This window comes from Syngnathoides biaculeatus, chromosome 15 (assembly GCF_019802595.1).
Source record: "Syngnathoides biaculeatus isolate LvHL_M chromosome 15, ASM1980259v1, whole genome shotgun sequence".
NCBI classification, from domain to species: Eukaryota; Metazoa; Chordata; class Actinopteri; order Syngnathiformes; family Syngnathidae; genus Syngnathoides; species Syngnathoides biaculeatus.
In genome coordinates, this window is record NC_084654.1 from 13,353,333 (window position 1) to 13,497,511 (window position 144,179).

General features: G+C 41.3%; 3 protein-coding genes across 4 annotated transcripts; 2 read left to right on the forward strand and 1 right to left on the reverse strand.

Moving 5' to 3' along the window:
* The first annotated feature begins 3,882 nt into the window (after window positions 1–3,882).
* LOC133512898 (ryanodine receptor 3-like) lies at window positions 3,883–94,194 on the forward strand. Its single transcript, XM_061842964.1, has 103 exons — window positions 3,883–4,147; window positions 20,028–20,147; window positions 21,918–22,022; window positions 27,340–27,414; window positions 27,801–27,879; window positions 28,300–28,412; window positions 30,225–30,324; window positions 30,816–30,909; window positions 32,136–32,210; window positions 32,498–32,654; window positions 33,252–33,416; window positions 33,715–33,836; window positions 34,751–34,931; window positions 36,592–36,727; window positions 37,499–37,594; window positions 37,753–37,871; window positions 37,989–38,122; window positions 38,671–38,912; window positions 39,015–39,207; window positions 40,719–40,935; window positions 41,039–41,143; window positions 42,938–43,041; window positions 43,874–43,957; window positions 44,074–44,233; window positions 44,501–44,648; window positions 44,860–45,062; window positions 45,530–45,704; window positions 45,896–46,104; window positions 46,182–46,381; window positions 46,937–47,003; window positions 47,079–47,239; window positions 47,317–47,482; window positions 48,029–48,115; window positions 48,610–48,836; window positions 50,131–50,938; window positions 51,114–51,314; window positions 52,270–52,372; window positions 53,990–54,121; window positions 55,388–55,661; window positions 55,753–55,867; window positions 57,172–57,304; window positions 57,550–57,653; window positions 57,924–58,059; window positions 58,236–58,422; window positions 58,583–58,691; window positions 58,763–58,883; window positions 60,150–60,319; window positions 61,429–61,649; window positions 61,801–61,891; window positions 62,820–62,960; window positions 66,572–66,738; window positions 66,837–66,915; window positions 67,435–67,524; window positions 67,765–67,911; window positions 68,287–68,349; window positions 68,483–68,558; window positions 68,833–68,956; window positions 69,048–69,163; window positions 69,246–69,313; window positions 69,403–69,524; window positions 69,691–69,740; window positions 70,108–70,168; window positions 70,840–71,078; window positions 71,856–71,937; window positions 72,035–72,165; window positions 72,250–72,573; window positions 73,363–73,603; window positions 73,669–73,756; window positions 73,851–73,943; window positions 75,663–75,833; window positions 75,928–75,987; window positions 76,148–76,282; window positions 77,123–77,235; window positions 77,870–77,969; window positions 79,946–80,055; window positions 80,154–80,205; window positions 80,274–80,330; window positions 80,414–80,513; window positions 80,592–80,671; window positions 80,745–80,821; window positions 80,906–80,979; window positions 82,279–82,296; window positions 82,882–82,962; window positions 83,052–83,140; window positions 83,256–83,384; window positions 83,491–83,595; window positions 84,713–84,794; window positions 84,949–86,267; window positions 86,562–86,620; window positions 86,708–86,879; window positions 86,963–87,049; window positions 87,131–87,325; window positions 89,258–89,388; window positions 89,471–89,513; window positions 90,531–90,658; window positions 90,726–90,786; window positions 90,858–91,004; window positions 91,282–91,416; window positions 91,482–91,638; window positions 92,229–92,293; window positions 92,372–92,472; window positions 93,000–93,051; window positions 93,289–94,194. The coding sequence occupies exons 1-103, from the start codon at window positions 4,100–4,102 to the stop codon at window positions 93,382–93,384; spliced, it is 14,655 nt and encodes a 4,884-aa protein (XP_061698948.1). The 5' UTR covers window positions 3,883–4,099; the 3' UTR covers window positions 93,385–94,194.
* Window positions 94,195–100,875: 6,681 nt separating this feature from the next.
* Window positions 100,876–107,688, forward strand: LOC133513746 (transmembrane protein 179). Of its 2 annotated transcripts, XM_061844797.1 has the most exons (5): window positions 100,876–101,289; window positions 103,796–103,933; window positions 105,485–105,563; window positions 105,645–105,770; window positions 107,513–107,688. In XM_061844797.1, exons 1-5 carry the CDS (start codon window positions 100,988–100,990, stop codon window positions 107,549–107,551), a joined length of 684 nt encoding a protein of 227 aa, XP_061700781.1. In that variant the 5' UTR covers window positions 100,876–100,987; the 3' UTR covers window positions 107,552–107,688. The 2 variants fall into 2 exon arrangements, with proteins under 2 accessions (XP_061700781.1, XP_061700780.1); XM_061844796.1 differs by having other exon boundaries at window positions 105,645–107,688.
* A 43-nt stretch (window positions 107,689–107,731) lies between these two features.
* On the reverse strand, window positions 107,732–116,208 carry c15h14orf180 (chromosome 15 C14orf180 homolog). The gene is made up of 8 exons (XM_061844795.1): window positions 116,148–116,208; window positions 115,950–116,075; window positions 114,787–114,907; window positions 112,892–112,922; window positions 112,698–112,806; window positions 111,858–112,021; window positions 111,532–111,664; window positions 107,732–109,649 (listed from the first exon to the last, which is right to left on the reverse strand). Exons 2-8 carry the CDS (start codon window positions 115,999–116,001, stop codon window positions 109,444–109,446), a joined length of 816 nt encoding a protein of 271 aa, XP_061700779.1. The 5' UTR covers window positions 116,002–116,075; window positions 116,148–116,208; the 3' UTR covers window positions 107,732–109,443.
* Window positions 116,209–144,179: the final 27,971 nt, after the last annotated feature.

Here is a 144,179-nt window from a genome sequence, read left to right on the forward strand (position 1 = left end):
ATATGTTTTTTAAACTGTAAGTACGGTATCAATACTATTCATCCATCCATTTTCTTAGCCACTTATCCTCACGAGGGTCGCAGGAGTGCTAGAGCCTATCCCAGCTGGCAACGGACACCCTGAACTGGATGCCAGCCAATCGCAGGGCACATAGAGAGAAACATAGAAAGAAACCGGAAAGTACCGGAGAAAACCCACGCAGGCACCGGGAGAACATGCAAACTCCACACCAGCAGGGCTGGGATCAAACCCGGGTCCTCTCTGCCCCTCTGCCTTTTATCAATCTGTAAATGAGTTTCACTTTTTAAATACAGAAATATATAAACTTTTCTCAAATATTCAGTTTTATTTTAGCAAATATGTACAACGCAAGCTTCAGATGACACACACATTTATCATTGACTTGCTCCTTCAGAGGATGTTGCCAAAATTGCTTTTTACTAATGACTTCATTTCAAATTGCAGTGATATTACAATCTTGGCAATTAAAAAGTAACCTAATCCATCCATCCATCCATCCATCCATCCATCCATTTTCTACCGCTTGTCCGGGTCAGGTCGCAGGGGAAGTAGCTTCAGCAGGGATACCAAGACTTCCCTTTCTCCAGCCACTTCTTCCAGCTTTTCCGGAGGGATCCCGAGGCGTTCCCAAGCCAGTCGAGAGACATAGTCTTTCCAGCGTGTCCTGGGTTGTTCTCGGGGTCTCTTTCCGGTGGGGCATCCCTTGAACACCTCACCAGGGAGGCATCCGTATCAGATCCCCCAGCCACCACATCTGGCTCCTCTCAATGCGGAGGAGCACCGGCTCGACACTGAGCCCCTCCCAGATGACCAAGCTTCTCACCCTATCTCTAAGGGAGAGCCCAGAGACCAAGCGGTGGAAACTCATTTTGGCCACTTGTATCCGGGATCTTGTTCTTTCGGTCACGGCCCACAGCTCGTGCTCATAGGTGAGGGTAGCAACGTTGATCGACTGGTAAATTGAGAGCTTAGCCTTTCGACTTAGCTCCCTCTTTACCATAATGGACTGATACAAAGTCCGCATCACCACAGACGCTAAACTGATCCATCTATCAATCTCCCGCTCCATTCTTCCCTCACTTGTGAACAAGACACCAAGATACTTGAACTCCTCCACTTTGGGCAGGATCTCATCCCCGACCTGGAGAGAGCATGCAACCCTTTTCCGACCTAGGACCATGGTCTCTGATTTGGAGGTGCCGCTTCACACTCGGCTGCGAACCACTCCAGTGAGAGTTGGAGATCACGGCTTGATGAAGGCAACAGAACCACATCATCTGCAAAAAACAGAGATCCGATGCTGAGGCCACCAAACCGGACTCACTCCACGCCTTGACTGTGCCTAGAGATTCTGTCCATAAAAGTTATCAACAAAATCGGTGACAAAGGGAGTCCAACCCTCACCAGAAACGAGTCCGACTTATTGCCGGCAATGCGGACCAAACTCTGACAGCGGTCATACGAACAGCCCGTATCAGGGGCTTCGGTACCCCATACTCCCTAATTTAACCTAATCATTTTTTAAATACTGAAAAAACAGCAACGACTGGCTTCCTCAGTTCTATTGAAACTGTCAGACATTTGTCCTCCATTGTCTGTAGCGCCAATCCGAGTTGACCTCAGGCGAAAGGCGGAATACACCATCGACGGGGAGCCAGTCAAACACAGGACACATATTAAGACAGACAACCATTCACATGCACATTCACGCTGACGCTGAGCGTTTAGGGAACTCAACCCATGCTGTCTTCACAGAAATCAGGAGACTGAACTACTACACCACCAGTGACCCAGACAGGGATCAGTTTAGCAAAATACTCATCATCACGGATAAGGTTTGATTCGTATCGATTACTATGGAACATGGACAGGCCTTTCTAATTCTGTGTGCCTCCTACAGGGCTAAATAATTAAATAAAACACTTGTCAGTATGCTCTTGTGCAATTATACTTTATAATACAGTAATAAACATGCATTGTTAAAATAATAGGCCCCTGTCAGTGTAAATCAAATGAACTTTTGCCAGATAAAAGGTGAAGCACGGGGAGCCAGTCTAAGTCATGACTTTCGACTGTCATTCTTCATCTGCTTGCTTGCAGCTTTAATGGCAGACTCGAAATTGCAGCAGGAGGAGAAATAGTAAAATGAGGGAGTAGCTGGATATTGAGGCAGAAATAGTAGCTGCAGCATGCAGCTGTTACAATTTTTGTACGAGAACAAAAACTGGAATTCCTCCCAAAGGCAAAGTAATTTGTGCCAAAAGGAAACAAAACTGACTTTGGATCACAACTCCACAGCGACACCTATCTCATTCATACAAAATTCATCGATCCACTTATCCTCACAAGAGTTGTGGAAGTGCTGAAGCCGACTGCAGCTAACTTGAGGCAAAAATTGGACTACACCCTGAAGTGGTCACCAGTCAGTCACAGGATGCAAAAGTCAGGCGTTGTGTGCCACTACGCCATCAGTGGCTCATCTGTGCAAAATGTAAAACCAAAAGTCAAAGTGTAAACACAGCCACAGGAACATGTCCAACATGGGACTTCATTGATTATGGGGAGATGATTATTGAAAAAAAAATCTGAAAATTTATGGCATTAGTTTTTAAAAGGTCTGTATCCAATAAAAAGGAAAAAAAACCATATAATTTCTGGTCTTATGTTGAGGTGAGGGAGGGTGAAAAGCAGAAGGGGGTCTAAAAGTCAACTCACTTGGGGTCCGCAGCAAATAGAGTCTGTAGCACGCCAAGTATTCCACAAAAAAGTGTTTCAACTTAGTATTAAAAAAGTACAACTAAAGGAAGACTATCTTCTTAATTTTTTATCATTAATAGTTCAAAACAAGATTGGTTACCTGAGCTACTCTCTCACCTGCCTGATATTTTGCATATGCCTCAGTTTGTATAGTGGAGTGTATAGTGACGTCTAATACTGTATATATATATATATATATATATATATATATATATATATTTAGCACAGCAACTTTTCCTGTGCATCCTGAAATTGGCCATGCTGTCCTAAAACTGTTTTTAGAAGGACAGAAGAGAATCAATTAAGAATCATCTTTATTTGTCAGAAATATGCACACATTTTCCCCCAGTGCATTCAACCAATCACTGTAGTGGATACAGCAAATACACACATTATTCGTGGCACACAAACTGGAGCAGGGAGCTACTTAAGTGTCCCAGGAGGAATTTGATTTAGATTGGATTTAGACACTGAATTTGCCTTTCATGCCTTTAGAATTTAGGCTGTGAATGTAAGTCAGTCTTTCTGACAGCTTTTAGATGATCAGAAACGGCCTTTCTGGCCCAGAGGGGTCACACAGGTACCTAATAATGTGGTCGGTGGATGTCAGTACTTCGGAGCTTGGTAGGACACTGCTTTGACGTTAGAGGGCAGCATTGGATTAATAGGGATTGGTCCTTTCATTGAGAGCATAAATACAATTTTCACACATGACCAACACTACCAGTGACCGATACAATTAGTCCCATTGTTAAAATCTTAAACACAAGAATTTGGGTGTCCTATAATGAGTTTCTCACATTTCTGTAGGCTACAGGGTACACTCTTCTGAGCTGACTTGAGGCCAAACATCAGATTTTCTCGACGTGTTGCTCGGCTGAGCTCTTAAACTGCAACTGGCGTGCATGCTATCTCGAAAACGCCCCAAGACCGATTGTTATCGTCCTCTGTGTTCGAATAAGGCATTATAATGTGCCTGCATTTACGGGCGCGGAGGTCGCAGATGTGTCTCTGCTTCTCATTGTTTCCGCGCCGTGCAGTCCCCCCAGCTAAGCATCATCATCATCATCATCATCATCAACAGCATCATCATCAGAGGCGGCAGCGGCAGCAGCAACAGCAGCAGCAGCAGCCCCCCCTCCACGCAGACCTCCGTCCTCCTCTGTCCGCCTCCTCCTCCTCCTCTCCCGGGGCCACCGGTGAAGGAGACTCGCGCACCGGGGTTTGGCCGGCAGTCTCGCCGCCGTATGGCCGTGGATTAGCTGTATGCTCACATCGACAAGGAAGAGGAGCCAGCGCCTGAGCGGGCTCGCTTGCAGCCATGGCTGAAGGTGGAGAAGGAGAGGATGAGATTCAGTTCCTCAGAACTGTGAGTACACCTTTGCTGCGCTGCAGACTTCTTTGTCGTAATCTTATCATCATCCCATGCAAGGGAGGTTGTCTCTGCCTAAAACAAGTCCTCATGTGGGATGTTTCTGTCTCTTGTTACGTATAAAATATTCTGATAGGTTCTTGTACACATCTCAAAGATGATTATAGTGCCTTCATATTTGTGCATAATCTCAGTGAGTCCTTATACTGTTTCAGTACATGCAGTATGTACTCTTTGAAAGAAGAACTTGACAACAAGTCCACCACAAGATCCTTATCCTTGATCTTAAATCCTTCTGTGTCAAGATCGTTACAGTGGCTTGTTGATGCCAAACTGCATTTGTCACTAAATGATTTTCAGACTTGTATGGAAAGGCTCTTTGTGAAAGGAAGAGCAGCCGTGCACGCTCGTGGAATATTGTATGCTCACAACCACAAAAATTGTTGCGCAGGTAGTCAACACTTCTGTGAGGAACAGCTATCAATCTTTGCCTTTTATTATAATCTTCAGTTTTCACACAGCGTCAGAGATCTATCCATTTTACATTATGTATGTTGTGTATAAAATTCAGTACATCATTCCAACAATCAATAGCAATGTTACTGTCTGCATATTTGAGCAAGGGGTTTCAGCTTTTCTTTTATGTCACCAACATTTAAAATAGCTACCAACCGAGGAGGAGCTAAATATTAGAAATAGTTCTCTGTAAAATTGGAAGGCATCTCCACAACTACAGTACAGGTTGAAACCAAAATAAGAGGTGTATTTCTTAACTCAACATAGGTATCTTTACGGCACATCTTCTTCTTTTAGTTCGTGCAAGTTTATCATCTTATGGTTGGTAGTAGCCAGGTTCTCAGACAGGTTCTCTGTAGACTGTGCCAGTGTATGGTGTCTTGGTAACGGTTTAAAGGAACAGGAATACTGTTGGCAAAAATAGATGATCATATAATGAGGCCATTAGTGGTCAAATTTAAAGAGAGTCAAGTTGAAAATAAATCCTTCTAAACCCCTAAGCCGGTATGAGGTAATATATTGCAATTGGAGCCAGCAGAGATGCTGCTGATTTTCATGAAATTAAAATACCAAGGGGAAGCTCGTGTTTTTGTCTTCTCACTTTAGATACCTCAAAATCAAAGTTGATTTTCAAATCAATCATCCATTTCTACCGCAAAAACAAAACAAAATATCAACAAGAATCTGTGCGGGGTGGCCCCATAACAGAGCCTTTCGGCACGACTCACGTACGTAGTAAGTAATGGAGTCTTGAATGTGTAGCCGATGGGCTTTCCTCTGCCAAGAACAGCAGTGATCTTTTAAAACCTTCCTTTAACTTGCCCGCTGTCGTCTGATACTTCTTGCTCATTTGTCCCCAGATTCACTCACTCTTTTAACCGCGGTGCATAGAGGTCACCGCAGTGGCATGGCAAATTTTACTGCTGCTGAAATGGCATCGTTTCACAATGGATTTTTTTCTTTTTTTCATAGGCTAGCCTATTTTTGGATTTGGTAATTTGAGGTCAGTGAATCAGTTTGGTGTTCATGTGTGTGTTGAATGCAAATGTGGAGCGTTGTGTTGCAGTCAGGCTGCACCAGACGTGTCACAGCAGAAAAGAGTGCAGAAATTATTCATCAGTCCACACACACACACACACACACACACACACACACACACACACACACACACACACACACACACACACACACACACACACACACACACACACACACACACACACATGCACACGCACACACAATCATTGAATGTACCATAGGTGCTCAGTTCAGAGCTCATTCCTGCAGAAAGAAATGCTCAACATGGATACATGTACCGGTAATTATGAAGAGTAGTGTGAATGCACACACAGGCTACTGCCTGTGTGTCCCATACATTTAAGTCACTGCTTTACGTTTGTTGCTGGCACCCTGATGTCACCCGTTATTGGCGTCAAAGCGCTTCATAAAGCAGTTTGCAAACTGCCTGTTCTCTCACAGCGGAAAGTAATTTCCCTGGAGTGGGAGCAGAAATTACCCCTGCCGGACTGCTGCCTATAAAGCCAACTCTGTGGGAAGAGAGGAAAAGAAGTTCGGAAAGGCATGAAGTTGACTCTTGTGGGTAATTTGGTGTTGACGGGAAGAGGAGTTGTTTTGATTGTGAGCCGGGAGACTTGGTGAAACGTTTCCTCCAAACGAGAGGGACTGCTTATAAGGCTGCACATGCCTCAGGAACTTGTACACATCCCGTTTGGAATTGGAGATGCCCTAAGTCACACCAACCTTTGCTCCAGAATGAACAGTGAATAATATGAATAGAAGATCAGTTTATGGTCACATGAATCAGACTGCTCATTACGCACGAGTAGTTCTTGAAATGAATCGGTGGCTCACTCTATGTTGTGTCATTAGAGTGGACACGGTGGGGGAGCAGGAAGAGGGATTCAGGAAAGCATGCTGTGTGATGATAAGCGCGCAAACAAGCACAACCTCATTGTTGCAAGAATCCCTGCAAGGCAAATGTAACATTTTGGTGACTTATTATCAGTTGGAGTGGGTGTCATGTCTTTGAAAAGGCCAGACTGGCTCTGTGGCAGCGCTCGCTTTGTTTATGTGAAGCCACCGGTCTCACTTTGCATCCTGCCGGTGACTTTCAGTGCAGGAAGGGAAAAAAGCAGGAAAAATTAATTAGCCACACCGTTGGAATCAGCGAATAACGGAGAGCAAGCATTGAGAGTCAAAGGTGGCTGTGGGTTGTTCCGATTTCAGTGTCAGTTATCTGTCTCCTCACTCTATCCCGTGCACTTGTGAATAATCGGCTGGTATCGTTCCTCTGTAACTGTCAAAGATTTGTTTCATTTTTAAAGTCGCAATTATTTAAAAATTATATCCAATTCCTTTCCATCCACAAAGGTTTTTTCCTCTCAACTTTGCTTGTTAATGACGAGCTATTAGGTGAATTTGTATGGTGTGATTATACTGACTTACTATTACTTTACTTTATGTCAGACTGATGGGGCTCTGTATCACAGAATATTTTTTCAAAAAAAGAAACAACAATTTAAAAAATGGCAATAATAACAAAAATGATACAAATATCAAAAAACAATAAAAATAACAAAAAACACTCATCAGTTTTTTATTGCTCGATATGGATTCAACACATTCAAAATGCTTCATTTCAACATATACTAAACATGTTTAACAACCTTCTTCTAGTGTTGACCTTTTACATTCACATGCGGTGTCACTGTTCTGACTTCATTCCTCACGTTTACTTCTAATGTCACTTGTATGTACAAATGTATTGCCGCTAAACAGAGCTGCTGTAATGATGAAATAGCGTTTTGTCAGCTCTTGTGAGAGTGCTGCTTGTATATTAAGCTGAACGCTGGCTGAGCGTTAACCAGCATTGTTCTGCAGCATAGTAGGGAATACACGGAGTACTCCATTAACTATCTTGCAAGGTGTATGATAAAACCAAGGGTGGATGCCATTATGAAAGTGATGTCTGTCATTTCAGTTCTGATCCGAAAATGGTTAATTGCCCAGTTTCATTGCTTACAGACATGTTTTTATGATGTGTGTCATGTTCTGCGATGGTAAAGTGAAATTGTAAAGGCACATTTGAAGGGTCACTGACGGGAAAAGCACGATTTTTAGTATGTTTTTAATTAAAAAAAAAAAAAAGGCAGCCAGAATGGACCCAGTCGTTTTTTTTTGTTTTGTTTTTTAAACCACAAAACATGATTTTGACATATATGGCTTTTTGTAACTACCGCCATGAAAATCCTCTCGAGGGATTTGTTTTGGAGATGAAGCAGGAAGTGACGTTATCAGCAGGAGCGCACTCAGACGGCCTCGTGTGCTTATACCAGTTTTACCTGTGGGAAGGTAGCTCTTTGTTCCTTCATATAAGGCTCATTTTATTGCTAGATATTGTTCAAACAATTCGGAGGGTAGATTTACTCTTCATATGTTTCCAAAAGACCCGGTTCGTCATGAAAAATGGATTGCACAGGTGCAAAAGACGAGAGCTTTGAGGGTTCCAAATGACAGATGGGTGTGTTACTAATAAAAAAAATAATAGTTGGGGGGGGGGGACGTAATCCTCTAAGAACGTAACAAAAGATCTGCGTACGTAAGTCAGGGGTGCTAAATGTGTTGCTGTGTGCACCGGCGCCGCGTCCGCTGATCATGGCTTCGGTGCCGGATCATGGCGCCGAGCCGGGTTGCTTTACTGCCTTGTTGTCTCTCGTGGCTGAGTACACAACATACTGTCATACATACTGTTGGGGAGTCTGTTGTTAGTTAGAAGTGATCTGCATATCATCTAACTATGGCTTAAAACGATTGGGTAATATTGCCCCAGTCACTTCACTTGATTATGAGATGTACTCTTCCTCAAAAAGAGCTTCCGTGTTAGAAGGGGTGTCGGAAAAATCTGAAGCTGTCTTGTTCCTCTCCCATAGCAGGTGCCACTACGTTTTTTCGATGGCGAATGTCCCAGTGTGACGTCTGCTGATGATGTCGCAAGCAATACGGCTAACACTTGGATGTTAAGTGAGACTTCCACAACTTTGCGCTTGTATGACACGCTGTCTGATCATATTTATTTTTTTGTATAGACATTGAAGTGAATAATATTATATGTATTTTTCATGACAATATCTATTTTAGAATGTTTATCGGTATGTCCGTGGCCCTTTAAGCATCCTGAAAAAGTGAAGCTCTCAGTATTGATGAAAAATACTGATGAACGTACACCTCCAAGGCCACAGCTCTATTGATTTCCCTCATGTCTTATTTTGCATAACTTGAGACAAATTCATTATCCGTAGCATAATGCTCAACAAAGTTGGTTTGTTGCGACAACGGTGTTAATCGGGGGCAACTTCCCTCTGTTGCACAATGAATGTCCCACGGATAAATTTGGCCTGCGAGATAGCGAGAACTGAGCCCGTCTAAAGCTGCTGTAATGAGCTATTGATCATGCCAGCGAATGAAGACATTTCTGCAGTAGTGTCGGTGGCATGCAGTAAGCAGCCATGATTGATCTCATGTGTCGGAGTGTGAATATTTAAACAAGGCAGGGAAGGGAACCTTCCTCTGTGGAAGTCTGTCATTCTTTATACCTCTGGGTTATACCTCTGATACAAGTCCTCGGATGTGTACTCATTACTTGACAGAATGCTGTACTGGGTTTTATGTTCTACATTTTATTTTCATTTGGATGTTCGACCCATCAGTCTGCCATTGAGAATAGTAGTAATTGTTGATACAGATAGAATTTATATTAGCAGCCAATTTTTATTTCCAAACCCTCTTTTGGTCTGTACATAAAATAAATCTCACAAGCTATTCAAGTTATTTATTGAGTGACTTCTTGGAGTCCTCTGAACCAATTTAAAAAGTCTCAACTTGATTCTTCCCAACGCAGCCATTGAGTTGAAGTTTTTGTATGGTGAGCTGGAGTCTATTTTAGTTAATTTTGGGCAAGGGGGTACATCGTCGACTGGTCGCTGGTGAATCAAACGGCACAAATACTGTAAATAGGCCGCCATTCACACTAAGACTCACTTCTATTGAGTATTAATAATCTTCTGTTTATCTAAGTTTTGTAAAATGGACACTGATGACACCACGCATTGAATTTGCATGAATTTTATGCAGGATGCACAAAACACACTACGACAAAATCTAACCTCTGTTCAATGTAAAAAACAACGGCAACTTATAGATCTTCATTAGAGGCTTGGATATGGTTATTTTGTGAGATCTTTGCTTATTAAAATAAGCTATTTTTGACTCATTTTTGTTTCTTGAACCAAAAGACAGCTTTCTCCACATATTCACTTTTCATGGATTCAACCATTCGCAGACTATTCTTTAACATTTATTTGCTAAACAACTCAACTCTTTGTTGTCTTTGTGCTCATGAGTTGCTTTGGTGGCGTTAAAGTGAGCTGAGAAGCATAACTTTGTCACAAATTGTGCTTTGCCAACATATTGTTGCATCTTTTGAAAATGATAAATCTTTTTCGGAGGGTGTGCTTGGGCAAAACTTTCCAATTATAGCATTATTGTTTGGGATGGTGATCCAATCCACCGTGAGAAAGTTCAGTTGGATGAAAAAGAAGCACATATGTAATGCTGACTGCAAAAGACGGGCTTAATTTGAGAAGGCAGCATCTCTGGTGTTTAAGCAAATTCCTCATTAGATGCATAGAGGAAGAAGAGTCTCTTGTCCCTTCAACTCTTTCAAGAGGAAGCGTTAGGATTGCAAGAAGCGACAGCCGTGTTACCACAGAAACAATGTCAGTGTGTCACATATTATTCATTAACATTCTTCCTACTTACGGCGGTGCTTGTGAATTTTTTTTTGTGCACGTGTCTAGTTTGCTATCTGCCTGTAGTGGGGTCCACTGTTCCCCCCCCCCCAACTCCGCCCCGAGTAAGCCATTTCGAGGAGTGTTAACTGCAGTAATTTGGTGCTGTTAAGCTTACGTTGCCCTCCCTCGTAGGAGAAGGTGGAATCTTTCTCTGAGGCTCAAGGCAGCTCCCAACAAAAAACACTTTTCTATCTTTATGCTTCAGGCATTTTTTTGTCACCAAAGCCTGTTTTTGAATTGATTTTACTGGTTGTGCTTCATTTAATGATTTGCCTGATTTTCATAACCCAGTTGCAATGAGTGGTGCGTTTCAGTCACACTTGCACACACACACACACACACACACACACACACACACCACACACACACACACACACACACACACACACACACACACACACAACTCTCCGTCTTTCCCCCCTGCAGGCAGATGGGTTCCAACATCACATCTTTTTTCTTCCCATATTAGTTATATTGGCCTTGTCCACTCAATGATTTATTTCTCTGGAACAACTGAAAAGTGATTCAAAATTATAAAGATTGTGTATGAATGTGGATAGATTCATGAGCTCCACGGACGTACTTAAAAGTCTCCAGTGGTTATCACCAGCTCATATTGTATTAATCACGTTTTCTTTTGCCACAGTGGCCGAGTGACGATGCTCCAGTGATGCACGGGAGACTTGCGAGACTCTCATTGCGCCTCTCTTAAGGGGAATGAGTAAAGACACTTTGATTAGCACCGGATAAATTTATGTCCATGGGAGTAGAGACCCAATTTTGTTAAATACATCGCCTGCACGCATCTGCGAAATTATGACAAACTGGTCTAACCCAGCCCCTCGCAGAGATGCGCTGGGCGAACAGGGAGAAAAGAGCGCGAAGACTCCTTTTACCACCATTCCCCGCTTTTTTCATGACAGGCCTCGGGTGACCCTTCCTTAGTACTGTCAGTTATCACAAAATGATTTCCCATTCTCTCCTTTACTACGATTCTGATTCTGTTCTAAAGCGTCTCAGCTGTGCTTTCAAGTTGACACATGCACTCTTCATCTGGGTATCGGCAACAGTCCCTAAGCTAACAGAACTCGTTGTTTCAGCTGTTAGGACAGCCGCATTGAAACATGGATGAATATGGAGGAAGAATTCAAGTCAGGATAGGCTTTAAAAGGCCATTTATGGAAAGTTGGTCAAAATTGGCAAAAACAGGGTGTTCCCTTCCAAAATAGTTGAATTAAAATAAATTATACAGATACAGGGACTATCAATTAATCTCCCTAACCTACATACAAAAACTTCATCAAATATCATATGCCAGTGCTCAAACATGAATTCCCTGTTGTGTGGCAAGCAAATCATTCGGAGGACACTTCATTAGGTACTTGTACATGAATGTACAACCTTATGAAAGCACACCGTGATGTAAAATAATAATAATAATAATATGTAAAATAATAATAACATAAGTAGCATTACAGGATTTTTTGGGCAGAATAGTCCAACTGTTGTTATTTTCCATGAAAACTGAAATACTGTACCAGAATTTGTGTTCACAGTATATAGGTACCGTAGCAACAAATATGCTGCTTGCGCTACTCCCCCATTTGGCCTCCAAGAATCTTTTTCACTTAAAAATACCGCATGTTTCACAAAGAGCTTGAATTCCCTCGGCATCTGAGGAAGAGGAGCAGGGGATTGTTGTTGTTTCTTAACCCCCCCCCCCCCTTTACTATAATGTTGCCGCATACCCCTAATGCCATCATGTTGTGTATCGGGATAATACAGTGCTCATTAATAATTCAGGCATCTCATCGCAAAGCACAAGCGTTTTACAGAATACGTTTATTCCATTTGTTTCTTCTAATGCAATTGACTAAAGGTATAAAGCAACGCGGTGATTAAAATGCTAGCTGTCACATGAAAGCTACCACTGAGGAGAAGAAGTAGTGCTGCAAGGTGAAATGAAACAGTCAGAACTCCCCCAATGCTTTAGTACTGGAGCAGGCAGACAGACTTTCTACCTCCAGACCAGGGACGGCTTTAATCTACATGCAGAGCTCACTCAAAGCATCCTTTTATAAGCTCTCCCCTCAGATGACCCACAGCCACTTTCACACTTAATGAACATGTGCTTTAATTCTGTTCTGAAAGTTGAAAGCTAGAGTTTGGAATACATGCATATTTGCAAACAAGTTTTTTTTTTTTTTATCCATGTTCCTACCTTACAATCTAGTTCAATTTAGCTTTAAACTTTGATCTGGCTTGTGTTTCTACCTTACGGTGCGCAGGTGGGATCATGATAGCTGTATCAACTACACAAAATACCAACATGGGGACACAACACCGTGTAACCGGCTAATTAATCCCACAAAGACGTTATTTTGGAGCATCGTTTCAAAGAAACAAAGCAGCTCACGTCCAACGTGTACTGTAGCTGTAACAAGGGTCCAATGTAGGTGGTCGAGGATTTTTTTCCGTTATTTCTGGGCCATGCAGTAGTAGTCTGAAGTTTGTACTGCTTTCATGTTCCAGCTTTAGACAACCCACTAATAGAGCTCCCTTGTAGAATATATGCTCCCACTGCATGGGCGAATGTGTGTGAGAGGAGAAAAAGACAGCTTGTAGGGGGGGATGCTGCCCAGCTGTATTTTGTACTCCAGCTGTAGCAGTTTGTCAAGTACAAAGTGTTGGCATGTGCCTCAGCCTGTGTGTACACTGTTGGCTGGCATTGGGCCTTCGGTGAAGTTGTACTCTTCACCACAACACCGGAGTATATTGTCATCAAAGGAAGCGTCCCACTGGTTTGGTAGGGTATTGCTCCAAGATATTATCATATTTCAATAACATTTGGGTACGGGTCACATCTGGCCTGTTTCATTCTTGAAGGAGACCACTGAACATTTACAGCAGGGATGTTGGATGCCAATACAGTATTGGACTGATACTGATACCTGGTAAAGGTGCTCACCCATCCCTAATATACAGTATCAAACGTACTGCAATATTTACCGCCTTAATTTATTTCCTCTCATAAATTGTCTTCTTAAAAGCTACGAGCTTGTATGTATTAGTTTTAACACTTTCATCCAAAATCATTTTCAAAGTGCTGAATAATAAAAACAACAACAAAAGCAGTTTTCCCATTACCGTATTCAGGGGTTGCTTTTGAAACGGAGGATAGTATTTTGCTGCTCTCTCTTTGTGCCTCTAATAAGCATCCTGCAAGTGCCGCAGTAGGTTTTTGATGTGCATAAGGAACATTATATAATTATATTTTTTTCTTACAGCAGTGCATTCTTCTTCACTGCATTATTCTTGTCCATCTGTTCTGCCATTTTAGTCAATTTCCCTTTATTTAGCATTGTTAGGTCTACAAAGACAAACGTTATTTCTTGAAGTGGTTGTTGTGGTGATTTTCAATCTTTAGCAGCAATTCCTTAGTCCCCTTGATACTTCAAAAGTATCTGTTTTCGTTTCTTTATACCTTTCTGGATTTTATTGCCAGGTTGTGGAAAGGCTCCAGAATTCTTTATTAGCACCATCAATTACTGTACGATCAAAACAATGAATTACAGTATAGAATAAAGCCTCCTCCACACCCGCTTGTCTTCATTGCAGATTTCTGTCAGGATTATATTTTCCCAGACACAGAAACACATGTTGTAAGTACTTTTAAACACTGCTGATCACCAGCAGTGCTAATTGATCAATCATTTAGATGCCAGTATTTGTACAAGGCACAGGGTCAAGCAGGGAGCACATTAGCGGTGGACTAATATTTTAGTTTATTTTTTTATAAAATAGGGTGACTGGTTATTAGCTGTCACATTACTAAAAGTCACCACCAGTTCTGATTTGTTTGAAGGAGCTCCATTATATTACTCCATCGGCCTACAGCATTATTATCCCAGAGTATTTCCCACAAGCTAATCTTATTCACAAATGTTTAAATCAAAGCAATTGTTTATATTATTGAAAGACTAATCGTAAACGAGGAGCATGAACTGGTCATAAATATAGAGGGAATTGACTGTGCATAATCAGTAAAAGAACAACAAGCATCGTTAAAGTGTTTCTGGTGATGCTATCTTGGACTGTAATAATCAACTCTAAGATTCTGTGCATGGTTTTGTGGGGACGCCAAGAAATCATCAGGTGTGCCCTGGGAAATGATGCAATTTAACTTAATTTATCTGAAAACATCAGTCATTAATTACAAATCCATTTAATTACAAATATATATTTGTTTATCTATCCAAGCCAGCAGCACACAGTGACAAACAGAACATTTAGATGGGAGAAGGTACAAAAAAAAACGGTGTCTTTCAGAGATAATAAACCATGGCTTCCCGCAAATTGATAAACTTTGTGTTCAAGTAAAACGTCAATTTGTTAGTAAATCCAGATGAAGTGATTAATATATTCATATTCAAAGTTTGCACAACATTTTTTTCAGTGGTGTCTAGTGACAATTTCATGTGAAATGGTTGCTGTAGCTTATAAAAGTTGGAAATACTGACGTAAAGAATCAACCAAGCAGGCGCTAAATCCTGCAGTTATTACAAACAAAAAGTGATATTCTCATTAGGATCCCTGCATTTAATCCAGTGAAATATTTTGAGACATATTAGGCACCTCCCCTTGCCCCTTCAATTCTCATAACAGTTCCCAGGTATCCCAGGATAAAGAATTATAGTTGACTTTACACATGGTATTTCTTGTTTTGCTGAAATCAGACTATTTTTAGGTGCCTGTCTCAAACAAATAAGCAACTCTCATCCCGTTCCAAATACTGGTCGACCAATGGATTTCATTACCCTAACGACTGTGGCAGAGTTTTGGGACTAGAGAGACCTTGCAGGCTCCCTCTTGCCGTCTCACCTGTGCCCGTAAATATGACCTCAATGTTGCCGCTGTGTTCACGCATTCTGGGCAGCATTTGACCGCATATTGTGTGTCGCTCAGCTGGCTGGCTCTTTTAACATCTAGCTGGTGAGTGTGAGCTGCGACCGGCTACTTGCTTTTACCTGTGAGCGCAGAGCCCTGAGTATGAGAATAAAAGCAGGCATACGTTAAAACAAAAGCTGTGGGTTCTGCTATGTGGCGACTGTTGCTTAGATGTGGCTCTTGTTCTTCGCTAAGCCTTGCAGGTCGTGTCGTGGGGCAGAGACACCCTACTGTTTCAGAAATATGCAGAAGCCAAAAGATTTACGTGGTTGTTTATTTTCACACCAGATACTTTGGGCTGGTATTCCTGACATGCAACTGATTGTTTACAAGAAATCAAAAAGTCAGATATCTATCCCCTGCATTTGAAGACTCGGCATTTGCAAATTTACCTTTTCAAAGATTTTTTTTTTTTGGGGGGGGGGGACCTTCCTTTGTTTGTATAAACCCTGCTTGTCTGTTCAGGCCAAATAAATAATGTTATTATTTTGGAGTCGTCTTGTGGTACCTTGCTGCCAAGAAACTGTTGAAATGATTTGAGCTGTTATGTTTTGATAAAAGGTAGTGCCTTGCAACCATCATGTGACCTCTATAGTCAATCATAAATGTTTTTCGAAGCAGTGTCAATTACTTGCACGTTAGGTGTTTACAGCAGCGCTTGGTCCCTCACACCCTAAAATGGTGGGTGGGGGGGAGAGGGGGGGGGGACCATCATCTTGTGATGGTCTTCCGCTGGAATCAAGGAGCCTCCTTTAGACAAATGGAGTCCTTTACCGTTATTTAGTGGCATCTTGATGCCAAGGACCTATCTTGAAGTGAGTTGTGGAGTTTTCATTTAGGCAAAAGTAGTGCTTCCTATAGGGAATTATGAACCTAACTTTTTTAATCTATATTTTCTTTAAATGATCTTATGATGGAATGCCATGACAAAGCTTTGGAAGATCTGGATGGACCATTACAAAAGTACATTTGCTGCTGCATTGCGCCGCGCATCTCACTTTGGAGTCAAACATGGCGACCATGCTGCAGGCTGACTTTCATGGTTGTTTGATCAATCCCGAGGGAATTTTTGAATGTCACAGAATGTAGAAGTACTTGGTGTCGCACTTTTCATTTTGGATCTGTTTTGGACACATTATTATGGAGAGTAGACTTTCAGTAGGTCCTGCTGTCTCTGTGCAAATATTTCCACCAATATTGTCTCTTCCTCATGCATGCGAGGACCGTGATTGGTCGAACCCAAGAAAATACCCTGATTGGAGTGCTCATTTGTATGCTTTAGTGTATACACGCACAGGTCTCAGGGGTAAATGGATTTTACAGTGTTGCAGCAGTATCCACACAATGGATACGACGGGATTATAGATTTACACAGAACGAGAGGAATAAGAGATAGTGAGAGGGGGAAATGTCGTAATAGAGTCAAATTCAATCTCAAGGTGCCCTTGGAGAATCCATTTAAGCCTGAAGTTTTAGGATGATTAAATGATTTTCTGTGTGAAAATCACAGGTGTGGTTCAAGTAACATTAGTATCAGTGAAGAAGTACAGAGAGAAGATAGTGGCGCAGCAGGCAAGTGGTTTGCACATCTGCCTCACAGTTCGGCGAGCCGGGGTTCAAACCCGACCTTCCTTGTGTTGAGCCATATTCTTTACATGTGTATGGTTGTAGATACTTGATATGTATATTCTTCATATTCATTTTCTCTGCATTGTACAATGTTAGAGATATTCAGCTCAAGTGGTTTCACTACATTTATTTCACTATTGTGATAATTTTTTTTAATTAGTCCAATGTGGGCGGCAGCTGGTAAAGCGTTGGCCTCACAGTTCTGAGGACCCGGGTTGGGGCCTGTCCCCGCCTGTGTGGATTTTGCATGTTCTACCCGTGTCTGCGTGGGTTTTCTCCGGGCACTCCGGTTTCCTCCCACATCCCCAAAACAAGCAACATTAATTGGACACTCTAAATTGCCCTGAGGTGTGATTGTGAGTGCGGCTGTTTGTCCTGTGATTGGCTGGTAACCGGTTCAGGGTGTACCCCACCTCCTGCCCGTTGACAGCTGGGATAGGCTCAAGCACTCCTGTGACCCTCGTGAGGATAAGCAGCAAAGAAAATGGATGGATGGATAGTTAAATGTGTTATTTATGTCATACCAGAATTGGAATTACCTTCTAGGAGCATCTTTGCAAGTGTTTTAAAGAAGCCAAAGCAACATCCTATTGGTTACAATACTGGAATGCTGTGCTGCGCCAAACCTCTTATCCTATGCAATTGTTTATACTACTGAACTAGATTTGAAAGAAAATGCTTCGATCACTGTTGTCAAAATAAAAAATATATTTTTTAATGTTGATGTCAAATTTCACTATGTGCTTGGAATTTGTGTGTTCACTAAACTGAAGTGGGCTGCTAAAGTGGCAAATAAAAGTGTGTCATGCACATAAGAGCCCTGAGGCTGATAAATTCGATTTTCATCGAGCTCTTCCAAACACACAAATGACTAACAAAAGAGTTTGTTTGTGCATGCATCAGAGACATAGAGTAGCTTTGGTTGCACTTTTTCATCAGGCTGCACTGTAACATAGATGCTTACGGATATTGTTACTTTATTGCCACCGCATTCTGCTCTCAGCACATTCTTCACATTAAATAATGCAGCTGGCCATTGTACAACCTCCCGCCCCCTTCCTCATCCCATAACGCCGCATATCAGCAGATTTCCGCTTACTCTGCTATCGTGAAGAGTAACTAGTTCAAGTTCGGCGTTTGTTTTCTCGTTTATGCAAAAGTGGTATGGAATGTTTGTTTTTAGTGGTTGTATTTGAAAAAAAAAAATAGAACAAGCTTCTGGCAAAGGGGATAATCAAACTGATAAGCAATCAAGCTGGCAGCAAGCACTTAGCAACAGTGGAAGAAAACTGAACCAGAAGCACTGAAGTCAGGGAAGCCAGCCAACTGCATGAAAGTTGTATAACATCATTTTAAGAAGTTATTTACATGCTAACAAATCTTTCTCAAAAAATGATTGACTGCGACTTGAGAGCAATGGCATGCCTCTTTAGTGTTTACAAAATTTTGTTACGTACTCTACTAATGCACACGTACTAATGCAAGTGTCAGCTGAACTTCCATTTACAGTGACTCTCAGTAAAAAAAAAATAAAAATCTTTTTAAGTATAGTATGCCATTGCAATTTTTCTGATTTTAAATATCTGCCTCTAGCACGGCCAAGAAATCGAGTTAGAACATCTCAAAAACCATTACACTTATTAATTTTAATAGTGATGTTGTCCAAGAAAATATACAGTACGCATTTTCATTTAGGCAGGCTATTTTATATTCATATCCTGGAATGTTTCAATCAAATGCTTCAACCTAATTAGCAACATGCAAACAGTGTAAATAGCCTTAAAGAGGTTGGGTGGGCTCTAAGGGATCAGCCATGGATGTGTTTGATCATCATATTTAGAAAGGAAAACCTTCCAATTAGCCAGAGGAGGGAGAGAAATACTGCTGTGTGTGTGTGTAGCTTTAATTCTGTAATTCTGTGTGGTGTACTTGAGTGCTCGATTTTATATTTGCAGCATACCATGATATACTCGAGGTATATAAAATGATTATACATCCTCATAGGAAAATATAATTTAAATGGGTTTGGCTTTCAACCTGGCGGCATGGTGGGGCAACTATAGAGCGTTGAAGACCGGTGTTCAATTCCCGGCCCACCTGTGTGGAGTTTGCATGTTCTGCCTGTGCCTTTTTCTCCGGGCACTCTGGTTTCCTCCCACATTTTAAAGACATGCATTACTTGGAGACTCTAAATTGCCCCTAGATCTGATTGTGAGTGCGACTGTTGCACTGCCCTGTGATTGGCTGGAAATCAATTCAGGGTGCACCCCGCCTCCTGCCCGATCCCAGCAGGGATAGGCTCTGGCACTCCTGTGACTGAACACCAGACATCTTTGCTGAACTGAAATAATTTTGCAAAGGTGGTCCAAAAATGTCTCCTGATTGTCGTGCTGGTTTGGTCTGAAACTACAGGAAACGTTTTTTTGACTTTCTCACTGCTGACACAGAATCAACCAATAACTAAATCCCTTATTTTCACTTATTTTGGTCACATGGACTGTGAGATTTACATGGGAACATATAATGCTCTTGTTTGTGGTGTATTACTGTGATAAATAAAAAATATTTGTCAATTTTTGTGACTTGGGTAAATATTATATCATACTGTATGCCCAGACCAATTTATGCAGAGATCCAGGTAATGCCAAAGGGTTCACATTTTCTTTTCTTGCTACTGTAACTATACAACATTGGCAGTGGTAGAAGTACTCCAGTAACTGCCATTTTAGTGTTGTCACAAATGATTTGCCTGTTTACATACATTTTTTTTAACTGCCAATGCAAGTGGTGAACTAATCACTGAACGAGGTCATGAACGAGGTCTCCGGACCTAAGTGTCCTGGCCAAAGATTTTGGGGTGGCTATGTGTCCTGCGTGAGTGCACACCCAGATTGAAGTCTGTTTTGTCTCGACAGGATGATGAAGTGGTGCTCCAGTGTGTGGCCTGCATCCAGAAGGAGAATCGAAAGTTTTGCCTGGCTGCCGAAGGGCTGGGCAACCGGCTGTGTTACCTGGAGCCCACATCTGAAGCAAAGGTAAAAAGCTAAAATCTATTGTCTACCTTCCATCTGTGTGCAAGTCTTAACTGGTCTGTGGACACGCAATGCAGAAACCTTGCCGTTGCCTTGCAAATACAAGAAAATGAATCAAATCAAATATTCTGGTGGAGGTAAATGTTCCGACTAAGATTCTATATGTAAAAACATTTGCTGCTTCTTTTTCTGTAAAGTAATCTAATCTAGTCACCTCATTCCACTAAACTACATAAAAGCGAACTGGATGAACAGTGATATTCATCTAGTCGAGCGCTCAATGGGAACAAAACATCCATTAAGATTTCTTATTTTGTTGCAGCAAATAGCGAGGCTAACTGGAGATGCACTGAACAGTGCATTATTTGCTTGCATCTGAGATTTTCCCGCATAGGTTCAGAGATCACTCTGCCTCAGTGGACCCGTTGTCTGATGGTCATTTATTTGATTTACACCCCTGGACATTTATGATAGATTGTTTCATTGACTGTGTTGTCACTTTCTGTAACTGCTTTCGACTTATTGCTGAGCTGTACTTCTCTGGCTAATGTTTTCTCGTTTGTCCAACTGTAATTATAAAAAAACTTGTTTGCCTTAAACATAACATTTTGGGATCTCAAAATGTACACCTGGGGAAAAGGTGATACATTTTTAAATCGTAATCATCGAGTATTGCACACACGATGTTACGTCCAGGTCATCTGTCTCCTGCTGATGGGCAACAAGGGTCCGTAAAACAGTCGTAAATAGCTGACTGGAAACGTGAGAATTGTTCCATATAACATTTCAGTGGCGTGTTGCCCTCGACGAAGTCCAAAATTGAAAATTAATGTGTTAATTGTGGAGGGTGAGCGTCACTCTACTCATATTGAATGGTAATTAAAGCAGTGATGTGCGATTGATGTTTTTCCCACGTGGCACTCCGTCTTCCACTAAAAACCTATATCGAATTAGAAGCTTTGCTATGAGGGTAGTAATGAGCTTCCAGGGCTGCACAACAGTATGTATGGCTTTGTTGTAAAATGTATGTCTTACATAGTAACTAATCAATTGACCTATTGGTTGTGATTAACTACCAGCAGTTTAGTTCTGTCGGTGTCCTAATATTAATGCCTAATGAGAGTATCAAGCCAGTTCTTTCCCTCCCTCTTGTATGTTGTGTCATCTGCATTTAAGATGACGACAAGAAAGGAATGACTCTTAACCCTTTCCGGGACTATAAAAAAATAATGGGATACAACCAAGCCACCAACGCTATTTGCCTGAGCGAATGGTTTTGGCACAAGCTGCTGTAAAGATGTCTCTCTGCTTTGGCCTGTGAAAGCGTATCCTGCCAGGAATGGACACTCATCATCCACTCAAGCTCCCCTGGACCTTCATTTTACCTCCATCCTCTGTAGGGCAGTTCAACATTGCTTGGAAGGAGCAACGTTCCTCTGTTAATCACCCACAGGGGTAGAGAAGGGCAGGGCTGAATTGCTTCCCATCCTTTTGTATAATCTCCCCACAGAAATATTGTATATAATCTTACTTTTATCCTGCACTGATGTAGTACATGTGTTTTTGTCTGTTTATGCTTAGAATTAAATATTTGTGAGTATAAATACTGAGTATAAGAACATTTACGGTGCATCAGGGTGTGAGTATTTATATGTTAATTTGATTTGCTTTGAATTGTTGGATTAAGTCCCCCCCACCCCAAAAAAAAAAAAAGAAATGTGAGAGTAATGTGTCCTAATTTCTAACCTGAGCCGCTCTGTTCTGTTGCTGCAGTATGTCCCTCCAGACCTATGCATCTGTACCTTCGTGCTGGAACAGTCCCTGTCAGTGCGGGCCCTGCAGGAGATGTTGTCTAAAAGTGGACAAAATAGTGAAGCGGTGAGCAACGCCACACACAAATGTAGTCAACACCGCACATGTAAAGTGAAACTCCATCGCAAATGATATTCCATCGCAGCGTCATACTGGAGACTGCAGGCTGTCTCGGTACAGTAATTCATTCGCAGTGTCGGCAGTTTGCCCAGTTTAGGTCGAGAGATTCCTAGGCTAAATAAGACCTCTGCAGTGACCAGGTGACCCCTGTTAGCAAGAGGTCCTGGCCTGCATGAATATTAACGAGGATGAAGGCCACACAGTGGTTTAATTTAACTCCACAGTTGTCTTTGGTAGAAACAAACTTTGTACAAAAAAACTCATTACCATGCATGGTACTTCAAGAATAACAAGATGAGCTGGATGTTAGGTGCACATTGAATCAATATGAGGTAAATTCATCACCATTTATATATAATTTCTCTTAATAATACTGCCTTTTTTTGTCCCGTGTTTATTATTCGGTCTTTGTCTTTTATTTTCTATATTAAATCTCCATCTTCCACATGGTAGACACGTGGCCCCGATCGACGGGTATGTTCGCTGCTCATATCATTTCCCATTTCCCCTGAATGCATGAGGCAGTGATATGACGTCAAAAGACATAACACTGAGAGATCTGTTTTCATAATAGCACTTTGTAGTTTTTATAGGTTAGTGGGGAAAATATAGAATTTGATGCTCTATGAGTATGTTTTACATCAGAGACATAGGCAGACAGCTGAAAAAGACAAGCACAGTTTTAGCCTCTTCTCAGATGGCTCCTTTTCATCCATGTTTATGTCAGAATATTAGTTTTGTCCTCGGGGTATTCTCTTGGCTCTCCATAGCAGTATCATTTGCTATATTTGAGTCTCACTACGTCAGATAAGCTTACATTTGTCACAGTATCTTCTTTGAGTTATTGTTGCGCTATGATATGATGCAAACATTCCGCTGGGATAAGCAGCGTAAATCTCTACTAATTCACTCATTGTCCATTCCACTTATCCTCACTGGTGTCATGGGCGAGCTGGAGCCTATCCCAGCTGTCTTCTGGCGAAAGGCAGAGTGCACCCTCAACTGGTGGCCAGCCAATCGTAGGGTACATATAAACAAACAAGCATTCGCACTCACATTCATATCTATGGGCAATTTAGAATTTTCAATTAATCTACCCTGCACGTTTTTGGGATGTGGGAGGAAACTGGAGTACCCGGATAAAACCCATGCAGGCGCTGGAAGAACATGCAAACTCCACACAAGCGTAGGTGGGATTTTAATCACTTTCCTCAGAACTGTGAGGCAGATGTGCTCACCAGTCGCCCACCATGCCGCCCTCTCTATTATGATTCAGCTCACAAAAAAAAAGATTTTCGTCATCACTTGCACAAGTAGTCTTCTCAGCTTTTGCGCCAGTTGACTCCTTAATGTCACAGCACAGCTAATGATGTTGAGAAACCCAGTAAATCTTCAGCAGTTAGCGGCTCCTATTCATCGCCTTGACATCCCAGATAAATGGATGTGTGAGGGTTGCAGCTTTACAGCTGCAAAGGGGTGCCTGTCGGCATCTGAGACCATTGGTTCTGCCACTGCTGGGGTGTACTGGCATGGAATTACAGGCCACAGCTATGGCAGAAGGCAGCTCAAAATATAAACTACAGAGGTAATGCCTATTTAGACATGGTCTAGTGGATTTCAACCTTTTTAAGGTCCGGGACCACTTGCAAATTCTTGATTCACCCTGAGGACCCTCCGATTTCAACATTGCAAATAGGGCAAGTCATCTTACTAAAACACAATTAATTACTCTTGTGAAACAGATGGATTTAGAGAAATAAAGTCTGTACCCACTGTAGTTCTATATGCACATAAAGATCTCAGTCACATTTAAGTAAAATCATCCTAGCTTTAGAAATGTCATAAGATCTTTTCAAAAGGTATTTTATTTTCACGGACCCCCTCCAATTACACCACTGACCTTTGGACCCTGTTGCACAGACCCGGTTGGCACTGGAAGGGGTAATCCCAAAACTGTTTGAGTGTCCGAAATCTCTTGGTAATGCTGACACATTCAGAGTTCCTTTCACTAGAGCTCAGGGATGAATGTTTTGGGCATTTGCAAATTTGTGGGAACAGTTTGGAAATGGCCCCCTCCTGTTACAACATAAACCTATGTCAATCACGTCTTCTTAAACCCTATAGATAAGGAATCGGATGTCACTTACTGTAATTTCGTATGTATAATAAGCACCCATCTATAATACGCATCCCCAAAATTGACCTCAAAATTCTGGAAAACCCTTCAGCCTACACTGAACAACAATACAAATGCAACACTTTTTTTGCTCCCATTTTTGTGAGTGGCTCTAAAAATATATATTCTACCTACACAAAAGGCCATTTCCCTCAAATATTGTTCATAAATCTGTCTAAATCTTTGAGCCTTTCTCCTTTGTTGTGCTAATCCATCCCACTTCACAGGTGCGCCATAGCCTTTTTCATAACTTCTCGTTGACATACTTTTATAATATATATATATATATATATATATATATATGAAAGATTTATTTAAATTCTCCTATATCTTTTATATAATGCATACTATTGACCTGACAATTCATTTGAATTAAAAAAAAAATGAGCATTATATGGCAGAAATCACAGTGAATTCACATCTGAGTCAAAGGAAGTGAGTGATTACATTGGCAATATAATGTATGTCCACTTTAAGATTATCTTTCAAATGGGATTCATCCATCCATCCATCCATCCATCCATCCATCCATCCATCCATCCATCATCCATCCATCCATCCATCCATCCATCCATCCATCCATCCATCCATCCATCCATCCATCCATCCATCCATCCATCCATCCATCCATCCATCCATCCATCTATCCGTCCATTTTCTGATCCTCTGCAATATAGATGAGAATATACAAATATATACAAAATGTACCAATTCATGTTGATAATTCCGACACTGAAAGCAGGAAATTTTGGATTAAAATAAACAAATCCAAGCGTCACGGTGGGTCAGCTGGTAAAGTGTTGGCCCCACAGTTCTGATGTCCCGGCTTTAATCCCGGCCCCGCATGTGTGGAGTTTGCATGTTCTCCCCATGCCTGCATGGGTTTTCTCCCGGCACTCCGGTTTCCTCCCACATCCCCAAAACATGCAACGTTAATTGGACACTCTCAAAAAATTGCCCCTAGGTGTGATTGTGAGGGCGGCTGTTTGTCTCAATGTGCCCTGCGATACCCCACCTCCTGCCTGTTGACAGCTGGGATAGGCTCCAGCACTCGCCGGGACCCTCGTGAGGATAAGCGGCAAAAGAAAATGGATCAATGGAAATCAAATCCACTGTAATGCTAATCTAATGTTCATCACAGAGGTCATAATTTAACAGAGTTTTCAGTATAGTGACGAATAAATATTTTTGTTAGATTTACACAGCATCTAGTTGCAAATACAAGGCCTAATTTGTTAGTTTGTGCAATACTATCGTGTGCATTTTTCTCCACCTGTGCATATCTGTTATTCATAGTGTGTGCCCCTTTGTCACTCTTCGCCTTTGCTGAAATATCAGTGAAGGAAGCACCATCACAGAGGAGCTGAAGGTTGAATATGTCTAGGCCAAGGCACTGAAATCAATAGAGGTTGGAACAGATGGGCTGATCGATAGAAGCTGTCTGAAGCACATTGCTGGTCGGCTCTTATTTAGCCAAGAGACACTAGGGGGACCATGAAAAACTTCCAAGATAACATACCAAAAGCATGCCAACCACACAGAGCTCGTTATCCAGCAGCAGGATAGGATCAGTCCATCAAAGAGACAGCAATGCCCTGAAGATATCCAATGTGCACCTTCCCTGCTCTATTTGTGGCTACTTCCAGAGCATAGTAGAGTTTGGCTAATAAAACAAACAGCAGCAGGAGTTCTGCACGTTGAAGCCTTGGTCTGCCAGATGTCACGCTGCGGGATTAAATACGTCACTTGTGGTCAACAGCTGCACGACATTCTACACCATCCACGTCTTTTTATATCCATTTAATCAAAAACGCTTTGCCCTTATGCTTTAATTAGCCACAGCTGATGCATTTTCTCATTTTAGTAATTGTGGCAGCAGCATGTAAGTGTTTGTGTGCCTTGTTCACTTTCACTGTGCTCCGTCTATATAGATGACTGCCTCACAGTGGTATAGGGGTGGGGGCCTTGGATTTATTGGTCGTGGTGATTGCAGCTGGATGTGTCTCACTGCATTAAACTCAGTATTCCTCAACAATTTGAGTGGTAGCCTGCTGCACAAAATGCCTGGAAGCCATCGCTGCAGTCAGCATCAAATCACTGCCTGGCTGTTGTGCTGATAGTCAGTGAAGGTGCACATTGTATATAGAGAGACTGGAATAAGTAAGAACTCTGAATGGGCGAATGCTTTCAACTATCAATCCCATGGACAAAAGTTGTGGGAGATATCATTTCACCACTTAAGAGATCTGTTAGCAGCAGGAGGCTTGGACCGTTTAGTTGCCGCAAATCTTCATTTTAAAGCATTTTGGAAAAGTCCGTGCTTAGTCCCAACGTTGTAAGGACATTTTCTTTAAGAGCCCTTTATGGTCCAACATGATGGTGACCCAGTGCAAATAACACGGCCCAACAAAGACACGATGAGTTTGATGTTAAAGAACTCGAGTGTCCTGATCTCAGCGTCACCAAATCCACACTGTCCTCCACATTTTATATATGTCACAAACTGGAATGCCATTCGGAGATTCATAGCAATATGTTATAGTCTTCCTTTCCCATGTCATTTTCGTGATTAAAGATTTTTAGTGTGACAGAGAGCATTTTCTTGAATATTCACTTACAGACAGATATTTTGTAGGACATTTGCACCAAGCATGGTGACATAAAAAGACTTAGAATAATGAAATTCTTGTCTTACCTTAATGCTTCCTAGAGGCTGATAAGAAAGGTGAGTAATATAGGAGTTGCCATATGAAGAAAACCAGCACCAAAACTTCACCTTTCGTAATATCATCCGTTCCCTTCCTGCATCTTAAACTCTGCAATCGGTGGAGTCATTCCCTGCGAATGTTGCCATGACTGAGCGTAGTCGAGCATCCTTCCCACATTCCTCATGTTAGATTGCTGGAAAGATGACCCTGTATCCTTGCACATACAGTATCTCATCGGGAGACGACCCTTTCCCAGAGATATGTATGCCCAGCATGAGGCCGTCTTTGTCTGTGAGGAGGTTCTCTCTTAGGTCATATATTGTAGCTTCAGCGACGTGTAATTGATATAATGATGCCATTGTGTAAATGATGTCCTCAGGCAGCGCAGAGTGGTGGTCACAAGACTCTGCTATACGGACATGCCATCCTCCTACGGCACTCCTTCAGTTCCATGGTAAGAAACTGCATACCATTTATATGATATAAATCATGGCAATGGTTTTTACGCTATATATTTTTCTACATATGCATTTAGCATACATACTAGGAAAAGTAAAGGACAAGCATTTGTTATCGAAATTGATATTTATCTTTTTCCAATTGGCAACAATATACAACATTACCCAAACAGACAATTTGCTGTATTATGAAACACTGGGTTCCTCCAATTTGTGTGGGGTGGTTGTGGCTAACTCATTGTTGACAGCACTTTGTGGTGGATCATTTGGGGGAAGTTCCCCTCCCACTGCTCCTTTTGCAGTTGGCAGTGTGTCATGGAAAATTTCAACATGTAACACACACATGGCAATTGAATGCTTGATTTTTGTGTGTTGACCGCAGTACCTGGCCTGTTTGAAGACATCTAGGTCACAGACCGATAAGCTATCATTTGATGTTGGCCTGCAGGAGGACTCAACAGGTACAAAATAATAATAATAATAATAATAGTAATAAAAAGAAGCTTCTCTAGTTTGTTTTTATCCTCCGCAGATTCTCTCTCGACACCTCCCCCAGCTCTTGATCCATCTCTTGGTTACTCCTGAGCAAATTTCACCGTGTGCCTTTTTATCATCACTGTGAATATTCGCTGCAGGATGCTGAGGATGGAAATCGTATTTCTTTTGTCAGAGCTGATTACATCCCTCCAAGACATTTTATAATCTTGTGCTCGTCCAACATCATATTTGCGTAGCTCTGTTTTTCCAGTCTTTGCCGTAGATGTGCGGCCACCTCTCTGTTACAATTGTGCCACGTCTTTCTTTTACCATAACCTAAATTGGTATTTGAGTGCTAACAGTGGGATGCCATCTAATTTATGTAAATGTGTTTATCACTTTAGGTGAAGCGTGTTGGTGGACAATCCACCCCGCCTCCAAGCAGAGATCAGAAGGCGAGAAGGTGCGGATTGGTGATGACCTCATCCTCGTCAGCGTGTCCTCTGAGCGCTATCTTGTAAGTCTCTCTTCTTTGTCATGTTCACATCACAGTGGTTTTCTTAATGATCACCAGTGGTGTTCACCAACAATGTCTGGAGAATAAAAGTTGTCGAACATTGGTTGACTCATCAAGTTTATCTAAATTAGAAGAGAACTTTTGGAAGCAGTAATAATAAGATAACAACAACTCTTAGCGAATTTCCTTTCCAAATTGCAGAGGTAAGATGAGATGTAACGCTTTTTATAATCATTAACAATACTACAACTAATACTTTTAATAGTCATAAATAAATAGTAATTCCACCAATGGAGGTTGGCGACCTCGATTCAATCAGATGTTGACATGTCCCTAAACAAGGATTGCGCCAAGGCCAAAGCGCTGTGATCACAGTGCACAGAAAAGTGATGTTGCTCACGTCGGGGTGCTGGAATGTGTCGCATCCAACCATCTATCGCATCAAAAATGAGCCGCTGTGCCTGTCAAATGCAAGTTAGTGGATGAAGACATCGTGTTAAGCACCCAGACTGGAAGGACATCATGGATTCAGACTTTACAGATAGATGAAACAACTTTTCTTGTCATTAATATATCATTTTTATCCAGACCACACAAAAATAGTAATATATTTTGACATATTTTTATTTCATGATCAATATTTGAAATCATCTTTTTGGTCTTCAAGAAAAGTAGTGTGGTGACCACAGCAAGTGGTGAGGTGGCAGTTTGTGTTTGAAAAAAAGTTTCCTTGAAGTGATAAAATGTCTTTTGCAAGATCTCCACGTTGTTGCGAATTAATTGATACCGCGGAGCTGTCAGTGCTTTTTAAAAAGAGATCGAGGTCTGTGCTGTTATTGCCAGTGTCCCAACCCCGTTACGCACTTCTGCAAGCCTTTGTTCCATATTACACCACATTTTGCTCCCTGATCTTTGCACGATAGAACAGCACACTTGAAGCCGTTTGAACACAGTCTCAGTGATCCATGGAGATGGTTATAGCATCCCCGTGGCAGAAAGGGCGTGGCCTACAATAATGGGAGTGCCTTGTAGTCACTAATGTCAATCTGGCAATCTGTCTTCGCTGTCACCCATACTTTAGTTTGTGGGGACATGTAGATCCTTAGGGCTACACGGTACTCTGGGGAGAACGTGTGATCAGGACACAGCTGCTACTCACTTTGTTTGCTGGAGTGTGAGACACACTCTCCGGTCACAGTATTAGGTGCAAATTAATCTGATGCAAGAGATGTATCACAAAATCGTTTTTGCAAGGATAACAAGGTTTTGTTTGACCCTAGTGTCAGATTATTTTTACTGTTGTGATAGTTTGTAATTGTGTGCAAGTGTACTGAGCGTTTTCCATTATGTTGATTTCCCTCTTTTAAAACCTCATGATAATGAAAATATTACAACTAGCTCTTAGTATGATACAGTGTAATTCCAAACTACTGGAAGATACAACTACAATAATAAAAACATCACGAGATGAATACCACTCAAAAGCATTATTGTATTTGCCAATCAGATTGTTATTATTGTTTACATACATCTTCATGAGATGGTGCCTGTACCCTGAAATATAGAAAGACATAAGAATGGATAGCCGGAGGTTGGTGGTAATCCAGTTCTATCGCAGAATATGTTTTTATGCAAAGAGTGTCCATAGAATGTACACGATTGGTGAGCATACTGTATGATGTAAATTATGGACCTTACTTATTTCCACCCTTGTTTTTCATCAAACATTGTAACTACTGACTTCCCATCTACTGTTAATGTTTGGTTACCCACATTGAGATTGAACACAGAGCTCACTCTTGTATTCTACAGCACTTGTCAATCTCCAATGGCAACATCCAGGTGGACGCATCCTTCATGCAGACACTGTGGAACGTTCATCCCATCTGCTCTGGCAGCAACATCGAGGAAGGTAGAGCCCTGAGCCAAAACCCCTGCAATTATGTGGTCCTAATTTCATTGGGGGGCATTTTCAAGACACTTTTTAATTGCCTTAGAGTTCACCAGTCTAGAACAAATCACTTATACTGCAAACATGAAACAAGAAGGAAAAAATAAAATCACAATTTTATTTAGATTTCTTTTTAATAACATTGAAGACAGCAGTTGCCTCAGCCAGCACCTCTTTTACCACCTGCTATAATAATGGAAACAATTGCAAAAGGAATAATGCCAAAATAAATAAAACAGCATTACTTATGAAATTAAGTTATAATTAAAAATGTGTCATGGACCTGAAACGCATTGCAGTTTTTTTTAGTGATTCTCTTTCTTATTTATCATCTCCCTTTCTGCAATATCACTTGTTCTCATCTTAAACATTCCCACACTGTTGCGGCAATTAACGGAGACATTGAAGGTCAAGTGTCCGTTTTTTTCCATTTCTGTCCTATTCCCCTACAGGCTACCTGTTGGGTGGCCATGTGATGCGGCTGTTTCATGGGCATGACGAGGTGGTTACCATCCCTGGCTCAGATCAGAGTGAAGAGCAGCAGAGGTACGAAGTCCAAAAAAGAGATCAACTGCTTGTGTTCTGATGTCACACACAGGTGATGATGAAGAGCCTACACATTTTGACCTCATAAAATGTGAACTCACACTCTGCTGCATATTTTTTTTCGGACCACATGGAGAACTAGATAACACCAAGGCTGGCATCCCAGCCGAGATTCACAGGGAAGGAGGTGAACAACATATGCTAGACACCTTGAAATGGGGATGTGTGGCGTGGGTCCAGTGCCTTGCTCAAGGGCACATTGACAGTAGCCAGCAAGCTTATTAGCACATCTCCAACAGGTCTGTGCCATTTTAACATTCAACATTCAACAACAGCTGGACCTGTGCTCTCCTGCAACCCATCAAAACTCTCATAGGGCCACAATAAGGCTGGCTTGTTATTGTTATATCCAGTTTATCTGCCTGCTTCTGATACAGAACAGATGGACATTATGGGATGAAAAATATGGCACAGTCTTGGTCCAGGACTGACTTCAACTCCATCAAAAGTGGGTGCCATAAGCAGGAGAAATTGGAATTGCTCCTGACTGACAGCTACGGGCCATAGAAATTTTTTTTCCCCCTCCTTATACCATTATTGTGATATTTTTTCATTAGGCCCCAAATCCCTAGCGGCGCCTCTGCATCGAATATCAGTGACCTATGACTTGATGGATGAATGTACAAAAATAACCACAGACACATGATCAACATCTTGTTGAAAGTCTTCCGAGACCAACATTTTTTGTATGCATCTTCCTCCCTGGCACACATTCACAAAGACATGCACACACTGGGTCTATTTTTAGAGCAAAGCATGGCAATTGCGAGCAGCACTATTGAATAGTAATTTCCATTTTTGGCTTCTCCTCTTTTTGTGCCCTTGAAATTTCACCAAAGGAGAAAACACCTCATGCATTTCTCTCTAAGATGTCCCTCGAAGTGATGAGCCAAGTCTTTGGTGTTACTCCTTGATAGAGGGTGTTGCTACGGCTTATCGCGGGGTGCATGTCTCTCTTTGAACAGACCTTTCAGCAAATCACTACACGCCAGGCTTGATTGTTCATGGGTTTATGTGTCAAGCATCCTTCCGGTGATTGTGTGACAGAAGACAGCCAACGGATACTTTTTTTTTTCTCACAACAGATGACTTTGTCTGTATAGTAGTGTCTGCAAATTTAAAACACATAGTTTCTTTACCAACTAATGCATCTCTTCTTTTTGCAGGATAGTCAACTATGAAATGGGTAAAGCCGGTGTGAAAGCGAGGTCGTTATGGAGGCTGGAGCCACTCCGGATCAGGTAGGTTCTGAACACTTTCCTGTTTTCTTTTTCTTTATTTTCTTCAATCCTGTCTTTTCTTGTTGCCATAACCTCCACGTATGATTAAACAGCATAATTAGTCAAATGTTTTCAGCTATTTGCTAATTACGCTACATAATCGCACGACACTCTTGATAATTAAGAGCTGGGAGCAATTCTCAGATTGACTAATTTGTGCATAATAGGGTGTCAGGGCTTGTAAAATGAAATCCAAACGATCCATATTGTCGTGACATCTTGGTGTGTATGCGCATGTTGCAATTTAGCTGGAGTGGGAGCCACATCCGCTGGGGGCAGCCGTTCCGGTTGCGGCACCTGACGACTGGTCATTACTTGGCCCTGACTGAGGACCGCGGCTTGGTGCTTCAGGACCGGGAGAGGTCTGACACAATCTCAACTGCCTTCTGCTTCAGAGCTTCTAAGGTAAGGCAAAGTCACACAAACATGCATGTTTTTAATCTACAATGTGACCCCTGTCACGAAGGATCAACTGTCGCACGATTCCTTATTAAATAAAGTCCACTGAGAGATAGCCGCAACGGATCAGCAGCAAGGATTTGCAAAAGAACAACCCACTCATCTTGACTTAGGAAACCATTTATTTTTCAAGGGCAATGAAAATTAGTAGCGTGCTCCAACTAGCAGAAGCTACCATTAAGATTAATGTAGCTGAACTTTCCACCTCCAACTAAAGTCACCATTCGAGTTTGTTTAATGGGATATAAGATAGCATAAAAGCTACTAAGTGGTGGAAATTAGTGACACCCCCAGTATGGAGTTCAAGCTAGAATGCTTTCATTTATCACTGGACTTTCTTTTGTCATTTAACTCAACCCATAACACCAGGTTAATGTTTCGTCCCCTTTTTTTTTTTTTTGATTGAAATATGAACAATGAGTTGCAGTTTGAATACATGATGGCTACTTTGTGAAATCCCAGCACTTGCGTGGATGTGTGTTTCCACCTCTTGTCTTTTGATTTGACATCATCATCATTTGCTCTTTTTCCTCCCCTTTACAGGAAAAACTTGAGCAGAGCCCCAAGCGGGACATTGAGGGAATGGGTGTAGCAGAGATAAAATATGGAGACTCCCTCAGCTTCATAATGCACGTGGCCACGGGGCTGTGGCTGTCCTACCAGGCGCCTGATGTCAAATCTGCACGTTTGGGTCCTCTCAAAAGACGAGTGAGTGTAGTAACTAAAGCGCACACTTTTTGGAATGTACAGCTGCCAGAAACATACAAAATGACTAAATAAATGAATTTACGTGGACAACATGATTATTTGTGGAATAATGAGTTGATTGAAATGTTTATAAGATTGGATCTCAGCCTTGACTAAATATAACGTTTCCCATAAACTGATGAATGAGGATCGATGACAACGTGTCCCTTCATCTAAAGCTAGACATCCCGAGAGCCGCCTCACCATTAAAAAGCTTTTCCTCATGCCAATTTCCCGTGTTAATTTCTTCCTCGGAAAGGCGTGTCTGCATTCTGAAGGTCACATGGACGATGGCTTGACACTGCAGCGCTGTCAACATGAAGAATCTCGAGCAGCGCGTATCATCCGCAACACCACGCTTCTCTTCAACAAATTCATCAGGTACGTGAAAGTGCTTTGGATTTGTATTACATGATACTCAAATTGTCAAAGAAATTTCATGTGCTGGTTTTATGAGGGTCTGTCGCAGTTTATCCTGGCGGTGAACTACAATTTCCTCCCACATATATTTGCTCAGTGCTCCAAGTCATTATGTAATACTCGTATCCATCCATCCATCCATCCATCCATCCATTCATCCATCCATCCATCCATCCATCCATCCATCCATCCATCCATCCATCCATCCATCCATCCATCCATTTTCTCAGTCACTTATCCTCACGGGGGTTGCGGGAGTGCCTGGAGAAAACCTAGGCGTGGGGAGAATATGCAAACTCCACACAGGTGGGTGCTGGGATTTGAACCCCGGTCTTCAGAACTGTGAGGCCAATGCTCTACAGCTGCGACACCGTGCCGCTGTAATACTCCTACAGATTGTGAAAATATTTGAATTAAGCTGTGAGGTCCCACAGCATCTAAGAGCTCAGTCAGTCAGTTGTCCATTCATGCTTTTCCAAATAGGAAATGTGCCCCGTCCGCATATGGTACACGATAAAATAAAGGAAAGGGGGGCATGTGTAAGAGAATGCGCTGACTCCCTTCATTTTTCATCAAGCCTTCCCATCTTGTGTCCCATGTGTGGAATTATAAGCACTGATGGGCGAAACATGTGAGATTGTATCAGCCGTCCCTGAGGTGGTGACACACAAATCCCCTCAGCCTCCTCCCATGCACACGTCAGGAGCTATTTTTAGCCAGCCAGTGGAAATCAGGATTTTAGCATGGATGCACCCGCAGGGTTAAACATCATGTTTGTTATCACAGCCCGTCTTCATTAAGTGGGTTTATTATACAATGGCGATTATTTTGTCTCCACGTGATGAAGATTCTGCACATCTGTGTCTCTTTGCCAGAGATCTGGATTGTCTGGGTTTGAAGAACAAGGCACTTGTGGCTCTGCCCATTGAGGAGGTGCTCCAAACCCTCAATGACCTCATCACCTACTTTCAGCTCCCTGATGCTGAGTTGGAGCATGAAGAGAGGCAGATCAAGCTACGCTCCCTCAAAAACAGACAGAATCTTTTCAAACAGGAAGTGAGGTTTTTTTCTTTCTTTTTTTTTTTTTTCAAAGCAGACCAGGAAATCATTGATGTACATATAGTTTTGGGAAACCTCAGTGTCCACATATTTGTGTTTTTCATTTTTCCAGGGGTTTAGACCACCATACACAATATTGTGCCCAAGTGTATAGTGCAAGGTCCATAAGGGCATGGTTGCATGAGTGTGGTGTGGAAGATGGGTCCAACTCCCAAGTGTTCCAATCCGGTTTTCCTTGTAATGTAACCAGCTATGCATTTTCTGCAGAGCTTGTCCTCATTGGGGTCACGGATGAGCTGGACCCTTTCTCAGCTGACTTGATCGAGAGGCAAGGTTCACCCTTGACTGGCCGCCAGTCAATTACCAGTGCACATTTTTGCTAAGAAATGTTCACACTTTACACAATTTCACACAATTTAGAGTCTTCAATTAACCCAACATGCATAATTTTTTAATGTGTGAGAAAGCCAGAGTACCTCAAGAAAGTCGTGTGAAGCAATTTTACTTAAGCGGCTGCACCAATAAACAATGGGAACAATGCATATGTTCATGTGTTGTGGTGTGAGTTTCAATAACATTTTGTGTGATTGGAGGCAGTGCAATAGAAGACGTCAGCAGCTGCGGTACAGTGCGAGGCCGGCATGAACGCACCGATGCTTTGTGCAGAGTCTCCAGCACCCAAATTGCTTTCATCAATTACCAAATGTCAGCTGCAAGCTGAAAGGGGGCGGGCAGAGACGTTTAGAATCCAAAGTCTCCTTAACTTTGAGGGGCACCAAAAACCAAACAATCAATGTCACCGCATCAAAAATATTAAAAATGTCTCAGTATATGATGTAAAAATTGGACATATTTCATTATCTTCTGTCCTCTAGGAGTAATCTTTGAACCACCCCTTTAAATTCACACCCACAAGGTCAATTTATCACTCTTGACAGCTGACTGGGGAATTTTGCTGGCATTATAAATCATCAGCAATTTCCATTTGGTGCGTTTAGCATAGTTGATCAATGGAGATACTCGCCGTGCAGCATAAATCCCCATGACAACAGCACCAAATAGTTCAGGAGTCAAGCCATAGACGATTGCCTTTATAATTGCAATGCTACCTTATTAGACGTTAATGTGTGAATGGTATATTTGATCTTTTTCTAGACAGATAGATCCATGTGGTTGGATGGTACGCACACTTCTTATTTTCTTTGGCCTACTCACCTCCCCACAACTCCTCAATAAATTTATGTGATATTGTGTGGTATTTCTGGTGCATGGGGCAGGCTATCACTTTTCCAAGCAGTTCACCGCCCCCCTCACGCTGCCTCACAATTCTGAAGTTCTGGATTTGAATCTCAGTTCTGTGTCGGTTTCATGGTCTCTCCCTGCTTGTGTGGATATTTTTTCTGGGTATTCTGTCTCTGTCCTACACTCCAAATACATGCATCTTATCCTAATTGAAGAGTGAAACATGCATATAACTATGAATATAGATGTGAATTTGTCAAAAACTGCATGTGCCCTGTGATTGACTGGTGACCAGTCCAGGATGTTTCCCACCTATCGCCCAAAGTCTGCTGTGATAGGCTCCAGCTTCAAATTTCAGGCTATGGTGCGAGATAAAAGCATATATCTCAAGTTATTGGTTGGCTTCATTTTGTAGGGCATGCTGACGCTTGTGTCCAACTGCATAGACCGTCTGAATGTCTACAACAGTGTGGCTCACTTTGGGGAGTGTGCTGGGGCAGAGGCCGGAGAAGCATGGAAAGACATCCTCAATCTGCTTTATGAGCTGTTGGGTAAGTTATAAGAACATTAAATAAACATAAGGCACATACACAATTCCCTGCTTCGTTTCGCAAATAGCCGCGTTAAATAACACTCGACTTACTGACTCTGCAGACTAGGGATTGATTCTAAAGTTGTGGGGATTTAGAAGGGTCAGCTTGCAAACTCATAAATGTTCCCCTCATCTGATTCCTCACAAATTCAGTGAACTGAGGCAGGAGTGATTGCCCTGTTTTCCCCTGTATAACAAATTTTGTTTGACGGGAATATATCTCTTAGTAACTCACATGAAAAGATTTAAGTGTGGAAAATGGTATCCTTTATATAAGTATTATATTTCAGGTTTTACAGGAGATCATGTGGACAGCCAAAGTCCTAAACGTGACTGTCTTCCTCTCATGCTGATGCTGCTCCTCACGCTCATCTTGCGTCCTTCATAGGCTTATTTTCTCTCATTTTACTTAACAGGTTGTATTACAGTTCCAGTCAAGTCTCATCTTTTATCCGTTCAGTCCGCCTCCTCCACCTCCACATCTGCTCCTGAGCAGTGATAAGTGGATATAGGATGCCTCTGTCAAATTCCTGGCTGTCTGCCTTTTTGATAGTCCATACAAATACTCTTATGTGTATATGTGAGTTCTCGGCTTGTCTGTTTTTTTTTTTTTTTGCACTTTTGTTGCCCATCAAATGTCAATTTTCAAGTGTCTGCGTCTGCCTTTATTTGTCTCCCTTCCATCACTTCTCTGTCCGTTTAACACGCCCTTTTTCCTGATGTCATGCAGCAGCGTTAATCAGAGGAAACAGGAACAACTGCACTCAGTTTTCCAACAACTTGGATTGGCTTGTTAGCAAGCTGGAGAGACTCGAGTCTTCTTCAGGTAAGCTCGTTGTCATTCTCGTACATATTGCACATCCTTCTATGTTGCATTATTAAACATATTGAATCAAAGTTGTCATTGTTTGCTTTGAGAATGATACCCTAAAATGGGTGAACTGCTAGATCATTTGTTGCCGACTAACTAATGAATACCTGTAGGGATTCTAGAAGTTCTGCACTGCATTCTAATTGAGAGCCCAGAGGCTCTCAACATGATTCAGAAAGGACACATCAAGGCTATCATATCGCTGCTATACAAACATGGACGCAACCACAAGGTCAGTAGGGCATACTTCAAGTGTTAGATGACATCTGATTAGAGTTACTGTTGGAGTTAATATTTGATTTTGCTGCCCCTTCTTTCTCTCTGGCTCCTACCACCCCTCTGCCTTCAGATTCTTGATGTGCTTTGCTCGCTGTGTGTGTGCAATGGCGTCGCCGTGCGAACCAATCAGAACCTCATTTGTGATCACTTGCTGCCCAAGAGGGACCTGCTGCTACAAACCCAGCTGGTCAATGACGTCCAAAGGTTTACGATCCTATTTTACGTGCCAGATATCAACTTCAGTCCAGCTAGCGAGTGATGTTAATGCAGTTAGTGTTACAACTGGGATGGCATTCAGGATACATCTGCCAAGGCCAAACATGGTCAAAATGGATTAGCAACTTGAGAACTATAGATGTGCAACTGCCAGAATTTTAGGGCCCAAAATCCAGGTGTTGGGAATCACTATTACTTTTTATTCTGATGATGAATGAACGACCTGTTCGGAACCTCACCGTGCCCTAAATCTCATGATTTATTCAATTATTGCTCGTGTGTGTATCCCGCCTCTCGACACACCTCCACCAAAGCTCACTCAAGAACTGTCATTAGAGAATTAAGATTTTTTTTTTCTCCCCAACATCAGTTTCACTACTCAACATGTGTTTGTCAGGTTGCTCTGTCTTAAGATATTTATTTCTAGCTACTACACAAAACAAGTGATGGTAAACATTTAATTAGCTCTGAGAAAAAAAGAACATAATTAATGAAAGTGACTGTGTGGGGTTTTGACCTCTTTTCTCCTTTGCCAGCATGAGACCGAACATCTTCCTCGGAGTGAGCGAGGGCTCTGCTCAGTATAAGAAGTGGTACTACGAGCTAATGATTGACCAGGTGGACCACTTCGTGACCAGTGAACCCTCACACTTGCGAGTAGGGTGGGCAAACAACAAGGGCTACGCACCTTACCCTGGAGGGGGTGAGGGCTGGGGGGGCAACGGCGTGGGAGACGACCTCTATTCGTACGGTTTTGATGGCTTGCACCTCTGGTCAGGTGGGATCATCGTGTGACTCATTTGACCCCTGACTCATTTGAGATTATCAGAGTTCAGACAGAACCAGAACACTGGAAGGACGATATCCATATGTTTCCTAGGTCGCATCCCCCGGGCAGTTGCATCCCTCAACCAGCACATCCTCACCTCGGAGGATGTGGTGAGCTGTTGCCTCGACCTCGGAGCTCCCAGCATCTCTTTCCGTATCAACGGGCAGCCCGTTCAGGGCATGTTTGAAAACTTCAACACGGACGGACTCTTTTTCCCTGTTGTCAGCTTCTCTGCGGGTGTCAAGTGAGTTCTTTTTAATTTGTTTTTGTCAGGGAAAAACACGAAGAGTGCAGACAAGCACAAAAAGATGAGACAGCCAGACATACAATCCACTCTCACAAAATCCTGCGTATTTGAAAGTCCCTTTAATCCGCCTCCTCATTCCAAATGCACACATGCATCCTCAAAGCCTTGAGATTGGAGAAAAAAATAATAAAATTGGCTTCGGTTCTGTTGCTGTGGCGACCACTGATAGTGTGATTGACTTGAACAAATGCATTTTCAAGCTCAGCCAGTTTTTCATGGGGACTCTCAGCTTTTTGCACTGCTGATTTAACTCAACAGAGCCCTGAAATAGTTTACAGCAATTGTATTAAATCTGTTGCTTTGTTTATCAAGGTTGATTTTGTGGTTGTCGGCATGACTCAAACTATATTTTTCAACAATTCTGCTCCTTCTCTTTCCTCAACATTCAATTCAATCTAATAAAAAAGGAAATTTTAACCTTACAAAATAAATTAATATTAATGATTTTATTGTTCATTGGCATAGCTTTAGTCTGCAGAAATGTAGATTTTAATTAACTTAGCATGTTTTAGGAATATGGTGGCATGGTGGTTCAACTGGTAAAGCATTGGCTTCACAGTTCTGAGGTCCCGGGTTCAATGCTGGCCCTGCATGTGTGGAGTGTGCATGTTCTTCCCGTCTCTCCGGTTTCTTCCCACATCTCAAAAACATGCAATATTAATTGGACTCTGTAAATTGCCCCTAGGTGTGATTGTGAGTGCAGCTGTTTGTCTCGATGTTCCTCTTCGATTGGCTGGCAACCAGTTCAGGGTGTACCCTGCCTCCTGCCCGTTGAAAGCTGGGATAGGCTCCAGCACTCCCCGCAACCCTCGTGAGGATAAGTGGCAAAGAAAATGGATGGATGTTTTGGGAATATAAGAAAAGCTTGCAAAAACAGGGAAAACGCTAAAACGCCACACAGAAAGATGTGACCTGAAATTTGAACCCAGAGGGTTTGACTGTGAGACAGACTTGCTTAACGCATGGTCCACCACGCTGCTCCAAGTCAAAATCATCATTGAACTGTATGTACAGGATAATCGATTGTGATGAATCAAAGCGGAAATTGGCTGCCCTTGTGGTTTCTTTCGAACTGTATGATGTCGAGATGCAGCATTTAATTTGGGAAGTGACATGCTTGCAGTAGAACCCGCTGACCCGCTGAAGAGGGTGAAAGTCTCACAAGACACACATTTCCCGTCTTCAATAATTGAGGGCTGCAGCCAATGATTTGCGTCACCGCTTTTACGTCACCACTACTACTCCAATCTTTATTTTGGGCTGCCTCGGGAGAGCTTCTTAACTCTGATGATAGAGACTTTGTTTTTAATACCCTTGAGTTAAACTTGTCCCTCCTGCAGTTGAGACATCACCGAAGCGGATTATTAGACTGGAAAAGTGAGCTTCATCTGCTCCCGTGTTTGTATTCCATCCTATTCTAAGAAATGATCCCTTTTCGATTTCATCAGGGTAAGGTTCCTGTTGGGTGGTCGTCACGGCGACTTTAAATTCCTGCCACCATCAAGTTACGCCCCCTGTTATGAGGCCCTCCTGCCCAAAGAGAAGTTGCGGGTGGAACCAGTTAAGGAGTACAAGAGGGACGTGGACGGGGTCCGGGACTTGCTTGGCACCACCCTCATCTTATCACAGGCCTCCTTCATTCCGACATCTGTGGAAACCAGCCAGGTAATAAACAGGAAATGATGACATGAATCTCTATTTCACTGTATGTTGAGAAGTCTTTCACAAATAGGGGGAAAAAAATAACCTGGTCCGGTTGCGTCCTCAGATTGTTATGCCGACTCATTTAGAGAAAGTTCGGGATAAGCTGGCGGAGAACATTCATGAACTTTGGGGCATGAATAAAATTGAACTGGGCTGGTCCTACGGCAAGGTGAGAACATTCCTTTTAGCAATTTACAATGATAATAAAACACCATCAAGATAAACACACACACACACACACACACACACACACACACACACACACACACACACACACACACACACACACACACACACACACACACACACAAATCATGATCCGTGCATAATTTTGCCACATTTTTTCGAGAAATAAGCATCTTAACAAGTTCAACGTAGTAACTTAAGTTTTCAATTTATCACAAAATCCTGTACGTCATCTTGCTTTCTCTCTCATAATTTGCGGTTCATGCCCAAAAGAGGGTAAGTGGAAAGAAAAACAACATTCTCCATGCTCAGTGCTTCTCATGTTGTCCGAAGCTTCCTCACAGTTTATTTCCGTCCGTCTTTCAGTGTAAACTCAGTCACAAATGACTTGTTTCACCCAAGGGCACAACAGGATTTCGGAGCTTTGGTACGGCGATAAACCAAGAGCAATCCTCACTTTAGTTTCTTTTCGGCACGGATTTCACTATCCTGTTTATCAAAGAACATAAATTAAGATTTTAATTAATAATGCAAGCGTCGTAAAACATGCTTAAAAAATCAAAATGTAAGAGGCCGTATTGCTTTTTTACCTAAAGTGTGGAGGTTTTACCCCAAAAATAATACCCAGTTTTGGTTCCATATTGGGATGGGGAACTGTCCCCCTCAAAAAAAAAAAAAAAAAAAAAAAAAAAAATATATATATATATATATTAGACTGCCCTTGTTTCTCAAATTTATTTGATCTTTTTAGTTTTACTACATTTTACTACATCATTTATAATGCCTACTTGCTGGCTTCAACATTCGATATACTTGCACAAGGTGATCAAAACCAAAGAGAGAGTGCAAAGATTTGCCTTGACAAAGAAAGCTCAGTCCTGATTCATACTCAAAGATTTTAATTCAACAGCTTTATTATTGTAGCTTGCAGTGGTGTTGAAGTACTGTGCATACTGAGTAATACTTTGCATTGGCCCCAATTAAATGCTGGAGTTATGATTGGTGCACTTTATTTATGTTTCAAATGTGTATATAGTGTATATATATGTAGACATGCAAACACACTGTGTGTATACTTATACGTATGTGTACCAGTATATAGTATGATTATAGTTTGTATTATTAAATGTTTTATTTTATAAAAGAAAATTTCCTGCAATGTGTTGATGCTCTCTTGGTTTATTGCAGAGTGACAAATAAACATACAGTCCCTGTTTTGCCCTAATAGGAAGAAATAAAGACTCAAACGATACGTTTATGCATGAACATCCTCCCTCCTTTACTAATACTGTATTTTCTTTTGAGGCAAAGTAAGAAGAATTTGCAAAAGGGTGATAGTCACGACCAGCTTTTGTTATAAAACCATGTGAGAAACCGCTTGTAAAGTGACTTCTTGCACAGTTATTGAACTGTTGTCAAAAGAGCTGGCCGGTGTTCATCACCCACAAGCACAATTGCATATCTCTGCATGCTTGTTTTGGTCAACATCGATCATTGCCATGCAGTATTGCCAATAGGAGATTTTGGCATAATGACAGGCAATACATCTCACGCTTGGTATTTCAGTCATACAACGACGGGATGTATTCCCTCGTTCCTTTCCCACAACATGTTCACTAGAGCAGGCTGTTACTTCATCAGCAGCAGCAGCCTGCAGTAGACACATTTCTCTTCACTTGTCAGCTCACAGTAGCAAGACGTGTTGTGCTGTGATACGTGATAATAAATGTCATGGAGATGGAGATTCAGTTGACACACATTTTGTATTTGCTCACAGATCAGGGATGATAATAAGCGCCAGCATCCATGCCTGGTGGATTTCTCCAAGTTGCCCGAGACCGAAAAGAACTACAACCTGCAGATGTCGACAGAAACGCTAAAGTGTGTTGACCATTGTAGATTCATTTGCTGCATGTCCTTAGTATGTTTTCCCACAGATAAAACTTTATGTAATTGCTGACTACTGTACATTCGTGTTTTAGAACTGATGTCTTGTATCGTAGAGCTATTTTACGACTGTTATGAAAGTACCATCAATTACAGTACATAATGCTGTATTTCGTAAGTTCCAAATGTCAATTTCGGATTAAATATATGTAACATAAATAAAATCAGCCAGAATATGAAGTGTAGTGATGTTCATCGTCTGCCCAAAAGAATCTATATTTTTGTATTGACCACTCAAAATAAACTTGAGCAAATGATTATTTTTTGACACCTCTTTCATATTACTAAACTTTTAAGAGCAACGGGGGTGTTTTGAATTTTCCATTTGCACCGATGTACATGTAAACCAGGTCAGATGTTATCGGCTCCTTAACTGCTGCCAGCTCTCACTACATAAATTAAATTGGCTTCTAAAAGTCCCTCTGCGACCCATTACAAGTGCTTCATGTATATACTCTTTCCATGATGCACGCAATACCAGAGTTTGCCATAATTATTCTTGATGTGTCGTCTTAGCTGACACATTGGGGCAACAATGCTGCTCTCTGGATGACGTCCATGGGGGGAAAAAAAAATACACAGGATGTGAAGACAGTTTCGCATTCTGTGCAGTCCTCTAAGTATTCCTTAGACTTTTATTATGGCAGATATGCACAATTTAACACAAGCATTTACTAATCTTGGAGGTGCTTATCAGCACGTCGGAGCTAGAGGTGATATTTGGGATTCAACATGTTCCGGCCACTGTTTTGTTTTCCATTCACAGAACACTGCTAGCACTGGGCTGTCGAGTCATTCAGGTCAATTCCTCTGCTGATGAGTCACTTAAGAAGATTAAACTCCCAAAGAAGTAAGTAAGATTGGATGGTTTTTGTCTTCTTTTCTGTTAAAACTCCAGTATTAAGTCATTTGGTATTTTGAAATGGATACTTGACACATGATTTTTTTTTCTTTAACTTCTTTTAGCTTCATGATGTCAAGTGGTTACAAACCATCCCCTTTGGATTTGTCTGACATGAAACTGACTCCAGGTCAGGAGTTGTTGGTGGACAAACTGGCAGAGAACGCGCACAATGTGTGGGCCAAAGACCGCATCAAGCAGGGTTGGACCTATGGTATCCAGCAGGTACAATGTCTGCAAGTGCTCATGTCCAGTAATGTGGAGGCACAGGAAAATATTGACACATTTATGTGTCATAAAGCAACTTTGCTAGTTTACTGTAGAGTTTGTTTTCAATTACATGCCAAGCTGAGTACAGCAACAATTTCTTTTTTTATATCATGATCATTAAATAAATAATGGCAGAATAGGATGTGAGAGGTGATGTACATTGGTTACGGGAGTAATCACGTGTTTATCATTCATAATGTTTCCGCTCTGTGCTGATTCCAGGATCTGAAAAGCAAACGTAACCCCCGCCTGGTCCCTTACGCCATGCTAGATGAGCGCACTAAGAAGTCAAACCGCGACAGCCTTCGGGAGGCCATTCGTACTCTGATTGGTTATGGTTACAACGTGGAGCCATCTGATCAAGAAGGCGGTGTGTTTCGTCTTATAATCACAATCAGATCAGAATCAGAATCAGATTTAACGGCCAGTACATTTATAATGTAGGGTAAATTGCCATTTTAACTTCCTCCATGTGTAATGTCTGGCCCACCAATACTTTTGTCCATAAAATGCCAATTAATAACTCATTGTAATACCTTAAATAACCTTCTTTAATTACTGTTCGTTGCTGTCCCTTCCAGGACAAGTGGTCGAGCGTCTCAGCATCGACAAAATTCGATTTTTCAGAGTAGAGCGGACGTACGCGGTGAAGACCGGGAAATGGTACTTTGAATTTGAGGTCGTCACAGGAGGAGACATGAGAGTCGGCTGGGCCAGGCCTGGGTGTAAACCCGATGTGGAGCTCGGCACAGATAACTTGGCTTTTGTCTTTGACGGATACAGGGTAATCACATCCATTATGACTTTTCATTTCTCTATGTCAAAATAAGAGCGTATGTGTTTATTTGTGTTACTTTATCTTGCTCAAGGGGGCTGAGGGCAAAAGTCTGATTAATCGGTACATTATTTCATGTTAATCTATTTGTGTGCAATTTGCAATTTATAATATCTGACTTCTTTCAATTGAATTAAATGTAAATTAAGTTGTGAAAAATAATAACTTTTCAGAGAAGGTTTTTCAGGATTTTTTGGATTAATGCCAGAGCAAAAATCTTTGATTCAATTTCAAATGCTTGGAATATGTTTGGATTAGATGTAATATCGATATGAACATCTGCAGGGTTCAGACAGTTTTCTTCAGTATTTCATTTTTAGTGATGACCTACAGTATTATGCCACTTTATTGTTGTATTTGTCCTTTAGAAAACCCCTTTTGCATATTCTTGTCCTGTCTTCTTGAACTGCACACAGGGCCACTGTCTAAACATTGGTGGTCGTTTGTTTGGGCGCTGCTGGCACAGCGGTGATGTTGTGGGCTGCATGATCAACATGGAGGACAAATCCATGATTTTCACACTCAATGGAGAGATACTAATCACCAACAAAGGCTCTGAACTTTGTTTCACTGACTTTGAAACGGAGGATGGTGAGAAACCGTGTTTGTGGATTAGGATTCAGCGAATGTAAGATTGACAATGTCAGATGTTTTCTGGTCTTTAAATGAAGCTTACACGTGGTCAGTATACTCATAACTTCCCCTGGCCAATGCTGTGGATAGAGTTCAACTGTAAAAATGACCTAAATTAACCCTTGTTTACCACCTTACTTGCTCTGCAGGGTTCATCCCGGTGTGTAGTCTGGGTTTAGCGCAGGTGGGGCGAATGAATCTTGGCAAAGATGCCGGCACCTTTAAGTACTACACCATGTGCGGCCTTCAAGAGGGATTTGAGCCCTTTGCTGTCAACATGAACAGAGAGCTCACCATGTGGTTCAGCAAGCGTTTACCAACGTTTGTCGACGTACCAACGGACCACAATCACATCACAGTATGACCAAACACTGAAATACTTCATTGCAGCGATGGCTGTCATTGGGGGATGATAAGACTGTCGATTCTCCACAGGTGACAAGGATTGATGGGACTGTCGAGAGCCCCCCGTGTCTCAAGGTTACGCACAAGACATTTGGCACCCAGAACAGCAACACAGATATGGTGTTTTGTCGTCTCAGTATGCCTGTGGAGTTTCACTCCTTCTTCAAGACCAGTCCTGTCATTGACATGAATGGAGTGCATGACGATGACACCCTCAAAGTCAAACACAGGTGATTGTATCCAATGAAACAATAGATTGTGTCGATAAAGGTGGTGGGACACCTGTAAACAGCTGAAATTAGAAGAAAGTTGGAGCACTAGCCTTCATTTGCTTCTTTATAACATTTTCCACACTTTTTTGAAGAACTTCCAAAAGAGTGTGGGAATTCATTTCCATTTGTTTGTTGGCTGTTTTACTTTGTAGAATTTGGTACAGTCATCCTAGAATAGAAATGGACCTTTCCCAAATGATTCCTATAAATTTAAAAACATAGATTGTCCAAAGTATCTTGCAAAGCTCTTAGCGAGCTAAGATTCAAGCAGAAGTTCAACACCTTGCCCCGATATTTCATTCACAAATAAACTTAAACGACTGACTGTATGATACGATAGTACAGTATAAGTCGATTTGTTTCACTTTGTTTAGACTTATTTCCAAATACCTGAAGTAATGGAGAACTCTAAAAGGAAAAAAAATGCTTATCCATACAGAACAAAGTTTGATACATCGCTAGGACAATTACTTTGTCTACACTCGGTAATATTTTAAATATGGTTGTTGATAGATATCCACTGCGATCCGTGCGACACAGTGATGAAAGTCGCCGAATGGACTACAGCACCATCACAATGGTAGTGAACCATGAACTGATGTTCATCGTAAATCTCTTTGTCACAACATTTACATTCTTTTATATGTCCTTACAGTACTACCACTCTGTGAGGGTCTTTGCTAGTCAAGACCCTGCTTGTGTTTGGGTCGGTTGGGTTACCCCTGACTACCATTATCATAGCAATAACTTTGCCCTCAGCAAGACCAGAACAGTGACTGTAACCTTGGGTGATGAGCGAGGACGGGTCCACGAGAGGTGAGCTTTTGCCCTCAATTTAAACTTCATATTTTGTCTTCAGTGTAGATGAATCAATGACGACTGCCTCCTAATAGCGTCAAGAGGAGTAACTGCTACATGGTGTGGGGCGGTGACGTGACCAACGCCACTCATGGCTCAAATCGTAGCAGTGTTGACCTGGAAATTGGCTGCCTCAGTGACCTGGCAACTGGCCTGGTAACATTCACGGTCAATGGCAAGGAGATATCCACATCCTACCAGGTAAGAAATGCGTTGGCATTTCTACGGACTGCTTGAAATGATCTGTGATAAATAATCTGACAAAGACTTCTGGATATCTAAGAATGCCAATAACTCCCTCTACACTTGTTCATCCATCCATCTAGTAGCGGTTTGTCATGGTAAACTCGCCAGGAAATGACTGCATATTTTCCTGACGTACTCATGACATTTGCATTGTTGACTGTCAGATATTTGACAACCTCCTTTTCAGCATTGAGAAATCTTTTGAAGGGTTTAATCTTCTTATGTTCAGTGGCATCACACAGTGCTGAGTCATCCTCACTAGCCCATCCATGATGCATAACTCACACGCACACGCACACACACACACACACACACACACACACACACACACACACACACACACAACACACACACACACACACACACACACACACACACACACACATGCATACCATACCAAGTAGTGACGTTGGGATGATGCGGCATTAAGCTGCTTTGCACAATTCATGCATTTGATGGAAAATGTCCTTTGTGTGAGGTGGCTGCTCCTCTCTTTTCCAGGTGGAACCAAACACCAAGTTATTCCCAGCTGTATTCGTGCAACCCACCAGCTCTAACCTCTTTCAATTTGAACTCGCCAAAATAAAGGTACATTTTGTGACCCTTTATCAAATATCACAATGCTCTAGAGCACATTTCTATCAGTTCATGTGATTTCTGTGACCAGCACAACACAGTGTTAACCACCAATCCAATACCAATCCATCAATCCAATGAAGATTTTTTTCGAAAGCGTAATTACAATAACAACAACAAAAAGCAAAAATACTATGAGAAGGAACCATTCCCCTTCATGGGAATGAAGCTTTAAGGGAGTTTCATGATCACTCTCTTAAACACTATCTCTCGCAAACAAGCGCACAATAAAATGCTCAGTCTTGATCAGAGCAGACAGGGTCCCATTTAGTATTCTAATGTCTTCATAAGCTGCTAAAGGTTGCAGTAACAAGATGGGTACCTGTGCCATTCGCTTGTCGGGAAAAGGGTAGACTCGCTGAATAAGTCATTCACATCCTGTAACCACATCCTACTGCAAAGGCATTTGTTCATAAAGTTCAAATTCATTTTCATCCCTTGTACAGAACGCCATGCCGCTGTCATCGGCCATTTTTAAAAGTGAACATAAAAACCCGGTGCCTCAGTGTCCGCCTCGTCTTGACGTCCAGACCATCAATGCGGTGTTGTGGAGCCGTATGCCAAACTCCTTCCTAAAAGTAGAAACAGCGAGGGTCAGCGAGAGACACGGATGGGCCGTCCAATGTGTGGAGCCTCTGCAGATGATGGCGGTTCACATACCTGAGGAGAACAGGTATTTTTAGTTCTGGTTTCAAGGGAGACATTCCTAAATGTTAAAACTCTTCAAAGTTTATGATCGCAAATCCTCATGTGTTTGGTCTTCACCGAGTTTGGCTGATCCTCTTTCTTCATTTTGGAGTTTGCATGTTCACCCTGCGCGTGCGTGGATTTCTCCGGGTACTCTGGTTTCCTCCCACATCCCAAAAACACGAACGGTAGATTAGGTCCATCCATCCATTTTCTGTAATCCTTATCCTCACTAGGGTCATGGGCATGCTGGAACCTATCAAAGTTATCTTCGGGCGAGAGGTGAAGTACACCCTGACGTTGTTGCCAGTCAATTGCAGTGTTAATGTAAGAGAAGACTTTAAATTGTCCTTAAGTGTGAATGGGACTGCTTGTTTCTATGTGCCCTGCTATTGGCTGGCGGTGAGTTCAGGGTGTATCCAGCCTCTTGCCCAGAGTCATCTGGGATAGGCTCCAGCATGTCTGCGACCCTAGTGAGAATAAGAGGTATGGACAATAGATGGATCGATTATCATTATTATCATTTATTTTGGAGCAGCTTTAAGAATGTGAGCACACACATTCCATGTTTTCCTGCATGTGTGGAGTCTCACATTTTTCAAAATTGGTTAAGATGCTTAACTGAAGTGTTTACTCCACTTTAGGAATCCGACTTTTGAATGTAAAATACAATCAATCAATAGAAGTATGAGACTTGTAACTATCCATCTTAGTCTCCACCGTGCCTTGGGTAGGTATGCTTCTGTTATGCTGCAAAATAACATTTGTGGCAATCAGTTATGTGGTCGTAAATAGTAATAGAGCAGCTGCAAAAGAATTCAACATGAATGAATCTACGGTTTGGAGCTGGAGGAATCAAGAAAATGAACTGAGCTGAGTTAAGAAGACGAAACTGAGTTTCCGTGGGAACAAAGCGAGGTTGCCACAGTTAGAAGATGTACCTGAACAATGGATTAGTGAATAAAGAACAGCCGGGAGAAAGTCTCCACTGTCGCTATTCGACTGAAGGCAATAACGATAGCACAAGACATGAAGATCTAAAACATTCAAGGAGGTCTGTCTTGGTTTTTTGGTTTTTTGAGAAGGTGTAAGTAGTACCGTGGTGCAAGAACTGCCAGCGAATTATAAAGTAAAAATAGATTTAAAAAAATGTGAGTGTATTGTTAAATAGTAGTTGAATTAAGGTAAACCATATGTTTTAGCATGTCCTAGAGTTCATGACATTTTTCCGAGAACTGATCATGATTTTCAGTATGCATGTTTTTTTTTTCTATTCAAAGGTGTGTGGACATTATGGAACTGTCCGAGCAGGAGGAGACGAGAGAGTTCCATTACCATACCTTGAAGCTCTACTGCGCCCTCTGTGCTCTGGGCAACACCCGTGTGGCTCACGCCCTCTGCAGCCACCTAGACCAATCCCAGCTGCTTTACACCATTGACAACCAGTACTTGTCCGGGATGTTACGAGAAGGTTTTTACAATCTCCTCATCAGCATCCATCTGGAGACAGCCAAAGGTGCTCGACTCATGATGAAAGATGAGTTCATTATCCCGGTCACAGCCGAGACTCGCTCGATCCGTCTCTTCTCCAATGCTTCCAAAATGCACTCGCCGCCCGGGGTAGGGCTCAGCACATCGCTCAAGCCCCGCCTCAACTTTGCACCTCCCTGTTTTATCAACACCAAACGGGAGCATCATCTGTACAGTCCCCAGATCCCACTGGATGCATTAAAAGAAAAAGCTATTTCAATGTTGACCGAGGCGGTTCAAGGTGGTGGCCACTATATCCGCGATCCTGTAGGAGGAGGTGTCGAGTCCCAGTTTGTGCCGATCTTGAAGCTCATCAGCACGTTGCTTACTGTGGGCGTCCTCGGAAGTGAGGACGTTCACAAAATCTTGCTCCTCATTGACCCTAATGTATTTAGGGAGACACAGGAGGAAGGAGCCATCAGTACCAATGAAAAAGAAGGACTAACAGGGACCGAGGAGAAGGCGGTGGAAGCAGGAGAAGAAGAGGCAGCCAAAGAGGCCAAGCAAACAATGAAAGGACTTCTGGAAAAAAGGCTGCCTGAACCTGTGAAACGTCAGGTGAATTACATGCACACATGAGCAGATGATGTTTATTTACACAATATTTACACCTGTCCATTGCATCAACAGGAATGTATGATACAATTGACCTTTCAGTCAGTTAAACATAATGCAATAGACCTGGATTTACAAAGCAGGGACACATTTGTCCTCGCTGTTGTCTCCTCCACAGATGTGTGAGCTGCTGCACTATTTCTGCGACTGCGAGCTCAAACACCGCATCGAAGCCATCGTGTCCTTTTCCGACAACTTTGTTTCCAAGCTGCAGTACAACCAGAAATTCAGATACAACGAACTGATGCTCGCCCTAAATATGTCCGCTGCTGTAACGGCAAAGAAGACCAAGGAGTTCCGCTCGCCTCCGCAAGAACAGGTCTGGCCACTTGACACTGTCACTGCAGTGATCATACAATCATAATTATAATAATCACAGTTATTGCAGAGGCTCCATAGACTGATCGTTAAAACTGTGATTAATTATCATTTTAGAAACGATTGTTTTGTGTTGTTATTTTTGTCCCTTCACCTTATTAAATTAGTGGGGGAAAATACGCCAAACACAGTTATTATTGTAATTATAATGTGCTGCTAAGTAGCACTGCGCTACAATTATGATTATAAATATTGGGCAGTATTATCTTTGTAAAGGTAGAATATTTGCTACTGAACAGTTTTCTTGTTCAGACATACCAAATTATGTGGTGGGTGCAACATTTATTGTTTTTTTTCCAAATGTGTCAACACTGAATATATACAACAATATAATATGTCAGCTACAATAAATTGTGAAACACACGCACATGTTCATGTTCGTTTCACTGAGCACAGTCTGCAGCCATGACTAACCAAATTATTCACCAGTGCCATTTTGCATAACTTACATCATTTTCCACATGCATGACTAATTTAACTACCAACTACTATTTTTTTTTAAAAAAATCTTTGAATTGATTAATCGTGGACGTACTGCTAGTTCAATGTTCAAAGCTAGTTCAAATCCTCTTTAACTATTTGAATCCACACACTTTTCAAGGCACATAAAGCTTCAATTCTGCAAGCGCCCACGTAGGCAGAACACACACAGATACATACACCAGCCCAAATTCACAACTCCCTTGGGGGTCACAGCTGGATACAGAGTACTGTGCTTTAATGACTTATCACGGTCTTCTGTATTCGGTAAGTGCTGAATGAAGTGCTTGAGCTCGTTTTTTTTCCATTATTTCCATTTTCGTTTTTTAACATAATTAATCGTTCATCCAGTCTTGATAACAAATGTATGTGAATAAATACTAAACTAAATGTGTTATTCCATCTGCATTATTTAGATCAACATGCTGCTGACGTTCAGCACTGGCGACGACTGCCCGTGTCCGTCAGATATCCAAGGGGAGCTTTATGATTTTCACAATCAACTGCAGCTGCACTGCGGTGAGCTCGACGTAACTGAAGAAATGATCATAATGGTCTGAATGATGTTTTGCTAGAGATGGAAAAAGTACTGACACTCTACTTCAGACATGCCACTTTGGTAATAAGAAGGTTCTGGTAAAAGTGCTGTTTCAACTTGATGCTTGCTCAGCCTGTAAAGGGCTTGGACCTTGGAGTTGGAGGATATAGGTTTGTGTCCATCTATGGACAAAAATATAAAAAACAATAAGGACAACAGAAAAAGTCAGCTAGTTTTTGGAGAGATTTAAGTCTGCTTGCTGTCACCTGTCAAAATGCCCTTGAGCAAGGCATCATCCTGACCATCTCAGTTTAGGTGGCGCACCACTTTTGTGTGCCTTTGTATCTTTACTTGCATACCTGCATGGGCATGATTACGGAAGTAAATATGTGTCACCGGGATTTGAATTGGAAATGTACAGCGATCACATTTTCAATAGTTGTATCTTAGTGTAACTTTTCAATGTTAACAATTCAACTAGCTACAATTTGCTGGCTGAAATTCAACTGGCTACAATTCGCCAGCCAATCCAGTTACGCTTTCTTAGACGTCACGTGACTAAGAAAGCGTAACTGCGATTGGCTGGGTGTTCGGTTCTGACCTGAAGTAATCCTGCCTGGTGGCACAGACGGTGAATTTTAGACAGCGAATTGCAGCCGGTTGAATTTCAGACAGGGAATTGTAGCCAGTTGAATTGTTAACAGTGAAAGGTTACACTGAAATACGACTATTGATAATGTGATCACTTTACATTTCAAATTCAAATCCTGTTTTCTGTGGCATTTCAAATTCAAATCCTTGTGGCACATATTTACTCCAATACGTGATCCGGTTTTATCTGTGGTGTGCAACACAAAATATACATCGGCGTGGGAGTTGAATTTCCACCTGTTGGACAACAATGACAATGACAAAAAAGAGCTTGTTAAGGTTGCGAAACTCTGCACTAATCCTTCTCTTGTACCAAAATGTGCTCGCATTTCCAGAAAATGCAAGCAAGTGTAGTATATGTGATACTTCTCAGCATTTAACACAACTAGGAATGGCTTCAATGACGTTCATATAAAAAAACAACACCAAAAACAATCCTTTGCTGAAATTGTGACACTCACTATTGCAATTAGCTCTAATATATGATCAGTGCCAGTATTGACTTTTGTCTTTGGCATCTCAGCAGAGGAGGTCTAATTCAGTGCCTCTCCAATCTGCAAGCGTATTGCTAAATAATTCAAACGCTGGGAACTACGTGCTACAACTGATCTAATGGCAGGTTTAGTTCGGCTATACAACACCAACCAGTGAAGGATCCCTCCACAAAGAAAACTAATTAACAGGAATTACTCACAAACACGCTAATTACCCCTAGGTGTGATTGTGAGTGTGGCTGTTTATCTCTATGTGCCCTGCAATTGACTGGCAACCAGTTCAGGGTGTACCCCACCTCCTGGCTGATGACAGCTGGGATTGGCTCCAGCACTCCTGCGACCCTCGTGAGGATAAGTGGCTCAGAAAAAGAATGGATGTTTACTCACAAACGTGAAATACTGCCACGATCGGCATTTGACATGATGTTTATCCTGTGTCTATTTATTTTGTAGGAATTCCGATGGAGGACGACGAGGATGAGCAAGATACATCTATTAAAGGCCGCCTTCTCACACTGGTGAACAAAATCAAAGGACAAGCTCATAAAACTGAACAATCGTTGGAGAAGGAACAAGCTGCACCATGTGAGAATATATTAATATGGGGGTTGGAATCCTATCCAGTGTATTATTTTCTGATTATCTGGAGGACTCGCGGGTGTTGCCAATTAACTGCTGAAATGATGCAATACCTTAATGATAATACTTGGCACTCCACTTGAGCAGGAAATCGCTGCTTGTATCAGTGATTATTTTAGACACCATTTAATGCAACCACACTCCAATCAGTGGCAACAGAAGATCGTATATTCACCAGGTGGGAGAAAACGTCTCCATCCTGAAAGAAAACCATTAATTAAATTGCTACACGATGAAAGTTTTAAATTAATAATACTGAGAATTTGATCAAATGGTAATAGTTGAAAAAAGGCATTGTTTGTCAAAATTTGAATTTGTCATTGGAGAACATGATGAGGACAAAAATCATTGTTTGTCTCACAACATTATTTTCAGCAGGGCTACTGTGTATTCAAGGGATTCAAACAGCGATGTAGGATAGTAAAAAAAACTGCAAAGTAATAATGCTTAAAAAATGTTCGGTTTAAGTGTGAAACGGTGACTGGTGAGTTGATTCGCGTGGGTGGCAGTGATTTCCTTTTTCAATTTCTTTTCGATTCCATTATGCTAATGAGGGCTCCGGAGTGAAGAGCATCATTCGACATTTAGTCAGGGGGAATAAAAACAAAACACTTGTGATAAAATCTAATCTTACACCTGATCAAAGCAAGAAACTTACTGCGACTGTGGTCCACCAAATCTGCACAAACACAATAAATTCAGTTTCTAGAGAAATATCATCCAAATCCAGAACAAACAGGGATGCATTTTCCATCTTAAATGCTACTTTGAGGTCCTCCTATTAAGAAGCTCATTTTAAATGATAACATAAATTGTCATATGTGCATTTTACCATTCAGCTCATACTCATTATGACGGATATTTGGCATTATGATATGATCATTTATCAAATGGTAAATAACTTTCCATTCGGAGATACTTTATGACAGTGTAGTAGTTACATCTCTTGCACAGCCTTTATCACAAAGAAAAACTGATGGAAATACAGTATATATTCTCTGGAAATACTAAACATAATTAATCAAGCTATTCTTGGAAAAAAAGAAGAGTTTATTCATGAGAAGAGGCCAGGTTTGCTTTAACTGCTGTTTGAAATCTGTTCGCAGGTGGTGTAATTATCACAGTCTCTGATATGACTTGACAGGGAGATGTCCCGATACTTTCGCCCATAAAATGTATCCTAACTGAAATATACCATATGTTTTCTTACAGCCAACCTGAAGGAGTTGATCTCACAGACCATGGTCAGTTGGGCCCAGGAGAGTCACATCCAAGACCCGGAACTGGTGCGGAAGATGTTCAGCCTACTGAGGAGGCAGTATGACAGCATCGGCGAGCTGCTCAGGGCTATGAGGAAGACCTACACCATCAGCGCCGCCTCGGTCCAGGACACCATCAAACTCTTGGCTTCTCTGGGCCAGATCAGATCGCTGCTTTCTGTTCGGATGGGGAAGGAGGAAGAAAAACTCATGATTGATGGACTTGGGTGGGTGAAACTTTACCCTGGCAGATCAGCTTTTGCATCTAATGTCATTGTAAATACACACTTGATACTAGTGCTCCTGTTTCCTTTCCAGTGACATCATGAACAATAAGGTGTTCTATCAGCATCCCAATCTCATGAGAATTCTGGGCATGCATGAAACTGTCATGGAGGTCATGGTCAATGTGCTCGGAGGGGACAAATCTCAGGTTTGAGAGCTTATTTACCCAAACAGATTTCCCTGAATGACTCCCTTCAGAAAAAAAAAAAAATGTGTAAGCCTATCTCTGTACGTTTTCTCTTTTTATATCTTTGTGAGCAATAATTATGACCCAATGAGATGAGGTCTCTCTTGAAGGTGACAAAGGGCACAATTTTCCTTGCCTGTCACTTGAAGTTGTCTCGTCTCGTTCATTCTGATTATGCAATGCAATGCAATGCTATGAATGTCATTAGTACTAATAGTTGAGTGGTTACTTATCCTCAATCGCCACGTCATTAGGCACATTTGTACGAAGAACTAAGAGTGCACTAATTTGACTGAAATAATAGCATGCTATTATATATACATATATATATATTGTAATTGTTATATTTTTGTATTATTATAAATGTCACATTATGTGGTGTAGCGCACTACCCCGCTATATTGCAGCTCTTTCCCACTTTCAACATGTGCAGTCCAACAAGAAAAATTATCGAATACTGTTCTGTACCGGGCGGCACGGTGGATCAGATGGAAATCGTTGGCCTCACAGTTCTGAGATCCTGGGTTCAATCCCGGACCTGCCTGTGTGGAGTTTGCATGTTCTCCCCGTGCCTGCGTGGGTTTTCTCCGGGCACTCCGGTTTCCTCCCACATCCCAAAAACACACAACATTAATTGGACACTCTAAATTGCCCCTAAGTGTGATTGTGAGTGCAGTTGTTTGTCTCCATGTGCCCTGCGATTGGATGGAAACCACTTCAGGGTGTACGTTGACGCTGTGCGTTGACAGCTGGGATAGGCTCCAGCACTCCCCGTGACCCTTGTGAGGATAAGCGGCTAAGAAAATAGATGGATGGTAGGAAGGGTGTACTGTACTGGGGCAGCATCACGTTTCTGAGGACCCGGGTTCAAATCCAGCCTTGCCTATGTGGACTTTGCATGCTCCCCGCATGCTTGCATGCATGGTAGGTTAAATGAAAACCTTAAATTGCCCGTAGGTGTGAATGTGAGCGTGAATGATTTTTTTTTGGTTTATATGTATGTTCCCGAAGATAGCTGGTATAGGCTCCAGTATGCCTGCGACCCTAGTGAGGAAAAGCGGTATAGAAAATGGATGTATTGTGCTGCAATGGCAATCAAATACACAATTCTGTTGGTTATAAAGTTACAATGTATTCACAAATTGACATGATGTCTACAGTTAGTTTGACTAACAACTGGTCACAACTCGATTAATCTTGTTTGTAAAAAACATCACAGAGCATGAGAGCTTCTTTGACTGCATGTTGTATTTGTCACCTTATAGGAAATAGCCTTCCCCAAGATGGTGGCCAGCTGCTGTCGGTTCTTGTGTTACTTTTGCCGCATCAGTCGCCAGAACCAGAAAGCCATGTTTGACCACCTAAGTTACCTCCTTGAAAATAGCAGCGTGGGCCTTGGTGGGTGAAGTGTGAATTAAGTTCAAGATGTTGACTGAGTGACTGCACTACAATTTGAATACAAAAGCACTGCAAAACTGAAAAGTAATTGCAAAAGTAAAATTGTATATATAGTATTGAAAATCTGAACCTTCTATTCTTAGTTTGGCTTATCCCACAACATCATTGTAAAAAAGAAAAATTACAATAGAAAATACTATTAAAAAATTTGAATATTATAAGGTGAAGAGTATTTTCTGTTGCAGCTTCACCGGCTATGAGGGGCTCCACTCCTCTTGATGTGGCCGCTTCCTCGGTTATGGACAACAATGGTCTTGCTCTCGCACTGGAAGAACCCGATCTGGACAAGGTAGAATTCTTTGAAAATGACGCTTAAAGATTTTAATGCACTAGACTTAATTCAAAGGCCATACTTACACGGTGCTGGGACCCAGTTGGGGACCTATTGGTCCTAGTACTTATTGGTTTGGAAGTTGATGGACACTAAAACACACAGGTCCCTGACCATTGGCTTGGAGGCATGCATGTCTTTCTTGTATGAAAACAAACCCAATTTGTTTGAAAGCTAGTATAAATAAGCAATACTCTATTGATTGTTATGTTTTCTCTCGACGCACAGGTGGTGACCTACTTGGCAGGCTGTGGTCTCCAGAGTTGTCCGATGCTTGTGGCCAAAGGTTATCCCGATATTGGCTGGAACCCCATCGAGGGAGAACGTTACCTCTCCTTTTTGCGCTTTGCCGTCTTTGTAAATGGTATGACTGCTGTTGACATTTCTATTACATTAATACTTTCTTACCCTCATTCAAGTAATTTTTTGGGAGGATTACTTTCAAGTAACAGTACTCTTACTTGAGTAGAATATTTTGTTCATCTACCCACCTCTGGCCTGGTGAGTGTATTTGTTTCGAATAACTTATTTGTGTTGTAGGTGAGAGTGTTGAGGAGAATTCCAGCGTTGTGGTCAAGCTGCTCATTCGTCGTCCCGAGTGTTTCGGACCTGCCCTGAGGGGGGAGGGAGGGAACGGACTGCTGGCGGCCATGAAGGAAGCCATCAAGATCTCGGAGACACCCGCTTTGGATCTGCCCGGTTCTGTGCAGGGAGTCAGCTGTGACGTGTGAGCCCAACAGATCAAGCAAAGTTTATTGAATCAATACGGAGGACTTGGAAAAAAAAGATTAGCTGCTCATCCATTTTCCCTTCAGTATTTTTTTCCTCATTTTGTTTTCCTAAAACAAAGAAAGTCTCTCCCTGTTTGCGTTCACCCTAAACTGTAGATCGGCTGATGGCGACGATGAAGAGGAAGTGGTCCACATGGGCAATGCCATCATGTCCTTCTACTCAGCGCTCATTGACCTATTGGGGCGTTGTGCCCCAGAGATGCATGTGAGGATGCTACTAGTCATGACTTTGTCATTTTGTCATTTTTTGCAAGTTCTTTTTTTTTTTGTCTACAGCTAATCAACAAGGGGAAAGGGGAAGCTCTCCGTATTCGTGCCATTTTGCGCTCATTGGTGCCCACTGAGGACCTTGTGGGAATCATCAGCATACCACTCAAAACACCCATTGTTAATAAAGGTATCGTGCATTCACTCTCTCTCTCTCTCTTGACCCATCCATGCTGACAGATTCTTAGTGTTTAAAATAGGCACACAAAGCAACTGTCTGACAGGACCACAGAGCAAAAACATTGTTATCTTTAAACAACAACATGAACTGTATGCATGCACTCATCGCTAAGCTAAGCGCTTTTGCTCTCAACACACCGGTAACTGGAATCTCAAGGCTTAGCTTGCGAGGTCATTAAAATTTGAAATAATTATCAATTCCATGAGACGCCAAGTGAATGAAACTTTTGCATCGCAAGAGCAATTTCTGCACATGTCAGACTTTTAACAAGACTCCTTGGTGGAAACAGCTTTGCGACCCAAACTAGATAGATAAACAAATCAATGTTACTCATTACTAATTGTGTACTAATGATCATGCTAATCAATGAATAGATAAACATATGGAATATTCTGAAATATTTTTATGAACATATTTCGTATTCATAACTCAAGTTTTGTCTAGGCGGTGGTGCGGTGCCCTAGCGCCCTCTATTGACCAGTTGACACTGCCGGTCGGTTCTAACACAATATACTGTATACTGTACCATTTAAAATATACCTCATAGAGCTTATTATATGACTCCAACTGTTAAGGCCAAAAGGGAAGACTATACATTATTGAATGTATCACTCTAGTGACAAGTTAGGAGATATTAAACAGTATTAATTATATTTGCATATTACAACGTGGTGCCTTGTATAACAGTGGTTACAAAAGCTACAACATTTAGAGCAGAGTGGAACGTTATTGATTTCATTTTACTGCTCATGCCTTTTTAATCAGCCAAGCGCTTTTCTGTGCACTCCCACAGCTCTGAATAAGCCAGATCACTTCTACGTTAGGCTGTCTTGCGGTATTGATTGATCTGTGTAATCACGGAAAGGCTTGCCTCTCATGCAGCCTTGAGCTTTGTCAGCAGACAAGTGTCGATGACAGAACATTTTCATCTACTCAATACACAAATATACAATAGGACAAAAGTATTGAGACACTCACTTAATCAATCCTCAAACCTCTTAGTTAGCCTTAAACCTGAATTGATTGATTTAACAAGATGTCTTGGGCAAACCTATGAATCCAACTTTATTGGAGTAGTTTGTTGGTAGCTGTTTTTCTATTTCTGTATGAACATGAGAGCACAACTCTGTGTGACATCACTCTCATTCATACAATTTACATCCAAAGAATTGTGTTTTGGGGGATATTAAATCCTATACATTTTGTGTCTCTCAGACGGCTCGGTGACAGAACCCGATATGTCAGCCTGCTTTTGTCCGGACCACAAAGCCCCCATGGTGCTGTTCCTGGACCGGGTATATGGTATTGAGGACCAGAGCTTTTTGCTTCACCTACTTGAAGTTGGGTTCCTTCCTGACCTGAGGGCTGCTAACTCTCTAGACACAGTACGTAGAAATTGAGTGCCCTTCTAGTAATTTTAACAGTTATTGGGTGAAGCAAAAAAAAGAGGTGGTCTTAATCCAAGTTGCTTACATTTATTCATATATTCAATCTTAATTCTCATTAATAAGCAATAATTTTCCTTTTTAATGCATTATTGAATTGAAGCTATTAAACAAATTTAATTGCGCTCTTAACTTCTACCATCTCAAGAGAACACAATGAAAAGTATTATTATTATTATCCATGATTATTTTTTAAGGTGATGATGAATTATGTTCATTCCTTCATTTTCCATCCTGCTTATCGTCACTCGGGCCACGGGCGTTCTGGAGCCTATATCGGCTGACTCCGAGGCCCGGAGTCAGCCATGAACTGGTCGCCAGCCATTCGCAGCCCACATATAAATTCGCTGTGGTTCAGCAAAATGCCTACCGTAATTTTGAACATGATAATATTAACTAACCCGAATCCTGGAAAATAATTCCTGGAGAAAAGCTTATCCTCTGGACAAGAAATTCAAAGAGAATTGTAATAGCAGTACCAACCCACTGAGTATATATGTAAAACTGCCCTGCAGATTACACAGCATTGGCTTCAGTGACAACATTTTGAATAACTCAGATACCACAAATCCTTTGTGAGTCACAGTACTGTTCAACTTTAGAACTGAAACACAATATAGTCTTAGCAAATATTAACTACAACATGCAGTAATATAGACAGCGATGTCCTTTTGTCTCTTTGTTGATCACTGAACACATTTCCCTGGGCACTTGTTACTAAGTAAAATTCATGGAGCAGTAATTTATGCCATAAAACAGATTAAAAAAAAGGGGCCTTAAGGTATTCATTCCAGAACTAGCATCATAATAAGGATTATGTTGACAATATTATGATTATGACAATCATTGTGTCATTGCTCTGTTTCAAATGGTTAAAAAAGAAGACATTCACTTCCCTGTGACCCTGAAGATAATGGATGTTATATGAACATGTCATATCAAATAGATCGGCAAAAAGAAAAAAATTGAAAAAAAACACCATTTGGTTCAATTATTATATATTTGCTGAATATGCTAGAAAACTTACATTCGCCTCCCACCCTCCGCAGGAGGGTCTGTGCACCACTGAGACGGCATTAGCCATGAACCGTTACATCGGCTCCGCCATGCTTCCTCTCCTCACCCGCTGTGCGCCCCTCTTCGCCGGCACCGAACACCATGCTACGCTCATCGATTCCACCCTGCACACCATCTACCGCCTCTCCAAGGGCCGCTCCCTCACCAAGGCTCAGAGAGACGCCATAGAAGAGTGCCTGCTAGCTGTTTGCAAGTGAGGAGAGCGCAAAAAGCAAATTTATCTGAGTCGAGAGGAGTTGAGATTAACAATAAACCAGATCTGGTTTGTCTCTCAAGTCAGTCAGGTGGTTAAAAACAAACTCAGGGAGGACGCATTTATCTCTTTCTCGCTTTTTTTTCTGCAGGCACCTTCGCCCCTCCATGATGCAGCAACTTCTGCACCGCCTCGTCTTTGACGTACCCTTGCTGAGCGAATACTGCAAGATGCCTCTCAGGGTGGCCAACATATTCTTCAATTTTCATTTAGTTTTTGTTTAAATCTTTCATCTCCCCATTGCCTTGCTTGCGCGCCTTAGATTCTCACCTCATTACCAGACCTTTTCTTATTTATGGTCACTGTGGTCACCTACAGTCTTCAATGTGTTGCATGACTTAGGTAGCTGTCATGAACCAATGGTGCGGGGGCAGACCCAAATGCAGGACTTTGAGGCAGAGGCATCATGTTCAATGTGGTTTATTCCGGAAACTGGGTCATACAGGGTGTAGCAGTCCGACAAGGCAGAGGCACAGAAACGCTAATGGAGCTAGGGTTACTCTAACTTATGCGTCAAAGACGAGAGTCCCACAGGCAGTGAATGCAACTCACAAATGCAAGGCAACGAACTGGCAAATGCCAGTGAGAAAAACTCCAATTTAAATGCCCGTCTAATTACAGTCTGAATGTGAAACAACTGTGACCGGTGACAGGTGTCACCGTCCACAGCAGTGGCCTGGCCACACCCCTCTTGGCAGTGGCCACGCTTTGCTTATAACGGTAGCAATTTATTCTGCCATGTCTACACATGGTGCACTTTTTACTAAAGTGAAAGTGTTGACAAAATGGGCACCAAGGGGAATAAAAATGTAGAGGAAGTGTTAGACTTTGCAGGCTTCTTGGCTCTGCTCAGCCACTTTGGACTGGCCAGGAAAAAAATAAAAAATACTAAATGGTACAAATGTGACTGGCCTGTGAAATAGGAGGACACACCTTTATGTAGACATATTCAGAATGAATGTATTCTGAGCCCGAGATGCTGGATCCGTGCATTCGCACAGCCTCTGTGCTCATTGTTAGTGTTCTAAAAGTCTGAGCCGCATAATTTGTATACCTTTCAGTCTTCATATAAAGTTATGTTCCCCCCCCCCGCCCCTATTTTTCCTCCAGCTGCTAACCAATCACTATGAGCAGAACTGGAAGTACTACTGCCTTCCATCTGGCTGGGGCAGCTACGGCACTGCCTCTGAAGATGAACTCCAGCTCACCAAGAAGATCTTCTGGGGAGTCTTTGATTCTTTGTCCCAGAGGGTGAGTCATCATGTCCAATGACGTAGGCAATCACTGCTGTCCCTTGAGTCACCACAGTAGCAAAAGAACACCAATAAGGCTCGAACATTTGTTTCCTGTGAAATACCCAATTATTTTATTTAATACTCACCTTTTTACCAATTAAACATGAGGCATGATTTCTACACCAATTGTTAATATGCGGTGTCTTTTTGTTCATTGTAGCACATCCACTTAATTAAAAACAATGAACATACACAGACAACCAATTAGTTGGCATGCCTGTCTCGCTGTTGTAATATCTTTGGTTTTTGGTATTGTCAAGTTTGCATGTTCCCTCCTGTCTTGCAGGAGTTTACTTCGCATTACTGTAGTTACCTCCCACTTCCTCAAAACATTTGTTCCCTGAAGACTCTAAATTGTTCATGGTTGCGCGTGTGTATGTTAATGGTTGTTTGTCTATACTTGCCCTGTGATTGGCTCCCAACCAGTCCAGGGTGCACCACGCCTCTCTCCCAAAGTCGGCTGGGCTCGGATCCAACGTGTCCACAACTATAATGGGGACATAGTAAATGAATACATACATTGATGCATTTATAAACATAGACCTACCCGATAGTATTTAAACATTTTCTACTTACAAAGACATTTTTTGTGACATACACAATACAACTACCCAATTATATAAATTACAACAATTTCTAGAAATTTATTGTTGGACAGCCTAAATTTACATTTCCATATCCAGATCCTACTGCTCGGCAAGGCTCCAATTTGCTTCTAGCTTCTTGCTGCTCCCGGCTGTTTCTGTTTTGGAGTAATGTAATAGGTCAAATGAAAAACTCTGCCTATTAAAGCGGAGAGAGGGCAAATTGCCGCAAAGCATTGCGAAGGGAATCATAATCAGATTACCCCCTATGCATGTAAATTAAGACCAAGATAGAAATCCTCTAAAATAGAACCATTACAATGTGTGCTCATACTGGGTGAGCAGCTAAGATCTTAAGGAGTTTTCATTCATTCATTCATCCATTTTCCAAACCGCTTATCCTCACTGGAGTCGCAAGTATGCTGGTTCCTATCCTAGCTATCTTTCAGCGAGAGGTGTGGTACACCCCACCCAATGACAGGGCACATATAAACAAACTACCATTCACATTCTCACCTACTGGCAATTTATAGTCTTCAATCAACCTACCATGCATGTTGTTGGAATGTGGGAGGTAACTGGTGTTGAATATTTTGGCATTTGGATAAACTTTAATTTATTTAAGAATTACATTTGTTGGAGCAACATTGCCTGTGCGTAACACTATTTTATTAGCTATTAGCTATTTATTCTTCTGAAGAGAAATGTGTTTAAAAAAATGCAGTGGAAAAACACTGTCTCATAAAGGTTGCTACATTTTATGAAAGATAGATTACACCAGTTTCATTATTAAACTCAAAACAAACAAAACACATCACAGAGTGGTATTTTATAAAATACTTAATGAAATCTACTAGGGATCCATAGCGAAACATAGAAGAAAGAAAAATTGGTTTATGAAAAGGGAAATTGGACATTGTGTGGACTTAAGTTGAAAATGTGAGTGTTTAATGTGTTCAAACAGAACGAGGGAGAGACAGCAAAGTTACGATTTTGTGTGAAGCCAGTACTTTCTCCAAAATTATTAGCCACTAATATTGTACATGGCGGGACGGTGGATCAGCTGAAAAGTGTTGGCCACACAGTTCTGAGGTCCCGGGTTCAATCCCAGCCCCGTCTGTGTGGAGTTTGCATGTTCTCCCTGTGCCTGCGTGGGTTTTCTATGGGCACTCCGGTTTCCTCCCACATCCCAAAAATATGCAACATTAATTGGACACTCTAAATTGCCCCTAGGTGTGATTGTAAGTGCGACTGTTTGTCTCTGTGTGCCCTGCGATTGGCTGGGAACCAGTTCAGGGTGTACCCTGCCTCCTGCCCATTGACAGCTGGGCTAGGCTCTAGCATTCCCCAAAACCCTTGTGAGGATAAGTGATTAAAAAATGGATGGATAGAAGGATGGATATTGTACATGATGAGAATGCTTGTTGTGCTGTACTCACCATACAGTAGATTAATTGATCGGTGGGGATGGTCTTTCTTCGGACATCACACGAGGGAGAAGAAAGCTCCAGATGAGGAAAATGGACAAAAGAAATCCAAACAGATGAAAAAGTAAAAGTTGTTGTCGGCTCGGTGCACCAGTTGGACTGGCGGCCGGCCCAACTTTTGCGCTCAGCTGCGTCCGTGACCAGTACGGGGTGCCATTAATTGCTTACTGAGGCTCTGGGACCGATTGCGGCTAGGAAAAGTGTTTGAAACTACATGGTGGGCTTCCTTGATTGAAAGCTCTGGTGGCTTGATTGTGGGGTGAGTCAAAGGTTAATTACCCAGGAGGTGTGTCCAAGGGGACGGAGGAAACTGGAGAATTTCCCAGCTGCACCTGCAAATTTGACACACCGACACAGACATCAAGGCATACATTTTGAATATTTCTACGGAGTCCGTGAAATGTCAAAAGGGACATTTTCTCTTCAGCTTAAAGCAACTCTGAATGGAAGTCCACAGGTTGCACTACTTTCAAATGTGACTGGGTGGTGGCCATGCCCCAGGAATTGTGGGAGAGTCACTAGGGTACCTCAGGTTGCGGGAGCATGTCCTCTACACTAGAGTAACTAGAAAAAGAAAGAAAAAAAAAAAAAACAACACACACAAGCACAGGAAGAACAAAGTCCAGACAGCTGGGGCTGGGATTTGAAACCCGATCCTCAGACCTGTGAGGCAGATGTGCTAACAAGTGGTCCACTGTTCCGCCATATTTAGGACTGCAATGAGCTCAATTTTTTATCCCAACAGAGTCAATGAAAGAAAAAAAAAAAAGAGTATAGTTGCAAGTACAGCCTTAGCTACAGACTCATAGCTGAAAGCATCTGGTCATTTGCAATGCTAAACCAACAACCTGGATGAATGTGTATAGTATCGGACATCACTTTGGATACACAAAGCATACAGTATTTAATTCAAATTGGATCAGATTGGGCTGCTTTTTTATTGTCAATAAATCAATAAATATTTTACCATGTGGTGTCAAAATGGAGGTAAGTTCAACAAAGGCAACGGGAAAAATTAATCCTACAGTTGAAAACATCTCTGGGAGAGCTAATAAGCAAAAACGGCAATGTTTTTCTTGAGTCAGAGACATTTAAATGTGCTTGTAGAAATGTCTTCACCAAGCACATTTTCTGTTCTTTAGAGTTGTTCGATTGGCCACTTAATGAACATGCATCTGTGGAAAAGACTTCTTGCCGTTAATGCCTTGAAATAATGCAAATGTCTGCACTCAGCACATTTATCTAAATGCACGCTCACGAAAGGAGTGTGTGCAGAGGACTGGCCCATGAACATCAATATCAGAATGGATGATATTGATCCAGAGCCCGAAGCATGCTACAGCGCTTCAGCTCTTAAGATAATTCATCGTTAACGTCTCTTCCACAGGCTTCCTCTTTGTCCTGTCGTTACTTCATTCTTTTCCCAACTTAAATGAGCAAGCAATGAATGCTAATGCTTCAATTAGGCATAGCTTTCTTCTCCTTCTTTTGAGCAGAAATATGAGCCAGAGCTGTTCAAGATGGCAATGCCTTGCCTCAGCGCCATAGCTGGAGCTTTGCCGCCCGACTATGTGGATGACGCCTCCATTGGTGGAACAATGGACAAGCCAGTTTCTGCAGCTGCTCAAGGCAACATTGAACCCAAACCTATCACAACTGCTAGGTAAGCCAATTGGAGCTGCACATCTTCTATAAACCTTGGGTTACAAAAAGAAATCCAACTGCTAACTACTAGTAAAAAAGAGTTTTGGCATTTTTCAGCATTGCCCTCCCAGAGAAGTTTGAGCACTTTGTCAATAAGTATGCTGAACATTCTCATGAGAAGTGGTCAGCAGAGAAGGTAAGGCCAAAGTGCATATCCACAAAATACAATCATGCAAACTGAAGCAACCAGGTGTAGTCATTCCAACTTAAAACTGGAAAACATTTGGAATTTTTTTTTCTGGTCTTGTTGCCTTACAGCAGATACCTCCCACCTTTTTTTTTAAAAAAGTTTTTTTCAATTTTCTGTACTGTTTATCTATGTTTGCCTTTTTTGTTAAATTAATTTAAGGCACGTTTGTGACTCTTCACTTGCAGGGAACTTCTCAGAGCAAAAACATGATCACAAATATTCACTACTGCTCTACATTATCGAACACTAGATACATGGTTGTAGAAAAAGGAAAAAGGTTGTAAGTCAAATCAATTTTCATGAGAATAAGGTAGCTTGTTTATATATAGAGCGACAATCCTCTGTATGATTCATTGTTGCAGTAATTAATAGCAGGGTAGAACAAAATCTGAAAATATCATTGTGTGAAGGTTATTAGGGGACAATAGAAAATTGTCTACCACAATTCACTGTGATTGTTCTCAGGTATTGCTTGGATGGAAATATGGTGACTGTGTGGATGAGAAGGCTAGGATTCACCCACAGCTCAGGACATACAAAGCTTTGACAGAGAAGGTATGGATTAAATCCAGTGTACATTCTGTATGAATGAAACTTCCACTTTACGTTCCACATCATACTTTTTTAGAGCCTGCTTTTATGATTTGCTTCAAGCACTGGAGCATAGTTTTACTTATAAACAAACTGCCTTTTGAAAACTGTTTCCACAAAGGTAGAAGCATCAAATTGGCCAAAATGTCTTGATAAATTGAAGGAAAGAAAAGTGATTCTTGCTCCTTTCTTCTTGATGTTTAGGAGAAAGAGATTTACAGATGGCCAATCAGGGAGACATTGAAGAGCATGCTGGCAATGGGTTGGAATGTTGAGCGGGCCAGAGATGGAGAGAGCGCATCTCAACAGAGGGAGAATGAAAAAATGCGAAAGATCTCTCAGGCCTCACAAGTATGATCACACACATTTTATATTTACAGACATGAATACAGAATGAACCAATTGAATAATGTTGGATATTGAATCAGAATCATCTATATTTGCCGAGTTTTTCAAAATCACACGAGAAATTTCTCTCTGGTAGTTGGAGAAGTTCTAGTATGACAACGGAGAGTCAATTGACAGAGAATACTTTTGAGACATAGAAACATAAAAAACACAGTCACTAAGCAATAAAACATTACCAGTAATGTGGTAACGCTTGTCCATTTTTTATTTATTTATTTTTAGGGTTAGCAAAAAAGATAAAGAGTCCTCGAGTTTGAAATGATGAAAACAAAAATAGTCCAGTACAATGACCACTGTGCATTCTTCAAACATTTTTAGGCAAATGGTTTTAATCCCAGTCCGATAGACACCAGCAACGTGGTCCTAAGCAGAGAGCTGCAAGTGAGTTACCACACATTTGTTTTATTACCTTTTCAACGAACAATAAACAAGCTGCAAATCAAATAGCACAAATTACTGAATGCTGACCAGTATCGAGGCACACGTTTCCTTCTGTTTTTCTCTTTTGTCCAAGGGGATGGTGGAGTTAGTGGCTGAAAATTACCATAACATCTGGGCCAAAAGAAAAAAGAGTGACCTTGGAAGTAGAGGTGATCTAGAAGCGGTGCACTCAATTGTGCTTCCCGTTTACACGTAGACACGTTCAGAAAGTACAGCATGTGCCTAGCCATCCATCTGACAAATTGAATGTACTGTGTACTACACAAGAGAAAACAATAAGACATATCTAGTAACACATTGGTAATAAGATTGTCCGGGTCATTGTCCAGGTGCACTGTGTTATGCTTTGGCTCCATCTCATCTCATTTAAACTTCCCTCTCACACGTCAGGTGGTAATGACTGATGGGATGCTATATTTATAGGCGGCGCTACACACTCTTTGCTGGTGCCCTATGAGACGCTCACAGCCAAGGAAAAGGCACGCGATCGGGAGAAGGCTCAGGATCTCTTCCGCTTTCTGCAAATTAGCGGCTACAGCATCACAAGGTGGATAAAAACGGGATTAATTCAAGTACCTCGAGGAGCTGTTTGACAGAATGGTGAAGTGATCATTCTGTAACCTTGTATTGCATTGCAGAGGCCGAAGGGACTCGGAACAGGATCCCTCATCCATGGAGAAAAGGTTTGCTTACAGGTTCCTCAAGAAGCTGCTCAAGTATGTCGACTCGGCCCAGGACTTCATCTCTCACCTCGGTATGATAATGCAACGGATGTGACAATAAGAACCATATCTATGATTTGTAAAAATTCTCATCTTAACATTAATTTCATTCAGAGGCCATGGCTGCCAGTGGCAAAACAGACAGGTCACCTCATGAGCAAGAAATCAAATTTTTTGCCAAAGTAAGACCGTGATGCATTCACTGTACATGTACACGTGCGTGTGTGTATCTTATGCACGTACATTTGTTTCCTTTGTTGTGCCTCTGCAGGTTCTTCTCCCGCTTATTGACCAATACTTTAAGAACCACTCCCTCTACTTCCTGTCCTCGCCCAATCAGAACCTGAGTAGCAGCGGTTACGGCTCGAACAAGGAGAAAGAAATGGTCACCAGGTCACAACATGACCTCGCACGCATACGCCACTCATGCGCACTGCATAACAGGAACACTCACTGCATGATATAACGACAGACTTTGTTTACAGTCTTTCTTTCCTCCAGCTGTTAACTCAGTGTAACTCTCTCAATTCTTTCCTGTTTCTTACTTTCGCACATCCAGCTTGTTTTGTAAACTGGCAGCTCTTGTCAGACATAGGATCTCTCTCTTTGGTAAGCTGCTTCCTTCTCTGTGTGTGATATACTCTTTTAGGCTTACACATAAAACAAAACCTCTTTTGAATTATAGGTACAGAAATGTATTATTTTGGTATTCACTGTTGTCCGGCATGGAAAAGCACATTTTCCCTTTTACCCGAAACACAAACCAGTAACTAAAACGATCAATCAATTTGATACATTTTCCGATAAAAAGCAAGACTATCCAAATATAAATTGTGGTGTTCTAAATAGAATGGGGATATTCAAGTAGATGATTACATTTTATCTCCCTTTCCTAATTCATTCAATTTCAATTGTTTTTTTTTTTGAGACAAGTTCAAAACATGCTTATTTAAGTAGCAAAAATATACGTTCTTAGGAAGCGACTCGACCACGATGGTGAGCTGTCTGCACATCCTGGCGCACACACTGGACACCAGGTGGGTGGAGACATGACAGCAAATAATATGATATTATGAATAATCTTATTGAAATTTAAGCAAACATTCTGTTAACTAGAGAACTGTTAAAATGAAAGGATTTGCGCCCAAGCATTGTGGGTTTAACTAAAATTTGTTGCATCCTCACTAAAAGCACATTTGTCATGAAATGTTGTCTTTGCTGGGCTGTCTTGTGGGAGTAACTGGCAATAGCAAAGAGCATGCTGGCATTTCATTAAGGAAACAAGTTGCATGTAGCATCAGATGCCCAAGGCTTACAATGTGCTGCTTGTTATTGCAGCTCACGTGTAATGAAGGCCATATTGTTTCTTGCCTTTCATTTATCCTTTCTACTGGGACACACCAAGGCCTTGTTATTCATTTAGCTATATGTTATGAATTATGAAATGATGAAAACAGACAAACATATCGTATTAATGGATTGCATACAGCGTTTCTGTACTCTGACACCAGCAAAGTCACCCTGGATTTATTGTAAATATTTATGTTAGTTGTTGAATAAATCACTGTTTCTGTGGAAGCGGCGGTGAGGCGGAAGACTCACACTTCACGAGCGTTCATACAGAGAAGTGCTGTGCTTTACATGCCAAGAATTATGCCCTTGTTTATTCCCTTCGGAGTGTTGAATCAGCACTTTTCCACGATGGCAGGACAGTGATGAAGTCGGGCTCTGAATTGGTGAGGGTCGGGCTCAGGACGTTCTTTGAGAATGCCGCCGAGGACCTGGAGAGGACCTTCGAGAACCTCAAGCTGGGGAAGTTCACGCACTCGCGCTCTCAGATGAAAGGCGTGTCGCAGAACATCAACTACACCACTGCGGCTCTGCTCCCCATCCTCACTGCGCTGTTCGAGCACATCACGCAACATCACTTTGGTGTAGACCTGCTTTGTAAGTTGTCAATGCTAAGACACGATCAAGCAAATTGATATGCATGCTGAATGTGAAAAGAGGAGTGGCAAACGTTGTTTGGTAAGTTACTTCTAAAAATTTAACGTATAGCACTATTCTCATTTGAAAGGTATAAATTGTTACTCTTACTTTTTCTTACGTTTATGTAGTTTCACAAGACAACTGCAGAATTCCGAAGCGTAGCATTTCATGCAATGCATCTTGGTCCTTTCACATGAAAACATAGTTAAAAATGATGATAATCCTATCCTGTCATCTTTCCATTGTATTTTGTACTTTTCCACTATTTGTTTTTAACTCCTGCAGATTAAAAAGTCACTGTCATGAGTTACTTTACTATCCTATTATGTATGTACTTACTATAGCCTGCTTCCTAGATATATGTTGGCCAAGTAATAATAATTTTGTCTCTTCAATGTCTGGCCCTAAATATACTAAAATCATGTAAAATGTACTACATTTGCTTGGTTACAGGAATGAAAGTGGTTTCTCAAATTCCCAAGAGCAGCAATACTGCACTTGAAGTCACTAAAATCCCCACAGTGTAGTAGTCATATTGAACTCAAGCAGATTGTCTTGACCAGAATGGTTTGAATCCGTGTCATTTGATGTGAGAATTGCGTTAATAAACGCTTAATAACATATCGGCATTGGATTTTTGACCCTGCTACTCAATTAATAACACATAGGAACAAATAGGAGATTTTTAGTAGAGGACATCTCATCTGTTACATGATACAGTTTGTCTTGTTCCAGTGGATGATGTCCAAGTGTCCTGCTATCGAATCCTGACCAGCCTCTATGCTCTGGGGACTGGGAAAAACATCTACGTAGAAAGGTATCCCCAATATTAATGATGTTACTCTCTGAGGACTGCAGTTCAGTTATTGTAAATCCCAGCCTTGACAGGCGCAACTATTCTCTGTGTCCTCCAGACAGCTGCCAGCTCTTGGCCAGTGTCTGGCCACCTTGGCGGGGGCCATGCCGGTGGCTTTCCTGGAGCCGATGCTCAATATGTACAACCCCTGCTCAGTTTTTACCACCAAAAGTGGCCGTGAGCGTACCAGTAAGTTGTCCTTTTAATGTGCCGAATCTACAGCTGGTTAAAAGGATGTTGATACAGCACATAATCCACACTGATGTCTTTTAGTTCTCGGAATTCCAGACTCAGTTGAAGAAATGTGTCCCGGGATGCCCCGGCTCAACGGTCTCATGAAGGATATCAATGACATGGCGGAATCTGGAGCACGGTACACAGAGATGCCCCATGTGATTGAGGTGGTCCTTCCCATGCTTTGTAACTACCTGTCCTATTGGTGGGAGAGGGGGCCCGAGAACCAGCCAGCCGGTGGCAGCAGTGTGTGCTGCACCACCGTCACCTCAGAACACCTCAGCCTCATTCTGGGCAACATCCTCAAGATCCTCAACAACAACCTGGGCATCGATGAGGCCTCGTGGATGAAAAGGATTGCAGGTGGGCACAATCTCCATTGACCCTGCACTACCTTAACGGTCTAAACATTGGTTAGATCCTCTTATGGTCGTCAAACAAACATTAAAGAAGAATTTAATGACTGCATTCTTAAATATCTATTTTATTTATTGTTAAAGTCAGAAACAGAAAGTTCAGTATTTTGTTTGAGCTATAATGGTAAATAGTCATCATGATCAAATTACATTTCAAACAGGTAAGTTAAAATTCCACATTTGAATCATCCTCCTCCTCATCATCTTATTATTATTATTGTTATTATTATTATATAATGGTCAGTGAGTCTTGGCAGTGAAATCACATTCATGGAGTGGAATAAATTGATGGAAATACCATGAATCCATTCCATCACCCCCCAAAAAACAGCCACACCCAAAAACCCACCAACAGTAACTACAGAAAATAACACTTTAGTACTGTACTATATAAAAACATACAATTACGTAACTAATTAACAACATAATTGAATATAATGTGACCAATAAAACCATTTTTCCATGTTTTAATGGCCATTTAAGGCGGTTTTTGATATGGTACTAGATCTTTTTGTTGTGAAAAACTGAAAATGCTCTTTGTTTTTTTCAATGAGGTAAAATCACGTGACATGCACAATACTGTACACATCAAATCTAATTACACTATGTTACATATTCTTCTTCTTTTCTTTTCGGCTTGTCCCGTTAGGGGTCGCCACAGCGTGCCATCTTAGATGAACGCATATTGATATACTGTAAATACATCCCGCGCTATTTCTTTGTTTTGGGTTTCCAGTGTACGTGCAGCCCATCATCGGCAAAGCTCGTACTGCCCTGCTCAAGAGCCACTTCCTGCCCACGTTGGAGAAGCTGAAGAAAAAAACTGTGAAGGTAGTGGCCGAGGAGGAGCTGTTGAAGGCAGACAGCAAGGGAGACACCCAGGAAGCCGAACTGCTCATCCTGGACGAGTTTGCTGTGCTCTGTCGGGACCTTTACGCCTTTTACCCCATGCTCATCCGCTATGTGGACAACAACAGGTTAGGTCAGCATCATGGAGCTGCTCAGGGGGACGAAGTCAGAGTCAAATGTCCCTCCGCTGCAGGTCCAGATGGCTGACAGAACCAGATGCTGACTCGATCGAGCTCTTCAAAATGGTCGCTGAAATTTTCATCCTTTGGTGCAAATCCCATGTAAGTCAGCGGTGATCTACACAGAAGGGACTTGTGATGAAGCAGCACATCCAACAAGATTTGTCCCCTTCCATCTGTTTGCCCTTTCCCGCAGAATTTTAAACGAGAGGAGCAGAACTTTGTGGTCCAGAATGAAATCAACAACCTGTCCTTCTTGACTGGAGACAATAAAACAAAGATGTCCAAGGTTGGTTTCTCATCCATTCCCTAAAAACACTGACGTAACATTGGATTATTTCTTGGATTAAATCAAGTGTAGTGGCACTCTAGAGGCAAGCAATTGGAATAAAAACAGCCATATAGCCATATCCAGGTACACCTCAACAAAATAAAATATGATAGATGATTTATTTCAGTCTAATTTAAAATAGGAAAATTACATACAAAAGAGAAATGTTAAACAATTCCTATATTAAAAATAATGTCCCTGGTGTCTTGTGTAATATTGAAACTTCTTGAGGGTGAATTTCAGGTTTTTATTCCCTATGATTTATAATCACCCAAATTATTGAAACATTCTGGCATGACACATTTCACTCTGTGTAGTCTTTCTTCATAATGCACTTTAATTTTTGAATTAAATCAAAATATTGAAATGGAGTGCATTTTATGCAATATTCCAATTGATTCAGATCCACCTGTACATGCTTCATTCACTTAATTCAAGTTTTGTTTCATGGACATTGTCTTGGAATATGACATCTACAATGACATTTTTTTTACAACATTTTTGATACGTTCTATTTTCTTTTGTCCATTTGTGATGGAAGAATCTATTTTGTTTGGACTAGTGGTTCTTTTTCTTCCTTAAGCAAATTGAACCCCTTCTCTCAATTTGCCTCACTGATTAGTTTTGTCCACACTGTGGTTTGGCTTTCATCCTTTGTTTATCTTTGTATTTGTCCACACATAAATACTCTTGTTTTTTGAAAATACCCCAACCACACTCTTTCAAAGCTTCTGAATCAAACAGGAAAACGTTGGGGAATTAATTATGTGCAGCAAAGTGTGTGTCTCTTTATGTATGCAACTAACACTCATCCACCAGAAACACATATTTGTGTATATTTGTCAGTGTTGAATGCTTTCAAAGGATGTATTCGCAACATTGCACCGAAGTAGTGACTGTGTGCCTCCATGAACTGTCATCCTTATCCGCCATCTGCCTGTCTCTCTCCCTTCCTGTTTCTCTCTCTCTCTGTCTCATCCAGTCCTTTAAGGAAAAGGTAGAGTGATGCAGGGCATGTTTACGTGACAGCTTATTGGCTCATAAGTTGAAAAGCCGAGAGTGTATTGTGCGTCTGTGCTTTGTAATTGATAGTGAAGTTTTATTATTATGTCCCTATATTATTTGTGTCTTCTGCTCGTTTACTTCATGTGGGTGGCAGAGTGAATTGATGTGTTTTGGGGTGCAATAATGATGCCCAGACCCTTAGTAGCCAAATGTGTTTTTGCTTGATCGATTGTGGTGTTTTCTGTTTTGGGGCACTAGTTGTCTCGAATGTGTGTATTTGTAGTTTTATATAAGTATATTTTGTGTACGTGTGTGTTTATCTCGATATGAATTTATGTGTACTGTTTTTCCAGCACTTCACTTTGACTAGAAATTGAATTTTCTTTTCCAAATTTTTTTTCCCCTGAAAGCCTTGCTTTTGGAATAGAGAATGCTGGTTGTTTAGCAGTTGTGCCATGTTCTGTTTCAGTGGAGCATGTGTTTTCACAGATTGTGCCAGAGCTGGAAAACAATGCAGTAGCTCTTTTTTATTACAATCCAGCTTCATAACATTGTAAAATGATAAAACAGTGTTGAAAGGTTTAATATAGATATACTTCCTTAGATGCATACAGTTATAGTTCATTGTTTATTTTGTAATTTGACTGCCGTATTGAACACTGTATTTTCCAGTCCGGGGGTCAAGACCAGGAGAGGAAACACAAGAAAAGGCGGGGCGAGTTCTACTCCATTCAGACATCACTGATCGTGGCTGCTCTCAAGAAGATGCTTCCCATCGGCCTTAACATGTGCACCCCGGGAGACCAAGAGCTCATCTCCATGGCCAAGATGCGCTATCTCCTGGTCAGACTAAATTTCACTCATCCACCAAGAATGCAGCTTTGATAAAACATCAGTACGGATTTGCCTCTAAGTTGGTGAACATTTGCTTTTGTAGAGAGACACAGACGATGAGGTCAAAGATCACATTCGCCACAATCTTCACCTCAGAGAAAAGGTGAGTGCGGACCTTGTGGGGCACCCGCACACAAAAGCCATTTTGCGTGATGAGCTTGCGAGAAGCGTCCCCATACTCTGTGCATATTGTGTATTGGAGTATTTATTTTACATATATTTTTGCTCTATCTATTTGATGCTTATTGGAAACCTGCTCCCAGTCGGAAGACCCTGCTGTGAGGTGGCAGTTAAACCTTTACAAACATATAATGACACGAGGCGAGGGGCCTGCTGACCCTGAGATGGTGGTGGATCGTATTCAGAGGATCTCTGCTGCCGTTTTTAACCTGGAGCAGGTAGAACATTTGCATTTTCACACATTTTCTGGAGGTGTTGGCACTAAACACGTGTGCGTAAATTGGTGGGAAAAGGACTCGCTGACGCTGGAAACATGCTGTTGAGTGCTAAATCTTAGTTTATGTTGTGAGTGTCTGTTCCCTCTAAAAATACTTGGATAGCATATTGCTACTCTAGTAATATTGGTAGAGATTGGAGTAAAATACCACTGCACAGGTATGAAACTCTAGGCTGCCAATTAAAATGTTGCTTGCTCAGTGGATTAGTTATTATTATTTTGACAGGCAATCTAAATAGAAATGTAAACTTTTAACATACATTACAAGCATCTGTTTTGACTAAATCCCTTCTTAACATAAATTGAACAATAGCTGTAAACATAAAGATGTAGTTGCTCCTACTTTAAAAGTAAAGAACAAAAACATTTGGGCAATACAGCACATGCTTTTTATATAACACCACTGGATAGAACCATACTTTCACGATGTCTGCCTTAATTTAGTTATTATTAGTTTCACAACAATATTCAAATTCTCAGGGCATTGAATTGCAACTGGCAACTGGACAGTTGGCTCGTCTGTCCAAGCGAGGCTTTGGTGCATGAACTGATGAAGCCTGCTGAGATGAGAGACCAAACATCTTCCGAGACACTCAGAACAGTCCATAGCCAATTGATTCAATGCCCTGAGAATGAAATGTACAGGATGAATGAGAATAATCACAGGCAACAACATTAACATTATGCTGAACGGTTGAGGTCATGCATATTGCAAGCAATGTGTGTGCGTGCGTGTGTATGTGTGTGTTTGATCAATGCACTGTTTTTGTTCTCCTGCCAGGTGGAGCAACCACTGAGATCCAAGAAATGTGTCTGGCAGAAATTGTTGTCCAAGCAGCGCAAAAGAGCAGTCGTTGCTTGTTTCCGGATGGCTCCACTTTATAATCTGCCGAGGTATTGAAAAATAACAATATATATTGTATCTACACTTAGGTGTGTCCTGTGCACCAAATGATGCTGAAACACATAGCATTATTAATTTTTATTATGGCTTATTGGTCACTTCCTTATGGTTCTGATAGCATCTGCAGCATCACACTTGTGTTTTCCTCTTGGCTTAGACTCACAAGCTCCATTTTTCTCTTCCTAGATTCTGACCATGCATTAATGCACCTCTCTGTAGGAAAAAATGTCTGGCCTGCAGATGTTTTCAAGGAATACAAAACGGGACACTAGCAATTTCATACCCTGCTGCTCTGTAACTCAGTTACAGGAAGCAACCTACAGTAGAAGGAAAACAATTACGGGCCCCAAGCAGGGGGCGGCCACCTTTGATATGTGCTCACTTGTGGCAACCTGCCTGCCTGCCTGCTTACCTGGCAAGCAGCATGTCACATTCATTCCCAATTGCTGACACTGAAATATGTCCAAGCATAGCAAACATTTATTAAACTCTATTTCCATTGCCGACACATTTCTGCTCCCGAATACTACATTCCTGCATGTGAAGGAGCAAAGTACTGTATATTGAAGTGAAAATCTTTGTTGCATCCTCAATGTCATACTGTATTGTACTTGCCTCCCTCAGGGACAAAAACAATAATTACTTCCTGGGTGCCTACCAATATATTTGGCTGGAGAAAATGCATGAGAACTCAGACTATGACAGTCTGCTTTCCATGCTGACGGTAACGTAGCCTAACCCATGTTGACAATGTTGCTGCCACCACGTGCTCCTCCTGTAATGAGCCCTTGCTTGCCTCCAGGCACAAACCTTTACTTCCATCCATTCAAATATCCCTGTTGGTGTCGCCACTGGTCAGTATATAAGGCAGTAGGGCATCAATGAAAGAAGAGCTGATTTGCCATTTTGTTGGTCAAATACATTATAGTCTTGTGAGTACATTCCTCTATAGGGTTTTTTTTTTTTCCATGTATTTATCTGGCTTTCCTCACAGCTAGTGACCAATTTGTAAAATAGAATCAGTGTGTGATGGCTTTTGCTACGGTCTTCCTCTGAGAGCATCCATTTATCCACTTTCTATACAACCTGTCTTCTTGAAAAGGTGACTGATGAGCTGGAGCCTATTCCAACTGATTTTGGGAAAGATGCTGGCTATCTGTCCAATCGCAGCACACTAAAAAACATGCACATGCAACTTAACAATTTAAATATTTAATTAACTGTCATGCATGTGTTTAGAATGTGGGGAGGAAGCTGGACCAACTGGAAAAAATCCACACAAGCACCGGGAGAACATGCAAAGTCGCAATGGAAGGGCGAAGCACAAACTCAAAACCCAAACCTCAAAACTATTAGGCAGACTTACTGTTGTCCCAATGAGCTGGCTAATGACTTAAATCATTTTTTTATTTACTTAGATATGCTGTTTACAAGTTAAAAAAAAAAAGACCAGTGGGATGTACCAGCACCCCAAACTAAAAACTCTACACCTCTTTTAAAGGGCCTGCTCCACTCCTTTCCTTGTCTTTGACCTAACCCAGGCTAATTTCCTCTGACCCCTCCCTAGGCATCGCTCTATTAATCTCTTCCTCCTGGCCTATCAGAGAATATGGATAGAAACAGAGGAGTACTCTTTTGAAGAGAAGCTAGTACAAGATCTTGCAGTAAGTACTACTTAGAGTTCAAAAGCCCATCCCAGCACCTTGACGACAGTGGCCTTGTGCCTTGGGGAGGCTTGCCCCTCCTCTTCCTGTTCGGCCTTTGACGTTGTTGTACATGGTTGAAGTTGTTTTCCCGAATTATCAGCTAGGTGGCACTTTTCTATAGCAAGCATGACATTACTGCTGATGTCAGAGCAATATCACTCAGTACTTTTTGTGCAACTGCAGCGTTTAATTAAACCATGAGAGCATCCAATCACGTTGTCTCGGCTTACCTGTTCGATATTTGTTCTGTTATTTTTTTTCTTCTTCATACCCTTTACAATGCTGTCAGAGCTGTATTTTACAGAGTAATTCCAAGAAAACACTTATTTTTTTCAATTAGTTCCTGACTATTTGACCCCTTTTGTAAAAAATATAAAAGGAGAATCATGTACTGAATGGAAAAACAATGATGTATGGTATGGTATTATCAAAACCTTAAACAGCATTTAATAAGAATAGTTTTGTCACACCTGTACTGCTCATGTACGGCGTACAAATAGTTGGATTCAAAGTTTTTGTTGAATTGACGTGCATCTATCAATCTGTTTTCTATACTGTTTAACCAAATCAAAGTTTTTAGGAGTTTGGAAAGTTTTTGAAAATAGGTATAATATTTTTTCAACACCATTTTCTTACATAACATGGAAATTAAGACACTTGGGACAAAATAAAAAAAAAAAAAAAAGCAGTTTCTTTATCGAAAAGTTAAACAATAGTAGATTGACAGGTACTATGAGTTGTTTGTGCTCCTGAATAAATCGTTGGATGTCCATAGAATGCTACATAGTGGGCTGATGGAAAATCATGCTTTTTGCCATCCAGCATGTCGCCTTGTGTGTGTGTAGCATGTTAATCAATGCTTGTGCTTGATGCTCAGCATGCTTGTGGTATTTTAATCAGATTAGAAGCTCGTTAGTAAAAGGTGAGGGGCTGTCACGCCACAGTTGTCGTGTCCGACTCCATAATTAATGATGAAATGCCATAACTTGTCCAGAAAACACAACACAAAGGAGAGGATGAGGAAGAGGAGGAAGTCAGAAAGCAGCCCGATCCTCTTCACCAACTCATTTTGCACTTCAGCCACAATGCTCTTACAGAGTGCAGGTAAACATACATATTTACATACACGCACACACAGATGACGCGTGATCTGTGGCTGTGCATCCTTTAACCGTACAATATTTGTCTTATGGTTGTTTCAGCTCTTTGGAAGATGATCCGTTATATATCGCGTATGCAGATATGATGGCAAAGGTACAACGTAGACTGACTGACTGAGTGATGTAAAAATGTGCCAGTTTTACATAACATTTCCCTCACAGAGTTGTGCTGAAGGTGAAGAGCAAAATGATGAGGAAGAGAAAGAGAAAACATTTGAGGTACGATTGAAGCCAACGGTAAAATTATTTCTTTTTTTTCCCTACCACACTGTATGTTGCATAATGTGTGTGGTGCCTTACAGGAGAAGGAAATGGAGAAACAAAAGATGTTGTACCAGCAGGCCCGACTGCATGACCGTGGGGCTGCAGAAATGCTGCTCCAGATGATTGGTGCTAGTAAAGGTAAAACCTCTTACCCGTCCATCCTCATGCACCCACCACGTTAGCAATATAGTATGATTTACACTCTTTCGTCATTAGGTCGATTGGATGCCATGGTGACCTTCACCCTGAAACTGGGCATCTCCATTCTTAATGGGGGGAACATTCTGGTCCAGCAGGTTGTGGTTGCTTCCCAACCAGAAACGATTTAATTAACTCCATGAACCTAGTTAACTATCTTCTTTTGTGCAGAAAATGTTGGACTACCTGAAAGAGAAGCGAGATGTCGGCTTCTTCAAAAGCTTATCTGGACTAATGATGTCTTGCAGGTAATGAGGTTTCTCGCTCTTTTAAAAATTAACCATATAGACCTAAATGAATGTCAGCTAATAATGTTCATCTTTCCTTGTCAGTGTGCTGGACCTGAATGCTTTTGAGAGGCAAAACAAAGCAGAAGGTCTCGGAATGGTTACAGAAGAGGGATCAAGTAAGAAACTTAATCAGCACCCACAATAGTTTACATATTGTTTATAGCACCTGCATTAGTATGTTGTCATGTTCAGGTAAAAGGTAACAATCCTTACTTAACTTCCAACAACCTCATGATTTGTAGATAAAGTAGAGAAAACAGCGTTTTCCTGTATGATCCATGCGACAACGTGCCAAAAAGTGAAAGCCTGCCCTCTGGTGTTTACACAATCCTGCTACCATATTACCTACAGTACTCAACCTACTGTACATACACACACAAAAACATTCAAAGTCTCCAATATTCTCTCTTTTCAGGTACACATGACGATTGTCCACTTCAATTGGCATACCTACCCAAGCTAATGTGATTAAAAAAAAAAAAAAACAAGATAAAAATGCTCTAAACTCAACAACATTATTAACAACTATATAGTATGAATACACATTCTGAGTATGAATAGCTTTTCAAAGGCTGAATTTTGGACTACAGTCAGGCATGTTGCTGTGATCTAACATGTCGTTCAGGTCTATTGAGATTCTGACACACCACTGGACACTCCGGAGCTACAGATTTCTTTGCTCTTTTGTGGTTGCGTAGTTCCATTTTCATATCATGGTTTTGTTTCATGTCGATATTGTCACCACACAGGTGAGCCTGTGTTACTGTATGTCCAAGTCCTGTCTTTTTACGGCCAACCAATTACGTTGATTTACTCACATCAAGTACAAATATAAAGTTGTTGAATGGATTGAATCCATTTGACAGCAGGTTTGCATACAGTATGTAGTCATCGATTACTTCATTAGGTACATTTGCACAATCAAACGAGAACCGTTTGTAACGCTCTATTTGGTTTTAAATTGTAAATTACATCCTTGGGGTAGAGTATTACACTGAAACAACTCAGTATGGTGCAGTTCTACCCATCTAGGAACTACAAGCAATCGTTAACAACATCAATTATTTCTTTGCGTCTAGAAGATCAATAAAGGTCTTGCATTGGACCCCATTAGTTTGCGCAAGTGTACCTAAAGTTGTATAAATATTAAATATGTTCCATGATGCGTATTGCAGCCCCTTCCGATTTCATAATTTCAGGCATAAGTGATGGTAACTGTTTTAATCCCAGTCTGTAGATTTTTTAATGTATTTTAAAACTTCTATTACAATCTTGTGTTGCAAATCGCTGTCCGTATTAGTCATATCTGGACTACAATCATTGTCTCCTGTGGATGTGATTGAATATCAATGTCCTCCTTTGCTTATGTCTGCTTTTGTTTGTTCCTATGATCATTTTTATGTCATCGGTCGCAGTCAACGTGAGTGAGCGGGGTAAATACAACGGTTTAGATTCTACTCTTACATGCAATGCTGATACCCTGATTGCCTCCCACCAACCACCTACCCCCCTGTTTGACTCCTTTATTCATGCCCCTCTGATCCTTTCTCCACTTTTCACCCTGAATGCATTACAAGCACCTTATTCTTTTTTTTTTTGTTAACCTGGGCTGAAGGAACGCATGCATGCACATTTTAACATCTGGTAGATCAATACAATATATTGTTCAGTCTGTGGTCAGGTGACCCAAATACCTTCTTCTTTCACAAGAAGGTAGTGCTTGCCAGTTGTTTTGTTTTGCCTTCATTTGAATTATACTAACCAGTAAATATTAAGAGTAAAGTCTTTGCTTTGTTTGCAAGAACCAAAATGGTTTTGCTGGTGTTTAAACAACTCAGCTCAGTCTTCTTAGCATTATTATGTTTTTGTTGTACTGTACATGTAATTTGCAAACTAGAAAGCAAGCTTTCTGTATAGTGCAAAAACAATCCTCCCACTCTTGTCTTAATAAATGGGAATTGTATCTGAGTGCTTTACCACTGAAAACAAATTGTTCATTTGCTTTGTTGCCTCTGCAGGTTCCAAAGTGCTTCAGAATGACGAGTTCACTAAAGATCTTTTTAGGTTTCTGCAGCTTCTGTGTGAGGGACACAACAACGGTATGTTAATACACTTGAACCAAGAAGTGATCATGGTAAACTGATTTTGGAATATTAAGTGGTTAACGGTGGGACTTCATTATCTACAGATTTCCAGAATTTTCTCAGGACACAGACTGGAAACACAACTACAGTTAACATCATTATTAGCACTGTGGACTACTTGCTCAGGCTTCAGGTCTGATTACTGCTATGAACACTTTCTTAAATACACTTTGAAATTGTATTATATTGTCTATTACTGTATGTTACATTTTCCACTGTCTGATAAGCATTTATGTTTCCTGAGACAGGAATCCATCAGTGATTTCTACTGGTACTACTCCGGAAAAGATATAATTGACGAGGCAGGTCAGAGGAACTTCTCAAAAGCGCTGGCAGTTGCTAAGCAGGTCTTCAATTCTTTAACGGAGTACATACAGGTGCAGTATCACGACACACAATACCACAGCGGGGGTTCAGTTCAATTTGACCAGTGTGAGTGCAATTAATTCATTTATCAACTGAGATCAGTGCTGTGTACTCTAGGGTCCATGTATTGGAAACCAGCAGAGTCTGGCTCATAGCAGATTGTGGGATGCAGTTGTGGGCTTCCTGCATGTTTTTGCCAACATGCAGATGAAGTTATCCCAGGTATGAAATCCCAATCTACATTTGACATTGAGGTTTTCTGATGTTTTATCCTCATAATACACTCCCAGTCAACCAGGATGGCATCAGATTTTTGAACTCATCTCCGAAATTGAAATTTTGATCCATATTGAGACCCAAACTGGGTGAAATGATCAACAGGCTATTGTATACATATACTGTATACTTGTACAATACACCAGATGTATACCAATAAAGAAGACAATACGTTGTTATAATAAAATTAACCGAAAAGCCCAAGAAATCTGGCGCCAACTCAACATTTGGGAATGGCAACCTGTCCTTCTTTTGTTTATTACATGTAACATGGGATTACTGTAAAAATAGCATAAAATTGTTGCCTGCGATTGGCTGCCTACCAGATCAGGGTGTATCCTGCCTACTGCCTGATGACAGCTGGGATAGGCTCCAGCACACCCTGCGACCCTTGTCAGGATAAGTAGCTCAGAAGATGGGTGGATGAATAATGGATAATGATATTGCAGTATCATTTGTTGCAACCAGTCCAGAGTGTACTCTGCCTCAGTCCGTCTTTCTCTCTCCTCCTAATGTTAATGTGTTCTCCGGCATTATCGTCTCAGAACAATTACATGTACATACATACAGCCAGATTCAAACTAACAAAAGAATCATTTGTAACTGGAATGTACTGCATCTTAATACAGAAGTACTCATAACACAATATTTTAATCAATGCAATATGTAGGACTTTTCCCCATACATTAAAGTAAAGTAAACTTACTTGCTTACCGAAGTAAACTTGCTTTGGCTACTTAAAATTTAAAAATATTCCACCAAAGATGCTGAGTGAGGTAGAGAACAGGTGGAACGATTTCCATTTAACGCATGAAAGGGTTGAACAGATTGGTGTTAGTTGTCATAAATCCAGTGTTGATAAAGACCTTAAATGATTTGGAGTGGCGAGACATCTGTTTTCAGACAGAAAACAACATTAATGCCGGGTTTGATGGATGGAGGTTATCTAGATTCACACTTTGGGAGTTGCGAGGCAGGTGTCTACTTGCAGACCATGCACAATGGACAGCATAGTTCAAAGGGGGCCACCAGCTGTCTCAGTCCTGCCTTTATCTACTAACAGGACTCCAGTCAGATTGAATTATTAAAGGAGCTGCTGGACCTCCAGAAGGACATGATCGTTATGATGCTCTCTCTTCTCGAAGGTGAAGTCCATCAGATCTGTCATAGCAGCTTGCATTTGTAAGAACATTAATGACGGATAAGAACGTGTTTGCAGTGAGACAATAACACTGCAACGTAATCTGCACAATGACACATTTTTGATGCGGCAGATTTCTTTTCCATATCTCTTTGCAGGAAATGTTGTCAATGGGACCATCGGTAAGCAAATGGTGGACACCTTGGTGGAATCGTCCAGCAATGTGGAAATGATCCTCAAGTTCTTTGACATGTTCCTCAAGTTGAAGGACCTGACCACCTCAGACAGCTTCAAGATCTATGATGCCGAAAGCAAAGGTTTCATCTCCAAGAAGGATTTCCAGAAGTCCATGGAGAACCAGAAGCAGTATTCCCAGTCGGAGATTGAGTTTCTTCTGTCTTGTGCTGAGGCGGATGAAAACGACATGTTCAACTATGTCCAGTTTGTGGAGAGATTCCACGAGCCCGCTAAGGACATCGGCTTTAACGTGGCCGTTCTGCTGACCAACCTCTCAGAGCACATGCCACATGACGCTCGCCTTTTGACGTTTCTGGACCTGGCCGAAAGTGTCCTCAGCTACTTTGAACCCTACTTGGGCCGTATTGAGATCATGGGTGGAGCTAAGCGCATCGAACGAGTCTACTTTGAGATCAGCGAGTCGAGTCGAACCCAGTGGGAGAAGCCCCAGGTGAAGGAGTCCAAGCGGCAGTTCATCTTTGATGTGGTCAATGAAGGCGGAGAGAGCGAGAAAATGGAACTGTTTGTAAACTTCTGCGAGGATACCATTTTCGAGATGCAACTAGCATCCCAGATTTCAGAGCCGGACCCAGTAGAACGTCAGGAGGAAGATGACGAAGATGACAACCAGAGTGTGGCCGAGAACCAGGAAGAGGAAGAGGAGGAGAGTGTGATCTTGGAGTCTTCCTCAGCCTTCACCTTTGCCTGTATCTCCATGAGGAAAAACATCTGCCACTTTCGCCAGCTGCTCACACTCAAAAGCATGAAACAGCAGTACAGAAAATTCCGGAAGATGAGTGTGAGGGAAACTGTGCAAGGCTTCTTTGCTTTCTTCTGGATGATCGTCACAGGTTTCCTCCACTTTGTCTACAGCTTGGTGTGGGGTTTCTTCCATATTTTGTGGACGACCATGTTTGGGGGTGGCCTTGTTGAAGGGGCAAAGAATATGAAGGTCACAGACATCTTGGGGAACATGCCAGATCCCACTCAGTTTGGGATCCACGGTGATATCCTGGAGACGGAGAAGATGGAGGCCCATGAGGTGTCAGCATTGACCGAGCTGGGTCACATAGCTCAAGGGGACGCCACGGAGACCGACCTGATGGCCGAGCTGCTCAACGTCCCACCAAGGAAGGAGGGAAAACATGGCGCAGAGCCTGGATTGGGGGACGTGTCTGAGGTGGTCGTGGGAGGCGATGCTCCATCCATAGCTGCCGCTGTCAAGCAGAAGAAGGCTCAGGTGAGTGCTGTCTAATTCACTGGAACCTCTAAACTCGAACGCAAAATGTTCGGTCATGCTGGTCGACTTCTAACTTTTGCCCATTTCATTTTCTTCGTTATCAGAATCAGCTTTACTTACTTGTTGTCACCTTTTTCCTCGTTACTCTTTGTAATATACATACATGTAAACTACTTGTTAAAATGTCAACACGTTTTTTTATAAGCAGTCAAGGCTGGCTCTGTAAAATGAGTGTGATGACTTCATCTGCAATCTCTCCAGTTAATATAAATAGCTGTTAATCTTATTTTTTAGCTGGCTGCAAAGAACCGGGCTTCAAATGGAGAATACAAATCGGATTCAGAGAAAGCAGAGTGAGTATTCTGTGTACTTTATTGTGGATGTAGTAATAAGCGTTCTACTGCCACACACCTCTCTTAGAGAATTGTTTCTTGTTGTAGCTCCGATGATGGTGAGAAGAAAGACCACGACAAGGCCAAAGATGAAGCCCCTCCTGAGCTCCCATTGGAAAGGAAAGTCCCCAAGAAGAGACTCGGCCTGAAGAAAGAACCACCCGAGGCCTTCACAGCCAGCTTCTGTGCTGGTTTGGAAATCTACCAGACCAAGATGCTGGTCAGATTACTTCTCATTTAACTCATCCAATAAATGGCTTATGAGTATTTCATGAATATATTTTTACTTCATGTGTTGTATAGAATTACCTGGCCAGAAACTTCTACAACCTACGATTTTTGGCACTCTTTGTTGCATTTGCAATCAACTTCATTCTTCTCTTTTATAAAGTGAGTTCAACACTGCACGTTGTGAAAATATGGGTTAAAATTTAGGCAAACAAATATATTAAAATTCTTCCATGTTATAAGGTGACTGGTGATAACTCTGACGATGAGGACCCTTGGAATGGTCGAGGGAGAACTCGGGAAGAAGAAGAAGATGGCTCTCTTGAATATTTTATCCTACAAGAGAGTACAGGTTACATGGCACCAACACTTCGCTGTCTGGCAATACTGCACACTATTATATCTTTTTTGTGTGTAGTGGGATACTACTACCTGAAGGTACGCGCATACATTCCTAATGAACATAATATACTACACAAAAATAGGTACTGTGCACTATATGGACAAAAGCATTGGGCCCCCTTATTCAAACTATTAGGGATGTTGAAATCTATTAATGCTATGGAATGATCTGTTCTTTGGCTTTTTGGATTCCTAAATTCAAAATGTCTGCCCAATTTCTCTGTTTCAACACACAAGTTGAACTCCAATTCCTTCAGAATTCAGAACAAAAAAATTCCAAAGGAAATCGAAATAATTGCTACTGGTGTCAGGCAAAATGGGGTCAACAATACAGAGCAATGGAGAGTGTGGTAAGGAAGTGAAGAAACGGGTCCAAGCAGGGTGGAACAGTTAGCGGAAGGTGTCTGGTGTTCTATGTGACAGAAGGGTATTTGCTAGGATGAAGGGCAAAGTTTATAAAACAGTGGTGAGGCTGGCCATGATGCGCGGATCAGACACGGTCGCACTGAAGAGACAACAGGAAGCAGAACTTGTTGTGGGAGAAATGAAGGTGTTGAGGTTCTCGCTCGAAGTGAGCTGGTTGGATAGGATTAGAAATGAGCTCATTAGAAGGGCAGCCAAAGTTGGATATTTTGGAGTTTGAGAGAGCAGACTTTGATGGTTTGGACATGTCCAGAGGTGAGAGAGTGAGTGTGTTGGTAGAACGGGGCTGAGGATGGAGCTGCCAGGCAAAAGAGCGAGAGGAAGACCAAAGCATAGGTTGATGGATGTGGTGAGGGAGGACATGAAGACTGTGAGGAAGATGCATGAGATAGGCTTAGATGGAAAAAGACGACACGCTGTGGTGACCCCTAATCGGGACAAGCCGAAAGGAAAAGAAGAAAGAAGAAGAAGGTGTCAGGCAACATGGTGGAATGTTGTTTGCCTTTATCTATGGTGTTTGCAGGGTCTCTCACTGTGTTCTTCCTGGGCCTTTAAACTTCCTTCCACAGTCCATAAATATGAATGCAAAGTTAGTTGAACTCCCCTGGAGATCGGTCCAGAGTGTATGGGGGGACATTTGTCTCAAAAATATGTTATATGCTCCGTTGATGTTTTGACTGCAAGTCATTTTTTGGGGAATCCAGGAGTCTATGGTCTGACCCCGTTGAAATCCCCAGTATCACGTGAACAAGGTAGAGAACCAGCAGTTCCGTTATTAGGAAAAAAAAAAAAAATCACCTTACTTATCTGTCAGCAAGACACAAAATATATCTCATTATTTCATGGTTTAAATAATACACGTGGCTAGCTCCTAATCATCTATTTCATACATCTTCAAGTATATCTGTCTTTTCTTGTTTGAAATAAGTGTTGAAAAAAGAAGCGGCACGGTGCATCAGCTGGAAAGCGTTGGCCTCACAGTTCTGAGGTCCTGGGTTCAATCCTGTGTGGAGTTTACATGTTCTCCCCGTGTCTGCGTGGGTTTTCTCTGGGCACTCCGGTTTCCTCCCACATCCCCTAAACATGCAACATTAATTGGACACTCGAACTTGCCCCTAGGTTGCCCCTTGATTGTGAGTGCGGGTGTTTCTCTCCATGTGCCCTGCGATTGGCAGGTAACGAGTTCAGGGTGTACCCTGCCTCCTGCCCATTGACAGCAGGGATAGGCTGCGGCACTCCCCGCGACCCTTTTGAGGATAAGCGGTTAAGACAATGGATAGATGGATGTTGAAAAAAGACACAAAGAAACAAAAACGATCATCCTTTGACACTCAGTTAACTGGAGTTTGTAAGGACAATTTGTGCAAACGGACGTTAACAATCCCAAATTTTATGCAACACTGGATCTGAGTTTTTACACCTGAAATGACAGCTTTCAAGGTCCCACTGTACTTTTGTCCGTATGGTGTACTTTTCAAATGAAACATAATGGAGATGACTAGAACACAACAAAGGATAAAATAAACATATGACTGGATATGTAAGGTTCCTCTGGTGGTGTTCAAGCGTGAGAAGGAGATCGCCAGGAAGTTGGAGTTTGCTGGGCTTTACATCACAGAGCAGCCGTCAGACGATGACATCAAAGGACAGTGGGACCGGCTGGTCATTAATACGCCGTAAGTTTAACTCACAGATTTTCAGATCATTTCATTATCTTTGCAAAGATTGTACCAACATTTTTCTATGCCATTTTGTCAGGTCCTTCCCCAACAATTACTGGGACAAATTTGTCAAACGAAAGGTAAGCCGTGGAAGTATTTTGTTTCCTCAAACCAAAATATTGTGTATTTGGGGTTGCTATATCAAAGTCATTAAGAAGTTTAAACTTTAAAGCTGGTGCATGTCGATTTTCATGCAAGCGTAAGATATGCTGTGTGTATTTACCCGTATGGCTGACTGGTCTTTGCCCACTGGGGGTATTGGTGTAGCGAAGTCGTGCGCTCTCTTCGCAGAGTGAGATTCTGGTGTCACATTTATTAGATTACATTTTTAGTTTATCTAAATCTACACCTACTGGTGTCATGTTTACATTTTGCCACAGTGTGCCACTCATACACTGCATTTAAAGGGAATGAGAGGAGCCACTTTGATTGGACGGGATTGAAGGCTGTTGTGATGATTCCCGCTCCAATATCATATTAGTTTTAGATATGATGTGCAAACCTGTTCACAAAACCACCATGATCAAGTCTAACCCTGCCTCCTTGCAGTTACGCCAAGTGCAGGGCTAGATTTTACACCAGTTGTGAAAATGAAGCCCTCAGGGTCAGCAGTTTTCTCATCCTGTATAATTTTTTTTTGCACAACAATGCCAGATTATAAAAACAATTTTACAAAACATTCAATCCATTTTCTCACAGCAGCACAATTTTATTGTAGTTTGCACATCTATCTGACAATTGAGAGATTCTGGCTTTCGAATCTTTGCTGGCATGAGACTTCTCTGGTCACACTGGTTCCCTCCCGTTTTCCAAAAATAGTCATTCATGTTTCAAGGTTCTTTTTAGTCTTTGTCTAAAGGTGTGAATATGAGTGTGAATGGTTGTTCGTCTGCATGACTGCCTGATGTCCAATCCACAGTGTACCATTCTTGTTGCCATGACTCAACTGTTACAGACTCCACCTCACTTTTCACTTCAAACGAGGACAATCAATATATAAAATGGATGGATGGAAGTTTTCACACCGTCTGATACCAAACATTGTTAAGGCTGATATATTGCTGAGATTCACTCCTCTATCCCCGTTTTCCCTGTAGGTGATCAAGAAATATGGTGATCTGTACGGAGCTGAGAGGATTGCAGAGCTGCTGGGCTTGGACAAAAGTGCTCTGGATTTTAATCCTACAGAGGAAGCCGTCACCAAGGAGGCCTCACTGGTGTCCTGGTGAGAGACGAGAGAGAAAAGGAAGCACCAAATTGAAACATTTTTTTGACTGTTTTTCTTTGGACAGGCTGAGCTCAATCGATACAATGTACCATATCTGGAAAATGGGGGTGGTGTTTACAGACAATGTAAGTGTGGATAGTTGGATGGAGGAATACCTGAAAAATAAAATGTGACATCAAATGTCTTTCCATACCAGTCATTCTTGTACCTTGTGTGGTACACGACCATGTCCATTCTGGGGCACTACAACAACTTCTTCTTTGCTGCACATCTACTGGACATTGCCATGGGATTCAAGACACTCCGCACCATTTTGTCCTCGGTCACTCATAACGGCAAACAGGTGAGGCACTTCATGCAGCCGACTGTATGGTATGCAGTACTCTCACAATCTGATCCAAATTCATCATGTGCAGTTCAGAACTATAAACAAAAAGCACACAGCTACTGTACTGCAACATTTTGCCCATTATATAAAGCTATTTTGGATGAACGTTTTTACATTAATGTGTGTATTGTCAGGAAAATTGAATTTCCGACTTGCTACCGCATCCCATAAACATCACACAGTAATACTGTGGATGTTTCACTGCTTTGTGTGCGTGTTTGTGTGTGTGCAGCTGGTGTTGACAGTGGGCCTCCTGGCCGTTGTGGTCTACCTCTACACTGTCGTGGCCTTTAACTTCTTCAGGAAGTTCTACAACAAGAGTGAAGATGACGACGAGCCAGACATGAAGTGCGACGACATGATGACCGTAAGAGAAACGCGAATACCTCCATGAGCGGAATGCCTCTTGCATGTGTCATCTTTCCTCCGCAGTGCTACTTATTCCACATGTATGTCGGCGTGAGAGCGGGTGGAGGCATTGGCGATGAGATAGAAGATCCGGCTGGTGACCCCTACGAGCTGTACCGCATCCTTTTTGACATTACCTTCTTCTTCTTTGTGATTGTCATTCTCCTGGCCATCATCCAGGGTGAGATCCAGGCACATTTTTATTCACCACCGTTTATAAGCTCATTTTACATGCTTTAAAAACCGAGGATGGTTTATTTGGTACCTGTGTCTTCAATGGAGATTAACTTGACTCAATGATTAATACTATATAAAAAATAAAATAAAATCATTGGGAACAGTTAAAAGCCAAATATTTATGACATGATAAAACAGAAACCTTTAAATGAAATACATCATGCTCACTGAGGGCCATCTGGCTGGTCTTAGCAGGATGAACTTGAAATGTGAGGTTCAATTAAATAACATACGTGAGCACCACTGATTCTGAAGGCCATCGGCAGAACATGGCAGGTTAATCTGCTGGGACCAGGAAATCCATCCACCCCATACTGTACATGGAATGTACAGAATGCAGCTGGAGAAATGCTATGAAATGAGGAGGCCATTATGATCACGTTAATACTGGTTCACTGGACCAATATTAGAATTACGAATGTAAACGGTCAGTGCTTGTGATTGTGATTAGGCCGTAAACCTTGTTGGCCCTGACCCTTCACCACTTAGGAACTGACACATTGGAGCCTCTAACATCCTAGTTGATGGTTACAGGTTTAATCATCGATGCTTTTGGAGAGCTCAGAGACCAGCAGGAACAAGTCAAAGAGGACATGGAGGTGAGCGAAATAAACAGTGAGTGCACGGGGTCAACATCTTTTCCTCATCCTCACCATTTCTTCCCTTTCTCTCCTCAGACAAAATGTTTCATTTGTGGGATCGGAAACGACTACTTTGACACAACGCCTCACGGCTTCGAGACTCACACTTTGCAAGAGCACAATTTGGCCAACTACCTGTGAGTATTCCACTTGTAAGAATTGGGCACTGCATTGTGTCTTCAGTTCTTTGTAACTGTAGTAGGGAGCAGGTCACTCATGGACCCCACACCCCTTCCCATCCCTCATTTTAAAAGCAAAGAAACATTTAGAAATTTGGGTTTGATAGACCTCTCTGGAACAATGTTTCTTTTTTGCCCTTTTGATAATAAAGATAGATATCATTGTTGTGCCAAGGTACTATGTTGAAGTCAATTGACCTGCTTCATTTTGAGAAAAATAGTTATATTTTACATAATACTTTGGTGCCAATTAACTATGTTGAAATGAGTTGAGGTGGACTTTTTTTTAGATTGTTGTTGAAGTTGTGCTTTGCAATAATATTGTGGCATCAAACGGGAGTTCTAAACCTTTTTAGTGGGAAATCAGAGACTCAGATTTTTGTTACTCACATATTTCTGAACTTTGTTTTAGGTTGCTTTTCTTCGTATAGTTTTGCTTGATATGTTTCGTTCCCATCGATTCTACTTTTTGCCCCCCCCTCAAGGTTTTTCCTGATGTACCTCATCAACAAGGACGAGACAGAGCACACTGGCCAGGTGCAGTACATTGTGTACGATTACACTGACTCAAAAATAGTGTCACCAGATTTTGAAATTATTCCTGAGATCCCTTTGCCTGGACTGAACTTCATATAAATGATTACTGTTGTTTAATTTATTGCATGTTTATTAAAGTGTAACATACCATAATAGTCTCCAGATATCGTGCAAATAAATCCTAAATCATGAAATAAAGGCTAAGTCCATACTGTTATTTGTGTGTGTGTGCGTCAGGAGTCATATGTGTGGAAGATGTACCAAGAGCGCTGCTGGGATTTCTTCCCCGCCGGAGACTGCTTCCGCAAGCAGTACGAAGATCAGTTGGGGTAGAGGGGATGCATCCTCCTTGCCTACATCCAGGGGGTGCTGGTGCTCTGATCTTCTCCCTACCCTTAACTCACCTGCTCCGAACTGAAGGCGACCCAAATGACTTTTATTTATTATTATTATTATTTTTTTTGATCTAGCAACAAAGTGCGATCCCCTCACGACTCTCCCTTCGGATGTCAGCCTCTAATTTTCTTTGTCAGGTTTTGGTTTTGCGGGGCCCTTTTGACAGCATTGCCTTTTACTCTGCATAACCCCTCCCTCAATCATTGCACAATGTTATGTTGTCTTCTTGAGAAACTCTAGTGGACTGTGTGTATGTGTATGCGCGTGTGTCTGTGTGTGGGCTATGAGACCATTTGTCAGTCAAATTATGCACAAGAATCCAACATAATTATTTAGAGAATGTTGAGACTTTATGCCAAAAGAAGTGTCAAGTGCATTTGTTGTGGTCCCTTAAAATGAAGTGAAGAGGCAAACGGTATTATGTAAAATATCATTTTTTTTAAAAATTGTTTTCCCTGAAGTGCCTTATACTGTAGTACCAAGTCTACATTAGAAAGAAGCTATGCAAACCCTTGTGCTGTCTTTTCTTATTGTAAGTAGACGACAGACTTTTCATTTGACATGAAAGAAGAAAATGGGATTTATTTTGTTTTTTGCTGAAGGCAGCGTACATGCAAATGTTACATGTTGTGTAAATGACATCTGAGTTGATATGGCACAGCAAACGTGGAATTGCTATCGTATGGCCGTTTATATGTCGTAGCTTTGCAGATCTGTGCATTTCTTCTGATGGGACAAAAATAAACTTGTGCCGAAAAGGACTTGGCTCTCTGTCGGGCTTGTCTTTGCCCAGACATCGATGGGGTCTTGTGCCGCTGCCCTTCTTCGGTGGGTGACTGGTTAGCACATCTGTCTCACAGTTCTGAAGACCCAGGTTCAAATCCGCCCTCCCTTGTGTGGGATTTGCATGCGAGTATTTCCTTCCACATTCCTAAAATAAGTTAACCGAAGAGGGAGTTTCACTGATAGCTGTAGGTGTGAATGTTTATCTATAAATGCCCTGCAATTGCCTGGGGACAAGTTCAAGGTCAGAGTCAGCTGAGATAGACCCGAGCATGCCTGCAACCCAAGAGAGGATAAACACTGTTGAAAATGAATGCTTGTCTGTACGCTGCTGATATAGTTCGGTCACAACTGTTGTTTTCTTCCATTGCAGTCCAGCAGGGGTCAGGATGCACCCACATATCGCAAATGCAGGGTTTCTTCCCTGCTACTTCACTTAGTGGTTCTCTCTCGCATACAACATCCATCCATACATTTTCTTCGCCGCTTATCCTCACGAGGGTCGGGAGGAGTGCTGGAGCCTATCCCAGCTGTCAATGGGCAGGAGGCGGGGTACACCCTAAACTGGTTGCTAGCCAATCTCAGGGCATATCGAGACAAACAGCTGCACTCACTATCACACCTGGGGGCAATTTAGAGTGTCCAATTAATGTTGCGTGTTTTTGGGATGTGGGGGGAAACCTGAGTACCCAGAGAAAACTCAGGCACGGGGACAACATGCAAACTCCACACAGGCTGGTCCGGGATTGAACCCAGGTCCTCAGAACTGTGAGGCCCCGATTTTCCAGCTGACCCACCGTGCCACCAAGTAACATATATTTTGCAAATTATATATTTATATTTAATCATGTTTTGTTACCAGTTTATCTGTATCGAGATGAAATTGGTGGTTGATTCAAAAATAATGTTGTAAGGAAGGGTTCTGTCGATGCATTCAAAATGAAATGGAATGAAAATGTAATCAAGTGTTATAAGTTATATTACCTTAAGAAAGGGATTAAAATGTTTACATTCCTATTAGACTTAATTTAAAAGTGTAACCAATGACATTTCTCAAGGAATCCTTATATTGTGCCCATATTGCACCAGGGAATGATGGAGGACAACAAGTATTCAACCTGCTTACCCGTCGATTGACACGTGGATGACAATTGGTCTGTAGGGGACGCTCGTGTTGCATTTGAGAAGGCTTAAAGGTAAGATGAACGCGTGGTGGTCTCAGAGGATTTTGTTTCATCACAAGACAGCGGGTGACCTCTTTAGCAGCAGCACCTCCCCCCCCTCCAGCCTTTTCCCACTTCTTTTCTCTTGTACTCCAGCACCAACATCAGAGCTTGCTATGATGTCGTCTTCTAAATATGAAGGCAGAACGTCTTCAAAATGACCTGCGTGGTGATGACCTCAACAGAATGATTTATATCCATGCATCCATTTTATGTGGTGCTTATCCTCACAAGGGTCGTAGGAGTGCTAGAGCCTGCAATACCATCTTGTCTGTTATGTGATTATATTATCCTGCAAATAGATGTGTGATCAGAAGCCTGTATAATTGGCAGGATATGAGCAGATAATTGTTTTAGGCCTGTCTTATTGGATAATTATTTCAGTATGATCCACTCACCTCATTATTTTGTGTACAATTTGGGTCCATATGGTATTTGGCAGGTGAAACTTCATTAGGTCATCTCTGTTGAGTGTGTGCGTGCGTGTGCCTGTGTGCTATTTCCATTTATTTCAATTTCATGTTTGTACTGAGCATTGGCCTCACAGTTGTGAGTTCCAGGGTTCAATCCCGGCCCCGCGTGTGTGGAGTTTGCATGTCCTCCCCATGCCTGTGTGTGTTTTCTCCGGTTTCCTCCCACGTCCCAAAAACATGCAACATTAATTGGACACTAAATTGCCCCGAGGTGTGATTGTGAGTGTGGCTGTTTGTCTCGATGTGCCCTGCGATTGGCTGGCAACCAGTTCAGAGTGTAACCTGCCTCGTTCCCGTTGACAGCTAGGATAGGCTCCAGCACTCCCGCGACCCTCTTGAGGATAAGCGGCAAAAGAAAATGCATGGCTTGATGGATGTTTACACTGATGCTATGAAATTTACAGGTTTGGCCAAGGTTTTTCACCTTGGAAACATATCATATCTATCCATCTATCTATCTATCTATCTATCTATCTATCTATCTATCTATCTATCTATCTATCTATCTATCTATCTATCTATCTATCTATCTATCTATCTATCTATCTATCTATCTATCTATCTATCTATCTATCTATCTATCTATCTATCTATCTATCATCTCTTTTTTTTCTCACGTGACCTTGTGCTTCAAAGTGTTGGTCAAAGTTGCGCCATGTTGACGAGCGTAAATCAGAGAGCTGCAGCTTTAGTTTTATATTAGCACACGACCAAGGTTTTGCGTTGTATTGGCTAATTGTACGTGTTTAAACAACACCGTAGATTCAACAGGAGGAGATGAATGGCCTCTATTAGGAGCATTTAATCAGTGGCTGGCCTGGTGCTCCTGCTTTGGTGCACCCGCTGGCGAAAGATGAATGTCTCCAGGATATTTCATCAAACCCCTCCCATCAGTACACAGGATATGAGCCTCTAATTCTGTCTGTTTTGTTTCGGCTTGCTTCCATGCACACGACGACGGCAGGAATGTTTTGCAGCATGTCGCGAGGACTGGCACATAGTGATTAAAAAAAAAAACAATAACAAGGGAATGTGACATGGGGCATTTGGTTAAAATGCAAATTTTTTGAAGAGCTCATAGACAGGATGGTGGTTAGCACAAGTGCTTCACTCAAAATGTTAAATAAAGCCTGTTACTTGTCTATTGTTGTGAGTGTGAATGTTTGGGAACAGCTTGTAGTTTAGTTTTAAAATGTCTTTTTTATGACACCAGTCCTGGAAACTTTGACACATCCATCCATCCATTTTTATTGCCGCTTATCCTCATGAGGGTTGCTGGGAATGCTGGAGCCTATCCCAGGTGTCAATGGGCAGGAGGCAGGGTACACCCTGAACAGGTTGCAGGCCAATCGCAGGGCACATGGAGATAAACAGCCACACTCACAATCACATCTAGGTTGAATTTAGAGTGTCCAATTAATGTTGCATGTTTTGGAATGTGGGAGGAAACCGGAGTGCACGGAGAAAACCCATGCAGGGGTGGGGAGAACATGCGAGGCAGGTCCGGGGTTTGAACCTGAGACCTCAGAACTGTGTGTCATGATCCTGCCGCTCCAGCCCGGGCTGTGCGGGTTGGGAGGCGCACGCCTGCACCTCATGCGGGCTGGTTATCCTGTGTATTTATATGACCCCGATGACGACTGGTCCGGGCCAGATCGTTGAGGTTCATGTCCCGTTCCAGCACTCTCGTATCCCTGATCGTCAACCCGTGTGTACCGACCTTCGCCAGTTCTCCGACCGACCCCGTAAGCCTGACTCCTTTGACACTTCTGCCTGCCTTGATCGATCTCCCGTGTACCGACTCCTGCCTGCCCGCTCACCTGCTCTCTTCGCCCGACGTCCCAACTACCGCTGCTGCACCTGACTGCCTGTCCGATCCCCGACCTTCTAATAATAAACGTTTTTCCCCAAACTATCTTGCATCTGACGAATCCTGCATTTGGTTCCTAACTTCGTTCCGATGGGTCGTGACACTGTGAGGCCAACGCTTTACCAGCTGAAACCACCGTGCCGCCAGCTTTGACACAGATTATTTTAATTTTTAATAATATCATACATACTTAAGGTCAGGGTTGTTGATGGTGTAGAGGTTAACTCATCTGATTACTGTGCTGGATGTTCATGGGTTTAATTCCTGCTAAGTGGTCTTGTAAATATGTGTGAAAGGTTGTTGGTCCTCAGGGATTACTGTACTGTTTCAAAATCAGATGGGATGGAATCTACCTCACATATGACAATAACCAGATACGTGGTATGGGAAACTGGTATTTCCAATCCATTGTGGCAGCATATAAAACTGGTTGGTGTGCATCCCCCTTGTCGTCAGTAAATTGCTTTTTGTGAGCGTTGCTCCTATTTATTGTCCTGCCACACCTTGCCACTCTCTCTATTTCACCTAAAAGACGATCCTTCAATAATTTATTTCTCAGAAATTATTAATCATGTGTGAATTATTAAACCTTTGGCTGATTAAAACCCGTCCAAATGAATTGTGCAGCCACCGTGTGTTGTTATAATGTTGTGGCCAACACCGGAAGGACGCGCAGCAGACAAATTGAAGCCCAAATGCATCTCATTTCACGCCGTCCTTGAAAGCACACGTTAGATTGTTCAGTGCGCTCGATAAAGTGTATTTGCTTTGCCGCCATCGCATCTCATGAAAAATGGATGACCTCCTGCCCACTGCTCCCATGTCTGAATCCAGGGACTACATTTGGCTTAACATCCTCCTCCTCGTCTACCTCGCCCCCACCTTCTTCTCTACCTCTGTATTCTGTTGAAGGGGGTGAATAACTTAGCACATATTTCAGCCTGACACACTTTTGCTGCAGGTGTCCCCTGGGTGCCGGTTCATGAGCCCACACATGCTGTTTTATTTAGAAGTGAGACTTTGAGGACTTCTGTACGTGGGTGTGCATGGAATCCCATTTGCACTTATTGGGAAAGCCTTATGGACTTGTCTGCCCTTTATCTACATTTGATCTTCGATCAAACTTCGGCGGCAGACAACCTCTGTCCAAACACTTCAGCACGTATTGTCATGCTTTGCTTTATTAGAAAAGTCTTATAACAGTCTGAAATCGGGTAACCAACAATAAAAAAGCTGCCTACGGAAATGGATGAAATACATAATGGAGCTAAGGCAAGAAATTGAATCCGTTTTATTGTCAACACCCCGTGTGTGCTCAACTACACGCAATAACCAAGCTAATATGATAACGTGATGGAAATGTGCTGAGGGGTGTGGGGCAAATGACATAAATCACATGCAGAGTGGATGCAAAACTGTGCTGTTTGCATGATGGATACAAATAGCCATCTGATGTGTGCACGGTTCTCATATAAATACTTGTCTGCCCCACTGCAGGCACTAAATATCTCACAGGAAGATTGCACTATTCATTTTCTTTGATGCTAAATGAGTCGCTGAAGATGAATCATTGTCGCTTTGTCCTCAACATCTTTACAAGCCCCAAGACGCTAGTGAGGATAAGCGGTGTGAAAAATGGATGGATCCATTTGTAATTATGAAAATATTTGAACAGGCTTTCATCCAACAGAATCTTCTAAAATGAGCTACCAGAACTTTACCCAGTATTTTGCCTTTCAAAGGTAATAATACTTTGTTTCGATTAACACTGTCAGTGAAGTTTTGATTTCATTGTTGTTGTGATTTACAATTGTGTACTGCACCGTGAATCAAACTGAAAGATGCCAAATATTGGAATGATCCACTTGAGGCCCCTGTAAGCAGTGCCAGGTTGGATTTGATGGTCCAGATGGACCCAGTGAAGCACATCAAATGAGCGCCCCTGGCTCTGTCTTTAAGACTGACATTTTTTTTTTTAACAAACTCTCGTTAATGCTGACCAAATGTTTTTGTTTACAAGGTCAAAAACGTTGTACCTTGTTTATGCTCTCCCTGTCATTGTTTATGTGGTCCAATCAATTTCATGTATTTTTATTGCATATAAGGTGGAACCACAGTGATGGCCAAAATGGATGGGGCATACATTTAAAAAAAAAGAAGTGCGACTGTTAAACCATTTAGGTACACTGATTAACTTCAAATTGGAAACTTTTATCCTCACAGATGCATATTGAAACCCAAAATGATTTAAAATGAATGGATTATGTGTATGTGGATTCATATATTAAATGAATAAAAAAACCTTTAATAAATAAAACTTTGAATTCAATCAACATTCATTGTTTGATTAATTAATTAATCGTCCATTCACACATTAGCCAACATGTAATCAATATAACCTAATGAGTAAAATGTAAAAATGATGAATTTCAAAACAGTTACGAAACTCAATAAGCAGACCATAAACGTGTATTCTTCAAATTATCATCTTAGTTAAATTGTTGCTCCTGAGTTAACAGTGGCTAGTGCCCTTTCCAAAATATTCTTTTTCTTTCGGCTTGTCCTGTTAGGGGTCGCCACAGCGTGTCATCTTTTTCCATTTTAGCCTATCTCGTACATTCTCCTCTCTAACACCCACTGTCCTCATGTCTTCCCTCACAACATCCATCAACCTTTTCTTTGGTCTTCCTGCTCCTTTCCAAAATAATTCCATTCATTGAGTAATGCTATTTTTGTCACAACCATCCAAATCCAAAACACCAAATGAAAAAAATCTGAAGTTGTCTCCAGATTAGTGCAATGATTTTAAGACAATGACTGTTTTATCAGATAAACACACTTACTCTACTGAGCGTGATGTCCTGCTGGTCCTTTGAATGCATGCATGCGTTTATGTATACTTCGACCAGTTTCAGTGTTCATCCCTGAAAAGGCTGTCTTGTTGTTATTTTTTTTTCATTTTTTTAAAATTTTTTTTTACACGTGAATTTAATATATTTGCACGAAAAGACAATACATTTCAGAAGAAGCAAAAAAAGCAAGTGACCGACTGGCTATGACGTCGCATCTACGCCAAGATGCCAGGCGCGTTTATTAGCTTGCAGGCCAGCGCGTCTTGTGATGCTGCGCCTACCTCCACTGCGCATGCGCATCCCCGGCGGAATCCCGCACAGTGGAAGGAGACGGCAAAAATGGCCCTAGATAATTTAATTTTTGCTCAATGCATTCTCTATTTTTTGGCCTTCGTGTTCGGGTTCATTGCCGTGGTGCCCCTGTCCGAAAACACGGAGGACTTCGGCGGCAAATGTTTGCTGTTCACGCGGGGGATGTGGCAGAATGAGAACATCACTGTGTCGAAGCAGCGCTTCATCGTGGAGGAGTGGGGAGCCGAGTCCTCCTGCAGCTTCATCGCTTTTGTCGGGATAGCCTCGCTCATATTGTCCGCAGTGCAGGCCTGGAGGCTGCTCTTCTTCCTTTGCAAAGGGCACGACGAGTGAGTACTGTACGGACACTTGTTCTCATTACAAATATCGTGTGTAAGATTTTATGGCCCTCTTATTCCGACCGTTGCAATTGCATTCTGCTTTGAGCTTGACAAGCAGAAACACACAGGAATGACAGTCATGCTAGAAAAATTACGAAAAGGCATGATTCTAGTTTGCCAGACAGAGCCACAGCAAGCCCTTAAGGCATCATTCCATTTAAGCAGTTAAACATTTTTTCGATCTAGCGAGTGGCCAGAAAGTCCCAACCTGCAGCTAATTTGCTGATGCCTTGGACAGGCACTGCCTTATTGTAACAGGGACCAAGCATCAGTGAGAAGATCCACAAATAATTGCCCAGAAAAAAAGGAAAAAGATTTGTAATAACTGTTACACTGTAGGTTCATTTAGATATTTCATACTTGTCTTTTTTTTTTTTTTTTTTTACAGGATATCCCTGTCAAGCCTGTAGGTTAATGCAATTCAATATCATAGTGTCCACCAGAACTGTATACAGTATGACTTTCACAATAACTGAAGGTGCGACTGATTCATACGGTTCCCTAATTATATGCTACTGTGAACTTAAATGACAGTAAATTGGTGGAAACACAGTTGCCAGTAAATTACTTTAAAACACACACACACACACACACACACACACACACACACACACCACACACACACACACACACACACACAATAGTGGACACAGTGTAGTTTGAATGGGGTTCTTCAGTCGTGCGCTTTGCTTCCGGAGTCATTTTAAATCAAGTGCACAGAACAGCACAAACTCAAGCGATGCTCGGGAAAGAGAAGCCTCATGTTCTGCTATAACTGCACAGAAATCTTTTTTTTTTTTTTGTCAGTCCGCTCACCCAAATCACATGACGTCCTGCAAGAAAAAGTATGTTACATTATTTTAGTTTCCAAGTTTTTCTTTGTTTAATATGGTAATCAGGTTCAAATAGATTATAAAAATTATAATAAAAATTATATTAATACTGTGTGACTTCAATCAAAATCCCATGATGCAGTGGAAGCATATTTAATTTCTGAATAAACACTTTATTTCCACTTAAATTTCAATAATGTCTTAGTATGACACATTTTCTGCTTTACTAACTACTTTTGTCTTAATAAAACTCCACCACTCACTTTCAAAAATTTCCTTGGCATCAAATTGCCACGAGATGGGCACGATAAGCAACGTTTGTCGGCATGGAGCTCCTCAGTTCACTTCAGCATAGTTGCGTTGCACCAAAATACCCAATGCCACCTAGGTAACACTTCCAGTGGTGTAAAAACCAAAAAAAGTGAGGTTTGCATTGACAAACAGAGGAAATTATAGTTATCTAAAAAAATCTGTGATTAGGAGAATTTGCAAATGCTGAAAGACAAATATAAAGGGCTTCACTATACTATATGAAAACGTACAACATGAGGCTTCCGAAAAGCCACGTGATTGCTGAGAAATACTGTTGCCAAACTCAGATGGGAATAAAATGAATTAATGTACTGTAAATACATTAATTAAGTATTAGATTATATTAGTAAGTACATTATAGTACATCAGGCGGCACAGTGGGTCAGCTGGTAAAGCGTTGACCTCACAGTTCTAAAGTCGGGGTTCAATCCCGGACCTGCCCGTGTGGAGTTTGCATGTTCTCCCCGTGACTGCGTGGGTTTTCTTTGGGCACGCCAGTTTCCTCCAACATTCCAAAAACATGCAACATTAATTGAACACTCTAAACTGCCCCTAGGTGTGATTGTGAGTGCGGCTGTTTGTCTCCATGTGCCCTGCGATTGGCTGGCAACCAGCTCAGGGTGTACCCCGCCTCCTGCGTGTTGACAGCTGGGATAGGTTCCAGCACTCCCCACGACACTCATGAGGATAAGCGGTGAAGAAAATGGATGGTTGGATGGATATTACATCAGTGACAATTTTGATCGTGTAGTCCGGCTTTCGCCCAAAGTTAGCCGGGATAGACTCCAGCACTCCTGCAACCCTTGTGAGGATAAGCGTCTTAGAAAATGGATGGATGGACTGAGCTCTCCCAAAATATGCCCTCTAGTGGTGAGCATTGGCTATTTCCAACCAGCAGTAATGGCGCGATATCAGGACTTTTTGTGCTCGTGAGCTCTCAACTTTGAACATCTTGTAGGGCCAATATTGTCACATTATTGTTAAATACTGGCAGTATAATTGATGTGGGCATGATGCATTATACAGAATATGAATACAATGCGGAAATTGAATGAATGCATAAATTTGAGGCAGACCATCATGTGGAGGTTGAAATTTTCCCCTGTGGGTTTTCTGACTCTTCTCCTCACATTTTATAACCGTAGGCTCTAAATTTTCCATAAGCGTAGGTATGATTGTGAATCGTTTGTTCTATTTTATATGTGCAGTGTGTTTGTCTCCAACCCACCCGTGACCCTAATGAGTCTAACCACAGTTAAAAAAAAAATGGCTGGATGGGTCATAAATGTCACACTTTTTTTTTTTTGCAGTTCGATCTTCAATGCCTTCCTCAACCTGCTGATCAGCTCCTTGGTGGTGTTCACTGTCTTCCTGTCGAGTACCATGGTCAGCGTGGGCTTCAACCTCTGGTGCGACTCCATCACCGAAGGTGGCACCTTGCCCAGCAGGTAAGAGAATGACACACCGTGCTGCACAATTCTAGTCTTTCCGTCTGTAAATCGAGGAAACTTTCACTGTCCTCCAATGTTGTTGCTTGTTAGTGTGTCTCATGACCGATGCTTTCAACGTTGCGCGATTTCATCATTTTCGCACAATATTATTTCAAAGTGATAAACATACCAGGAGATTTGTGACACTTAGTTTGGGGATTATTCTTTCCTCTTCCATGTCTGTGCACCAGTCCACAAAACTCTTCTTCTTCTTCTTTTCCTTTTGGCTTGTCCCGTTCGGGGTCGCCAAAGCGTGTCATCTTTTTCCATCTAAGCCTATCTCGAGTATCTTCCTCTCTAACAACCACTGTCGTAATGTCTTCCCTCACAACATCCATTAACCTTTTCTTTGGTCTTCCTCTCACGCTTTTGCCTGGCAGCTCCATCCTCAGCACCCTTCCACCAATATACTCACTCTCTCTCCTCTGGACATGTCCAAACCATCAAAGTCTCCTCTCTCTAACCCTGTCTCCAAAACATCCAACTTGGGCTCTTCCTCTAATGAGCTCATTTCTAATCCTATCCAACGTGTTCACTCCGACCGAGAACATCAACATCTTCATTTCTGGTACCTCCAGTTCTGCTTCTTGTTGTTTCTTCAGTGCCACTGTCTCTAATCCGTACATCATGGACACTGTTTTATAAACTTTGCCCTTTATCCTACCGCAGACTCTTCTGTCACATAACACACCAGACACTTTATGCCATCTGTTCCAACCTGCTTGGACCCTTTTATTCACTTCTTTACCACACTCAACATTGCTCTGGTTTGTTGACCCCAAGTATTTGGACTCGTTCACCCTCACTATCTCTTCTCCCTGTAGCCTCACACTTCTCCCTCCACCCCTCTCATTCACGCTCATATATTCTGTTTTACTTCGGCTAATCTTCATTCCTCTCCTTTCCAATGCATGCCTCCATCTTTCTAATCGTTCCTCCACCTGCTCCCTGCTTTCACTGCATATCACAATATCATCTGCGAACTTCATAGTCCAAGGGGATTCCAGTCTAACCTCATTTTACCACAGCAAACAGGAAGGGGCTCAGAGCAGATCCCCGATGCAGTTCCACCTCCACCTTAAATTCTTCTGTCACACCTACAGCACACCTCACCACTGTCCTGCCTCCCTCATACATGTCCTGTAAGATTCTAACATATTTCTCCGTCACACCAGACCTCCACATGCTGTATCACAGTTCCTCTCTTGGTACTCTGTCATCGGCTTTCTCTAGATCCACAAAGACACAATGTAGCTCCTTCTGAACTTCTCTGTACTTTTCAATTAGCATCCTCAAGGCAAATAATGCATCTCTGGTACTCTTTGCTTCCATACCTCCACTGGTATGTCATCAGGACCAACTGCCATTCTATTCCAGTGCACAAAACAATGTCCATAAACAATTTGGTATGAATGAAGTTGACTGGCCTCCGCAGAGTCCTGCCCTTCAACCCGATAGAAAATATTTGTTGTGAATGAATGTTAACGTGTATTATTTCATGTACTGTAGCTGTGAAGACCTGCAGGACACTGATCTAGAACTGGGCCTGAACAACTCTGCTTTCTATGATCAGTTTGCTATAGCTCAGGTAAGTCCCGCTGTCACCATTGTAAGGAGCTAACAAAACCTCCATCCCTCATCCCTAAAACTTGTTGTCCCCCACTTGCAGTTTGGCCTATGGGCTGCGTGGCTCACCTGGCTGGCCATCTCCGTGCTGGCCTTTCTCAAGGTCTTCCACAATTACAGACAAGAAGACCTGCTGGACAGCCTTATCCACGAGAAGGATCGACTCCTTGTACGCTCCTCTCGCCGCAGCTCTGACCTCAAAACTGGCCTCATCTAGAATGCAAAAGATGCCCACACACACAAACACACACTCTATAGTCTACGCAGTTTTCTCTCCTGCCCTCGAGGAACAACAATGTTTGCCTCTGTCGACAATCAAAATCAGTTGGCTTTTGCTCCCATTGTCCAGAGTGTGACCTAAATTATTTAGCTTTGTTCTCTAGCTTCTTGATTTCCCCTAAGAAAATCCATCGACACAGTATATTCCTTCTTTCATCTGAATTAGCGCTATTATCTCATAGCAGATGTACTCCCATTTTAAGGCTCCGTCACACCATGACGTTCTGGTCAACATCCTCTGAACATTTCAATCGTTCTATTTTAGCGTTCTCAAACGCGGATGACACATCTGGCGTGTGATTAACGTGTGTCTAACGCATGACTTAACGTGTGTCTAACGCACAAAAAGCGTGTCTAACGCACGAAAAGCGTGTAACAGCGAGCAAATAAGATACCCCTAAAAACCATTAGCGTGTGCAAACGATTTGTCAACGTAAGACGAGCGTGTTGAGCGTGTGACCAATGGGTGAATAACGACAGAAAAGCGTTTTGCTGGCGTGTAATTTTTATCGTGGAACCGGCACTAAAACGTTGAAAAGTTCATAGTCACTTCAGTTGTTGTCGTGAGTTAGAACAGTGAGCATCATGCTGCCGAGAAGAAAAAAAGTTAGGGCGCGGACTTCAGCAACTCGAGCTGTTAGTAAGAAAGATAAGCCTCTTTCATCACGAGCAATGTGTTTGGAGGAAAAACAACAGCAGGAGGAAGACCACGTCCGCGAAGTCACACACCATGTGACACCCCCTGGGCACCCTAAACACCTTGCAAACCCCAGTGAGGACGGTCCGACAAAGAGACAAAAGAAGCAGAGTAAGGATTGCAGGATCCTGGACCGTGCTGTTGAGGATAGTCTGGTGGAGTTTTTCCGCAAAAACGAATTGCTGCTTTCTAGATCTTCCATAGTAGGTGCTCTCTACTGTAGCTTAATATTAAATGGACCTTGCTTACAAAGCATTGGTTTATATACCCATATGCATGGACGTTCGAGAAACACACAAATGACGCTCAATGTACTACAAACGATGTTTGTTTGACTTTAGTTACACGCTGTGTGCGCTAGGGGATTGTTCAGTGGTCGTTGACAGGTCGCCAGTGAGTCGTTCACTGCAAAGCAAATGATTAAGTAACAACCTAGTAAAGCTAGAATTACGACTGACTAACGATAGCCAAACGCGTGCAATGCTCGGCGAACCTTAGTAAAACGTTCCACGAACATTTTGAACGTTCTGCAGCGTTTAAAATTAAACATTGATGAACGCTGGTCTCGGTGATAACTTTTGTGCGTGTTCAAAACTTTTTTTCCGGACCGGCGTTCTCCGCCGATTCCCAGCGATCATTGACGTTCACTAGCGTTCAACAACGCTCTTCTGGAGCTATCCCGGCGACCATGGGCGACTACCAACGTTTCCTCAAACGCTATAGAATGCTGACCAGAATGTCATGGTGTGACGGGGCCATTATGATACTCAGAAATGGAGTGTTAATGCCTTGGACACTTTGTTGAATCATGTCTTTGTGAACCTTATGCATGAGACCAAATGCATGACAAAATAATAATACAGCTGCTTTTAGATCTGAATGGATCACACACCTTGTTTTATATACCAATAAATGTGACTTTTGTTTTATTCTAGGTTCACACTTCATACTGCATGCTGCAGCAACAATACTAAAAGAGCATGCTCTTGTGGTGAACTTGTACTTCCAATATATTTGTATATTATATATCCATGTATAATATATATCTGTCCCAAAATGCTTTTAGCAACTTGTGTCACACACTATCTCAGGCTACTTGCTACTGTATACAATCTACTATCTAAATATAAATATTAAATGCCATAAAAGAAACATCTATCAAAGTCAATATCCATTTCATGAGTTTTATTCAAAACAAACTGAAATCACAAATGAGAAGGAACCAAGAAATCAGTCCAAAAAGGCACTTCTAACAAAGTGACCGAAATGCGGCAAAGGTAAATGTGCATACAAATTCTTCACATTGACAGCTCTGTTTACAAGAGTGCATATACTGTACCCTCTTTGTTTCCATACAAGTATTATATATAGCCTGAGACGGCAGCTTCAGAGTCTCAGGAAGCAGAAAAAATAAAGATTCAACAAAAAGATATTGCTTTGACGTAATCCACATTCCCTGAAATCCATTACACGAAGAACTCGGCTTTAATGGTAAATATGGGAAATGTGTTATTGCTCATAATGAGAGGTACAATGTGACGCGGGCCTAAATATATATGGTGGTTTGAATTATGCTTTGATAAACGGGCCTCATATCATAATTGGTTCTATCTGTCGTTTGTGTTTGGTCTCAAAATGTCTTCATATGCTGGAAATTAAACACGCTCCAGCTGTCACTCAACCACAGATGACTGTAAATAGTTTGAAACCTTATATAATCGGGCATATTTTTCAGACAAATTGTAGCAATTTTTGCAAGCAGTTTGTGTCCTCCTCCTCATTTCACACGAATTACAGCTGCCAAATACACTCAGAGGACACATTAAATACACTTACACAAGATCTCGTACCAGCCCTGCATAAAAAACACCCTTTACAAAGATTAAAAAAAAAAAAAAAAAAATCAACATTGACCGAGAATGTATTAATTTAACAATGGTTATTTGTTGTCGTCGTAATGGTGGAAAGCATCTCCAAAATAACTGAAAGAAAACTGAGCACGATTATCGATATCGATTTGTGCAAGTGTGTCTAATTTGACGCCCAATAAGTTGATTTACTTTCACTCGCAGACAAATACAAAGCAGAATATTATGATACTTGTTAGTGTACTGCACAGACACATTCAATTTCATGTCACATATACACAATTTTTGTATTCAACGTAAATAACTTACAACAGAGGCCAGCTGAAGAATAAAGTGCGGCAAGCGATATGTGAGTTAAGTGTGCAAAACTCGGGAATGGGAGGAAAAAGAAGCGGTGACACCAACACAGTGTGAATGTGTACATACTGTACACATACGAGCTTGGGTTGGGAAAGCTGCTTAAGCATTTATTCAATACCCTTACAATCCAGGCTAAAGTTCATGTACTAGTACACTCTTTATCGTCACTAGAATAGCTGTGTCTTATTGATAAAAAAAAAAAGACAATTTCACTACTTTATGAGATTTCTGCACATTAGTTGCATGGCATATTTGTAAGAGAACTACGTGATACTAGTGAGGTAAAATCCCTGGGCTACTACACACTGGGACCAGGAGGCTACTAGTGCGAAATGCATACCAATAAATTGGCCCAGTAACACACTATAGTAGTACTAGTACAGCAGAATAATTTACTAGTGAGGCTTAGCTGCATACATGTAATCCATAAGAGTCAGTAATTGTAGGGGGGAAACAAATCACTAGTTACTGTGAATTGTCTTACCAGTGAGGACTAAGAGTGTACTACTACATGGACATTGGATGTCAAGGAGATCAAATAAATCAAACAGGTTTTCACACATGGGTGCTACAGGTGGACTGTGTGTAGGTTTCATGCAGTACTGTATACCGCATGTCTCCTCATGCGGTCGGTCCCATCACTGCATGGTCAGCCATATCCAACAACCCCACACAAGCTGCTTCATGTGAAGCAGGTAGACAGCCAGAGCGGCCTCCAGCTGCTCGCACGCTCGCTGCGGACGCCGTCGATCTGTACAGTACATGGCGATGCCCACGAAGGACATCATCAGGAAGATGCAAGTGAAAAGGACCATGTGAGGCCGCGAGGGTGGTGTCTCATAGGCTAGACATACATACAGACACACAAAAGATGAAATACAGTGAATAAGACAATTTTGATAAAAAGAATACAGCACTCTTCCTTGTAGACACTATTTAGAATTTTAAGATTAAGAGTGCAACCTTTTCACACACTCGCGTTGATAGTCTTAAAGCGGAATGGCACTAACAACATGGCCACAGCTGTGCTTAGAAACACTCCTCAACCAAATCCCCATTTAGTCAAGTTACCATTTTGGAGTGCCGCTAGAATATGTAGTGTGGATATTAGACTGATACTTTTATTGCCCTTCGCACAATACATCTTAAGAAGTAGTGAGCAATGACGACTACTAGAAAATCTAGTACCTGCACATCACATGATGCATTACGCTGGTAGAGTAAAATGATTTTCTGCTTCCGGATGATTGATAAATTCTTCAGTAGTGGCACAAAAATAAGTAGAGCAACACATTGCAATGCATGTATATGAAGTATTTGCTTTGTATGAATGTTGCAAAATACACTTAAAACAATACATATTATTGTTATCATGGTGGAATTGAGTTAATTCTTCAACAGTTGATGTGGAAGGCAAACATGCTACATTGTAATCATGCAACAGCAACGACAGAGTGTCTAAGTAGTGTTTGAAAAGTATTTTTCATTTGAACTAATGAGTTCACTTTGTATATAGAAACCCCTAGATCAGAGGTGTCAAGCTCATTTTTATCATGGGCCGCATTTTACTTATGGTTTCCCTCAGAGATCCATTAGGACTGTGAAACTAAAATATTCAATCGCCTCATCATATTTACACATCAAATTTATCAACTAGTTTCGTAATCAGAAATCAAGAGTAATGGGTTTTTCAACTAATGTTGTTTGGTAACAAAAATGCTTGTTACATCTCAACATTATCATTTATGATATGACAATTTGAAATTTTGTCACAGATTTTAACCAAAATTATGGAAGTTGATACATATGATTGCCTCTGCGGGCTACATAAAATCCTGCGGCGGGCCCGATCTGGCCTCTGGGCCTTGAATTTGACACCTGTGCCCGATATAACGTCCAGGAAGTCAGGAAAACGTTAATGACTCTGAATGCAGCACACCACTGTGATTAATAAAATAATGAAATATAAAGTGGAAGGCTGCTGACAATTTCTCGTGCGTCAAGTGAGTCCGTACGCTTGCACACAGACTTACCGCCTGTGTCGTCACAGGAAGGAATGTCTGTGAAGCCGACAGAAAATCAGCACGTCAGGGAAAAAGAGGCAAAATCTGGGATGCACAGCAGTTGTTTGATCCCCAGAGAGTTTATTATCTCTCAGAGGGGAGCTAGAGTGGGCCTTTTTTTTTTTTTTACATGCATAATTAAATCTGTGGAACAAATCATTTGCTGATGTTTACATCGCTCGCTGCATTGCATTATTTCGAAGAGCAACATAATGGAGAATCCTCACATTTTGAACAATGCTACTGTTTTGTGCAACCAAAGCGTCCTCATCGCTCTTGGAATGAAGATGGAGGAATGTAGCAGTTTGCATTTGGGGGAACTGGGAAATTCAATAAATTATTCAAAATTGTAACGTTAATTAAAAGACAGTGGAACATAATCTGTTTTGGTGAACCCTTCACTGGCTTTAGAAAACATGAACATGGGTTTGTTTTCACCGTCATTAAGTCTTTAACTTTTTTCATTAAAATTCTTATCTGCTATACTCCCCTACTTTTTTTTGCTCTTATTTACTGGTATTTAGATATTGTACTGACGGGCCAGGACCAGGATGTCACGGGTGCAAGCTTTTTAAATCACAATAACTTCAATTTCCTAATAATCACAATTTCTGTCTTCTTTCTTTCTCTCTGTGACAACAAATTGTTATCTTGTTCCCTCACCATGCACTGTTGTCTCCGGCTCCCGGAATCGAACTCTCCGCTCGCCTTTCCGTCTTTGGGTGGCTTCTGTGTCAGACCCATAAGTGGGACTTGGCTTCTTGAGGATGGATGCGGGGATTTTCCCATTGATACACTGAATAATAATAATAATAATAATAATAATAATAATAATAATGATAATAATAATGATAAAATGACGACATTCAAATTTCAAGCAGCAAACAGGATTCGTCTTTAAATAATACACAAAAATACAAGAGTTTAAAGGAAATGTCCCCCAAAAGGATGAAATAAAGGTCTGCGTCCGCAGGTGGAGCTGGTTCTACCTTGGCTTTTGCTTTGTCATCCCGTTGGTGGAGAGAATCTTTTCTGTGGCGAACCTCTGAGCGTTTTTCCCGATGCAAGGGAGGAAAATAGTTGACTGTGTCCCTGATGGACTCAGCAGCAGCCAAGCGTTTGGATAGCGCAGACACACACTGACCCAAGGAGTCTAGCAAGAGAACCATATTGACACATGACAACTCCCCAATACTGCTTCACACTCCAAGTCCACTTTGGAGATTAGTCAAACTACATTACACATGCTAACTTTTCTGAGCGAGTTAACGCTGTGAGCGCCAGCTGAAGTGAATGTTTTTACGCAATAAATCAGTTTTAATTAACCATTCAATCCATTCTATTTTCTATGCAGCTTCTCCAATTTTGGGTTATGATGGAGCTGGACTCCATCTGTCTGTTTGGCTTTTGGGCGAGAAGTGGAGTACAATATATTTTTGTCCGCACAGTCACGCCGATGGGGAAATTCAATTAATCCAACTTGCGGGGAGTACCCAGAGGAAACAAAGCGAGAACACGCAAACTTCACAGGGGAATGATTGAGTTAAGATTATTCTGAGGTATATGCCTAAATCATCAACAAAACAATGAGAATCTGTACACAATGAATGTTTTTTTTTTTTGGATTTTGGAAAAGAGCTCGTCATAGCTCAAATTCCTAGTTTCAAAATGTGTACCTCTGATTTGTTGTGTTACTTAGCAGATTCAGATGCATAACTCATTTCACTAAAGAGTAGCTTCAGACCCTCAGAAAAAAAACAGATTAAACTGCTAAACAGCAGACTTGAGTGTGAATATTACTTTTGTGATCTCATGATAGGCATAAATACCTGAATATTCAGTTTTGCCAATCTCAGCATAGACTGTTGCCATGAGCTCCAGGCTTCTGGCTGTTATCGGGTGATCGTTACCGAAGGCCCTCTGGTGGATCTGGGCAGCCTGACGGTAGTCCAGATTAGAATCGAATAGATCAAATGTTTGGAACTGTAGTTAGTGAATAATGACAAACAGGATAGTATCTTACCTTGCCACTATACTCTAGTGCAAGATGAGGTCTGAAGTGGGGGGGAGAAAACCATTAATCACATGCACTGAGAAGCAGTGACCGCTGCCAAGGCTTAAACATGTGCCATCCGTAAAACCAACTCCAGACATGAAATTTATCTAAAAATCTAATCTAAAAGGTCTTCAAGTTGTGATCACACCCAAAATGTCTTCTGGATGCTGGGGGGAAATAAATCCGACATCATGTGTCTCAAATTTATACTGTGCCATGTCACGTACAGTAAATTTGCCAGATGCACCAAGTGAAGTTGTTCTCAATTTATTTTGGTTTCATCTTGATTTTTGCATTTGCTTTCTCAATTTTAAAACAATTAAAATACATTTTCAGAGTGTGATTTAAATTTTTGTTGAATTTAAATTGTTATATATGTGAAACATAAATCAGAAGCAGATTTAAAGGAAAATTCCGGTGGTTTGGAGTAAAAAATGTATCAAATGGATCATGTAATATGTACTCTATCTTGATAACGTGATGTTAAATCCTCTCTCATTTAATAGTGTTTTGAGAAGATTTTCATCGACAATTATACATTTTCAGGTGCGCCGCCATTTTCGCGAGTCACATGACCTACGTGCGTGGATGTGATGTGTTACGTGCCGCACCAAACGCTCGATTACATGGGACACCATTTATGCCCAGTGCTGAGTTCTCGGATTTATCCTCATCTGATGAAGAAATAGCAGTATCGGTTGATTGGAAAGACTGAGGAATACTTCCATACAGATGTGAACCTGTGGCTGTAGATAATGTTGAATATTCAGATGGTTCTTCGGGCGGAATTATGCGGAGTCTGTAGAGCTAGCTCTGCCGAGCGGTGAAACCTTGAGTTCGCTCCCTGGCGAGCGAGCTCACGTACATCCGCGGATGTAGGTCATGTGACTCACGAAAATGGCGGCACAGCTGAAAATTCATAGTTGCCGATAAAAATCTTCTCAAAACACTATTAAATGAGAGAGGATTTAACATTGTAGATTGTATTCTATTCCTGCAGTTTGAGTTACAGGCACGTGCCTCTTTTGTGTAGCAGTAATCTTGATAAGTGTTTTGCAAGAAATATGCAGATACTGTAACACAACTATGTTTTCTCATATGTGGCCCATCACGGGGTCACCCTCACGTCTAGCGTAAACATGTAGAACAAGTTTTGTTTAGTGTGACAAAATGCCAGACTCGCTCTTGCAAGGCCACACTTCCCTTCTGCTGGCTCGGTGTCAGCATGACGGCTTTAGAGTGGCATGTAGTGGACAGCTGATCAAAGTACGTGGGAAAGGACTTCCTAGGACATCTCTGAAACAGGGATTGAGTCATTGATGCATTTACTGATTTTTGGGCTCTGACATTTGGATTTATTACCCAGATACACCACCATCTGGAATAAAAAAAAAAGTGAATTTTACAGAAAGACCGCAGCTGAGCCTCTTCTGAGAAAGTCCTTGAGTCTCTTTTGCAATCATCTTCAATGCCTTGGTCCAAGCAATGACATCAGTCACCACCACCAGCCCAAAAAAGAGACCAGATCTCATGTGGCAATTCTCTTACTTACAAAGTGTTATCTTTTTTCTGTTCCATTTGTGGATTGATTAAAGTCTGTCTTATCAAACCCAAACTAATATTTTCAAGGCAATTGGAACACTTACTGTAAACGCAGAGTATTGTTATAATTGTTAAAAAACCTACTGATCTACAAATCTGTCTTTAAATATCATGTGTTAAAAGCACATAATGATATGTAATATTCTGGTACAACTCCCATCAAACAAATTTATAAAATGAACTTCTGAATAGCTCACTAAGTGCTTGAACTCACAGATCACGCAAAGACACAGTAGCCTAGTGTTACCTACATGACCTACTGTTTGCTCATGATGCAGAGCTGGGCCAGCCTCTCGAGGTGCTGTGCCTGGGACGCCTGGTCCGAGAGCTCCTCTGGGGTTGTCCATCCTGCAGAGCCCAGCGAAGACTCTTCCTGTGGTCCTGTTACACAAACACAGGGCATGGGATTGCAGTCGGTCTGCCAGCTAAACACTCAGGGCAGCTATCAAAATCTTCTCTCCTGTGTATACACAAGTTTTAAAATACATAGTGTAAAATGCCAGCCTTTCTGCTACTTCTGAGAACACAGATGACCAGCAACTGAGAACTGGGGACAAGAGTACAGAGATACGGGCCCAAGAGAGCAGATAAGGGGGTCAAACAACACTCGTCACACCCACTTGAGCACCGTGACAAACATGCTTGCAAGGTGACACTACAAATATAAAATGTCCACATAACGTTAAGTTGAACTTATTTAACCCACATGGAGAAAAGCTAGCCTGTGACCTTTGGTAAATCAAAATACTATGTTTCAAAATAACTCTAATGTGCATAGCATCAGACCAGGTCTGACCAGGGTGCCTCCCCGCTGTCAGCATGCCACACGAGAGCAACATATGATTATTCAACAGCACACTTCAGATAGGACCTCAACTCTCAGTTGGTAAACAAATACAGAGTCACGTAAAAGAGGTTACAAGTTCCAGACGACCTCAATTCTTAATTGTCTTATGAAAAGTCAAATTCGAGGATTTCCTATGTACTGAATCCTCATAAACATAGATCCTATACATCTAAATTTCATTAATTGCAGTTTTTGATTATAAATATCATGAGGCACATGACGTGCACCCCATCTATCTATCTATCTATCTATCTATATCTATCTATCTATATCTATCTATCTATCTATCTATCTATCTATCTATCTATCTATCTATCTATCTATCTATCTATCTATCTATCTATCTATCTATCTATCTATCTATCTATCTATCTATATCTATCTATCTATCTATCTATCTATCTATCTATCTATCTACACCCTGTGCGTGCACAGTCAAATCAGGGGATTGTTTGACTATCACTTTGGAAATCTCCAGGCAAATAGCACGGCGAACCAAACAGATTATTGGCTACAAAACACACTTTTCTATCATCACAGGCATCAAAAACATCTCGTCACGCTCTTCGAACTTGCCTTTGCTCCCGTGCAGAGCCGTGAGCTCGATCAGTGCGACCTCGTAGAACATTTTTTCCGCCTGGATGAATTGGAGGGCCTTCTCATCTGTTTATATGGGTGAAGGATCACTCACGCCGTTGTCCACTGGGATTAGTCAGTTGTTGAAGTTAAAAACAGCGCCGTTGCCTAGCTCGACTTTCTTGTGCTGTCTCTCACCGCATATCTCGACAACGACCACCACAAGGCAACCACCGTGCAGGTTGTTGATTAATTCTGGTGCTGATCACTGTTAGTGTGACAAATGGAACACCTGAAATGTATTTTGAAGTTAAAAAAGAATTCTGACTCTGCTCACCTTGCTATAAAATAATATATCACTAGGAACTGTAGTTTGGTCTTTTGTTGGGATTCTTTGGCCACACATCTTTTATTTGATAGCCTTGTTGTCATCAAAAGCCCCTTTATTAAAAAAAAACGCTTTCAAAAATAGTGCCTGCTCACGCTGTCAGAAACACTCAATTGTTGTTGGCCCTCTGTGAAATGACAGCAGCGATAATGGTCAGATGAATTTAAAGACCACTTGCTTAAAATAAACACAACCCCGCCTGTCTAAAAGACCTATTTTTAAACCCCATCTTTCACGTGTAAAACTATAAATTGCTCATTGTTCATAATTCACTGGCCATGTGACTTTCCACACACACTAAATGATCCTGTTGATGAACACAAAAGTGTAGAATGTACAGTAAGATCAGAAAGGCAGGTGTCAGCTCATGGCAGCCTACTTGGTGTGTGCTGGAGTGTTTTGGGGAGTATCAGGTGTGAAGCACCCATTAAAGCTTAAAGAACTTACTGTGGCTGCCAGTTTGAGCCTCACTGGATCACAAAAAATAACCTCACTAACCTTATCACTGAGCGCTGACATTAAAAACTGTAACTTAATTTGGCCCATCTCATTTAATATTGTTCATCATATTTGTCTTACTTGATATTGTAGAATGGAACAATGTCACCCATTTTTAATTGAGACAAGTCACATATTTTACATAATAAAAAGCTCATCGTGAACCAACAAACAAAAAGCGTCACAAGAGATATATTAAATAATCTTGGGGTCATCTCAATTTACTGACAAATTTTGATGTACTTCATTTCAGCTATTTGTAACCAGGAAAACCTCACTGAGATAAGATCTATCTTTTACGAGAATATCTTCGTCATTTATTTACTCATCTATTTAGTATGAAATGTGGGCGTGTTTATTGTAAGACAAAATTATTCATTTGTATGAATGCAGACATGTGGAAAGGCAAATTAATTGGACCTCCTGCCATCTAGTAGAAGAGCATTTAAATGTTATACGCGACACTACTCACATCAATGACATAGATTATTGTACAAAAATCCCTAATCCATTCTCATAGGCCGTACTGTGTACATCATTTATCTGACGTACTTCCACACTGGCAGCTCGCTTTCTAAGAACTGAATCAGTAAACACTCCGCAACCAAAAGAGCTTCTGGCAGGGACAAAGTTCACTGCACTGACAATAACACATCAAGCCTCAAGCAGCTACTGAGCATTCACTCTCAAGTGTAGACTGATAAACTTGCCTGAAATGTTAAATTTAACTTTTGCACGATTGAGCAGAGACAGCCCACAGTTTTTCCTGTCTTTTATCGTTTTCTGCTACGAGCTAGATTCTTCACATGTTAAATTTTGACCTCATTTCTCAGAGGATCCACTGCAAAAAACAAACTATGGCTTGGAGAGCTACATAGAATATCTTTAGATTTCCAGTTCAGTGATGTTTTTTATACTGTGTGTGACTATTTGTTAATTTTTTTTACTGGTTGTGCAAGGCTTCTAAATTATACCATTATGACATGGACATTAATGTTGATGTTGTAACGTAGTAAAGTACTGTACATCCCAGGATGTAACCCTGTCCAAGGAGGTAAGTGGATAACATTTCTCACTGATGGGGCTCCGCTGATTGCTTAAGGTGAAGCGACACCTAACAAATGCTGCAATTTAAAGAACGGTCAGTGAGGGCTAGCCGCTGAGCGGGTAGCGTGACGCTTGTTAAGAGTCGGAGTGTCAGTGACAGGGAGGGGGGAAATATACACTGAGACACAACACCCTCTGTTATTTGTATGCTCCATAACGTTGAGCTTTATGGAGGCTGTTAAGTGGCAATAGGAACCTAGTAAAGTGCAGATACAAGTTAATTAGTTTACCTGGCCACTCTGTTGTACCAAGATAAGAGACGACAAATCCTCTTAACACTAAAGCATGAGCTTTGGACAAACACCGTGGCATTGTAGGACAAACGTGCAATTACAAACACATCAACGGATATCGACTTCCTCCTCTTACAACTCCTCTATTTATAGTGCATTCTGAAAATCCCACGTGCTCTCTTTTGGGCAAGTCAAGTTAGAGTGCCAAATCGAAGAGGATACAATTTTTTTCAGTGATGAACAGTTCCGCAATCTGAAAAGCACAGAAGAACAATCAAGGGTTAAAAGGATTGGGTAAAGTCATGAGTTGTCAAACAAGTCATTTGGGTTGTCTCAAACAATCCTCGGTCTGGTCATCGTCACGTTACTGTTAATGTGGCCTGGAGTGGACTATGTTTTGACATCTGGGACATTCCTTCATGCGCTACTAAACAGAAAAAAAATGTATACACTAAAAGGCCTTGTGAATTCAAACCCAACCCAATCGCATCCAATGGAAAAAATTAAGATTTTTTTAAAATAATAACAGTGAATTTCTTCTAAGTGTATTCCTTTAACCAGCACCATCGACACATTCAACACGGATTCACAATGCAACAGATTTGGTGGATGCATGTGATGAAAATGAAAAGCAATGTGATGTTTGCTTACCTGGTGCAAGCAGTTAGGCAGAGAGGTGAAGCTCTGCACATGGGTCAGTCCAAGGAGGCAGCTGAGGAAACAGTGCAGGGCGGCCTGGTACTCCCCCTGCTGCTGGAGCTGCTGTCCCAGCTCAAACAGGCCCTCCCTCTCCCCGCTCAGCATCCCCAGTCCCAGCCGAAGCCGGCGCTGCCTCCCATCAGAGACCGCCGGAGTTGGAGGACAAACTAGCACTTCTGCACTCTCATGGGCAGCTTATGAGTCTCAATCTCGGCCCGGAATGTCCCGTCAAGGCCAGCTTGTATGGAGGGGGGTGTGGGAGCTCCGGCAACTCACGCTGATCACATCAATTCCCCTCCCTTTTCCCAGGCTGCACCAGGAAAGGAGGACAGAGGAAGTGGAGAGTATTTTCCTCTTGACTGGCAGAACTCACGACCAATCACTGCTTTGCATTTTACACACGCTTTCTCCACTCCTCAAAGGAGAAAGTACAATATTGTGGTGATGACATACAATATGTCCTTCCTCTAAGACTTATAACTTTAAAAATATTATTCTGTTATTTTCTTAAGGCCTACATGTACATGTTTGAAACAATAAAATGACTTCCACGTTCCTGATTTAATGATGAGCAAGTAAAGCAAAAAAGAATGAATTCCATGTTTATCTTCAAATGCTAATGTCTGCAAGACATTTTCCATGCAGAAACCCAACAGATGTAAGCATGGTACCACGATCAGATCACTATCAGAGGGAGAGGGAGAAAAAGAGAAAGTGCTCATCACTATCCAAACAGACACGATAAATATTTATTCTTCAGGCGTGCACTCTAAAAGTATTTGCACGCCACCCTTGACAGACACCAGGCGACTAACTGTGCCCGCAAAAACAGGGCACACACTGACAGGTGCGCACTTCACACAAACATTGAATTAATGTAATAAGATAAAAAAATAAGAAGAGTCACTCTATAAGGGTCAGACCAAATGAGCTATTTTATGGTTTTAATGGTGGTAAATGCAAATTAACAGATCCGATTATTTAACTACTGGTGACAGGTCAGAAAAGAACTGTGAACAGATTATGGAACTCTTGATCAGTAGTGACCAACACAAGACAGGTGAGCGTGCTTGCGTCAGGAAGTGAAGTGTCACTTGTGAGAATGAGGCTTCCACTGGGATGTAGGGATGTGTAAACACGTGTCAACCCATATTGTACGACATCACACGTGCACCGGGAAGACCACACAGGCTGACATTTTAAAATCAAACTATACATAACTAACCTCATATAAGTAAATTAATTTTATGGCTTTTATGGGTTTAGTTATGTAGAGACATTAAATGTGGATTTCTAAAACAGTTGACAGAGCTTGTCATTTATTTAATCATTTTAAAATCTTTTTGATAATATGCATTTTCCTGTTTAATAAAAGACATCTTTTATTTCTAATATCTTGTATCAAGCATACAAAACAGAAATGTAAAAAAAAAACCCAACATATTCAATATGGTTTATTTTGCCTTTTTGATTGCGTGCGTACTGTTTCCGTGATAAGAAGCCAAACAGGAAAATGGTAGTTATCATAATCTAAATAAAGCAACCTTGTCTCTGAGTGCTAGTTGTCAGAGGAAACATTTTATTGATGTAATGTCTATTGGGGTGGCCGAGTGGGTCTTCAATTGACTGAAGGGTTGCTGATTCGAATCCTGGCTCTAACTGTTGAAGTGTGCTTGGGCACGGCATCCCACCTGTTTTGATACTTTGTTTTCTTCTTTAATTAAACATTTTTATTGACTACGTTTGATGTCTTATGGGTTAAACTCCTGCCTCAAACAACACAGAATACAGCAATTCTTAATCAATAGCCATCTGAGAGCTCTTTGGAGCAAGGCATGATACACATCAGACAAAGTTTCTTTACAGGAAACAATTGTAACTAGATATGTGCTTTCCAAAGTGTTTATGTAGTTTTTCTTCCTTCTTGTCTCTTATTATAAGTGATGAATATAATGAAGTACTGTATTGAATCAAGTAAACATGAAGAAGATATCAATTTCAATTACATGATTACATGATATACAATTCATAAAATTAATTTGTCATTTCATTGTACACATGCTGACACATTCTTACACTGTCTGACAAAGCCAAAGGGTAAAAAAAAAGATTGTTAGCGTCAACAAATTTGGCGATTAGTGTTCACTGATCTGTAGAGGCTCAACTGTGTTGACTGGTTGCACATTTGCCTCGCAGGTCTGAGGATCCAGCCTCGCACATGTAGAGTTTGCATATTCCCCCAATGCCAACATGGGTTTTCTACGGGAACTCCAGTTCCCTCTCACATCCCAAAAACATGCACAGTTGGTTCTAAAATTCCCCATCGGTATGAATGTGAATGCAAATGGTTGTTTGCTTATATGTGCCCCGCAGTTGGCTGGCAACCGATTGATTGTGTATGCTGGTTCTCGCCCAGAATCAGATGGGATTGAACACAGAACACCCGTGACCCTAGTAAAGATAAGCAATATGGAAAATGGATGAATGGAGGATCAGAAGATGAACGCACTGACCACTGGGCTAAACTCGCATGCGCTTTTCACCAAATGGCAATAAAGCTCGTGCACCTACGTCACCGAAATCACGTGACTGGCCATTTTGCTGATCGAACAAAGCATTGTTCAATGCTAAGTCCTTTGAGACGAAACAAAAATATGTCTTATAGCATGACGCCCAGAGTTTTGGCCGATACCGTTAAACATTTAGAAGGTGATAATAAACGAAGGTACGTGGGAAAATGAGAGACACTTGGCATAGAGGACATACAGTAGTTAATGCCGAAGTCGATGTTTTCGCCAATAAGAAGTTGGACTGTTAATTCGCTTCCGCTTGTCTTGGACAACTGTATACTGCATACTATACATACATGTATACATACATATACTCCTTGAACACATGTATCTGGTGAGTAAGTCGGTGAGATTTACACGGAAGAGTTTGAAAGCGTAGAAAAGTCTGGACGCATACAAATACCTCGTTGCTGGATCTGTTCTCAACGGGGAGATGGCTTGTGAACGCGGAAGTGTGTTCGGCTACATGTTAACCTTTGTTGAAATCCATCGATCTTTTCAGCTAGTATTCAATAGAAATAGCAAAATTTAAATAACTGGCCCCTGGTTTTACACAAACTTGCATTCATTAACTAAGATTGAAAAAAAATAAAAGGACGAAGGAGTCGGCTCCTCCATACACAGAAGCGTATTGCGGCCACACGCACACACACACACACCTCCAAACCTCTCTGCGACAGACTTTTTTTTTTTTAATACGCATTGTTCTCAAATGGGTCAACTTGGCATTATAGATACTAATTGGTAGTTTGAGATTAAGAATAATTCCTATCTGAAATGAAGTGATTGCTACACAGTCGTGTGTATTTGGTTGGGCATCACGCATCATGTTTAATTGCTGAAATCCATCGATCTTTTCTGGTCTTTTCAGCTGGTATGATATAGAATGATCTCTTTGAATATCTATCTCGTCTGTTGTGACGACCAACAGCACAACAGATCTCGGGTATTGTAAATATTCTCCTCCGTTTTAATATCTCCCACAATGTCGATTAGCTTTGTTTGACCGGCGATATGGTGCCATCAAAATGGTGACGCCACATGCACGAGCTCAATAGCAATATGTGTAGGATATTCTTCTTTTGTTTCAAATATAACTGATGACAGCAGTTTTAAGGCTGAAGGGATCCACTCAGGTACCGTTGCAAACTTGCTGGAATTCATTATAGCTTTGTCATAATGGTCTCACTAAAAAAAGACATCCCCAGATAAAGAGACTGATAGCATTATGGTCAGATTTCAAATGTTTCCTAACATAAGAGTAGTAGCAATGGGATAAAAATCGACACACGCATGTTTTTCTATTACTAACCTGTGACAGAGATTTCTTGGAGCTGTATAACACGTTGAATTGTGCACCGAGTACGAATTGAAATGAAAAATTCCATTCTTGTTAAGTTCTTTGAAGAATAGACGCAATTGTTTAAGTTAACACCTCTACCCGGTGGCCACGGCATCTACATTGCTGAAGGACTTTGGCAGTTTAATAGGGCTGGCCGTGACACCCCCAGCTACTGGAAGGCATTTTATGACCACCATGTAATCAGCAGTAAATGCTGCAACCATCTGTCTCTTTTTACTCAATTATCTGACCCAATGACTTTTACTGATAACACCGTCCAAGTCAGCACGGCCACAAAGATCCAAGTAAGGTTATCACATCATATGCACCTTTTTTGTTGTTGTTTTATCCCACTTCTCATCTCAGCAGAAGTAATTTCGATCGATCGCTTATGAGCTGAGTATTATAGTGGAAAATGAATCACAGGAGAGTAAAGCGCTTTACAGCGTACTCAGCATCGCATGGCAGAGTCAGCACGTAAATGTTCAAGCGTTGAGTTTGAAAGAGACCATTTCACTTGGTTTGCATTGGATTAATCACCGTCACAGGAGGGAGAGAGCAAATCAAGAACTGATCAACTACATGCTTTGACATCGACACCTCTACTGGATTAATAAACTTTTGCTCCACTCTTACTCCCTCCAGTGGAGAGCTTCTAAAATTGTGCAATGTAAAAAGAGACTTTCATAAACATTCACGGTGTTCTTTTTCTACTGCATGTACTTGATTAAACCTCAATCTACAGATTAATATGTAACATAGATTAAAACAGTCTTTTTATTTTTACTTTTTTTTTATAATAAAAACAATCTGCAGGTTCTGGTATGATTACACGCAGGTGACCGTGGACAGCGGGTCACTGGAAGCAGAGAGCTCCGAGCTCATTGAAGTTTTTATTTACAGTCATCACGGACCTGGGGACCATTTCATCATGGGAAATAAACAGCCAGGGCCACGTCCTTCACTTGTGAAATACATCAGCTCCTCTCAGAAGCCACAACACGAATAAAACACTGTGGCACAGAGGCATAAAACACCAAATAGCAAGCATACACCTCCACACACAAGAACCGCTGGTTTAGGATATTATTTTACCAGATTTAATCACAGTGATATAAAATGAAGATGCGGTGCAAGAATGCGATAATTCAATTTGTATTTTTATGACAATGGAAAGTGGCAACTGTACAGTATTGGCCTCACAGTTCTGAGGACTGGCTGGCAACCAGTTTAGGGTGTACCCCGTCACCTGCCAAATGACATCTTGGATAAACTACAACACTCCTGCGATCCTCGTGAGGATAAGCGGCTCAGAAAACCAATGGATGGATTACAATGAGAAGTTGGAGCCTTTCACAATGGAGGAACATCTGTATATTTTGAATGTGGGATGGAAAAAAGACTCGTCAACAGATTCCAACAGAGTTACAGAGAGACCGGAACAATCACAGGAAGGCATAGATGTGGACGTCCTTTGAAATGTAGCATTCAATTCATGGCTCAATTACCTGTTTGTGGTACAGCTCCTTACTAGAGAACAGCAAGTTGGACATGTATTCAAAATTTAGAGAGGGTCAAATAAATTCAGATGGTTTGTAATTTCTTTGATTTGTATTCTTGCAAATGAAATGAGGAGTGTTCAGGGAAGAAAATATACTGAATGATACTTGATCAAAGACATCAACTACACTGTTACTTGTCAAAACTCAAAAGTCTTTGCATTTTGACTCCTCTTTGGTAATCAGACAAGCATTGTCATTGACAAGTATGACAACCCTTATAAGATTTATCTGTTTTTTTCCATCGTCATTGTGACTAATACCATAAATGAACATTTCGGAACAAATGCTGCCATCCAAGCAAGATCTGCTTTTTTCAGCAAGAAAATGCCAAGCCACATTCTGTATGTATTACAACAGCGAGGCTTGGGAGTAAAAGGGTATGAGTCCAACATTGGCCTGACAGCAGTCCATGCTTGTGGATGGACGGAGATGTGTATTGTATAGCCGCCGCTGTGTTAGTCTCAGAAATGTGTTCCGCTGCCCCTCTCCTGACTTTCAACATTCTGCTCATTTTCATGATGACTTTATTGATTCACATAAGGAAACCAATGCCTTTTATGGCGATATTGACCCACACATCAATAACACAATTTCTGACTACACTATGCCAGAATCAAAATGTTTGCCCATGATTTAATTGTACCTTTGGTGCTTGTTTGGGGAAAGTTTTACTTTTTTTTTCCTCAAGAATGATCATCATGATGGACATGCTAATTTTGAACATTGCTTTTGATGACTTTCTTGACATTTTAACCAGGCTTCACTCCTTTGAACAAATGTGGTTTTAAAAATGATGTTCTAGCTGCTACCATCTGGTTGTGGTGGCCATAAAGCATGAGGGAATGGAATGGCCCTCTCAGGGGAAATCTATAGTTTGTTTGGTGGCAAACAGGAGGTGTAAACAAACGGAAGACAGAGGAGGATTTATGACTTTCTGATGCGTACATCTGTGTGGTCGGGACAATCCCTCCTACTCAGTCATAGCTCATTGTGGCAGGCTGCAAAAAAGTAAGGCTGTCATAGAATGTAATCTGACAATCTATTGAGGTCTTACCTAACCTGCTGCTGCTCCAGTTGTACAACACTGTAGGTAAATGTAGTAAAATGGTCAAATTAGCTCCCGTGCAGTAAAAATAGTCAACTGAGGCAAACTGTATTTCCATGCGGAGGAATTTGCATGCGCATAGGCCTAGCGCTAAAAATACTCAAGAGCCAGTCAGCTTGGGCTATAAAGTACAGCAATTTGTTTATTATCTACATTTTTCTCTGCAAGGCAAGGAGAATGTTAGCCACTATTAAACATGATTTTATCGGTTGTTAACCTATCAAAATGTAATCATCAATTAGCTGTTTATGTTCTGTGTTAGCCTTGTGTTGTCGCTTTATTAGCTACTTGTAGCTTCTGGATGCCCCACAAGCTGTGTCTAAGAGGGGATTATTACACGACAACCACCACCATAAAGTTTTTCAATATACAGACAACAACTTTGTCAAAGTGGTTTTGACAAAAAGTTCATTTTTGAGTACTCTGACTCTCTGTTTCTATCTCTCTCTCTCTCTCTGTCATATATCTAGATGCAGTTTGACATAATTGCACCCACTGACTGAGATTGTGGAAGGCCAGAGAATATTGAATGGAATCTGTATGAGTGATGGAACTTGGGGAAGGAGATGGGACCATTATGGGGAGTCCCACACCGCAGTAAAATTAAGTTGCTTCCGCCCATTTTAATAGAATTTGATAAATAACGGTAAGGGCACTAAACCTGCCACAGCACGAGAAGAAAAATATGTTGAAATGTTTCTAATTAACTTATTTTTTATGGCATTAGTTTCATATGGGTAAAAATATCTTATGCGGAAACAGATATGCTTAAAACCTAATTTTATAAAAGTTACTAATCAACCATCGTACAGAATCAATCCTTCAGTCTAAACTTGATCAGGTTATTCCTGTCCTTTATTATTTATGTTTGACATGTAAAAATCAACAATGTGACCGCACACTATGCAGTGCATTATGTTGCACATTTCATTGGTATGCAACCATAGATGCATTTACTTTTTATTGCCATTTCCCCTGACCATAAAGCTGGGTTATTGTTGCATCTCACGCCACGATGCAGTGTTTTATTATGCCTCAATAAAAAAGAATTCATGTACAAACGCTTGATGGTTTCCCCTCCAGGAAAAAAAAAAAGAAGAAGCACAGGGCATATTGTAAAAATCCATGATAATTATCTTGCAATATTGGTTTTATTACTGGAGGATGTATCCCAGCCACATGCTGTTATCGCTGATAATCCTAATGCTTCGCTGCCACGTCAGGAGGGGATGATTTCACCATGAAGCAAATAGAGCACACCAACAAAGTGCCTTTTGAGACTGGTTACAAGGTATTATGTGCAGCACAGAAGGGTATTATCTTATTTTATATACCTTGATTTTAGCCATCCATTTTCTTAGCCGCTTATCCTCACAAGGGTCACAGGAGTGCTGGAGCCAATCCCGGCTGGAGGCAGGAGGCGGGGTACACCCTGAACTGGTTGCCAGCCAATTGCAGGGCACATGGAGACAGTCAACAGTGGCACTCACAATCACACCTAGGGGCAATTTAGAGTGTCCAATTAATGTTGCAGGCTTTGGGGATGTGGGAAGAAATCGGAATGCCGGGAGTAAAGCCACGCGGGGACGGGGAGAACATGCAAATGCCACACAGGCGGTGCTGAGATTGAACCCTGATTTTAAGCACTATGAAGCCAATGCTCCTTGACTTTATATTACTTACAAAGTATAACAAAGTATAACTACTGGATATCAACTCAGATTGTAGGTAATGCTCGAGGTATTAGGGTCTTTCCCATTAAAGGAAACTTTCCAGGAATTTCCCTAGCAACCCTTGTAACTTGAGCAAAACTTCCAAACACCAATCATTATGCCATTTCAGCCCCGTGATGAGCTGCTGTCGCCCCGGCGACAAGGTCCACCGCTGGCCTACTCGGTCCCGCGAACGAGTGGAGGTGCGACATGCCTTATATTCAGCGATCTTCATGTGTTTTGATGCATCTGTGATAGTTGATAGTCGACGTTAAAAGAGTGAAGCCTCCACAAACATAAGAAGGATTAGCAAATACAGTAAAGCCTCGGTTCTCGAATGTCTCTGTTTTCAAACAAATCGGAGTTCAAATGAAAATTTCAAGATTTTTTTGCTTCTGTTTTCGAACGAAAATCGGTATTCGAACGCCCCCGATAAAACCCGTGGATAACATACTGCATGGGCCAGACCAGCTGACCCACGACGTGCTTTGTTGTTGTCTATCTGAATGCCGCCCCCAAAAAAATGGAAACAACATGGTGCGCCGCGCAAGCACTTCACCCACACGGGATAAATTTTGTTATTGTCAATTCGAACGCCCTCCGAAAAAAAAAAAACGGAAATGACATAACGTGCGCAGTGTAACCAGGGCACTTTTGTTATTCTGTATAACGCAGCCTCTATACACAGACGTGTCCCGCTAGTGACTGTTTTTTTTTTGTTTTTTTATCAAGGACTACTGCATTAACCCCCAATCATGGCTCCAAAGTAGGCAAGTTGCTTGTTTAAAGTTATTCTGCACTTTTGTAAATAAAAAAAAGTTTACAAGGCTGTGGGCTGAGTCGCTACAGATACGGCAATGCACTCCCAGCCTAGCGTACTCTACTACTAAAGCATTTATTTTAAGCAAAAAATAAATAGATTTCTTAGATTATTTTATTATATAAAGTATTTAAACTATAGATGTATTTCTATTATGCAGTTTATTATCAGGAAAAACAAAAAAAGCCCTTAATTTTAGGCTTGGAACACTATTTCTTTTTCCATTCATTATAATGGGAAACATCGATTCGGTTTTCGAACAAATCATTTCTCGAACCATTTTTCTGGAATGGATTGTGGTCGAGAACCGAGGCATCACTTTCCTGGAAGACTCCCATTTCCTCTTCATATTGCACACAATGACACATTTCTGCATTTAATGCCAAGTGTAACTGCTACAAAGCTCCACCCCACAGTAGTCCCCTCCACCCCTGCAGTCACGTTTGGCAAGGCATCAAGCTCTCTTTTTCCTTTATAGCCTTTACAGAATTCCATTTGTGCCCTTTGACCCACGGTGATGTCATATTTTCAATCCGATTCAGAATGAAATGGACAAAGTGAAATTCATGGGGTGTCTGCAGAGTAGCAGGGCTCCGCGTGTCTAAAAGCTGTTTCTCTGTGCAATTCGGTTGGGCATTAGAGTTGACATAATTGCATCTACTGACTGAGGTCATGGAAGGCCAGAGATTATTGGGTGGAATGTGTATCAGTGATGGAACTTGTGGAAGGAAAGAAGACCATTATGGGAAGTCCCACACCCCAGTGAAAAATGTCTTTTCAAAAAATGGGCTGCTGTGGCATTTTAGTGTCATATAGAAATATTGTTAGTTTCATTAGGGGGGAGCTTTTTCCTCCAACTTCGCTACACTCTCTGAGTTTGTATCCAAACCACATGATTTTTCTTTCCTTTTCAGATTTCTGTGAATGTAAAAGGAAACAGAGAGAATGATGCACAGTGCCAAACACGTGTAATGTAGGTTTTTACAAACCAAACTCTGGCTTGCTTAAGTTCAACTAGCAATGTCAAACAAGAGATTTTGTGGCCCAAAACGGTGAAAAAAAGTCACTACTGAACATTTGCTACAAATGCATACAGCTCCACATCTTAAATATCATAAATACATGGTTCATCCTGGAAAAATAGGGCCCATAAAGGCAAATTCATAAAAAAAAAATCAGCTAAAAGGAACACAAAAAAACTGTTCACTTCATTCAGTCTCTGTGGTTAAAAATGTGCTGTTTGACCTTAAGAATGCCAATCTGACCTTAAAGACCTTGTTGAAAAAAACAAAACTTGCACGCCCATAAAAAACATGTTTTTCTCACCATTTATACAACCATCACGATTTGAAAATAACCTCCCAATGCAGAGCAGAAAGCACAGCAATTATCAGCATTGATCCACAGGTTGAAAACTGCATGATGCTTTTGGGAAGAGCACAAGAAAAGTCAGTGTCAGTGTTTTGGCAAATCTTTTTCTGCCGGAATAAGTAATGAGGCGATCTTGACTTTGTGGGTTTTTATTACAAGAAGTAAGAAATCTTTGCAAAGAGAGGAAGTCATCACGAGTTGGTACTTATACAAGCACAAGGAAAAAATGCCTTTGTTCTACTGAAGTGAGAGAGAAGCAAAAGTACCGTAATTCCCGGCCTACAGAGCGCACCTGGTTACAAGCCTCACCCAGTACATTTGTAAAGGAAATACCATTTGGTACATACAAACACTGCAACTTTGTAAAAGTCGCAAGTGCCCACATTGAAACCCACATTGAAACAAGATATTTACAAAGAAAGATGGTACACAGAGAGCTTAACGCTAGCACTGCTGCGCTAACACTAATGCTAAAGCTAGCGCCACTCTATCGCTATCTCAGTGCTAATAGGCCGGATAAAAAAAGAAAAAACATACCTGTAAAAATCACTGGGACACGGCAGTAACACACTGGCGCAGGGCTAACAGGGCCGGACCGGTAAAAGTCACATCCTCGGCACATATATTCCACCGGTCTCACTCTTGCTTTTTCCGCTCTAGTGCCCCCTTGCGGCCGTTGGAAAACAAACAACAAATCACCCGCATCACCGCATAAAGCGCAGGGTTGAAAGCGTGTGAAAAAAAGTCCCGGCTTATAGGCCAAAAATTACGGTAAATAAAAAAGACACCCTTCTCATTCCCACAAAAGCACGCAGCAAGCAGTTGCCGGTGTCCCATACTGGTCACCCATGCAGTTGAGAGCAGGAGCTTCAATAGGCGCCAAAGTTACGACCGCACCCCGCATTTTTTCTTCTTCCTCCTTTTTTGTCTTTTTTTATTTTTTTCTGCATCCTTTTCCTTCCTCTTTTGACTTCTCCAACTAACTAGACTACGTTTTCAACTTAAGTCCAGCAAAACATGGTCTAAGCTTCCTTTGTTGTTCCCATTAGTGTTATTTTCTTCCAATAGTAAGACACTCTGTTTCCCCATAGACCCCTTTGAGATGTCATTAAATAATAAAGGGAGGCGGAGCCCCTTTTTGAAAAATTTATTCTAATGTTAAAACGTAAATCAGACTAATCCAGTAATAAACGGAACTGTTCAACTTCGACAAATTCATTATCTGAATTCCATATACGCTACACAAGTCTTTTTTTTTTTTGCAATCTTAGTGACAATGTTGCCTGCGATGAGCTCAGGCATTTGTTAATTTGGATACTTTATAATGTCACAATTCAAGTGAAATAAAACTGCTTACATTTGCCCAGAGCACATTAAAGCGGCACAGAAATGCCATGTTCAGAAGAATGGGTCAGGTCTAAATTAAAAAGAAGGAAAATGAGAAAAAAAACATTATCAGAAACATTAATTTCACCAATAGGATGCAGAAAAACAATGAAAAGTGCCCAGCAGGCAACTGCGATCAAGTGAAACAGAATTGTATTTCTCTGTGATGTTAGCCGTAAAGAGAAGCCTTCCAATGAAGTGTGCGTGTGTGTTTTAACAAAAGCTAACAAGGGAGCAGGCACGCGAGTGGCATGAAAATATCTGTTTTGTTCTTATTAATACTTTCCCACTTTTTCATATCACGTTAGATGTCCTCCCAGTCAAACCCTTTTGTTGTCCTTTCACACAGGTTCATGTCAGATAAAATTTAGTTCCTGTTTATGGGCACATGAACTGGAGAAAACAAGCAAAGAACAAATCCTCACAAAATTAGAATAACACGGACGACCCAAAGCAATAAAAAAATCTGATTCACAGTATAACGTGAACTAGGAAAAGACACATTCGAGGTGGCAGTTTGAGCCTTTATATGCACTGATGGGAGCATTGAAGTGCAAGTATTTGCTGCTAATAAAGTCCAGTTTTAGAGGCCAACAAAGAGTCTAATAAAGCAATGAGACATACATACTGCATATGCAAATTTCAGTGGCTCATTCTTCACGATGCAATGACCGGCAAAAGCAAAAACAAGCAACTTTCTTTTCGCCGTGATCTAAATTCTTTATTGGTGTAAAGTAGAGTGCATCCTCAGGATCCATTGCTTTTCCAGTAATAGTCCATAAAATTCTAAGGCAATCATCTCTCTTTAGTACACTAATGTCTCAATGTCTTTGAGAAACAATTGGATGGCTCACATGAGATGATCCGTCTTTGAATTGTGCTGCGAGATGAGCGCATCCCAAACTAAATAATGGAACTGGATTGCTGCTTGGTCTGTCCTGACGTTGATGGCGGAAATGAAAATGAATCAGGACAAAAGATAAAAGCCTGACAAGCGCCACAGTCGATCCTTCAGTTTAACAGCCAAACAATACATTGCTGAAGAAATCAAAGTAGGCTGCTGGGAAGTGGGGAGTGGCATTATCGGAAAAGACAATGGCGTTTAGCAGTCTAACGTGTACATCAGCTTCTCTTGGACTTTCTCACTGAGAAGGAAAACAAAGAATGTATTTGTTGAGACGCTTTATCAGGCCTTGAACATGGAGGTCACATTGCGTCGAGTCATCCCGAGAGAAGATAGCTTTGACCAAAAACACCGTTCTGACCCTGCGAAGCCCGCTACCAGTCCCTCTCTGAGGGGGGCAGTTGCATTATTCACAGCAGCTCTGTGAGATTGTGTAGTTCAGTTTGGCAGTGATGCAGTGACTTACAATCTGTAAGTAAGTCTCGCATCAGCATTTCGCGGTGGCGTGTCGCTGTCTCTCGGGCCGCTGACCTCATCATTGGACTTTACAATGAGCAAACAAATCCATCAAAGTCACACCAACACACGCGTCTGCATACACACGACTGCTTTGCACTTCCAAGAGCAGCCAAACCAGGGTGCGCAAATATGCACATGTCAAACCTATAAATACAGTAAAGAAAATAAGCATTTGAACACCCTGCTATATTGCAAGTTCTCCCACTTAGAAATCATGGAGGGGTTTGAAATTTTCATTGTAGGTGCATGTCCACTGTGAGAGAGAGAATCTAAAAAGAAAAATCCGAAAATGACAATGTATTACTTTTTAAATTGTTTATTTGTTTGATACAGCTGCAAATAAGTATTTGAACACCTGTCTATCAACTAGAATTCTGACCCTCAAAGACCCTCCATGATTTCTAAGTGTGAGAACTTGCAATATAGCAGGGTGTTCAAATACTTATTTTCTTCACTGTATTGCAAGGAAAACATTTCTGCTTAGGTTACTGTTTTTTATGTTCTCTGGAGTATTCAGCCAAGGGGCTCTCAAATGACTTTTTTTTCTAATCAGATTTCACATATGAATTCTTGCAGTGTTTCTAATATCATTACAACGCCCCATAGGAGAGATTCTGCCATGTCGCCTCAGAGGAAAACACCTGCTTGCACAACAGAGATCCGTGCTGTGATCCAATTAGGCCATACAGTATATCCATCAATCCTTTTTTCCCAGAGTGAATTCTGAATAGGAAAGGCTCTGAATAAAATGTCATACAAACATCACCTCAGCATCAGTTGGACTGCCACAATACCAAAAAAAAACCAAAAAAACTAATGAAGTCAACTACGGTTGATCCCACCCGGCAGCTGGTGGTGTATATTATATTATATTATATTATATTATATTATAAAAGTCTTACAATAAAACAATGGGGTTACAACAATAACAACTCGGGATCTGTGAAAACAAATATATTGCGATATCAAGTACTGTTACAAACACAGTACATTTCAGTGGGATCCAAATAAAACGGCGACCTTTGCTTAGAGGAGGATGGGTGACTATGAATCCATTGTTTCCCATCGGTAACCACCACTTTCATTGCTTGCTGTATCTCTGCCACCGCATAAAAGCGCAGGCTGTTACAGGTCCCATATTGTCGATACAAAGCAGTTCCAGAGAACAACAAAGGATTAATTGGAGCCAGCCAGGCTGCTGATGTGAGGTCAAAATGGAGAGATGACTGATCCTTGTCCCCCCGAGATACTTAATGAGGGACGTTAGGAACAATCACAAAAGACAAAAGAGTCCATCTTGAAATGAACCCTCATTAAATCCATGAAATGATCCTCTGTGCGAACAGTAGTCAGACTAAAGTGATTTGGGAAGGCAAACATAATTAAAAATTGTTTCATGTTGTGGTCACATGTGGATGTCAGCCGTGATTCAATTCAGTTCTCGGTAAATCAAATTAAATTACTCTCAGAACTTTTCCTTGGCAGCTAAGACAATTTTATTTTCCTTGAGAAAAATAGAACTCATTATCAATAGCATATTTCCACATCTTAAAAACCTGTTCCCAGTGAGTTCATTTTCTACTAGAGCTTGTTCAAAGTTCAGTTCATCGCTCCAAAAATGAAATGGTTCATAGTTTTTGTTTTTTTTTCAATTTCAATATGTTGCTGATGAGCTATTCCCCTTAAAATACAAACTGGCATTTCATTTTCTCATGGTTGCAACTCATTTTGTTCACACCTAGTAGCCATCGTCAGCTTTCACCATTTAATCTCCAAAAAACCTGTTGCTTGAATGGTCATTTTTAAAAGCAAAAGCAAAGCAAAGCAAAGCAAATTTATTTGCATAGCGCATTTCATACATGAGGTAACTCAATGTGCTTTACGTGATTAAAGGCATTTGAAAACAAAGAGATAAAACATTTAAAACGGGATTAAAACAATAAAAATGACAAACAAAATATGAAAAAAACCAAAATTGGATACAGTGTAAGTAATATGATCATAAAGTGGATATATTATAAAAAGCATAAGAAAGAAGAGTTTTCAACCTGAATTTAAAAACATTCAAACTTGAGGCTGACCCCACCTCTGTTAGCAACTTATTCCATTTTTGGACTCTGCACTCCGGTATTTGAAGCGCAGAAAAAAAAATTGTAATTTAAAACAAAAAGATGACTTTGTCATACATGTACAAAGAAAAATACACAACGATTGATGGTGAAAGGACACTAATAACTTTGTATTCTTCGCAGATTTAACAGAGTACAGTAACAATATAGTTTTTTTATGTGTGATCATACAGTTTTAATTAAAGTATTCTGCTTCAAATAATTTTAGAACCAATCAAAGTGTTACAATTATGTAAGGTAAGTCTTGGAAGTTTAAAAGAACTGGTACTCGTGAATTCCAAACAAAAACTACCTCTAACTCTTGGATGAAAAATAAATTTGCCTTAAAAATCACTGTTTTACAACCAGGCAGATATTAACTAAATTCAGTTCTCATTGGTACAAAATATGAACTCGTTGAACTTGTTAAGGTACAACACAACTCTGAGGTAGTTTAAAATTGTTCAGCAAAAACTTTAAATTTAAAGAGCTGATTAATTGACACACTTAAAGCTTTATTGTATTTTCATTGCTAATTTCACTCTGGACATTCCAAATTTGTGTATATGAGGCGAGGAGTTATGATTGACGACAAAACGGACGAACAGGTTTCCAAATAATTCTGTATAAGGACAGTGCGACTAAACCAAATCGGTTTTGTTACAGATTTAGATAAATATAAAGACACTGATCGAAAGGAGTCTCGAATTGGAACAGTTAGTCACAAAAATAGAGTGAAACGGTATTCCAGCTTGACATTATTTTGCAATCAAAAAGAATCACACACATGCTTTTTTAATCAAATGAATTGCTTGCATAATAAATGTAAAGTCAGCAAGTCTATGGATTGTAGATTTATGTTAGCATGCTTCAGTGGTCCCAATGTATTGCAAAATGCTAAAATAACAACAAATCTAAAACTTGCTTTGAAATTGGAATCTGGCAATAAATCACGGAAATGACATGTCTAAACTAAACACTTGCTAATTAACTTTTGGTATTAAAAAAAGGTATAGCGCTACTAATGGACTTTTCAAAGCCTCCATAAATCCTGGCGTAATATTAAACCAATAATGGTGGTGGAAAAATACTTGCTTTGGGTAGTTTCACAGTAGCGTGCTTGATTTAAAAAAAAAAACAAAAAAACAAGAGTTATCTGATGCACAGTACTTAATTTTGTATTTTCATAAAGCCTTTTTTCGGGATCTGACAGTAGCCTGCTCTGCTTGGAGGATGTGGCGGGTGCAGGGGAGCAGCAGACATAGGAACCACAAAAGGTCTCGTCCCTTGTGGTCACAAAAGAAAGACTCCATTGGCACCGCTGTGCTGCAAACCTCAGCTAATTAAAATTGAGGTATAAATCAGTCTGCAAGCAGTAATCACACGAGCTCCCGCCATATCGCTGTTAGTACAATGAATCGGAATAGCGGAAAACAAAGCCAACATGCCGACAAAAGACTCGGGAATCCCCACTGATCTCAGGCTGATATGCATTTTACAGGAACCACATTGCTCGTCTACTGCTAAAATCATGCAGAAAACATCAATTCAACAGGCTCAAGGAGCCACACAATGACATAAATCCATTTTAAATATTGCATATCCTGTTATTTGTGTGATTTGAAATATAAAGTAAGGGAAAAGCTTTTTCCGTCAGCCATTAAAAAAGGCAGTGAATGATGAATAGATTTGACAGTCGAGTAGATGGAGACGTGGGAGCAGAAAGCACAAAAGCAACACTATTATTGATTGAGCCACCCCACACAAAAAAAATGTGAAAAATGTGAAACATGAAAAGAAGCTATTGATCAAGTCTGAAATCCTACTGATTAAAGTCTGGCCAGCAAAGGAAGTCAATAATGCTTCACCAACGAGTGCCTCCTCAGCAGGTCCGCTGGAGGTCCAGTCAAATAATAAAGCAAACTGCAATAGTGCAAAAAGTATGAATTCCATTCCACCCATTTCAGATGACTAAAAAGAGAATCCGTCTTCTTGAATGCTTTCTCGCTGCTACGCCATGTTTGAAAAGATGAAAGGGGATATCAGGCCCGTATGAGCTCACCATTTCTTTGTTCTTTAATTTTTACCTTGTTGCTGAAAGAAAGTCAGGAACAAGGACCTCCAGGGTGAGGATCAAAGCTAATTTATGCAATAAGCAGTCAGTTGTAAAATGCTATGCCTCATGAGAGGAAGCAAAGACGTGAGTCCCTTCTCCATCTGTCACGTGATGGAATATAGGATGAAAGGCCTATAGGACTATAAAATCTGATGCAAGAGGACTGGACAGTGCTGTCTTTATACGCGCTTCAAATTATAGAACAGATAACGCAAAGTAAATTAATTTTTTTATTAAACCGACGATCCAATTCATGACTTACAAGTCACATAGCCTGACCTCAAGCATTAGTAATTGATGTATAAATCACAGCTAAATATACCTGCAAATCTCCACATCTAAAACCACTGCGTAATAGAGCGAGGAGAGATTGCCAAAACAATCCCAGCTTCGGGCTGCATTTATCCATCTGCTAATCTGCAGGAATCACGGCTGGTTATTGTGATTACCTGCTAATCAGCAGCAAAAACCATCAGAGAACCGTATTACTCTTGTGGGTGTGAGCGCACAAAGCACTCTGTGATCAATAAGGTTGCAAGCGAGCACTTAAATCTTGATTCCTTCTGTTCTCCGGTAAACATCTGTGTGAATAGGAATGACAGTTATACCAAGCACGGTCAGTGTTTTCCCTGGCAGGCCAATGTTAAACAATAATGACTTTTTAATGTGGGCCCGAGATTACAATGTCACCGTGAAATATGGCTCTTTGTGACCACATTCTCAAATGAAGGTCTAAATGCGGATTACAAGCATAGATTACAGCCGAACGTCAGGTGGGGCAATCTTCATAAATTCAAACGTAATCTTAACAGATCTTTGAGCGTCACTCCCTAAAAGAAAGGCCAGAGGAGACGATGGCACTTGGCTTGGTTATTTAGAATTCACAAACCCACGTAGAGCGGCATTGTGGAATTCTGCGTCATCTCCAATAAATGGCCAATGTCATATCTAATTTATATTGCTTACTTCATTGGTACTGTATATAAAAATGGGAAACCAGCCTCAACCGTTTTTTTTTAATCCTTGCTGGCATGTCTTGCTAGCATTGTGATGCACAGGTCCCTAAACAATTGATCGTTGGCCCATTTATAAAAAAGTGAGGGGGGCATTTTTAGGTTTTAGCTCATCCTCTGGTCCCATTCACTTGAACATTCCTTTCATTTTTCATGCAGATTTTGACAACAATGACCACAAAATTCACTGTCATCGACATTTGCATCATAAATTGCAAATATAGTTCAGAATAATTAGAAAACACAGGGTAGGTGTACTTTATAGAGTAGTTGTATGGCTTGACGGCATCTGGGTCCTTCTCACTTATCGGGTGCCTTCCATTAAAAAAAAAAAAAAAAACGTGTTTTAATGCATAACAAAGGTCACCAAAAATCTGTGACATACAGTTTGTGGATTGGATGGAAAAGCAATAAACAGCATTAGGCGCCCTACAGATTTCCATGTATAGTATTTTTGTTGTTGTTGAATGAATGAATGCCACTTTTTCTTACATACGGTTCATAGTTCTTAATTACTGAACCACCAATCTACCTAGTTGATAACCTTTGAAACGAGTGAGTCTTAAGTGTACAAATGTTGTATGTCGACTGTTGCTGTAAGACATGTTTCCCAAATCATATGTTTTGGTTCATTTATTCTTTTCTTTCCGACTCAGTGTTGCATTTTAGACTCAGTTAGCTTAACAACTTCTGCCTCCATGATCCCAGTTTGCCTTTGCATTTGGAATGAAAGATCATTTTGAGAATTGCACACTTGCCTCGCCTTCCTGCTTCGCTGCAATCGACCTTTGTGACCTGTCAATTACACGTACAATAATAGCCAATCAGATAGCCGCATTGTCTTAACCCCTGGGTTGACACACGACTCTCGCCGTATTGTCCCACAAGCAATGCTGGTTGTCAGTTGCGTGCACTTGGAAAAGTTAATGTTACGAAGAAAATGGTTCTCAGATGAGCTTGGCGAATGTGCAATTCTGATGAAAGATATCCTGCTAGGTTACAAGGGGCCCGGTTGATTCATTTTCCAAAGCCTTGTACACAGTTGACGAAGTGTCTACGATGGATTAAGGCTCCCGGAAGAGCCCACATACAACTAAATGTGAACAATATCAACAAACACAGGGCTGTATTTTCGAAGGTAAGTGTAAGTGAAGGAGAAGTATCTTCTCTGAGTTTGATTTCATTATTATCAGTGCTTTATACATTGCAGGAGAACAACTTTCACTTTGTTAGTTTATCATTGACCTGCTGAATGAAGCGTGTAACGTTTTATGTCGAAAAGTTGGGTCAGTGATATGTAAATGGGCGATGTCATGCAAGAGAAATGTCTAGTTGCCTATTTGTATCGCATCAAACTTTTAAGACAGAAAACTGGGTTCCATTACGAGCCAAGTCAAATGAATACACCCACTCACTTCTAAAGACTACAATGATATTACTCGTGATCTTTCCAAGTAAAAAGTACTCACCCTGCTTTACATGTGCAGTAGAATTCCATTATTGTATCCTGTTGGATTTGAATATGAAGTTTGTGAGGCGTCAAACGTTTTTGCATCAATCGCCAACATTTTGCTGTAACTCTGACATTGCTTCCTGCTCTGTCCAAAATCTTAATTCCGTGTACATATCCTTGTGTGAAATAGTTTGAGACCTCTCTGTAGAAGTCTCTTGGACAAGTTTGACGCATTTGGCAAAAATATACCCAAACATTATCTGGAATACGATAAAGAATCGACTTAAAACATGTACTGTTCAATCACCATTTTCGAAGCTTGTGGGACATGGCTAAGGGGGCGGAGCTTAAAATCACCATTGGAAAGGTCCATTGACCATTCCACTTCTTCACATCCAACGCTGTGAACGTTCAAACCCGACAGGACCCAGCGGCAAGCATACGGCCTCTCTTGCGATGCTGCCAGTCGACCTCCAATCGCCCTCCGCCTGCCGACCAAATCTACCCTCCTCTCATCAGTACTCTTCTTCCCTCTTCTGTCCTTTTCACCGGTGTCACCCAGTTCCCTTTTTAAGATTCAAATGTATCTGATGTATGAACATGGCCCCAATTTAGTTCACATTTCTGACACCATTTCAGACTCTGATTTTGATTTTTACGATTCTTCCTCTAGTGATTTTTTTCTTGTCCCAGTCAATTTGCCACATTTTCCCTTTCCTGATCCCTGCGAGCTCCTAGCCAATTTCTTTCACTTCTGACATTTATTTGGGCATCGAACCGGCACCAAAGTAAAGGTCACCTTTCATAATCCCGTTTTTCTACTTGTTTGAAAGTCACTTTCTTTTGTTTTTTTGCAACCATTTCCCCGCCTCCAACCACGTCAAATCCAATCCCGAACCTGCCCCCCAAGTTATCTCATTTTGTGTATATTTGTCGTAAGCTCATTTAGTTTTCATTTGTCTTGTCTAGGTTCACGCACAAGAGAAATCTTGTCTATGTGGTCAGGTAAAGAGAGGAAAGCATAGATGCTTTCATTGAGGAAACAAAGAGCTCACTGAGGAAATTAATAAGCAGGACAGTTTGGCTAGTACAAAAAAGATGTTTCCCAGTTAATTTCATCGTGCATTCATACATTTTATTTCCTGATGATGCAAATGGTACCAATTGGGTGGAATGCACACCATCTCCCCCACATTGTTGTAAGACAGCTATGCTTTTTTTATGACGGCGACACAGTAAAAGGTCAAACCCCCCCAAGCGTGCCAACAAACTGGCAGAGAGGAATTAGTGGCTTTCTGAAATTTGGAACCAGCAGCTTTCATGGCTCAATGCTTCCTTACTATGTCCTCCCCAAGCAAACAACTTCATTTGCATTTCATTTCCACCCACCAGATAGACAACTAAACAAAAAAGATACAACGGTGAAGTATTGTGCGCCCATGTGAACGTAAATGATAGACGAAAAAATGGCACACCAGTTTTGTGGAAATGGTTGGATCTGGCATTTTACAGGCACCTAAAGTGTTCCCGCACTCCATGTTAAAATATATTAGTGTGACACATTTGGAGACGAGAGAAAAGGGGATAAAAAGCAGTTGAGGGGAAAAGCATCTCATCTGACTCCCTCAAGGTCTGACGTGAGGCCATTATCCTTCCTGTGTATGATTCTCTGATGTCTCATATGCTGCACTAAAGTGCCCTTCTCATTAAAAAGAAAAAAAAATACAATGTGATATCTGCAATTTCTAATTAAATAGGACATTATCTTCAAGACAAGCTGGAGAGGAATGTGGCCCTCAAACGGGTTATGAAAATAACACGCCGCTCATCGACTAATCACACTTTTGGTGATCTCAATGGTGTCGCTCTCATTCAGCCCATACTCGGGGACAATGCGAGGAAATTACACAAATAATCCTTTCAAGAGGATAGGATGAGTTTTCTTTTTTTTTCTCAGGTCTAATGCGAATGTAAATGCTTCTCCCAAGTGGCGGATGGGGAAAAAAAATTGGCCTGCTCATTCAGGAGTCAGTGTTTCATCTGCCAAGCACAAAGGCTAGAGGTATTGTTTTGTGCTGTTTATTGATGAGTATACAAATATATATATTTCAGCAAAACTCAATAAATGATGATAAAGCTAAAATGTCAGTCATTGTTTGTGTCTTCCAAGCGATCTGCAACTTGCTGCACTGAGAAGCACCTCCATCCATATCATAGTCTCAGCTATCCTGAAAAATGATGGCCATGTCTGTGTTTGACTTTGGTCACTGATGATGGGTTTCATAATATAAAATGTACACAGAGCATTTAGTGTATCTAAGTGCAGACTTCCAGCCAGCGAAATGAAAACAACTATTTATGCAACATATTTTCAAGGCACACAAGAGACAAGAAAAAAACAAGAAAAGAAGCTGGATTGGTGTTGCTAAGTGATGTGACGGGAGCTTTGTAGAGCGACCTCTAGTTACATTAAATGCCCCCGCCTTGCATGCATCAGTGATTTGATACTGTCAACAACGAACAACCACCATGAAAGGCACCTTTCTTGCCACGGGGCTACGTTGGCAAGCTGCATCCTGGTCATTCATGGAGAAAGATGACAGGGACACGCAGACTTCTTCCTCCTCTCAGTCTGCTGCAGAAGATAAAGACGGATAATTAAACAGCTTCATTTATCTTTCAGATTTAATTCCATCTCCAGCTCATGCTGGTGCCAACGCAAAGTGGAGTTCAATTTCAGATAACATTGTTTCTACTGTTTCCTTCAGTAACTTCATTCGTTGGAATGTGTATTGTGATTAAAAAAAAAATAAATAAAGTCATGGCTGATAGGGATGTTTGACATGATCGTGCACGTTCATTTGTGAAGGAAAATCATTAGAAGTCAACATTTGCCATCCATTATTTCAACCTATGGCACAATTGTAAGGGTCATATACCTTTACACAACATCCCACACATTATTATTCATATTTTCACAGAGATTATGCTAATAATAAGTAATTGCAAGAGGGTTTATGAATCCTTCTAGGCTTGCCATTCCTTGTTATCAGGATTCATAGCTTTATCTCGAAATCCAGAAATAAGTAAAAGCAATGGTGTCAGAGCTTTTGACACAATTGCAGCATGTCAGATTTACAGTGGTTGTATTTCTAGTCATCTTCTGAAGCATAAAAAAAAGACATTTCCTCTGATTTCCCAAATGTCGACTAGTGATAAAAAGACGAGCCTATATAAAGGCTGACTGGGACATTTTCAAGGCCTCCTCCTTGGGCATGACAATAGTTCTTCTCATCTCCAAATCAGATGGAAGTGTAGAAATGTAGCAGTGCCAAAATCCTTTCTGACGTTTGATATCAGCTCATACATTTACTTAAAGAAGTCCAATAGATATTTTTTGAACTTGAGTAATAGTATGCAGCTCCAAAATCCGATTTAAAAGAGCACATATAATAGCTTTCCACTGCAATAATTGTCCTAAATGAATTCACATTTATAGAGTAAAGCACTGTGTAATCAAGGAAACATCTTTAATGGTGTAAGTGTATTTATCCATCCATCCATCCATCCATTTTCTTTTGCCTCTTATCCTCACAAGGGTGGCAGGAAGTGCTGGAGCCTATCCCAGCTGTCAACGGGCAGGAGGCAGGGTACACCCTTTACTGGTTGCCAGCCAAGCACAGGGCACATAGAGACAGTCACACTCACAATCACACCTCGGGGCAATTTAGAGTGTCCAATTCATGTTGCATGTTTTTGAGATGTGGAAGGACACTGGAGTGCCCGGAGAAAACCCACACAGGCACGGGGAGAACATCCAAACTCCGCAGAGGCGGGTCCAGCATTGAACCCGTGACCTCAGAACTGTGAGGCCAAGCTTTACCAGCTGACGCACCGTGCCTCCGAGATAACTCACTAAATACTATAGAAATGAAGTTTTGATTCATTCTTGTTGTGTCAGGATATATTTTTTAATACTAAAGGCTGACCACTGTTCAACAGGTATGATATTTAAATTAAGGAGAGTCACACACGGGAGCCGTTTGCATATTTTAACTTCCCGCCCAAAAGATCCGACCTTTGTTTTCATTCAACAGCTGCCGCTGTGTACTTCATCTGATGCTGACTGCACTTTACAGTATGTCACTAATGAGATTTCTCTCCACCGCCTCGTTGTGTCACTAAACTATGTGAACTCCTGTTTTTGAAAAGGATAAAACATGCAAATGTAAAACATTAATGTAGAACGCGCCGGAATAATAATGTTCCACGTGTTTGTCTCCCACATACAGTTGCGTGTTGTCTCAGCTCTTGCAGTAATCAGATCTGTGATACACAAGGTCGTGGGTGAAGCTGATTGGATTGACAGTGTGAGATCTCACACGGTGTGAAATGAAATGGAGGTGTGTGATAGATGAGTAGAAAGTGGAGGCAGACTGCAACACTTGCTCAGGTGTGAAATTAAACCGGAAGGAGACGTGGCATAGGATTGTGCAACAAAACTGGGAGCCCCTCCGGCATGTATAATTGATGGAAATATCTCAAGTGTCTACTGCATCATCATCTAGCCAACGTAATGAATCAGTAACTTATAAGGTGGGATCCACTGGCTGAATAATATCTACAGATTCATCTTGAACTTGTTGCACTTTCCAAACACATTTTGGAATTCGAGTCAATGAAGCTCCTTAATGTGTAAAAAGAAAGAGAGTGAGTGAATATGTGCACATAGCCAGCAGCAACCTGGTCAAAGCTCAGGGAGATAAGGGGGGGCGGGAAAAAAAAATCAGTGAGAGGGAAATGTAATCTAAAAGAAAATGGAGGCGAAGATACGAAGTCAGCTGTCAGGAGGGATACCCACAAACCCCAGCAGCAGCAATCACAATCCATATTTCATACGACTGTGTGTGTGTGTGTGTGTGTGTGTGTGTGCGTGCATGGTTGTGAGTGAGATGGAGGGAAATGCAGAGCATGCTAAATTATTGAGTTGAATTTTCATGGGCTGAAGGTCAGTGAGCCCTGAAAACGGAAAAAAAAAAAAAAAACAATGTCAATGTCACCAATTAAAAATAAATGTTTTTTTTCTAGGCTGCCAGCCATGTGCTGCAGTGAGAAACCTCGCACAGATGATTATTCCAAGAGTCCAAAAACATTTCATAATCATCTTGCGTGAAAAAATACACAGAAAAAAGAGGCACCAGTAACTGGGATTTGATTTGTGTAGGATAAGATGCATCTTTGTCCAGTGTACAATGTGCAGTGTAATCTCAAATTTTGAACACAATATTTTCCAGGATGCTGGTCAAGCTCCAGGTTCACCTTGA

Bases quoted from the DNA above. Each gene is read 5' to 3' on its own strand.
- LOC133512898 (XM_061842964.1), top strand. From the start codon at position 4,100: ATGGCTGAAGGTGGAGAAGGAGAGGATGAGATTCAGTTCCTCAGAACT. The intron at 43,042-43,873 runs GTGTGTTGACCA...TTCCATTCACAG, and splicing joins ATGTCGACAGAAACGCTAAA to AACACTGCTAGCACTGGGCT. The intron at 86,621-86,707 runs GTGAGTATTCTG...TTCTTGTTGTAG, and splicing joins TCGGATTCAGAGAAAGCAGA to CTCCGATGATGGTGAGAAGA.
- LOC133513746 (XM_061844796.1), top strand. From the start codon at position 100,988: ATGGCCCTAGATAATTTAATTTTTGCTCAATGCATTCTCTATTTTTTG. The intron at 101,290-103,795 runs GTGAGTACTGTA...TTTTTTTTGCAG, and splicing joins CTTTGCAAAGGGCACGACGA to TTCGATCTTCAATGCCTTCC. The intron at 105,564-105,644 runs GTAAGTCCCGCT...CCCCACTTGCAG, and splicing joins ATCAGTTTGCTATAGCTCAG to TTTGGCCTATGGGCTGCGTG.
- c15h14orf180 (XM_061844795.1), bottom strand. From the start codon at position 116,001: ATGTTCTACGAGGTCGCACTGATCGAGCTCACGGCTCTGCACGGGAGC. The intron at 114,908-115,949 runs GCAAGTTCGAAG...TTTGTGTAACAG, and splicing joins GGCTCTGCACGGGAGCAAAG to GACCACAGGAAGAGTCTTCG. The intron at 112,807-112,891 runs GTAAGATACTAT...GACTACCGTCAG, and splicing joins CACTAGAGTATAGTGGCAAG to GCTGCCCAGATCCACCAGAG.